Source organism: Mustelus asterias, chromosome 12, assembly GCF_964213995.1.
Source record: "Mustelus asterias chromosome 12, sMusAst1.hap1.1, whole genome shotgun sequence".
NCBI classification, from domain to species: Eukaryota; Metazoa; Chordata; class Chondrichthyes; order Carcharhiniformes; family Triakidae; genus Mustelus; species Mustelus asterias.
Window position 1 is genome coordinate 13,363,312 of NC_135812.1, and position 144,179 is coordinate 13,507,490.

Here is a 144,179-nt window from a genome sequence, read left to right on the forward strand (position 1 = left end):
CATAATGGCATATGACCTTTCTTCTTTCCCTAGCTTACATTGATTGCACAACCAATGGATTATTTACCATTGTAATACCCCGAATTGCAACAGTACCCCCACTTGATCTTGGCTCTGTCTTCTTGTTGGACAACAGTTCTCAATGTGTGCCTGTAGTCAGGACAGCTGAATTTGTTATCTTCCGCTTTCCCCTTGATTCATGTGGGGCCACACAAATGGTAAGTTGTGGTTTTTTCATTTCCTTCTAAGATGAAGGATAGATTTCCAAAAAATAAATTTTCTCCCTTTTTTCTGTATAGATTGATGGATCAAACATCACTTACAAAGTAGATGTAATGGCCAGAAGGAAAACCCAAAGTGGACCTCGTGGCCATATAACCAGAGAGAGTACATTCAGGTGAGTGTCTGAACACGAGCAATTGTACTGGATCAAAACAAACCTAACTTGTTCCACTCTGTTAATTAACAGTTCAACTTGTTGACCAGAATTATCCAAACTAAATGTATACACTATCAGTAACCATGCCAAACCTTGTGATGACCTTCCCTCAGCAAATTTTGTATCCCAGAACTTTAACATGGGACTGAATACAATCTTTCATCAGGCTAGTTCTTGTGTCCTTGATGGACTAGTTTTCCTCCAGGTGCTCTGGTTTTCTCCCAGTCCAAAGATGTGCAGGTTAGGTGGATTGATCATGCTGAATTGCCCCTTGTCAGGGATTAGCAGGATAAATGTGGGGATAAGGCCTGGTGGGAATGTTAGTGCAGGAGGGCATTTGAGCCTGCACCAAGGATTCCATGGACTTTAACTCTTGCTTTGCTGCCATGTCCTCGATGGACCCATTATTCCCCTCCCCTGAAGGCAAATATCTTTGCTATTTGAGTTACCTACTTTAAACTGTCATTGCCAAGTAACATGCCTTGCTACATTGTAACACCCAACTGGGTTCATGACCAGCTTCCATCACATTTTCATGTAATGGAAAGGCTTCAACTTGGCTCCATCTAAGATCAACTAGCCATGCCCAATATCAGTTTTCAATCAAATCACTTGACCCTATGAGTGCACCCTTTTGTCTCCAATTTCTGGTGGTTTTGCATTGTTGAAATATTCTGTAGGACATCAGTTAACACTATTGCTTTCCTAGGTTGCAAGTGATATGCCATTTGACTGGTATTAGGGACCTTCCTTTGATGCTTGTGGTGAATACTCCCTCACCCCTGCCTTTCATAGTGATGGATGGTGTCCTCAGAATGGAAATGAGGATTGCAAAAGGTAATTCCAACTTCTTTTAGTCTGAAGACTACAAGGCCTGTACACTCTTTGCTGACCTAATTTCCTCCCACAGATGAGTCCTACAGTACTTGGTTTGTTGATGAAGACTACCCTCTAGTGAGAGTGCTCAGGGAGCCAGTGTATGTAGAAGTTCACCTGCTCCACCGAGCTGATGCCAGTATTGCACTTGTGCTGAATAACTGCTGGGCAACACAAACACTGGACCCTGAGCATGGCAGAAAATGGAGCATCATTGTCAATGGGCAAGTATTCCCACTTTCTTGCATTCCTCACTACTTTTGAGTTGATTTTGAGATGCAGAAGGTCCTCAGGCTAGGTTTGAAAATAGCTATTTGTAATCAGATGCACTAAACTTTCCTGCACCTTGTACAATAGAATCAAGATGAACTACATGTGATGCCATTCCTCATGGGTTACTTGGGTGACATTTGCCGCAATGCAAGTCTTGAATTGATAAAGCAAAAAGGCTCACCCCAATTTCTTAAACAAATTAAACTTAAAAGCTAACTCTGCCACAGAATCTGAGCAAGTGAGTTTGACAATGGAAATCTGACCTTGGGTGGATATTTCCAGTCTTGCCCAAGCAAGGCCACAAAATCCTGCCCAAAGTGACTGGCAATTCTAGGACCGTTCTCAATGGGAAATGCAGATTGGCTCTTGGCTTTAAGGCAATTTACTGCAATGAAACCTGCAGCTCTAACTCCCACCCCACCCCAATCCATACTAGAATTCTTGTGATCTGCAATAATTGTCTGAAGTTGAATCCAGAGATCCATTTCTAAACATGCCCTTCTCCATTCCAACACCAGGCCATAATCAAATCTTTAACAGTGGAGCAAGCTCTGTCTGAAAAAATAATGCTGGAAAAATCCTCAGCAGGTCTGACTGTATCTTGAGAGCAGAACCAACATTTTATTCCTTGTGCAATGCCACAAAATATCTGTAGCTTTTTAAGGTGCTTTTGGAATATTGTAAAAGGAGTTTATCTTCTTGCACCCGTCACATTTTTGCAGCTTGTATCAAAGGAGCATTGGTTTATTTTCTCCAGATTAAACCTCAAACTCTTTCTTTCTGTTATCCAGCTGCCCATATTATAGGGATAACTACTTGACCCAGCTGCATACTATTGATGCAACTTCCAACCTGCTGTTCCCAACACATCACAAGCGATTTGAAGTGAAGACCTTCACATTCTGGAGCCGACACATCCAAACACTGCTGAGTGGAGAGGTTGGACACATTTTTTTAAATACTTGTATTATTCTGCCTTGATTTGATGCTTAAAGAATTCTTTCTTCTTTTTTAGGTTTACTTTCATTGCAGTGCAGCTGTGTGCCTTGTGTCTGAAATAGAAAAATGTACCACCACTTGTGATGCTGGAAAAAGTAAGACAATTAAAATTCTGGTTAAGTTTCTGACTGTTCAGATTCTCTGAATAAAAGTGTATTTTCTTTGCCAGGGATAGGCAGAAGTTTGGACTTTAACACTTCCACTGAAGCCTTGCCTGAAACTCATCAGGGGCTGGTAACACTAGAGAGACCCATACTCTTCACCCTTTCAGAAGGAAAAGTTGCCAAGTCCTCTCTGGTAAAAGGTATGAAACTTTCTCATTCACACAACCATAATTTAAGAATTCAACATGAAGGCTTGGCACTTGTGTAATCTTGTATGGAACCATGACTGCAGATCATTTTAAACCTACTTTAAGTTGGATGTTTATTTCATGAATACTTCAATCTACTTCTCTATAGATGAGTAGGCAGCCTGCTGGTGGCAATGACTAGCATTGCTGCCTTCCAGGTTCAATTCCAGCCTTGGATGGAGTTTGCACATTCTCCTATGTCTGTGGGTTTCCTCACCAGTCCAAAGATGTACAGGTTGGATGGATTGGCCATGCTAAATTGCCCCTTGGTGTCGGAGGTTACAGGACCAGGGGATTGTTGGTGTAGGCTTCATGGCTGGCTGCTTTCTGCACCATATAGGGATTCTATGAAACCAGTTGAACCATAAGTTAACTTCTGCTGTAAATCCCCAAGTTGCCAACCAATTCTTAGCACTAGGGTGACATTCCTGAACATGTTATGAAGGTGCATAACTGCAGTACAGAGGTACTAAAGATGAACTTGATGCTGCTGTGCTCTACTGAATTCTGGAGTGAATGGGACTTTTCACTTTAATTTTTTTACTTGCTAGATTTAATGCCCTGAGTATAAGAGCATTTTTATACCCATCCTAATGGCCCAGAACCAAGCTTTTCATAGCCATTTTCTAAAAGCACTAAATGGTAGTTTTGGTTTCATTCAGATTTATTGAGCTTGTCCCACTTTAGGATTTATCCACTAGAACATTAGCCTAGTGACTATCATTGCCTCCATGTTGAATTGTTTGGAAGGAGTTGACATGGAGTCGAGATGAAAGTAGAAGCTGCTAGTGTGGTGAATGGATGGATATGAGCTGCCTAAATGCTAGGTGGCTTTTTAATTTTACTCCCTTGGTTACAAAGCTAATGCAGTGGACAGGCAGTCCTTGGTCCCAAAAGAAAATTCAAATTGAATCCAGTTCATTGTCCCCACGTGACATACTAGATTCCAGCTGAAGGATGAGACATTGCACCCCATCTTGGGGCTTGATCTGATCTCACTTGGGGGTGAGAGCATCAAACATACTGCTTGTGCCCATTGATTTTTACATCTGTTAAATCTCTTCACAGAAAATGAGGCTGATGGTGTCCTCCTTGCGGCAGCAGTGACCTCCCTTGTGTTGGCTGTGATCTGTGGATTAGCTCTATACTGGAACTGTAAACGAATGCACATGTCTTGAACTTTTCTGAAATTGCATTGTATTTGTCCAATATATGCAGGATGTAATTGTATAATTGCTAGTTGGAGCACCTACCAGTGGGAAGTATTTTTTTGTACAGTCTTGCAGCATCAAATGGATCTTTAAACAGGGTTCCAGGTGCTTATGAATCAAGTCTTATGGACAGTAACAGCAAATTGACTGGTTAGTACTTCTGGAGGCTTTCAACTATGATTGTAAATGTGACTTTGTAATTTAAATAGTTTGTTCTTCTTTGTATTTGGACAATACATAACAGAAATAAAACTAAATCCTATTAAACTTTGAACTTTCTCTCCTTGCTGTTTTAGTGCAATATAGTTTGCCACTTGACTTTTGAAATGTGACACTTGGCCAGAGAAGGCTTGTATCTTCGCCTGACTTTTCACATCTTTACTAAATATTCAGTACCACATGCAAGGCTTTCAGTTACCTTTTTCCTGAATCTTGTGACATTAGTGCTGGCAATATTAAACACCAGAGGGTGCAATTTCCCATCTGTTAGCCTTCCCACTTGCTGTATATAGTGCTGGAGACATTGGCTCTAGCACATGACAAGTCTTGCCTTAATACAATATTTTTGCAACATAAGCCTAGCTTATGCACCAAATCCAAGTTCTTGAGGATATTTTGTATTGCTGAAGGTTAGTCATAGGATTGGGAGAAGGGTAGTTGCTTATTCCTCCACTTCAACTTGGCATTTTTGACTTGGCCTGTGACATGGTGTCAATAGGAGTCAATTTGAGAATCTGGCACTAGGAGTCTCATTCTTGAATGATTTGGGTCTAGTTAACTTATTCTGATACTAGATACCATGTCTTGGTAATTAAGTAGCAGTTAAAGTTTTTGCCTTGAATAGGAGGAATAAAGGATTATCAGGAATGATACATACTATCCCTGATACAAATGAGGTAATTTGGAATATACTTTGATCTGATTTGGACTTTATCTGCCAGCAAATGGAAATTAGGAAGACAAAAGGGGAGATGAAGCCAGTGTCTTTGGAGCTTGCAACTGGAATAGTTTAAATATTGAATCTGATTTTTCAAATGCCATCCACTTTTGTAATGGGTTGATATTTTTAAACACAGGCTCTTCAGTGAGCTGGTGAACTGAGTTAAGCTGTTATGACCAGGGTTTACTTGGCACTGTAGCTATGTCACTATTCTCCCACATGGTGGAGTCTGAAATCAGCCATTAAACACTTTTTTTTACATCAGTCTATTGCATGAAATCATTGGCCCTTGGGTAATGCAATCAGCTGTCAACCAGCTCTTTTGGGAACTTTAAATTGGTCCCACCCTCTTGCCAAAAGCCAATAACTAAATCTGCTTCCATTGCTATTTGAACAGGAAATGCCACAAATCTATATTAGACAATGTGACGATCTGATTTTTAGAAGGTATTGATTACAGCAGAGATTTGGTACAGAATGTCCATTTATCATCCACCCCCCTTGTGACTGTTTATGGCCCAATTAGTCTCCCTGATATTTAAATTCTGAAAATAAAACTTTTTTGCAAAAATAGGTAATTGGTCCAACAGACTAGAATTGGCTAACTTGCTCTGGGATGGGGAGGGACACCTAAGAACTTCAGGAATTGAACCGGGGTCCCTGGCACTGGGGCAGCAGTGCTAACCACTGCTACCATGCTGCTCTAGCTGACAAGGTAAAGCTTGCACCTCATCTTGGGCTTGATCCTGGCAAAACTACATTTTTAAAAGAATTTCAAGATCACTTCCAAGGCTTACCAGGCATTCCTTGTGGATTGAAGTATCTTGTGTCCAGGAAGAACAAAGATGTTGTCATATATTCCATTTCGTGTCAGATCAGGAGGCCAATGAAGCCCCTCAACACCTTCATGGTAAAAAAACATAGGTTTTGCCTTTTTCAAACATGAAAGATTTGGGGTGATGGAAGCCACAGATGAGTGAATCCAACTGCTCAGTGGGATTACCACAATCTTGTTTGGACCATGACTCAGCATGTCATGAGCTGCATCTCTTTTCTCCACAGTTGGGCAGCAGAGTGGTTAGCACTGCAGCCTCACTGCCAGCAACCTGGGTTCAATTCCCAGCTTGGGTCTCTGTCTGTGTGTGGGTTTCCTCCCACAGTCCAAAGATGTGTGGGTTAGGTTGATTGGCTATGCTAAATTGGCCCTTGGTGTCAGGACTAGCTAGGATAAATGATTGGGCTCATGGGGATGGGGCCTGGGTGGGATTGTCGGTGTAGGCTCAATGGGTCAAATGGCCTACTTCTGATTCTATGATTTGAGAGGTTACATATGGCAGCCATCTTTGTACCTTGCTAACAGAAGTTCAGACTGACCTTTGAGAGCAATGCCTTCAGAGACTTCAAGACTGATTTTCCCTCAGTCCTGCAAAGATCCATCCACTACTGGCCTGGCTGAGTGATATTAGTATATACCTGCAATATCTTGCAAGAGAAACCGGGACACTTTCCACTAATCTGTTCCACTAAATTCCGGCTGAGTTCTCAACTTCTAGCAGATCTACTGCAAGAGCCTTCACGGAGAAATTTCTGCTTCTTCCAGCTGTGATGAACCCCAAAGAAAGGAAAACCATACCTTATGATTGGAGTTTGTGGCTGCAAACCTCTGTTCCCAATGAGATTGGCAGCTGCTTCCATTTTATCGGAGCCGTTGTCTTTCAGCGTCCTGCATTGTTACTGCAGCAGCATAATTGTTTCTAGTGACTAGAATGTTGGATTTAATCTGAACTAATGCTGTTCTGCTGTTTCCCCCTGGGATTTTGCAGAGTGGGGCTTGATTGGGATGATTAGCAGGTATGGTCATGTGATGGGGAAACTGGGTTTTCACAGAATAATCAAGTTTAGATGCTGCTTTTTGAGTTGAGAGAGAGCAGTGTCTCTCTTTTCCCCTTTCTGAAGTTGGAGACTGATCTGCCAAGTGATAAGTTTCTTTCTTGGAGATTCTGCTGTATGAGGATGGATCTTTCTCAGAGTTGCTGTCTGGATCTCTGTCCAGAAGGACCTGGGTTCGATTCCCGGCTTGGGTCATTGTCTGTCTGTGGAGTTTGCACGTTTTCCCTGTGTCTGCGTGGGTTTCCTCTGGGTGCTCCGGTTTCCTCCCACACTCCAAAGATGTGCAGGTTAAATTGATTGGCCATGCTAAATTGCCCCTTAGTGTCACAGGATGCATAGGTTAGAGGGATTAGCGGGGTAAATATGTGGGGTTCTGGGGATAGGGCCTGGGTGGGATTGTGGTCAGTGCAGACCCGATGGGCTGAATGGCCTCCTTCTGCACTGTAGGGATTCTATGAAGGTAAAAAAGCTGAAAATCCAGCATCACGTGATCATTGTTTTTGTGCTAATTCTGAAGGGTGTATGTCTGAGGTATTGCTTTAAATTGGAACAACAGAGGTAGTTAAGGATCATACTTTGCCATGTCTAAGTATTTTAATTGCTAAAAGTTATGCTGATTCTTTTTGTCATATTCTGTGTTTAAGAAGCGTTATCAAAACAAACTTTATGTGCTACTTGCATCATAGCTGGAGCAAAACACCTTATGCTCACCCTAATGCCAAAATCATAGAATCCTACAGTGCAGAAGGAGGCCATTCGGCCCGTCAAGTCTGCAATGGCCATAATCCCATGCATTTACCCTAGTTAGTCCCCTGGGCACTAAGGGCCAATTTACCATAGTCAATCAGCCTAACCACATCTTTGGCGTGTGGGAGGAAACCGGAGCACCCAGAGGAAACCCACACAGACATGGGGAGAACGTGCGAGCACCACACAGACTGACCCAAGCTGGGAATTGAACCTGGGTCCCTGGCGCTGTGAGGCAGCAGTGCTAATCATTGTCCCACCATGCCGCCCAGTTGAGGTCTGGGCTAAATGCATAATATACCTTGGAGTTTCAGGTCTGGGCTTTAACCCAGTACATTTGCCGGCCAGACACCAATGTGTGGATTTTTTTGTCTTCAGGCCTGGAACCGGCCCTATGCACACGTGCAGTCCATTTTTGTTTCCCATTTTCCAATTGGGGGCCAGCTATGTACCTGCAAAGAACAAAAGTGAACGAGTGTGAAAAGGTCAGGTGACCTGGAAGTGGTTATCATTCCAAAATGAGTGTCCAAGGGAGTAGGACATTGGAGGGCAACTGGGAGCATGCCCTGAAACAGAGGACAGTCCTGAACAAGCGAGTGGGACAGCAAGTGGTCCCAAGGGGACAGCCAAGGTAAAGGGACAAGGTCAGGGATCTGGAAGAGGTCGCGTTGTTTAAAGCTAAAGGTAGGGAGCAGGCAAACGGACTCCAAATCAAAGAGACAGAGCTCCGGGGAGCACATATTAAGCAGAGTGGGCTTGAGAAACCACTGCGCCACTGTGGGGCAGCATGGTAGCACGGTGGTTAGCACTGCTGCCTCACAGCGCCAGGGACCCGGGTTCGATTCCCGGCTTAGGTCACTGTCTGTGCAGAGTTTGCACGTTCTCCCCATGTCTGCGTGGGTTTCCTCCCAGTGCTCCTGTTTCCTCCCACAGTCCAAAGGATGGGTGGATTGGCCATGCTAAATTGACCCTTTAGTATCAGGGGGATTAGCTAGGGTAAATGCATGGGATTATGGGGATAGGGCCTGGGTGGGATTGTGGTGGGTGCAGACTCGATGGGCCAAATGGCCGCCTTCTGTCATAGGATTCTATGAAAAGTCAAGAGGTCTGAGGATGCAGCCGAATGTTGATAACTCCTTACTGCGGGCTTTTGGTGCAGTGGTTTTCTGCTTGGCACAGCCGAATATGAGAGCGTGTGCGGAAGATGAAGCTTAGGTGTGTGCAGAGATCCAGGGGACAGGAACGACAGAAGGCGAGACTGAAACCCTAGCAGTGGATCCTTGTTCAAGACATCTGAGTGACAGCATCGTTTGGAGGAGAATTCCGGGGCAACTTTGGGCTTGGAGATTGGAAACCCTTATGAGAAAGATAGAATTTCAATGAGTTGGTTGGCTCACAATATAACATGCCTCTGGGGGTGGGGTTGATAAGAAATCGATAGAATCTGCTTTGGTAGCATCTGTCACTTGGTTTTGGGTGTGGTGTGTTCAAACACTTAGTTCATAAGTTCCTATGATATAGAAGCAGAATTAGGCCATTCAGCCCATTGAGTACGCTCCGCCATTCGATCATGGCTGATATGCTCCTCATCCCCATTTTCCTGCCTTCTCCCCGTAACCCTTCAACCCCATTACCAATTAAAAAGTTGTCTAACTCCTTAAATGTACTCACTCTCCCAGCATCCACCGCACTTTGGGGTAGCAAATTCCACAGATTCACAACCCTTTGGAAGTAGTAGTTTCTCCTCAACTCTGTTTTAAATTTGCTGCCCCTTATCCTAAGAATACGACCTCTTGTCCTAGAATGTCCCACAAGAGGAAGCATCCGCTCCACATCTACTTTATCCATACCTATTATCATCTTGTAAACCTCAATCTGATCTCCCCTCATACTCTCTGGAATTAAGAAGAATCGGCCTAAACTGTTCAACCTCTCTTCATACGACAAACCCCTCATCTCTGGAGTCTCTGTTTTCCCAAGAGTTCATATGTACTGCATATTTACCGTGGATAGTAGAATACATGATTTTGTGGATTGTATTACCTTTACAAATTTATGTGTATCTGTAAAAGTATAATTGGGGGTGAAAGAATAGTGTGATTTGACTAATTTACTGATGTTTGCATTGAAATTCATCCAACATTTTGTCCAGTTTAATATTATCCATGTTTCTCATTGAATAAATGTTTTATTCTTTATGTTAAGAGTACATGATCAGACTCCTGTGAATGTGTTCAGTAACTGCCCTCCACAGTTTCTAAAAAAATAAAAGTTAGGATCTAGCAAATCAGTTTCCACTCTGGGATCTGACTTAAGAGTCAGAGTTTCACAGCACAAAGAGAGCCCATTCGGCCCATGTCTATACCATCCATCAAGCACCTATTTCTTCCAATCCCATTTTCCAGCGCTTGGTTAAAAGTAAAGTTTATTTATTTGTCACAAGTAGGCTTACATTAACACTGCAATGAAGTTACTGTGAAAATCCCCTAGTCCGCCACCTGTTCGGGTACACTGAGGGAGAATTTAGCATAGCCAATGCACCTAACCAGCATACCTTTTGGACTGTGGGAGGAAACCAGAGCACCCGGAGGAAACCCACGCAGACACAGGGAGAATGTGCAGACTCCACACATATGATGACCCAAGCTGGGAATTGAACCCAGGTCCCTGGTGCTGTGAGGCAACAGTGCTAGCCACCGTGCCACAGCCTTGTATGCTATTGTATTTCAAGTGCTCATCTAAATGCTTCTTAAATGTTGTGCATATGCCTGCTTCTATCACCCTGTCAAGCAACGAGTTCCAGATTCCTATCACCCTCTGGGTTAAAAGGTTTTGTCTCAAATCCCCCCTAATTGTTTTGTCCCTTACCTTAAATCTACAACCCCTAGTTACTGACCACTCTGCTAAGGGGAGAAGTTCCTTCCTATCTATGTCCCTCCCTAATTCTGCACACCTCAGTCAGGTTCCTCCCTCAGCCTTCTCTGTTCTAAGGAAAACAATACCAGTCTAACCAACCTCTCTCCACAGCTGGGACATTTGCCTTTATTAGCCAGGGCACAGAATATAGAGCAGGGAGTCTTAGAGGTTTACAGCATGGAAACAGGCCCTTTGGGCCAAGGTTATGATGGAGTTGTATAAAACACTCATTAGGCCACAGCTAGAATACTGTGTGCAGTTCTGGTCACCACACTACAGGAAGGGTGTGATTGCAGTAGAGAGAGGGTGCAGAGAAGATTCACCAAGATGTGGCCTGGGCTGGCATGTTTCAGCTATGAAGAGAGGTGGTTAGGCGAGTTGTCAGCAGTAACATCAGCTGGGATCATTACACAGCCAAAACATCAACTCGACTAAGAAACATCAGGCCCGTAATGAAATAGAAGCTGAGTTAAGTTCCATTTTAATAATTACTGTTTTACCTTCAACCATATCTAGTATTTGTGTGTGTGTGATCATGGGGTGAGACATTAATATCAGAATCACAGAATTGTTACGGTGCAGAAAGAGGCCATTCGGCCCATTGTGTCTGCACCAGCTCTCCAAAGGAGCATTATGACTTAGGGCAGTGGTATGGGACTTTCTCCTGCACTTTACTTCTACTCACATCATCTAATGCTTGTGTTTAATCTTCGGGGGCAGGTGGGTGTGAGGAATAAAGTGAAGCAGGAACTGCAATCATCCGGGCAGTCTCCTGATGGCTTCCCTCACCCTAAGACGTGGCACTCATTTCATCATGGGAAGGACAGAAGCTTAAATGAACCCAGGCTCTACTGGCTGCCAGTCTAACTTAGAGTGGTGGACAGACTATGGGCGGGATTTTCCAGCCGCACTTGCCACAAGACCTGAAAATCCATTCCAAGGGCAACGGACCTTTGAATGGTCTGTGTCCCACCCGCTATGATTCCCATGGTGGGCGAGACAGGAAAATTCCACCCTGGGTGCAGAGAAGATTTACAAGGATGTTGCCTGGATTGGTTGGCATGCCTTATGAGGATAGGCTGAGGGAGCTCGATCTTTTCTCCTTGGAGAGACGAAGGATGAGAGGTGACCTGATAGAGGTGTACAAGATGTTGAGAGGTATAGATCGGGTGGACTCTCAGAGGCTTTATCCCAGGGTGGAAATGGCTGCTACGAGAGGACACAGGTTTAAGGTGCTGGGGAGTAGGTACAGAAGAGATGTCAGGGGTAAGTTTTTCACTTGGTGGTGGGTGAGTGGAATCGGCTGCCGTCAGTGGTGGTGGAGGCAAACTCGATAGGGTCTTTTAAGAGACTTCTGGATGAGTACATGGGACTTAATAGGATTGAGGGTTATAGGTAAGCCTATATATAAGCCTAGGTAGGTAGGGACATGACCGGCGCAACTTGAGGGCTGAAGGGCTTGTTTGTGCTGTATTTTTTCTATGTTCTATATATATATATATATATATATATATATATATATACACACATATAAGTGTCTTCCTCGATCCAACAGCGTATAAAGGCCAATTCTCCCTCGGCACTATATATATATATATATATATATTCCCTCAGCACAATGTGTATATATATATTCCCTCGGCACTATGTATATTCCCTTGGCAATATATATATACTTATATACTCCCTCAGCACTATATATATTATCTAAGAAATGCTTTCTGTTGTTCTGGGTTTCCCTTTGGATCACAAAACAATAATTTTCCTTGAACCAAGGATGAGATATTTGACAACCTAAAGAAAGCAGTGAGGCAACAACTGATTACAGGCTTAAAAAAATCACAAACACTGACGTGCTTTATTCTCTACAATGTTACTTTATTGAAAGATTTCTATTTTTTGTGTGGTATTTTGATAGAATTGCCATTCCGGAGAAGCTGGGGGATTGCTAGCTACAGTCCGCAATGTAGGAGACAGCAGAGGAATGTGGAGACCACCCACACGTTACACAGGGGAGAGTGTGCGCAGTTAGCAAGGGGAACATGCCACTCTTACCCATCAGGGATGTTACAGGCGCCAGTAGTGAAGTGTCCAGCTTGCAACCCAAAACAGTAAATGTTAAGAAACGCACAGCAGCCGCTTAAAGGTAAAAGAGCAGCCGAATGCTATCATCAGGACCAGCATGGTTAGGTGACAATGGCTCCTTCACAGAATTATGTAACACTGGGGGTGGCACAGTGGTTAGCACTGCTGCCTCGCAGCTCCAGGGACCTGGGTTCGATTCCCGGCTTGGGTCACTGTCTGTGTGGGGTTTGCACATTCTCCCCGTGTCTGCATGGGTTTCCTCCGGGTGCTCCAGTTTCCTCCCACACTCCAAAGATGTGCGGGTAAGGTTGATTTGGTCATGCCAAATTGACTATTAGTGTCAGGGGGATTAGCAGGGTAAATATGTGGGGTTACGGGGATAGGGCCTGGGTGGGATTGTTGTAGGTGCAGGCTCCATGGGCCATGTGAGTGGTTATATTATGTCACCCAATTCTTCGCTCGTCTGACCAATTTTCTTTTTGTTGAAACATGTAGAAAACAATGGTGATGTTAAAGGGCCACCCTATGTTTCAGTATTTGTCAAGGCGTTAGAATCGGAGAATCCCTACAGTGCAGAAGGAGGCAGTTCGGCCCATCGAGCCTGCACTGACAACAATCCCACCCATGCCCTAACCCCCTGTAATCCCCCTGACACTAAGGAGCAATTTAACCTGGCCAATCAACCTAACCTGCACATCTTTGGACTGTGGGAGGAAACCGGAGGACCCGGAGGAAACCCACGCAGACACGGGGAGAACGTGCAGACTCCGCACAGACGGACGGACACCTGAGGCCGAAATTGAACCCGGGTCCCTGGCGCTGGGAGGCAGCAGTGCTAACTGCTGTGGCACTTAGAACAAAATTTTTGCTGCTTCCCCTCTTTCAGCTGTTGAGAACGACACTTCCAAACAAACTGTTAACATGTTGAAATGTACAAAACTGAAAGGATAAAAATGAATAAAGCTTCAATTTAGTTTGGCAGAAACCTGATAAGCAGTATGGTGCTGATAAGGTGCAACAGACCAATAGACTGCACTGGGACAACCAGAGAGGGTATAGTTCCCAGGGTGCAGGTGTAAAGCCCACAGACAATAAACTTCCAACCTTAGCTGGGCTGTCAGAACCAGGTATTGTTGGGGGGGTGGGGGGTGGTTGTCCAGGAGAATTCCCCTGTCCCCTCCACAAAAAAGGGAAGGAAAGTGAGTTGGATAGTCACTTTTACACACTCTTCGTCTCAATCTGACAGTACTGTGTATGCTTGATCCCAGATTCTGTTAAACCTCCTCCATTTCTACAACCATCCAAAATCTCTCCCATTCTGCACCTCTTGGCGTTTCCCCGACCTTAATTGCTGCTCTGTTAGCTGCTGTATTTTCAGCTGCCAACTGCCTAAGCTTTGGAATTCCTTCCCTAAACAAAGAACAGCACGGCAGAGGAACGGGCCCTTCGGCCCACCAAGCCTGCGCTGGCACATGACGCCTTTCCATACTAAAGACCTTTTGCCTCTACGCGGTCCGTGTCCCTCTATTCCCTGCCTAAACCTCTCTACCTCACTCTTTCTTCCTTTAAGGTACTCCTTAAAGCCCTCCTCTTTGAGAAAGCAATTGATCATCGACCGTCATATGTGGCTCAGGGTTTAAATTCTGAGGCATCTTGGGATGTTTTACTACACTGAAGGCACTATCTAAATGCAGCCTGTCTCTATCGCAACGTGCTGCAAGGTTAACACAGAGAGGAAGAAAAACAAAAGAGTAAGTCATCGGAAAATAAATTTCCTTTCCCTTCAAATAATTTGCACCATTGTATTCCAAAACTCTTGAACCATCTCAGTGATAACAAAACCGAACAGTGGCTTTTTAAATACAGAATAGAATCCCTACAGTGCAGAAGGAGGCCATTCAGCCCATCAAAGTCTGCACTGACCACAATCCCACCCAGGCCCTATTCCCCTAACTCCACATTTTTACCCTGCTAATCCACCTGACACTAGGGTCAATTTATAGAGTCATAGAGGTTTACAGCATGGAAACAGGCCCTTCGGCCCAACTTGTCCATGCCGCCCTTTTTTTTTTAAAACCCCTAAGCTAATCCCAATTGCCCGCATTTGGCCCATATCCCTCTATACCCATCGTACCCATGTAACTATCTAAATGCTTTTTAAAAGACAAAATTGTACCCGCCTCTACTACTACCTCTGGCAGCTTGTTCCAGACACTCACCACCCTCTGTGTGAAAAATTGCCCCTCTGGACACTTTTGTATCTCTCCCCTCTCACCTTAAACCTATGCCCTCTAGTTTTAGGCCTCCTCTATCTTTGAGAAAAGATATTGACTATCTACCTTGTGTATGACCCTCATTATTTTATAGACCTCTATAAGGTCACTCCTCAGCCTCCTACGCTCCAGAGAGAAAAGTCCCAGTCTATTCAGCCTTTACTGATAACTTAATCCATCAAGTCCCGGTAGCATCCTTGTAAATCTTTTCTGCACCCTTTCTAGTTTAATAATATCCTTTCTATAATAGGGTGACCAGAATTGCACACAGTATTCCAAGTGTGGCCTTACCAATGTCTTCTACAACTTCAACAAGACGTCCCAACTCCTGTATTCAATGTTCTGACAATTTAGCATGGCCAATCAACCTAACCCGCACATCTTTGGACTGTGGGAGGAAACCGGAGCACCCGGAGAAAACCCACACGGATGCGGGGAGAATGTACAAATTCCACACAGACAGCGACCCGAGGCTGGAATTGAACCCGGGTCCCTGGTGCTGTGAGGCAGCAGTGCTAACCATGTACCCCAGTGAATTGTAATAATTTTGAACATGAGAAAACAAGGCAGTATGTGAGAGCAAGAAGTATCAAGATGAGGGTGGGGCCTGAGTGATTAACAAAATGGAGTCAAAACTAAAAGAGTTACATGAAGAGATTGAGAAAATCATAGAATCCCAGCAGCACAGAAGAGGCCATTCGGCCCATCGAGTCTGCACCAACTCTGCGACAGAGTATCTTATCAAGGTCCCCTCCCCAAAACCCAGTAACACATTTACCATGGCTAATCCATCTAACCTAAATATCTTGGGACACTAATGGTCAATTTAGCATGGCCAATCCACCTAACTTGGACTGTGGAAGGAAACTGGAGCACCCGGAGGAAACCCACGCAGACACAGGTAGAACGTGCAAACTCCACACAGACAGTCACCCAAAGCTGGAATTGAACCCGGGTCCCTGGCGCTGTGAGGCAGCAGTGCTAACCACTGTGCCACCCTCCAGATCGGACTCATCCTTCACACACAAAGGAAGTAAAAATATGCATAGAAAATAAGAGAAAACACGGAAACAGCGTGGATTTAGCAACAGTAACCTTGCCACGCTCTTTGAGTGGCTGGCTAACTTTACCCTTGTGATTTATCAAGCGAGTTGTATCAGCAATTCAATTAAGATCATCTCATTTCATTCCCAGGATTCTTTGCCTCACCATTTGCTGTTTGAGATTTGAAACAGGACACTTTTGGGAATTTAATTTAAGGTCTATTTTTGTAAATTGCCTTCACAGAAGACCCATTCTGCCAATCAGGCCAGGATACTACATGACAGCACAGTGCATTTAGAGTCAGATTTGCTTTCAATTGACTGGAGGTTACATATTCGAGATGTCAGGCCTAATACTCTCTGTAGTTTATTATAGAATTAGAGGTGATCTCGGTGAAACATTTAAAATTCTTAGAGGGTGCTTTCCCTGGCAGGTGAGCCTTGAGCTTTCGTGGGGGTTGCGGGGGGGGGGGGGGGGGGGGGGGGGGGGGTAGGGGGTCTCAGTCTCAGGATAAGGGGTCAGCCATTGAGGACTGAGCTGAGACGAAACTTATTCCCTCAGACGGCTGCCAATCTTTGAAATTCTCAACTCCGGAGGGTGCTACGGACGCTCAGTTGTTGAGATTGATGGATGGACTTTGGACACCAAGGGAATCGAGGGGCTGGAAAGAGTGGTTGAGGTAGAAGGTGAGCCTCAATCTTACTGGATGTCGGAGAAGGCTTGAGGGGGGGGGGCGGAGTTGGTGACCTACTCCAGAATGTACGCCACATTCTAATGCCTTCTTGCAGTCTTTGTGGGCCAAACTCGTACTCCAGAGCAAGGGTGAAGAGAAAAGGAGGATGTCAGAATGTGTCCCTGCTGAATTTCACAGTGAGACGGAAAGTTTACAATCTGCTTGTTTAAGAGCCGGGACTGCGCATCTGAAAGCTGGATGACTTGGAGGCAAGTGGCATGCCCAATCCCACCCCTCACCCTATCGACCTACATCACTGGAGTGTGTTGGCAGCAATGGGTGCTAACTGCACTGCCCAATGTCCTACTGAGTCAGGCAGCCTAGGAAGGTCTGAAACCAAACTGTTGGGTATCTCAGCAGCAAGGACGGATTGACGAATGGCCAGCGGTGGGAAACCCCTTTCGGCTCGGCTGCGATGTACCCCCCCCTATTGCGAAACCCATTCGAGGTTCACTGTCCAGGGACGCTTAGGAAAAGGAGCAGATCGAGGCTAGCGCTGTTGCAACAATCAGCATCTTTCAGAGAGGAAGGGGAGAAAGCGAGGAGCGGGAAAGGTAATGGAAGACTCCCGCACAGTAATGGCGTGAGACCTTCCCCAAACCTCCGGAGGTCTCTTCACACCACTAGCCTCCTTCCGTCCTTCTGAGAATTTTCCTTCGGCAATCAACAGAAAGTGATGTTAAAGATGAAGAGAGTGCCCTTGGCAACGGAGGGAAGAAAAGTCTTCAGTAAGGTCACATGGCATCAAATTCAATTGTAACTGCACAAACATTTCAAATATTGCAATTTATCCTTTTCAAACTTGCTGTAGGGATAAAACAATTAACTACTAGTCTGAACGGAAACGTTCTTATCGAGTAACTATGGAAATTCAATTTGCAGTGCATGTGATTATAGTATCAAAGCCAGCTTATACAAATAAGAATTTTGGTACGACAGTTTATATATACCTCGGTGATCATGGAAAACAAAATCTGCTGTTGGGCCCGATTTCAGAATTGCAAATGGGGAGGCTGTCCAGTTCGACTGTTTCGCATTGGGCCAATGATTTACTTATCCTCTGTTTCCACTCAGAGGTTTCCTCCCCAACCCTTCATGTTCTTCCCCAGAGGAAGATTACGCAAGTTTCTGCTGAGGGTTAATGCATTCCCGCCAGTGGTCAGGTTTTCAAGGTTAGTCAGTTAGGCAGCAATCGGAGAGTGTTAACCGGTGACTGTGGCAATCATCCAGAACTGATTAAACGGCCTTTTATTCACAGCTCCCCCCGGCTACGTCGCTCAATAGCAAATCGATGCAAAAACCGATGGACCTCTCTTGGTGTTGGTTCTCGGCCTTTTGGCTAAGATCAAGTGTCAGATCAAGCCCAAGATGGGGGTGCAATGCCTCATCCTGTCAGCTTAGATCTTCTTCGTCTCTCTTGTGGGGACCATGAATTGGATTCAATTGGATTTTGAATTTGGCTTTTGGAGCAAGGAAGGAATGGATTTGGGTTTTGCCCGATCCATTCTGAGCATTGGCTTTGTAAGGATGGTAATAGTGAGTTAGAGGCCACAAAGTTAGTGAGAGGTGTGGTTGCGGTGGGACAATGCATCATGTTGATAATGAGAAAACAAACTCTGTGCATCAGGTAATATGAGCTAATTGGGGTAATTGCTTAGCAGTGAAGTGCTTTCAGGACTCATTTAATCTTTCAAATCACCGTGGCTGTGCTGGAGAATGGTCTCACCCTGACTCAGAAGGGTCAGAGTTCAGGTCCCACCCCAGGAGTCCAAGCCCAAAACTGTGCAGCCTGACACTCCAGTACGGCACCAGGACAGTGTTGATGCTGGATGGGACATTAAACCAAGAGCTCATCTGCTCCCTCATTCGATCCCATGGCATTATTTTGAAGAGAATTTTGGGGCGACATGGTGGCACAGTGGTTAGCACTGCTGCCTCACAGCTCCAGGGTTCGATTCCCGGCTTGGGTCACTGTCTGTGTGGAGTTTGCACTTTCTCCCCGTGTCTGTGCTGGTTTTCTCCGGGTGCTCTAGTTTCCTCCCACAGTCCAAAGATGTGCAGGTTAGGTTGATTGGCCATGCTAAATTGTCCCTTAGTGTCCCGGGATGTGTAGGTTAGAGGGATTTAGCAAGGCTAAATGTGGGGTTGCGGGGATAAGACTTGGGTGGGATTGTGGTTGGTGCAGGCTCGATGGGCCGAATGGCCTCCTTCTGCACTGGAGGTTTTCTATAATTTCTACAAGAATTAACCCTGGTGTCCAGGCCAATATTTATCATTCGAGGGGAAAGATTAAAAGGAACCTGAGGGGCAGCTTTTACACTCAGAAGTTGGTGTGTATTTGGAATGAGCTGCCAGAGGAGGTGGTAGAGGTGGGTACGGTTACAACATTTAAAAGGCATTTGGACATGTACATGGATGGGTAAGATTTAGAGGGATATGGGCCAAACACAGGCAAATGGGACTAGTTCACTTTAGGAAACTTGATCAGCATGGATGAGTTAGGCCGAAGGGTCTGGTTCCGTGCTGCATATCGCTATGACTCTCTCTGTGTCACAAGCAATATTAAAAAGCAGATTATCTGGTCATAGTGTTGTTGGTGGGAGCTTGCTGTGCGTACATTAGCTGACATGTTTCCTACATGACAATGGCTTATCCTGAGGTCATGAATGACGCTATAGAAATGCAAGCTTTTCTTAAGGTAAACAGTGAGGTGTTGCTTTGTTTGGTTTTGAGAGTTTGTGAATGAATTGTACTATTAGCAAATCTTTTGCCAGTAGTAAGTTGGATTTATTCTAACAGCTTGGCTGGTGTTCATAAAGTGCTCCATGTTTGCCGCTAAGGGGGAACCTGTCCCTTTAAGGTAATAAGAACATAAGAACTAGGAGCAGGAGTAGGCCATCTGGCCCCTCGAGCCTGCTCTGCCATTCAATAAGATCATGGCTGATCTTTTCGTGAACTCAGCTCCACTTACCCACCCGCTCACCATAACCCTTAATTCCTTTACTGTTCAAAAATGTATCTATCCTTGCCTTCAAAACATTCAATGAGGTAGCCTTAACTGCTTCACTGGGCAGGGAATTCCACAGATTCACAACCCTTTGGGTGAAGAAGTTCCTCCTCAACTCAGTCCTAAATTCCCCTTAATTTGAGGCTATGCCCCCTAGTTCTGGTTTCACCTGCCAGTGGAAACAACCTCCTTCCTTCTATCTTATCTATTCCCTTCATAATCTTATATGTTTCTATAAGATCTCCCCTCATCCTTCTGAATCCCAATGAGCATAGCCCCAGTCTACTCAGTCTCTCCTCATATGCCAACCCTTTCAACTCTGGAATCAACCTAATGAATCTCCTCTGTACCCCCTCCAGTGCCAATATATCATTTCTCAAGTAAGGAGACCAAAACTGTACATAGTACTCCAGACACGTCTAAGATCCAAATATTGGTCAGTAACAGGAACCTAATCGCTATTTGTTGAGGATTAGAAAATGTTTGTACGTCACACTGTCTAGGTCTGGACCTAATGATTTTTTTAAACAATTGCTTTGCATCTGCAACAATATGTGGTGTCTCAATGGTTACGAAGGAACCGTGTCATAGATGTGAGGGTTTTATATCCAGCCTGTGATGCCACTCAAGGTCAATCAGAAGCTGTACTGCTTCATAAGAATGTAAACAATGTGTTGTTGGTAATATGTAGGCACCTGCCCCTTTAAGGTTTTAAAGCCTAACTGGTAGTCAGAGAGCGGCACCGGTGGCACAGTGGTTAGCATTGCTGCCTCACAACACCAGGGACCCGGGTTCGATTCCCGGCGTGGGTCACTGTCTGTGCGGAGTTTGCACGTTCTCCCCGTGTCTGCATGGGTTTCCTCCCACAGTCCAAAAGATGTGCTGGTTAGGTGCATTGGCCGTGCTAAATTCTCCCTCAGTGTACCCGAACAGGCGGCTGAGTGTGGCGACTGGGGGATTTTCACAATAACTTCATTGCAGTGTTAATTTAAGCCTACTTGAGACACGAATAATAATAAAGCTTTAAACAATGAGTCAGTTCATACAGAAGTCAGTTAAATAATGAAGATATTGTGAGTGTGGAATTTTCTGGTGCTGGAGTCTCTCTGGGTGCTTTATTGCTTTGTATGTTTTGTAAAAGTGTGTCGGAAGCTTACGTTAGGCTGCTATCTGCAGTGCGATGTGCAAGAGGTGTGCGCATGTTCCAGAGGATTTATAATATTAGAGGCAGATTTTCATTAAAATATTTGGATGAATGTAATATTCCCAATGATTTATTATTAAATTGAGTCACCCGCTAATTAAAAATTCTTCCTGACGATCTGGTTCCTGAGGTGAAGAAGAAAGCTCTGTGATACTTGCCAGTGCACTCCCTGCCTACCTTCACTGTAGATACTCTGCTTTTCCCAAGATGTGATTTAGGTAGATTCAGGCCCTGCTTGGGCCTACAGGTTAATGAAATGGGACCTCCCAGTTCTATATAGGCAGAGCTGGCTGTAGTTGAAGATAACTGGTCATTCATCCCATTGATGTCTACGGGGCTTTGCTCTGCGCAAAATAAGCTGCCGCCTTTGCCTGTACAGCCACTGCTTTGAAAATTCATGGCATGCAACATGCTTTGGGATGTCTCTGGTAGGAAAAGTGCTGCATCAATGCAAGTTATTTCTATTAACTGACCATTAACCTTGAAAACCCGGGAATAAAGTGGCCCTATTTCTGAGAACTTTCTCGCGCCTTTTGCAGATCCTCGCTGGTGCTTTCTTCGTCAGTGAGGGGAATCTCCGTCTCAGCGGGAGGTCCCAGAATGTTCAAACTCTTTGAGCTCCCCTCAGCCACAGTCCTGGGTGGCGGCGACGCAGCGGCATGGCCGCCACTCTCAAGTCCGCACTCCTGGCCCATGGGCGCGGCCAAGCGGCCCGCCTGGTTCTGCCTCTGGCCGTGGTGCCACCTTGCCCGTAGGAACAGCGCGGGGTCGGGCATGGGGTCCAGTTCGTCCTGTGCCACCTGTCGCCTTTGCTGAGCGGTGTTCCACCCCGTCGCTCTGTCGGTGCAGCTTTTGTTAGTCGTCCTGGAGTGGGCTTTGTGGCTCCTTCTCAGGGATATGGAGGTATAGACCGGAGACGTAGGGATGGCTTTCTCAGAAGGCTTGTCCGAAGGCCGGTTACCTTGCCTGGAGTTGCTCAGCTTCTGCTTGACGCTGTGCAGCTGGAATGAGAGTTGGGCCGCAGTCTCAGACTGCTTCTGCAGTTCACTGTTCAGGAGGGCCATCCGGTGACTCCGCCTCTTGAGTTCCTCCAGGAACAGCCTCTCCCTCCTCCGGAGGCTGTCCTCCAGCGCGGTTATCAGGGCCTCCTTGTGGCAGAGTTCTTTCCTCAGCGCTGCGTTTTGCCGCTCCTTCTCTCGGATCTGTGCCTCGAGGGGGGCACAGTCCGGCTGTTGCCCACAATCGTCTGAAAAAGGGAATGAGAGACAGAGAGTCAATCGGAAACTCTAAATACTTGCAACCGGCTCCTTCCAGGAAACTGGTTTAAGCCACATTATTCCCCCTCCCCCGGCTCTATCTCCAGTTCTCCCATCACTTACAGCGGGAAAATCCATCATTGTTTAGCAGGCTATGTTCCTTTGTAGGAACACAGAATCTACAGAGCAGAAGTAGACTATTCGGCCCATCGAGCCTGCACCGACAACAATCCCAACCCAGGTCCAAACCCCTTAACCCTACATATTTACCCTCCTAGTGCCCCTGACACTAAGGGGCAATTTAGAATCATAGAATCCCTATAGTGCAGAAGGAGGCCATTCAGCCCATCTAGCCTGCACTGACAACAATTCCTCCTCGGCCCTATCCCCTTAACCCCACGTATTTACACTGCTAGTCCCCCTGACACTAAGGGGCAATTTATCACGGCCATTCCACCCGGGTTACGCACATCTTTGGAGTGTGGGAGGAAACCGGAGCACCCGGAGGAAACCCACGCAGACACGGGGAGAACAAAGAACAAAGAACAATACAGCACAGGAACAGGCCCTTCGGCCCTCCAAGCCCGCGCTGCTCCCCGGTCCAGGATTGAATCCTGAATCCAGGATCCCCACCCAATTTTCCAGCCTATCTACATACCAATATCCTATCCACCGAGCTGTCCCTCACAGCTACGATGCTTTGTTCATCACAACCTGAATGTGCAAACTCCACACGGACAGTCACCCGAGGTCAGAATATAACCCAGGTCCCTGGCGCTGTGAAGCAGCAGTGCTGACCACTGTGCCGCCATGAATGGTGAACCAGCAAAAGACTTGAGGAACCTCATTGTTCGACATGAACACTTTACGACCTCCCAGACTCAACACTGAGTTCAACAACTTTAATATGTCCTCCATTTGTTTCCTCTTCCTTCACAGGTTCTGTTCTGGTTCCCGATCTCTCGTGTCTCCATCTTTGCTCTCTAAAATTAAAGTTCATTTATTAGTCACAAGTAAGGCTTACATTAACACTGCAATGACGTTACTGTGAAATTCCTTTAGTCGCCACACTCCGGCGCCTGTTCAGGTCAATGCACCTAACCAGCACGTCTTTCCGAATGTGGGAGGAAACGGAGCACCCGGAGGAAGCCCACGCAGACACGAGGAGAATGTGCAAACTCTGCACAGACTGTGAGCCAAGCTGGGAATTGAACCCAGGTCCCTGGCGCTGTGAGGCAGCAGTGCTGACCACTGTGCTACCGTGCCGTCCCATGGCAGCTGTTCATGATTCTGACATTCATCTAGACACAATCAGGTGGCACAGTCATTAGCACTGCCGCCTCACAGCGCCAGGGACCCGGGTTCGATTCTGGCCTCGGGTCACTGTCTGTGTGGAGTTTGCACGTTCTCCCCGTGTCAGCGTGGGTTTCCTCCGGGTGCTCCGGTTTCCTCCCACACTCCAAAGATGTACGGGTTAGGTGGATTGGCCATGCTAAATTGCCCCTTAGTGTCAAGGGGATTAGCAGGGTAAATATGTGGGGCTAAGGAGATAGGGCCTGGGAGGTACTGTTGTTGGTGCAGGCTTGATGGGCCAAATGGCCTCCTTCTGCACTGTAGGGATTCTATGATTCTAAATTGCCCCTTAGTGTCAAGAGGATTAGCAGGGTAAATATGTGGGGTTAAGGGGATAGGGCCTGGGTGGAAATGTTGCTGGTGCAGACTCAATGGGTCGAATGGCCTCTTTCCGCACTGTAGGGATTCTAAGATCTTTTGTTTCCTTCCGTTTGTGATGAAAGGTCCTATTCAGCTCGAAACATTGACTGTTTCTCCTCCACAGATGCTGCCAGACCTTGCTGGGTATTTGCATCACACTCTGTTATTATTTTAGATTTTGCAGCATCTGTGGTGTTTTGCTTTTATCTCTTTCTCCCCCAACACTCCAGGAGGCCATTGGTGACCATGGACTTCCATTGGATTACACCGTGGTTGCGCTTGACAGAGCGCTGGAGGGAGTTTGCCTTCTGCAGTGCCACTGGCCAGGAAATCCTCTCCGTCATACCGTTTGCCACTGAGCATTCTGGGGAGGGGTTTACTGGTTGCGTCACATTTTGATTGCACCTTCCATGGCCATCCAGTCCTGAAGTGGGACTTGAACCCAAAGGTCGAAACACTACCGTTGCGCCACAAGGCCATCCTTGTTTTTTGTCCTTTAAACACTCCCTTTGGCTCTGCACCTCCAACCCTTTTGTCATTTAATCTCTTCTGCCTTCCAACCTACCAAAGACCTTTCCTCTTGGTAATACAGAACTTAAGTATTGGTGAAAAAAGAGACATGTCGAAGCTTTTCACCTTGCACTCATCAGAACTCTACGCAAGAATATCGATATAAAGGGAAAGCGACCATCCAGACTGTATAAGAGAATGCTGAGAGATGGCAAGTGAAGTTTGATTGGTAGAGGTGTTGCCATGGAGGATGCACCAGTTGATGGTGACTGGCAGATAACTGCCGAGCACTGTTTGAAATTTCAACCAGGTAAGCTTTATCCTGATTGGTCAAGGTTGACCAGAGTTCATTTACCAACCAATCAGTTCTCTACAGTATAAATTGTTGTTTCCCCATCCTGCGAGATGTCCTGATGAATGCAAGATGAAAAGCTTTGACATGTCTCTCTTATTTCGTTAACACCTTACTTTTTCTCACTTTCCCCTTTTCATTACTTGGAACCGAAAACAATGGATTAAAAATCATTGACCTGAAATGCTGTTTGTGTTTCTCTCTCTCAGTGACACTGCAAGGCCTTAATTTTTCCGACATTTTCTCGATTTTACAACAGAATGTTTGTTAACATTTTCCCCGTTCATCTACAATGGCTGATAACTCTACTCTTCATATTTTCCATCACTTTCACTCCCAGAGGTGTGGCTTCTCCACATTTTCCCCTCTTTTTTTCAGTTTTTTTCATAGAATCCCTACAGTGCGTGGGTTTCCTCTGGGTGCTCTGGTTTCCTCCCACAGTCCAAAGATGTGCGGGTTAGGTTGATTGGCCATGCTAAATTGCCCCTTAGTGTCCCGGGGTATGTAGGTTAGAGGGATTAGCGTGGTAAATATGTGAGGTGACGGGAATAGGGCCTGGGTGGGATTGTTGTCGGTGCAGGCTTGATGGGCCAAATGGCCTCCTTCTGCACTGTAGGGTTTTTATGATTCTATGACACGATGGGACAATTTAGCATGGCCAATCAACCTAACTTGCACATCTTCAGAAACCGGAGCACCCGGAGGAAACCCACGCAGACATGGGGAGAACGTGCAAACTCCGCACAGACAGTGACCCAAGGCCGGAATCGAACCCGGGTCCATGACGTTGTGAGGCAGCAGTGCTAGCCACTGTGCTGCCGTGCCTTCCCTTATGCCACCATGCTGCCCCTACCTTTGAAGGTCTTCACTCATCCTGAAGTACCATTGCTGCAGCCCTCCAGGTCCTCACCCACTCATGTGTTTATCCTCCAGAGGATTACGGAGCACAAAAGGTAACCATTAAACTCATCATGCCGGTTCTTTGATGGATCCATCCGATTAGTCTTGCTCTTCTGCTCTTTTCCCATAATGCTGCAAATGATTCCCTTTCAAGGATTTATCCAATTCCTTTATTGAAGTTACCATTGGTCTGCCTACACCAGTCAGAATGTTCCAGAACATGACAACACACGATGTAACACAAAGACCTTCTCTTTCCTCTGCTTCTTTTCAATCTCTGTCTTCTGGTGACCAACCCCCTTTACAAATGGCGTCCTTAACCCCGAGGTGCCACCTTGTCAGCGTTTTTAGGTCCCCACTCCAAAGAAAGTTGCGAAGTGTGGGAGAATTGTGAATTGACTTGCCCAGCAGCAATCTCACTGGTTTTCCCACTGCGGACAACACTTAGAATCATAGAATACCTACGGCACAGAAGGAGGCCACTCAGCCCATCGAGCCTGCACCGACAACAATCCCACCCTCGCCCTATCCCCGTAAACCCACATATTTATTCTACTAATCCTCCCAACACTAAGAAGCAATTTAGCATGACCAATCCACCGAGCATGCACATCTTTGGAGTGTGGGTGGAAAGTGGAGCACCCAGAGGAAACTCACGTAGACACGGGGAAGAACGTGCGAACTCCACACAGACAGTGACCCAAGCCGGGAATTGAACCTGAATCCCTGGCTCTGTGAGGCAGCAGTGCTAACCACTGTGTCACCGTGCCGCCCAAATCTTTTGGGAGAATTCTCACCCAGTCGCACTCCGCCAGCAACACAATCCATCAGAAGAGCAAATTGGTCAGAAGGTTTTTAATGAGCTTCAGTAAGTGAGGAAGAGCTAACTTTTAATCTACTTTGGTTCCATTCTGTCACAAACTCCAATGCCACAGGGATAGACACAAGCGACTTTTTGTTTTATTCATTCATGGGATGTGGGCATCGCTGGCTGGGCCATCATTTGTTGCCCATCCCTGAGGGCATTTAAAAGTCAACCACATTGCTGTGGATCTGGAGTCACATGTAGGCCAGACCAGGTAAGGAAGGCAGATTTCCTTCCCAAATGGACATTAGTGAACCAGATGGGATTTTATGAGAAGCGACAATGGTTTCATGGTCACCATTAGACATTTAACTCCAGATATTTTATTGAATTCAAATTTCACCATCTGCCGTGGTGGGATTCGAACCCGGGTCCCCAGAACATTACCCTGTGTCTCTGCATTACTAGCACAGTGATAATACCACTTCACCACCGATGAAGGAACAGGGCAAACTGCGAACTTTAGCTTCCTGTTTGAATTGCTGAATGATGTCTTATGCAGCAACGTTCTGCCAGCTCTTTACTCAGAAAGGTTTTCCTGAACTTGCATTAATCTGCAGGCAGATAATGAAGTACCAAAAGAGTAATGTGAATTTAATGGTGCCAGGAATCTAATTTAAGTTTTTATTCCTCCTTTCGAAGTGTCATTCTTATTAATGAGGAAGCATCGGAATGGCCAACTGTAGAAAAACCCAAAACAAACAGTTCAGTTACTATTGTCCTTTGATGCCTGCCTTCGAAGTAAAGGCCTACCCAGGGACAATAAGTCACTGCAAACATTCTTGAATCAGAATGCTGGCTGGCCTACTGGTCTTCTGGCTCGATCTCCTCGCCAAATAGAAATTCCTTGGGTGTGCATCCATCCCGTGATCATGCTCGAGCCAGCAAAGTCATTAGTGACCCAATTGGTTTGGTATTTTTATTTCAATGCTCCTGACCCTGACCTTTTGGAAGGGGTTTGCCTGCGCACGAGGTCAAACATCAAGCTCCATAATCTACCCAGACTAAAAATGAAGCTCATTTAGGGCAGCACGGTGACACAATGGTTAGCACTGCTGCCTCACAGCGCCAGAGACCCAGGTTCAATTCTGGCCTCAGGTCACTGTCTGTGCGGAGTCTGCACGTCCTCCCCGTGTCTGCGTGGGTTTCTTCCGGGTGCTCCAGTTTCCTCCCACAGTCTGAAAGACGTGCTGATTAGGTGCATTGGCCATGCTAAATTCTCCCTCAGTGTAATCTGAACAGGCGCTGGAATGTGGCCACTAGGAGATTTTCACAATAACTTCATTGCAGTGTTAAGCCTACTTGTGACTAATAAACAAACTTTAACTTTTAACCGGAGTTAGCACATTCTCCCCATGTCTGCGTGGGTTTCCTCTAGCTGCTCTGGTTTCCTCCCACAGTCTAAAGATGTGCAGGTTGGGTAGATTGGCCATGCTAAATTGACCCTTAGTGTCAGGCGGACTAGAAGGGTAAATACTTGGAATTACGGGGATAGGGCCTGGGTGGGATTGAATATAGAACATAGAACAGTACAGCACAGAACAGGCCCTTCGGCCCACGATGTTGTGCCGAGCTTTGTCCGAAACCAAGATCAAGCTATCCCACTCCCTATCATCCTGGTGTGCTCCATGTGCCTATCCAATAACCGCTTGAAAGTTCCTAAAGTGTCCGACTTCACTATCACAGCAGGCAGTCCATTCCACACCCCAACCACTCTCTGAGTAAAGAACCTACCTCGGACATCCCTCCTATATCTCCCACCATGAACCTTATAGTTATGCCCCCTAGTAACAGCTACATTCACCCGAGGAAATAGTCTCTAAACGTCCACTCTATCTATCCCCCTCATCATCTTATAAACCTCTATTAAGTCGCCTCTCAACCTCCTCCGCTCTAAAGAGAAAAGCCCTAGCTCCTTCAACCTTTCCTCATAAGACATACCCTCCAAACCGGGCAGCATCCAGGTAAATCTCCTTTGCACTCTTTCCAGTGCTTCCACGTCCTTCTTATAGTGAGGTGACCAGAACTGCATGCAATATTCCAAATGTGGTCTCACCAAGGTCCTGTACAGTTGCAGCAAACCCCACAGCTCTTAAACTCAAACCCCCTGTTAATAAACGCTAACACACTATAGGCCTTCTTCACGGCTCTATCCACTTGAGTGGCATACTTCAGAGATCTGTGGATTTGAACCCCAAGATCTCTCTGTTCTTCCACATTCCTCAGAATCCTGCCGCTGGCCCTGTAATCCGCATTCAAATTTGTCCTACCAAAATGAATCACCTCGCACTTACCAGGGTTACACTCCATCTGCCATTTTTCGGCCCAGCTCTGCATCCTATCAATGTCTCTTTGCAGCCTACAACAGCCCTCCACCTCATCCACTACTCCACCAATCTTGGTGTCATCAGCAAATTTACTGATCCACCCTTCAGCCCCCTCCTCCAAGTCATTTATAAAAATCACAAATAGCAGAGGACCCAGCACTGATCCTTGTGGTACGCCGCTGGTAACTGGTCTCCAGTCTGAACATTTTCCATCCACCACAACCCTCTGTCTTCTATGAGATATGATGTGGAGATGCCGCCGTTGGACTGGGGTGAACACAGTAAGAGTTTTAACAACACCAGGTTAAAGTCCAACAGGTTTATTTGGTAGCAAATACCATTAGCTTTCGGAGCGCTGCTCCTTCGTCAGATGGAGTGGAAATGTGCTCTCAAACAGGGCACAGACACAAAATGTACAAAATGATTTTGTGTCTGTGCGCTGTTTGACAGCACATTTCCACTCCATCTGACGAAGGAGCAGCGCTCCGAAAGCTAATGGTATTTGCTACCAAATAAACCTGTTGGACTTTAACCTGGTGTTGTTAAAACTCTTTCTATGAGATAGCCAGTTACTTATCCAATCGGCCAAATTTCCCTCTATCCCACACCTCCTTATTTTCTTCATGAGCCGACCATGGGGGACCTTACCAAACGCCTTACCAAAATCCATGTATATGACATCAACTGCTCTACCTTCATTTACACACTTAGTTACCTCCTCAAAGAATTCAATCAAATTTGTGAGGCAAGACTTACCCTTCACGAATCCGTGTTGACTATCCCGGATTAAGCTGCATCTTTCTAATTGGTCGTAAATCCTATCCCTCAGGACCTTTTGTTGTCAGTGCAGGCTTGATGAGCCAAATGGCCTCCTTCTGCACTGTAGGGATTCTATGGATCAAGTTACTATACGTGTCTTGATTGGGAAGCTCCTCTAATACCAATGAAACCGCACGAGTCATTCGCACAGAAACTCAGCTGCAAATAAATCATGGACTGTCGCTCCCACTCCCGTAACATGTTCCTCCCGGCTGGGGCAGTGTGTTACAACCCCATAACCCTTGATCACTGAACAACATCCCACTGGAAGTGGTTAATAGATTCTGCTATCTGGGGGTACACTGACAGGCAATCTGCCTTTTGCAGAACTCAGTGTGTGTACAGAGAAAGCAACTCCCACCTCTGGCTGACTCATAACCATGCATGGAATAATATTGTGCTGACTCCCAGCAAGGCACAGGTTCATGAAAAAAAACAGAAAATGCTGGAAGGTCTCAGCAGGCCTGACAGCATCTGTGGAGAGAGAATAGAGCCAACGTTTCGAGTCTGGATGACCCTTTGTCAGAGCAGGTTTATAAAGCCTACGTTTGCAACTTATTCTTGTATGGCCGTACAGCTATCAAGGAAGGAAGATCAACAACTTCCATCACTGTTTGTGGCACATTCTGGGCATCTCCTGGAAGGATCAACTCATAGAATCATAGAATCTACGGCACAGAGACAGGCCTTTCGGCCCAAATTGATCCATGCCGACCAAAATGCCCATCTAAGCTAATCCCATTTGCCTGCTTTTGGCCCATATCCCTCTACACCTTTCCTATCCATGTATCTGTCCAAATGCCTTTTAAATGTTGTCAATGTCCCTGCCTCAACCACTTCCCCCGGCAGCTCCGGCTCTGGCAGGGGTGGCACTCTGGCACACTGGTTAGCACCGCTGCCTCACAACGCCAGGGACCCGGTTCGATTCCCGGTTTGGGTCACTATCTGTCTGAAGTTTGCACATTCTCCCCATGTCTGCGTGGGTTTCCTCCCACAGTCCAAAGATGTGCGGGTTAGATGCATTGTTAAATTGCCCCTTAGTGATGGGGGACTAGCTAGGGTAAATGCATGGGGTTATGGGGATAGGGTCTGGGTGGGATTGGGGTTGGTGCAGACCCGATGGGCCAAATGGCCTCCTTCTGCACTGTAGGGATTCTATCGGATTCTATGATTTTCATTCCACATACGTACAAATCTGTGTAAAAAGGTTGCCCCTCAGGTTCCCAATAATTTTTCCCCTCTTAACTTAAACTTATGCCCGTTACATGAATGCAGCGATCCTCTCAAAGGCAAAGCTCCTAAAGTACGTTGGCACTTTACCAGCAGTGACAACCTCGTTGACCCGGGCATATTCAAACATATATGCCCAAGGACTTTCTATATAGTGAGGTAGGTGGAGTAGGATGCCCAAAGCTAACTCCCCTGCTCTGCCTCAAAATAGTGCCATGGGACCCTTAACCATACACCTGAGAAGACAGATGGGGCCGCACCTCACCTGAATGACAAATACCTCCTCCGACAGTGCAGCATTCCCTCAGCACTGCATTGGAGTGTCTGCCTAGATTTTGGTGCTCAAGTCTCGGGAGTGGGACCTGAACATTCTGACCTTCACTGAGGGATCCAGGAGTAATGCAGTCAGTCCCTCATTCTCACTTAACATCGGTCACTGAACAGTAACGGATTTCCACTGTCTCAGATGAACATACAAATTAGGAGCAGGAGAAGACCACTCGGCCCCTCGAGCCTGCTCCGTCATTTCATACGATCATTGGCTGATCTGATGTAAGCTCCACCTCACATTCCTGCCTACTCCTGATAACCTTTCATCCCCTTTGTTAATCTATAATCTGCCTTAATAATATTCAAAGACTCTGCTTCCACTGCCCTTTGGGGAAGAGAGTTGCAGAGACTCACCAACCTCAGAGAAAAATATTCCTCTCATCTCTGCCTAGCTCTTATTTTTAAACAGCGACCCCTAGTTCTAGATTCCCCCATCAGAGGAAACATCCTCTCCACATCCACCCTGTCAATATTCCTCAGGATCTTAAAGTCACCTCTTAATCTTCGAAACTCTAAGAGATAGAAACCTAACCTTTTCAATCTTTCCTCATAAAGCAACCCACCCATTCCTGGAATTAGTCCAGTAAACCTTCTCTAAACTGCTTCTAACGCATTCACATCTTTCCTTAAATAAGCAGACCTGTACACAACACTCCAGATGTGGGTCTCACCGATGCCCCGTACAATGAGAGTATAACCTCCCTACTTTTGCAATCGATTCCCCTCACAATAAATGATAACATTCTATTAGCTTCCCTAATTACTTGCTGTACCTGGGCACTAACCTTTAGTGATTCGTGCACTAGAACACCCAGATCCCTCTGCATCTCAAAACTCTGCAATCTCTCGCCATTTAGATATCAAGCTTTTAAAAATATCTTCTTGCCAAAATGGACAGTTTCACATTTTCCCATATTATACTCCATTTGCCAGGGTTTTGCCCTCTACTTAGCCTATTTAGGTGCCTTTGTAGCCAATCATCTGCCCGACCATGATCATGGCCTGATTGGTGCAGATCAGCCCCATGGATTCCCCCCGCTTCCCCCCACCGGCTCTGTTCTCCTGCCTCTATCCAAGTTAGAAGTTTAACAACACCAGGTTAAAGTCCAACAGGTTTATTTGGTAGCAAAAGCCACACAAGCTTTCGGAGCCCCAAGCCCCTTCTTCCTGAAGAAGGGGCTTGGGGCTCCGAAAGCTTGTGTGGCTTTTGCTACCAAATAAACCTGTTGGACTTTAACCTGGTGTTGTTAAACTTCTTACTGTGTTTACCCCAGTCCAACGCCGGCATCTCCACATCACGTCTATCCAAGTTCTCAGCCTCCAGTCAATCTGGGCAATTGTCAGGTACGAATCTGACCAAAAGTATTCAGAAGTTTACACTCGCTGGGTACCAGGCACCTTCTCCCCTCCTCTGGTAATGTCGGGGCCCGGTTCTCGGCTTCCCATCTCAAGGGTGGCAGATACCCATGTATCTTTAGGCCATCATTTTGTAGTAATCAGCTTCTTACCGCCCACAGAGGCGGTGCCATTAGGCTGCCATCGATAGGGTAGCAGGAATGCTGAATTTCCTGACCTCACTTGTTCTATAGAAGCGTGACAATCCCGTGAAACTGCCCACTTACTCCAATTATTATCTTTCCTTGACTAACCATGTGTGATGGGCAGGCAGCCACGGCTGAGCAATGAACACAAGAGTCAGCAGATATTTTGAAGTATTATTTTGAGTTCGTGGAGATATTTTGTGGCTGTTTACACCAGGAGATTAAATAAGAATGTTATCATTTGAGACACAGATAAGATGGAAGACTGGGCGGAGAAGTGGCAGATGGACTTCAACCCAGATAAGTGTGTGGTGGTTCATTTTGGCAGGTCGAATAGCATGAAAGAATATAATATTAAGGGTAAGACGCTTGGCAGTGTGGAAGATCAGAAGGATCTTGGGGTCCGGGTTCATAGGACACTCAAAGCAGCGTCGCAGGTGGAGGCTGTGGTTAAGAAGGCGAATGGAATACTGGCCTTCATCAATAGAGGAATTGAGTTTAGAAATCGGGAGATAATGCTGCAGCTGTATAAGACCCTGGTCAGACCCCACCTGGAGTACTGTGCCCAGTTCTGGTCGCCTCATTACAGAAAGGATGTGGAAGCCATAGAAAGGGTGCAGAGAAGATTTACAAGGATGTTCCCTGGATTAGATGGCATGCCTTATGAGGATAGGTTGAGAGAGCTAGGTCTTTTCTCCTTGGAGAGGCGAAGGATGAGAGGTGACCTGATAGAGGTGTATAAGATGTTGAGGGGTATTGATAGAGTGGATTCTCAGAGGCTTTTACCCAGGGCTGAAATGGTTGCCACAAGAGGTCACAGGTTTAGGGTGCTGGGGAATAGGTACAGAGGAGATGTTAGGGGTAAGTTTTTCACTCAGAGGGTGGTGGGTGCGTGGAATCGGCTGCCGGTAGTGGTGGTGGAGGCGGATTTGATAGGGTCTTTTAAGAGACTTTTGGATAAGTTCATGGAAGGTAGTAAGATAGAGGGTTATAGGTAAGCCTAGTAGGTAGGGACATGTTTGGCGCAACTTGTGGGCCGAAGGGCCCGTTTGTGCTGTAGGTTTTCTATGTTCTAAGTGATGTGGAGTGTACGATAGGATGTACGATACACAGTGGGGGTGATTTTAACCAAACAAAAGTGCCAAACGAGCGTGAAAACAGGACAGAAACGCGCCCATTTTTCGGCAAGCTCTCAGACGGTATCTTATGCCACTTAATGCCAAAAAAAAAGCAAAATGTGATTCACGCCAGTAAGGGGAGCAAATGGAGTCGATTTTCGCCGGAGAGCCGGCTGCTTACAGCTAGAAGGCACTACTGCGCATGCTCCGATCTCTCAGTGTTCTGTGTACATGTGTCATCCCCCTCACCGCCCCCCCCCCCCCATCCACGGATATCGATTATGTCCATGGCTCACTAATGATAGTCAAATCAGCTCATAAATATCATAACCAGCCTCGTGCCCGGGAATTACACTGGCAACTCCGTGCCGGTAGTATCGTGAGAGGCGAGAATCTGGGCGCGAAGCTAATTTTTCGCCTGTCTCACGATCTTACCGGTTCACCACACCGGTCGACATGCGGGACGAGCTGGTAAGATCGCCCCTCCCTCATTGTGTGAAATGTGACAGCTAAATGGCCGTTCCCTCATTCTGCGCTTGACATAACCGGAGAGGTTCTTTAGCAATCACCTTATTTGCAGGACGTGTACGTTTTTGTGCCATCGGCTAATTGAATTGAAGATTTGTTTGGGAGAATAGGTCCGCGTATTAGATTAAACGACTAATCAATGGCTCAGGTCCCCGAGGAATAAGCAAGCAGCTGATATAATGGGAACATGTAAACTGGTGTCGAGACAGTGAGCGAATACAGCTAATGAGCAATTAATATGAGCTTGGTAACACTGAGGTCCCATTCCACCAAGTTTATTACGAAGAATCAAACTGCAATCTATCAAAAGAGGATGAGTGATGAACCCTCACGAGCCTAGGTAGGGCAGTGTCACAAAAGGTTACTCTCATTTTGTGCGATTGTTATTACCCGTTCTCGCCTGCCGTTGGCCAAACATCAATTCAAGATCATCCAATTTTTTTTTTGAGGAACTCTACGGTACATTAGAGCAGTTACCATGGCGATGGGCAATACATATGCATCAGTGAAGCCCTGGGTGCAAGTTCGCTATCATACTTGTGGCAGCGTAGGGAGGAACAGAGTGGAGGTTGTGTACATCATTATCAGAGCTGTGGCGGGGATTGGACTTAAAGGGGAAATCACCCCAAGCTCCTGTTGTGAAGATTTTCGGTCACACTCTCCAGTGGCATTGGTAGAGGCCGAGAAGCAGGGGAGTGAATTTTCCAGTCCCGCCCGCCATGGGAATGGTAGCGGGTAAAGTTCGGACCATGGAAAGGCCCATTGGCCTTGGGCAGGATTTTCCAGTTTCTGGGCAAGCACAGCCAGAAAATTCTGCCCAAGATGTCCACCTTTAGTCTTAGTTAACATAATGTGTGCAACATTATGGCTTTGGTTGAAGGTGAGAGAGGAGAGATAGAAAAGGATCCAGAGGGATAATTTTTTTCACACAGAGGGTGGTGAGTGTCTGGAACGAGCTGCCAGAGGCAGTAGTAGAGGCGGGTACCATTTTGTCTTTTAAAAAGCGTTCAGACAGTTACATGGGTAAGATGGGTATAGAGGGATATGGGCCAAACGCGGGCAATTGGGACCAGCCTAGCGGTTAAAAAAAAGGGCAGCATGGACAAGTTGGGCCAAAGGGCCTGTTTCCATGCTGTAAACCTCTATGACTCTAACAAGTAAACAATAACATGGGAGAGGAGAATGGAACATCTTTAAACAGATAAATAAAAACATGGGGCTTTGTTCTCGACTTGCTTTCTATTTTCTGTCCGTGTGCATCATTCACTAGAACGCCCTCCCCAACTAACAGAATCTGAAGTAATGGAACACTGATAGATCCAATTTATTGTGGATAAGCACAATGAACAGCAAATAGGGAGACAGCACGATGGCACAGTGGTTAGCACTGCTACCTCACAGCATCGGGGACCCAGGTTCGATTCCCGGCTTGGGTCACTGTCTGTGTGGAGTTTGCACGTTCTTCCCGTGTCTGCGTGGGTTTCCTCCGGGTGCTCCGGTTTCCTCCCACATTCTGAAAGACGTGCTGGTTAGGGTGCATTGACCCGAACAGGCACTGGAGTGTGGCGACTAGGGAAATTTCACAGTAACTTCATTGCAGTGTTAATGTAAGCCTTACTTGTGACTAATAAATAAACTTTAAAAAGTAAACATCTCCAATTGTTCCAAAAACAAGACAGGTGAAATGAAGATTGATACAAATTATTAATTTGATTTATTGCTCACGGGAGAGTGAACAACCTGAACAGCTGCTATGATTGAACTCACTGCATCATAGAATTTTTAAAAATTCATTCGTGGGACACGGGTGTTGCTGGCTGGCCAGCATTTATTGCCCATCCCTAGTTGCCTGAGGGCAGTTGAGAGTCAACCACATTGCTGTGGCTCTGGAGTCACATGTAAGCCAGACTGGGTAAGGATGGCAGATTTCCTTCCCTAAAGGACATTAGTGAACTTGATGGGTTTTTCCGACAATGGACAATGGTTTCATGGTCATCAGTAGATTCTTAATTCCAGATATTTTTATTGAATTCAAATTCCACCACCTGGGGAGCCGGGATTTGAACCCGGGTTAGAACATCAGCTGAGTTTCTGGGTTAATAGCCCAGCGATAATACCACTAGGCCATCACCTCCCCTCAGAATCCCTACAGTGCAGAAGAGACCGTTTGGCCCATCGAGTCTGAACCAACACCCGGACAGAACATTTTACCCACGCCCCTGTCCCATTCCATAACCCCATACATTTCTCTAATCCATCTAATCTACACATCTTGGGACACTAATGGGCAATTTAACATGGCCAATCCACCTAACCTGCACATCTTTGGATTGCGAGAGGGAACCAGAGCACCCGGAGGAAACCCACACATCAATTTTCACAATTTATTTGCACACAATCCAAACTAAAGAAAATACTACTCCACCCCACTTATTTTACTTGAAGCAAACAAGATGGCTTCCGACCAACCTTTCCATTTGTAGTCTTTGTGCCTCTAATTTGTTTCTTTCTCTGGGTGTTAATGGTCTTTTTGATTACCTAAAATAGCTAACAAATTGTTTATTGTTCAAAGTCTGGGGAAAATAACTTTGCTTATTATCCATCTTTCAAAAGGAGGGTTTTTTTTTTAGGGAACTTGTGAGGAAACATCTTGGCCAGAATTCTCTGGTCTGGCACAACCCCCCCACCTCTGCCGGCAAATCCGGCAGTCAGCCAAATCTCCATTCACTGCACCGTGATTGGAGAATTCCCAGCCGCGAGGTCGGAGAATTCCGGCCCTTGCTTCTGTGGTAAGATGGTCGATAAATCCTGAAATGAGGTATTCAGGGTCTGATTTTTCATTTCTTTCCGACAAAATTTTCCAATGCTAAAACTTTCTTGGTTCTTGTCAACATTTTAATATCAAAAGTTACCGTACAGTTGGGAGAGTGATGGGGTTATGGAGATCATAGAATAGAATCATAGAATCACTACAGTGCAGAAGGGGGCCGTTCAGCCCATCGTGCCTGTACCGACAACAATCCCACCCAGGCCCAGACCCCATATTGCTGCAGTATTTCACCTGATGCCTCACTCACCTAATGAAGGAGCAGCGCTGTGAAAGCTTGTGCTACCAAATAAACCTGTTGGACTTTAACCTGGTGTTGTGAGATTTCTTACTGTGCAGTAATTTGGAGATAGATGATCGGTCCTGGGTAGACTGCATCCACTGCCCCACCTCCCTTCACCTCACCCCGGTGAAATTGACAATCTCCGCTCTGTCAGAGAGGACTTCAAAGGAGGTCTGCTCTCACCTGCAGCTTCTGACAGGAAGAAAGGAAAATCTCTGCTGCAGAATGGGGTGCTGCAACGATTTAAAATCCTGCCAGGTGACCGGGGTGGGGGAGCATGGAGGTTAAAGTGACCTGGATAGTCACATGAGCAGCCTGGGAATGGAGGGATACAAACGATTGGTCTAGTTGGACCAAGGAGCGGCACAGGCTTGGAGGGCCGAAGGGCCTGTTTCCTGTGCTGTACTGTTCTTTGTTCTTTGGCCACTTCAGAATTTGCACAGCCAACAGGCAGGAATGCAGATATCGGTCACAGGCCCACCTGAAGTCATCATGCCCGGGGTGATCTTCAGCTCTGCCAGAGCTAGAAGGGGCAGTCCAGCCACGGCACCCGCATCCCGGCAGAAAGTGGTGAGGTCAACCCTTGCCCTGAGCCCACCCAACACCCAGGACCCTTGAGGGACCTTTCCTCGAGAGCAGAGGGGCAATTGGCTAAAGGACCTACCTCCTAAGGGAGAGGAGGATCCCCCTCTTTTCTGAGGGGCCAGAATGCCATGTCCCCCACTTGTAGGTAGCAACTGCAAAGCCTGCCCGCTGCTGCTCCTGTTGGCGGGCTGGGTGAATGGCGGGAGGCTGGGGAATGGCCTGTCAAACCCGCTAATGATATTGAAATTAGCGGGTTTGCATAATTATCGGATTGGCGCCGGATCGGGGCGAGAACCCAGTGGGGGCGGCAGGGCGGGGAGGGAGAATCCGGAGAGTCCTCACGCTTGTCGGGAATCTTGATCTTTGGCCGCACTCCATTCACCGGGACATCGGGATTCCCACCGGTCGGAGAATCGGGCTCAGAAAGTCTGGCCACGTGATTTGGATCTAATTCTGTTGATTAATATGACAATGCAGTGTGACACTTTGTGTTCCTGAGAAGCAGCCATGTGACTTCCTTTCACTTAAAAGCAGCGCTATTAAACCCCGTGATTCATTGCAATGTTAGAATCATAGAATCCCTACAGGGCAGAAGGAGGCCATTCGGCCCATCAAGTCTGTACTGACAACAATCCCACCCAGGCCCTATCCCTGTAACCCCACATATTTACCCCGCTAATCCCACTAACCTATGCATCCCCGGACACTAAGGGGTAATTGAACATGGCCAATCCACCTAATGTAGACTGACTTGAATGATATCAGACATATGAACAATCATGGATAACGAAGAGAAATGGTTAAAAATTGGGACGCTTGTTTTCTCCATTAATCACAGAGACTAATGGGGAGGAATCCAGCCAGAGTTCCTCAGTGTGATGTTTATGAGATGATGGGTAATGAAAGGCTGTTTCTGGTGTCTGGCAAACCGGTAACGAGAGGAGGCAGCATCAGGATCACTGGGAGAAAAACAAAGTGGAAAGTGTCAATGTTTTTCAAGACAAGCCTGTAATGCTTGATCACAAGTGGCTCTCGATGCAAGAACTATAACGTTTATTAAAGGGGGACTGGTATGGTGCAGGAGGAAGCCATTCAGCCCATTGGGCTGTGCCACTGTTAATCCTTCAACTGGCATCGATTTAAGATAACCCCCTTTGTTTCATTCATTTGTGGAACATGGGCATCACTGCCTGACCAGCATTTATTACCCATCCCCAGTTGCCCTTGCTCAGAGGACAGTTGCTGTGGCTCTGGAGTCATGTTAAAGTTTTTAAGTTTATTTATTAGTGTCACAAGTAGGCTTATATTAACACTGTTATTGTAAAAATCCCCTGGCCGCCACACTCCCCTGCACCTGTTCGGGTACACCGAGGAAGAATTTAGCATGGCCAATGCACCTAACCAGCGCGTCTTTCGGACTGTGGGAGGAAACCAGAGCACCCGGAGGAAACCCGCACAGACACGGGGAGAATGTGCAGACTCCACACAGACAATGACCCAAGCCCGGAATCGAACCCAGGTCCCTAGTGCCGTGAGGCAGCAGTGCCAACCACTGTGCTGGTCACATAGTAAGAAGTTTAACAACACCAGGTTAAAGTCCAACAGGTTTATTTGGTAGCAAAAGCCACACAAGCTTTCGGAGCTTCAAGCCCCTTCTTCAGGTGTAGGGCTTGGAGCTCCGAAAGCTTGTGTGGCTTTTGCTACCAAATAAACCTGTTGGACTTTAACCTGGTGTTGTTAAACTTCTTACTGATCACATAGGCCAGACCAGGTGAGGGCGGCAGATTTCCTTCCCTAAAGGACATTAGTGAACCAGATGGGTTTTTCCAACAATCGACAATGGTTTCACGGTCATCAGTAGATTCTTATTTCCAGATTTTTTTTTATTGAAGTTAAATTCCTGTGGCGGGATTCGAAGCCAAGTCCCCAGAACATTCGCTGAGTTTCTGGATTAATAGTCTAGTGATAACACCACTAGGCCATCTCCTCCCTGAATTTCCCTGCACTTCCTTGTATTCTTCTACAACTTGCTTCAGATTCTTAAATCTTGGGTAGAGTCAGTCTGAGAGAGTGTGAGTAAGGGAGAAATTAAACGTGAAGGTGTAATTAAACCCCGCCATCTTTTTGAAAGCCCCCATAGAATGTAGGAAGAAGAAGCTTGGGATTTAAAGAGCTTCACAATCTGAAAGAAATTTAGTTCACCAAGGACAAATTTGTTAAGTATCTAAATACACGATGTAACGTGTCATTTTGAATGAGGTATTATCCTAAGAGTGACTGACGGACGTTCACCCGTGTATTATATGAGACTAGACTCTAGGCATTTTAATATTAACTAGGTTTAAGACACTGTGCTAATACTAACACACGGAATTAAAAAAACATCAGCTTTCACTGCTTGATTATCCGATTATAACCGGAAGATAATTACTGTGTAATTTTACTTTGAAGATTTACATTTTTTACTGTCTATGTTTTGAAAAAAACGAGAGCAACCAATCTGTCGGGGGTCTGGTCACAAGACAGTGTTTAAAATCCGAGTGGGTGAGGGTTTCTGCTAAATCCACTCCTCCGATCCTTGCTAAAGTGTGAAAGTGATCCCCGCCACTGGGACTTAACCGCCAGATCAAATAATGGGAAATCAGCACAGCCATCCGAAGGTCAGAGAGATGTCCTGTAACAGCGGGGTTCCCGATCAATGGCCTGACTAGATTTTTTTGGAGGCTGGAGGTAGCCAATGAAACCCTCCTTAGCTAGGAGTTACACTGAAAAGGAATGGAGTCAAAGCATTCTTTTCTGGTTGTATCACAGCTTGGTGTGGCTCCTCTCTGTCCAAGACCGCAAGGAACAAAGGGTCGTGAACAAAGCCCAATCCATCACGCAAACCAGCCTCCCATCCATTGACTCTGTCTACACTTCCCACTGCCTCGGCAAAGCAGCCAGCATAATTAAGGACCCCACGCACTCCAGACATTCTCTCTTCCACCTTCTTCTGTCAGGAAAAAGATACAAAAGTCTGAGGTCACGCACCAACCAACTCTAGAACAGCTTCTTCCCACCAACTCTAGAACAGCTTCGTCCCTGCTGCTGTCAGACTTTTGAATGGTCCTACCTCGCATTAAGTTGATCTTTCTCTACACCCTAGCTAAGACTGCAACACCACATTCTGCACCTTCTCCTTTCTTCTCTGTGAACGGTATGCTTTGTCTGTATAGCGCACAAGAAACAATAATTTTCACTGTATACTAATACATGTGACAATAATAAATCAAATCAAATCAAACAAAATTGGTTTCGACAAGCACCAGGGTTGTACTTACACACATTTAATGTAATGAATAAAGGTAAAATACTGCGGATGCTGGAATCTGCAAAAAAACTAGAAAATACTGGAAAATCTCAGTAGGCCTGACAGCATCTGTGGAGAGAGAATAGGGCCAACATTTCGAGACTGGATGACCTTTCGTCAGAGCTGAAGACAAGGAAAATCAGACAAGATTTATACAATGAGGGTAAGGGGAGGGGTTGGGGGGGCTGTACGTGATAGGAATGTCAATGGTGACGATAAAGGATAGGAATGGTGCTAATAGCGTCCATTAAGAGATTGGAATGTGTGAATAGCAGAACAAAGGTGCAGAGTGTCAAAGGATAACCTGAGGAATGTGGCAGTGGGCCCGAGAGGGGTGGGGAGGAGGGGGGTTTGGAAAACAAGATGGGAAGCGAGATTATAGAAGTGGAAAAATAAGAATAAAAAGTAATAAAAAAGGAATGAAACCAAGAAATTAAATAGAATAACTGGAAATGGGGTGAAGGTGGAGGGGAGAGTTCATGCTCTGAAGTTATTGAACTCAATGTTCAGTGCGGAAGGCTGTAAAGTGCCCAATCGGAAGATGAGGTGCTGTTTCTCCAGTTTGCGTTGGGGTTCGCTGGAAAATTGCAAAAGGCCAAGGACGGACATGTGGACAGGAGAGCAGGATGGTGTGTTGAAGTGGCAAGTGACAGGAAGGTTTGGGTCCTGCTTACGGACGGACCGAAGGTGTTCAGCAAAGCGATCACCCAGTCTGCGTTTGGTCTCTCCGATGTAGACCGCAATGGGAGCAGCGAATGCAATGGATCTGATTAAAGGAGGTGCATGTGAAGCGCTACTTCACCTGTAAAGAGTGTTTGGGCCCTGGGATGGTGAGCAGGGAGGAGGTGAAGGGGCAGGTGTTGCAGCAAAGACAGTTAATCTTTTAATGACCTCTCTGAGCTGTCAATTCCCTGCCCAGTGAAGCAGTTGAGGCTACCTCATTGAATGTTTTTAAGGCAAGGATAGATACATTTTTGAACAGTAAGGGAATTAAGGGTTATGGTGAGTGGGCGGGTAAGTGGAGCTGAGTCCATGAAAAGATCAGCCATGATATTGAATGGCGGAGCAGGCTCAAGGGACCAGATGGTCTACTCCTGCTCCTAGTTCTTATGTTCTTAATCAAGCTATGGACCTGTAGGCCTCTCTCCCACTGTGATCAGGGTAGTTAGTGGAAGCAGAAAGAGCCGCTGTGGCTGCCGCCAAATTGTTTCTGGGGAAGTGGGCCCGACTCCATGTACCCCCCTCCCCACCGGAACAAAAATCCCGCCTCTCGAGGAAGTTTCTCAGATGCGAGTTCGGGGAGTTGGGAAATGCACCTGACTCGGGAGTGAAAATTCAGGCCCAAGTGTAAGGAAGTACAAACTCACAGAAAATAAAATTGCTTTCCTGGCCACAAAATGTCTCAAAGGGCTTCACAGTTGCATTGGGAATATAGCCAGTATAGGGAAACACTGCAGCCAATCGGCGCACCCTGAGGTCTCTCAAATCGCAATGAGTTAAATGGCCAGATAAACTGTCTTAACGATGCGGGAGGAGGGATAAATATTGAGCCGCACCCATCAAAGCAACCTGGCCTTTGTGTCCTCTTTTAGTAATGTCATCGGAGGATTGTGTGTGTGGGGGCTCCCTGACTGCAGCCACCACTGACGTCCCAATATTTCTTTCTCGAAAGCCACTTCCATCCATCAGCGCTGTCAGAGGGACTGAGGTTCTTGTCTGCTGAAATCACCAGATATTCTGAGAGCGCTCAACAGAGCTTTGGCTCAGCTGGTCTGCCATGCTGATAGCCCTTGAATCTTATGCGTGGCAACAGTTCCTCAGCTCGTGAGCTGTCCTCGACTTCATTCGAAGAGGCAAATTTCTTCTCTAAAAATCGGTAAGACATCTCACAGCAGCAGGTTAAAGTCCAACAGGTCTATTTAGAATCATTATTAAGGATCTGATAACAGGACACTAAAATATCAATGGGATTAGACAAAGTAAACATGGATTAATGAAAGGGAAATCATGTCACAGAGTCATAGAGGTTTACAGCATGGAAACAGGCCCTTCAACCCCAATTTGTCCATGCCGCCATTTTTCTTCAACCCCTAAGCTAATCCCAATTGCCCGCATTTGGCCCATATCCCTCTATACCCATCTTACCCATGTAACTGTCTAAATGCTTTTTAAAACACAAAATTGTACCCGCCTCTACTACTACCTCTGGCAGCTTGTTCAATCACGAGCTTTCGGAGCGTTGCTCCTTTATCCTAAAAAACTGATTAAAAGCAGGTTACTCAAAGGCAAGTTGATTGGATGGGATGAAGTTAAATGGAAGGGGGCCCTTGTATGAAGCAGCAACACTGATTCAGATCTGCTGGGCTAAATGATTGGTTTCTGTGTTGTAAAAGCCACTGCCATTCCGTGATTATTGAATGCTTCAGTCTACCCGGCATGGGTAGCACAGGCGGCACAATGGTTAGCATTGCTGCCTCACAGCGCCGCGGACCCGGGTTCAATTCCGGCCTCGGGTCACTGTCTGTGTGGAGTTTGCACATTCTCCCCGTGTCTGTGTGGGTTTCCTCCGGGTGCTCCGGTTTCCTCCCGCTCTCCAAAGATGTGCAGGTTAGGTTGAATGGCTATGCTAAACTGCCCCTTAGTGTCAGGGGGATTAGTGGGGTAAATATGTAGGGTGATGGGAATATGGCCCGGGTGGGATTGTGGTCAGTGCAGACTCGATGGGCCGAATGGCCTCGTTCTGCACTGTAGGGATTGTATGATTCTACCCTTGCATCGCATTCTGAAATGGCAACGGTGACAAGATTGCCGTGTGTGGATAATACCTTCACAGGGGACCTTTATGACTGAATTATAGAGTACTAATTGTGTTTGACGAGCACACTGTATCCTTACCCAAAATAGCTTCACGCTAGCAGAGCCTGGAGCTGAGAGCTTGCTGAGTGAAAGGGTGAAATTATCTCCGCAGAAAAGAAAGGTTTCCAAGACGCTGCATCAATTTGTGAAGAGCGGGTGATTACTCAGAGAAGACTCCAACTTATTAAAGCGACCTACGCAGCATTTGGCAATCTAGAAATTTACCCCAACTCATAGAATCGCTACAGTACAGAAAGAGGCCTTAGGCTCAGAGAGTTGTTAGGTTGATTGGCCATGCTAAATTGACTCTTAGTGTCAGAGGAATTAGAGGGTAAATATGTGGGTTTACAGTGCCTGGGTGGGATTCTGGTCGGTGCAGACTCGATGGGCCGAATGGCCTCCTTCTGTACTGTAGGGGTTCTATTGATTCTGTGAGTCTGCGCTGACTCTCTGAAAGACCATCTCCCCCAGGCCTAGCCCCCCCATACGCATAACCCTTCGCATTTACATTGGGTAATCCCTCTAACCTACAAATGTTTGGACACTAAAGTTTATTTATTACTATCACAAGTAGGCTCACATTAACACTGCAACGAGGAAAATCCCCAAGTCGCCACACTCCGGCGCCTGTTCGGGTACCCTGAGGGAGAATTTAGCACGGCCAATGCACCTAACCAGCATGTCTTTCGGACTGTGGGAGGAAACCGGAGAAAACCCATGCAGACACAGGGAGAACGTGCAGATTCTGCACAGACAGTGACCCAAGTCTGGAATCGAACCCAGGTTCCTGGCACTGTGAGACAGCAGTGCTAACCGCTGTGCCACCGCGCCACCCTAAGGGGCCATTTAAGGCTATCTGCCACATCTGGGCAGGTAGCCCTGCCGACTGCTGTTCCTGCCTCTGTAAAAGTGGAACGTCAAGGTGCAACCCAAAGAATTAACCCAAAAGATCACACCTCTTGAAGATTCCCTTAGTACTGCGTTGGAGCAGTACTTTTAAGTCCTGGAGTGGGAACTAGTAGAAGCAGGAACAGTGGTGGCACAGTGGTTAGCACTGCTGCCTCACAGCGCCAGGGACCTAGGTTCGATTCCCACTTGGGTCACTGTCTGTGTGGAGTCTGCACGTTCTCTCCGTGTCATTTATTAGTGTCACAAGTAGGCTGACAACACTGCAATGAAGTTACTGTGAAAATCCCCTAGTTGCCACATTCCGGCGCCTGTTTCGGAGGGAGAATTTAGCATGGCCAATGCACCCTAACCAGCACGTCTTTCAGACTGTGGGAGGAAACTGAAGCACCCACAGGAAACCCACACAGACACGGGGAGAACGTGCAGATTCCGCACAGACAGTGACTCGAACCGGGTTCCCTAGCGCTGTGAGGCAGCAGTGCTAACCACTGTGCCACCATTTTGTTGGGTTCGCACTCTGATAGTGAACAGTGTAGCACATTCAGGGGGCTGCTGTGTGTGAGTGTGACCCGACCTTGGGGCTCAAACTTGCCATCATCAGCGTTACAGTGTAGATTCCCACTCGAGATTCCCAGCAGGGACAACTCAGCGACCTTAAACCCAGCAGAAGCCGGATGCTTCCTCTCAGGAGGAAAGGTAAAACACAAGAGCACAAACCCGAGCTCGTTTCCCCCAGCTCAGCAACGCTGATGCCAACGATATCGTACAGACTGCTGCCTCATTACAGATTAGCTAATGTAGAATAGATCCAGGCCCAGACTCAGATACCTTCATGGCCAACCAGTTAAACTCGGTAAACCATCGCGGAGCTCAGAGTGCTTGCCTTTTCATGAAAACAAGACAGCAAGTTGTATTTATATAGCATTGTGATCATAATGCAATATCCCAAGACACATTAGCACAGCGCCAGGGACCCGGGTTTGATTCCTGGCTTGGGTCACTGTCTGTGCGGAGTCTCCCTGTGTCTGCGTGGGTTTCCTCCGGGTGCTCCGGTTTCGTCCCACAGTCCGAAAGACGTGCTGGTTGGGTGCATTGGCCGTGCTAAATTCTCCCTCAGTGTACCCGAACAGGTGCCGGAGTGTGGCGACTAGGGGATTTTCAAGTAACTTCATTGCAGTGTGAATGTAAGCCTACTTGTGACATTAATAAATAAGCTTTAAACCTAAAAAATTATAGAGCAGTGTTTACACTGAGCCACGTAAGGTGATATTGGGACAGGTGGCCACAGCTTGATCAGACACGTATGTTTTTTTTTCATTCTTTCATAGGATGTGGCTATCGCTGGCTAGGTCACCATTCATTGCCCATCCCTAACTGCCCTTCAGAAGGTAGTGGTGAGCCGCCGCTTTGGGCCGCTGCAATCCATGTGGTGTAGGTACACCCACAGTACTGTTAGGATGATCCAGAATTTTGATCCAATGACAGTGAAGAAATGGCGATATATTTCCAAGTCAGGATGCTGCGTGGCTTGGAGGGGAACCTTCAGGTGTCGGCATTCCCGTGCATCTGCTGCTCTTCTAGAGTTTGTAGGTTTGGAAGGTGTTTTTCAAGGAGCCTTGGGGAGTTGCTGGGGTGCAAATGGTAGATGGTATACTTGACTGCCACCATGTTTAAGGTGGTGGATGAGCTTCTTGAGTGTTATTGGAGCTGCACCCATCCAGGCAAGGGGAGAGTAATCCATGACACTTCTGACTTCTGCTTTGTAGATTGTGGACAGGCTTTGGGGAGTCAAGAGGTGAGATACTGGCTGTAGAATTCTCTGCCTCTGGCCTGCACTTATAACCAATGTGTTTATCTGGCGAGTCCAGTTCAGTTTCTGGTCAACAGCAACCCCCAGGATGTTGGTAGCAGTTTTTTAAATGAGGAAAGAGAGGCATAGAGATGGAGGGGGAATTCTAGAGCTTGGAGTCTAGGTAGCTGAAGGCAAGGCCGCCAGTGACCGAGTGATTCAGATGGTAAATCCTCTAAGATATCAGAAGTAGAGGAGTACAGATATCTCCAAGAATTGTAGGACATTACAAAGATCTGGAGGACTTGAAAACAAAGATGAGTATTTTAAAATAGACATATTGCTTAAGAAGGAGCCAATGTGGGTCGGAGAGGTGATGCATGAATAAGATTTGGGTGTGAGAATGAACACAGGCAATGGAGAACAAAGAAAATTACAGCACAGGGACAGGCCCTTCAGCCCTCCAAGCCTGCACTGACCATGCTGCCCGACTGAACTAAAACCTTTCATATTTCCATATTGCAACACCCTGTTATGGGATACGGTAACCTTTAAAAGAAAACATGGCATGGGGCAGCACGGTGGCACAGCACCAGGGACCCGGGTTCAATTCCCGGCTTGGGTCACTGTCTGTGTGGAGTTTGCACGTTCTCCCCATGTCTGCGTGGGTTTCCTCCGGGTGCTCCGGTTTCCTTCCACAGTCCAAAGATGTGCAGGTTAGGTAGATTGGCCATGCTAAATTACCCCTTAGTGTCAGGGGGACTAGCAAGGGTAAATGCATGGGTTTATGGGGATAGGGCCTGGATGGGATTGTGGTCGGTGCAGACTCGATGGGCTGAATGGCCTCCTTCTGCACTGTAGGATTCTATGTCTGTGTCTAAAACAGTCTGATACCATTAATGTCTAGGATCAGAGAGGGGAACAAAATTTCTTTATAGAATCCCGACAGTGCAGAAGGGGGCCATTCGGCCCATTGAGTCTGCACCGACTTTCTGACAGAGTATCTTACCCTGGTCCTCATGCCCGCCCTATCCCCATAACCCCACACATTTACCATGATTAATCCATCTAACCTACACATCTTGGGACAACAAGGCACAACTTAGCATGGGCAATCCACTTAACCTGCCCATCTTTGGACTGTGGGAGGAAACCAGAGTACCTCCCGGAGGAAACCCACGTAGACGCGGGGAGAACGTGCAGACTCCACACAAACAGTGACCCAAGTCAAGAATCAAACCCAGGTCCCTGTCACTGTGAGGCAGCAGTGCTAATCACTGTGCCACCATGCCATATAACTTATAATAGTCCCATACATATTGTAGACATGGCAGAATTCCACAAAGCCACACCTGTTTTAGTGAGGTTGGTTCAGCAATAAATGATACTGGGTTTAACTCCCAACTGCATTTCTTCAAACACGATCCTTTTATCTCAACCAGAGGGCCCTCAGTGTAAAGCCTCATACAAAACATGGCACCCCCGGCATTGCAGCACACCCTTGATACTGCATTGGAATGTTCAACTAAATTCTGTGCTGTTGACTGGACAACCTTGTGACCCAGGCATGAGTGCTACCCACTGAGCCATACCGGGGGTGACAAAGTCCTGGAAGAAGAGAACAGACGTTTCCTTGGGGTTAATCTCGGTATGGGTCGACCGTGCTGCTCTCACAGATAAAACAAAAAAAGGTGAAACTTCATATTCAGATCGATAATTATGGAAGATTTTCCTTTCTCCTTCTAGGATTTCGCAGAATATGTTGTGGTCAGCATTATGAAGTGGGGAGATAACTTCTTGCTCCAGCGCCTAATGCAATCTAAAACTTATGGAACACAACAATGTGAAAGGCTGAGTTTGAGATTTATGTTGCATACTGAATCATTTTTAATCGCATTTACTTCTTATTTATTTCTGTGCGCACTCAAGGGAAATCAGACTTCTCTTCATTGTTATTAAGTAAATGGTGTTATTAAAATTGAAACAAACGCAGTCTGAGGTAATCCTTTCCAAAGTTGGGTTTTGATCCAAACTCAATGTTGGAATTTGTGAGAACTCAGGAAATAGAAGCTGGATAGACACCAGATGATACCAAGTTGGGTGGGAGGGTGAACTGTGACGAGGATGCAGAGATCCTTCAGAATGATCCGGACAGATTGGGTGAGTGGGCAGATCAATGGCAGATGCAGTATAATTTGGATAAATTTGAGGTTATTCACTTTGGAAGCAAAAACAAGAAGGCAGATTACGACCTGTACATTGGGAGAGGGGAGTGTGCAGCGAGACCTGGGTGTCCTTGTGCACCAGTCGCTGAAGGTAAGCCTGCAGGTGCAAAGGAAGGCAAATGGCATGTTGGCCTTCATTGCGAGAGGTTTCGAATACAGGAGCAGGGGTGTGTTGTGGCAATTATATACGGCCTGGTGAGGCCACACCTAGAATACTGTGTGCAGTTTTGGTCTCCTTTTCTGGGGAAGGATGTTCTTGCTCTTGAGGGAATGTAGCGAAGGTTTACCAGGCTGATTCCGGGGATGGCGGGACTGATGTATGAGGAGAGATTGACTAGGTTAGGATTGTTTTCATAGATCATAGAAACCCTACAGTGCAGAAACAGGCCATTTGGCCCATCGAGTCTGCACCGACCACAATCCCACCCAGGCCCTACCCCCATATCCCTACACATTTACCCGCTAATCCCTCTAACCTCCGCATCTCAAGACATTAAGGGGCAATTTTTTTTTAGCATGGCCAATCAACCTAACCCGCACATCTTTGGACTGTGGGAGGAAACCGGAGCAGCCGGAGGAAATCCACGGCATACACTGGGAGAACGTGCAAACCCCACACACATAGTCACCCGAGGCTGGAATTGAACCCGGATCCCTGGCACTGCGCGGCAGCAGTGCTAACCACTGTGCCGCGCCCACCATTGACGGAGAGATAAATATGGTGTGGAGATGCCGGCATTGGACTGGGGTGGGCACAGTAAGAAGTCTCATAACACCAGGTTAAAGTCCAACAGGTTTATTTGACAGCACAAGCTTTCAGAGTCTCGCTCCTTCATCAGGTGAGTGTGACCTGAAGAAGGGACCTGAGACTCTGAAAGCTTGTGCTGCCAAATAAACCTGTTGGACTTTAGCCTGGTGTTGTGAGACTTCTTACTGTGGATAAATATGGGCCAGGATTGCAGAGATAACTCCCCTGCCCTTCAAAATAATGCCAAACAGGTCGACGGGCCTTTGGTTTCAAGCTCCCATCCAAAAGACGCAACCTCACCATTCCCCATAAAGCCCCAGAATGTCAGCCTGGATATTTGCGCTCAAACCCTGGAGTGGGATTTGAATCTGGAACTTTGTGACTCAGAGGCAAGAGCGTTACCAACTGAGCCCACGGTGGACACTCAAAACCTAATAAACAGAGCGAACTTCTCACAATGTTTCAGATTCTGGTGAAATGTCCATGTGCATACCAGGAGACAGCTGATTCAAACACTGACATTACTGTGCGTGATACAGTATCCTGTGACAGGGGGCAGGTAGTCACAAGGACAGCTCATGCAATAGGCTTGGACTTCATCTGTAGACATGTTAAAATGAAGTATCATCCGCCTGTTTGACCCTCCTAGTTTAATCAGCCAGCTGGGCCGGGTTACACACGCTATGCTAATAATCACACAATCAAGTCATCTTCGAATGTTAAAAATTAATATCATTATACCTTTGGAAATGAAATTCAGAAACTGGTACAAAAGATCAGGCCCAAGGGGATGAGGTGGCATTGAGGTTGTAAAGAATGGAACTTGAAGTAAATTGAGGTGATACTAATCTTTGGTTTAAATGTCAATATGGTGTCGGAGGATGAGTGGACTGTGGGATGCAAAGCGTGCCATTGTTTTCGTGAACTGGGAAAGATTGATTTATAGTGGGAGATGGTGTGATGAGTTTTCAGCTGAATAAAGGAAGGAGGAAGAATGTGTGGTTGATGTGGATCGAGTAAGAGGCACAGAGTTCATCATAGTATCAATAAAGTCTTTATGAATAATTTCGCTTGCTCTTATCAGCTGGTATTATATTTAGGATTTCACCACAAACAACAAGCATGAAGAGGGGGGGTGTGTGTGTTTGTGTGTGTGTGTGTGAGTGACTGTACTTGTGTGTGTGTGTGGGTGAGTGCATCTGTGCGTGTGGGTGAGTGCATCTATGCGTGTGCGCGTGCGTGTGCACGTGTGTGTGTGTGTGCGTGCGTGTGGGTGAGTGCGTGTGTGTGGGTGAGTGCGTGTTGTGCTTGTGTGTGTGTGGGTGAGTGCGTGTATGTGATGTGTGTGTGCGCTTGTGTGTGTGTGTGGGTGAGTGCATTTTTTTTTGTGTGTGTGTGTGTAGTGAGGGGGGTTGTGAAATGGCTAATTTGTACCTCTGTGGTGGGGGGAAGAGGGGCTGATTGCAGAATGTGGGGAAAGGGGACTTCTCTGTATCTTCCCCAGCATCCCTTCGGCAGGAGGTCTTGTGGTGCAGTGGGTAGCATCCCTGCCTCTGAGCCAGAAACTCCGGGTTCAAGTCCCACCCCAGGACTTGATGGCCAAGGAAGCTGCTTTCATAAAGCGATCAAACAGGTTGAGTGTGCAAATCCTTCCAAACCCTCCAGTGGCCGGCAGTAAGTGTGGGAAAGACTCCTGGTCAGCTATACTTGATGTGGAGTGGTGTCCCTCAAACTATAAGCCCCTGGCAACAGACTAGCGAGCGGTTCCGGGAATTACTCGCGATGGAAAGAGAGGAAAGTCTGCCTCAGTGCACCACTCGGTGCTGGAAGAGAATTGGAATGGAATCCCTTCATTCAGTTAATAACAAATATCAGCTCTGCTTGTTGGTAGCAATCTTTCTTGCCTCACAGTTAGAAGGCTATCGTATCATTGAATGGTTACAGTAAATGAGAAGACTATCAAACCCATTCTTTGAAGGTGGGGGAGTCCAGAACCAGGGGGTCACAGTCTGAGGATTCGGGGTAGACCATTTAGGGCAGAGATGAGGAGACATTTCTTCACCCAGAGAGTGGTGAGCCTGTGGAATTCATTACCACAGGAAGAAGTTGCTGCCAAAACATTGAATGTATTCAAGAGGCGGCTGGATGTGGCACTTGGGGCGAATGGGATCAAAGGTTATGGGGAGAAAGCAGGATTAGGCTAATGAGTTGGACGATCAGCCATGACCGTAATGAATGGTGGAGCAGGCTCGAAGGGCCAAATGGCCTCCTCCTGCTCCTATCTTCTATATTTCTATGTTCCCTCACGCCTCTCTTAGTCCTTTTAAATCAATGTCCTCTGGTTTTCCACCCCTCCTCTAATGGGGACAGTTTCTCCCCCATCTGCTCTGGCCGGACCCCTCATGAGTTTGAACACCTCTGTCTAATCTCCCAATCATCTCTCCTCCAATGAGAACAGCCCCAGCTTCACCAGTCTACCCACGCAGCTGAGGTTCCTCGTCCCGGGAACCATTCCTGTAAATCTTTTCTGCATCCTCTCAGACGCCTGTACATCCTTGGGTCAAACACTATAGTATTGAATAATAATCGGCCATCATTAAAGTTAAAGTTTATTTATTAGTCACAAGTAGGCTTACATTCACACTGCAATGAAGTTACTGTGAAAATCCCCTAGTCACCACGCTCTGGCACCTGTTCGGGTACACCGAGGAAGAATTTAGCATGGCCAATTTACCGTACCCGCACATCTTTGTTCTCCCTCAGTGTACCCGAACACGCAGAGTGTGGCGACTAGGGGATTTTCACAGTAACTTCATTGCAGTGTTAATATAAACCTACTTGTGACTAATAAATAAATAAACAAACTTATATATCCTAAATTAAACATGTTGGTTAGAGTGCATTGACTATGCTAAATCCTCCCTCAATGTACCCGGACCAGAATGTGGCGACTCAGGGATTTTCACAGTAACTTCATTGCAGTGTTAATGTAAGCCTTACTTGTGACACTAATAAAATAAACTTTAAAACTTAAAAAATTATAGAGCTGATTTGACACATCTTGTTCTCCTGTGAAGGCATTGAGGGTTAAACATGAATCTCAGGGCCACGCAATGGGGGCCCGCTGAATCACTGCTGCACTGGAGGTCCTGAAGGATACAAACGGTGCAGGCTACACTCCCGGCACAGGATGAGCGCTACTGCACTGTGTGTGTCAGGAGAAGCCCCATCGGGATGTCATTCAGCCACTGAGGCTGATTCACTGAACACCTGCGCTAATCACTCTCACCACAACAGGGGTTCAGCAGCATCGTGGGACCGCCCCACTCTCCGTCCCAACCAACGGTATTTCAAGGACCAGCCGTCAAATTCTCAGGCGAGGTGCTTCAGCCTTAATTCTGCTGTTGCAGAGTGAGTGCGCTCACTTGTTTTTGGAGGTCTTGTGGCGAGCTGGTGCATACATTCAGGAAGGCCAGAGGATTGCGGGCAGTGTGGGGGGAGGGCAGGTCTGCATGGGGCCTGGGAGGGAGGCTGTAGTGACAGGGACTCTGGATCTAGAAGATAACCGGAAAATGGAGCAGTATCTGCAGCAAGGGGAAGCTCTGTGAGGAGAGAGGAGGCTGAGTAGGGCTCTCCATAGAGACCCTACCAGTTCCCGTCTAATAGAAAGGGCTGATTGTTTGAAAGTGTTGGTGATTCAGGGAAATACTTCGAGTGAATATTTTGTGGGCCATTTGTTTCTTCCTTCTGGAGCGTCGGGTGTGTCAGGCTCAGAGTGGAAGCTCTGCCATAGTGATCTGGCACTCCGCTGGGGCTGTTGTGTTCTGGCACTCTGCCATGGCTGCCAGGGCCATGCTCTGGCACTCCGCTGCAGCTGCCAGTGTTGCCCTCTGGCACTCCGCCCCAGCCAGCAGTGCCGTGCTCTGGCACTCCACCGCGGCTGCCAGTGCTGCCCTCTGGCACTCCGCCATAGCTGGCCAAGCAGTGACATTGGATACAATTCCCCAACCATACATTCCATTTCCAAACGCTGGGATGGTTTACAGTGCCAAGGCTGACACAAATGATATTGGAACATTTTGTTTGCAATGAAAAATGACTGCATCAACCCTCATCGTACTCCTCAACATGTTGTGGTGTATTGCTGTAGTGAACAACATTGGTGCATTAAACTGGAAGCCAAGTTAGAACAAGAGGAAGAAAGAAACAGAAGAATAGGCTGATGGGGTTGAATGAAGGAGCACGAGAGTTAAGCATTGGCAGAGACTTGCTGGGTTAAACGACCTGTATCGGTGCTACAAATAATCTGGAATAGTCGAACCTTCGTGTCAAATTTGCATTGCTGTTGTTGTAAATTTGGGATGAGACTGAGTCGATACAATAAAGAACAACAGTATCCCCTTCCTCTGGTTACATTCACAGAAACCCTACAGTGCAGAAAGAGGCCATTCGGCCCATCGAGCCGACAACAATCCCACCCAGGCCCTATCCCCGTAACCCCACCTATTTACCCTGCTAATCCCCTTGACACTCAGGGATTAATTTAGCACGGCCAATCCACCTAACCCGCACATCTTTAGAGTGTGGGAGGAAACTGGAGCATCCGCAGAAAACCCACGCAGGCATGGGGAGAACGTGCAGACTCCACACAGAGTGGCCCGAGGCCGGAATTGAACCCGGGTCCCTGGCGCCGTGAGGCAGCAGTGCTAACCACTGTGCCACCGTGCCGCCCATTTCTGTAGGCCTGGGGTCAAACCCAGTGCAGCAAAGACAATCTCCTGGAGCTTACACGGTTGTTCTGAAATCCTCCGAGAGCTGCAGTAACCGAAACAAGAGTGAAAGGCTTGCTCCAGTTCAAGTGACTCGTATAAGTGGAGCAAATGAAAATGTTAAAAGGTAGCCCAACTAAGAAAGGTGTCTGCTGGTAAAACTCCACCCAGAGTCACTGCTTCATATACTGTGGAAGGCGAGATGACTATTCAGTAAAAATTCTTCACAATTTTCTCAATGACATAAGGGACGTTATTAAAGGGACTCTGTGCCAGTGCGAAGGTCATCAGCGATGGACTTCACACCCAGAGGTCACGGGCAAGGTCGTTGAGTTTCACACAGAAACAGAATTGGATGTTAGAAAATAACCGGAGACAACTTTGTATTGGATGTAATGTGACCAATGGGAACAAGACATAAGGGTCAGCTGACCCAGTAAACCATGGAACCAATTACAGAATGATGTAATAGTCAGCTGACTCACTATAAATAAGAAACTATGTAGAATTGTAGGGAGCTTGGAGTGGCCCAGGGCGAGGCCCCAGGTTTGGAGTAATGATGTTTCTTTATTAAACCCTTTCTTTGATTTATAAGTAAGTTTTGTTGTATTTTCATTATCTGCATTTATGAAGAGTTCCTTCTGAGGAAACATTGGACGCCCATTCCCAGAACATCTGTTAAAAAATTCCACCCATTCAAAGGACAGAACTTCATTACATCAGTCACGGGGAAGGAATCGGCCTTGATTCTAGGGAGCAGCAGCCCCACTGTACATTATTGCGCCGGGCAAAATGGGCAGAATAATTGGAAGTGATCCCAAAAGGCATTGGTACATGAATTCTGGAATCCCATGTGTTGATAAATGGAATTTGCTGTCTTCCGTCATTGTAAATAAGGCACTCTTATCACTGGTTATCCATGGTGGTTTCCATCCCTGGCAAAGGTGTTCTAATTCCTGCTAGGTTAACAAGAGATACATCAGCACCTTTAAATTTGAACCTGTGGGAGTAACTTAAAAATTGCATTGAAAACAATGGATGGGAAAGTATCAAACAGGGAATTGGGCTGATTTTCCCGGCCGTCTTCAGTAGAACCACTGTTCATATTACATTTCCAATGAAGGCACCACAATGTACTCATCTTATCAAATTGGTCATTTTCTGAGACTTGGTGGAGTCATAAGCCAGCTATGCAAAAGAAAGCTACTTTATTTAAACGTTAGATTGAAGCCACTGCCTTTCATTAGTGACAGTAAGAAGTCTCACAACACCAGGTTAAAGTCCAACAGGTTTATTTGGTAGCACGAGCTTTCGGAGCGCTGCTCCTTCCATTAGTGAGTTTATATTGGTACCTCTCTGCAATGCTCATCTTCCAAATGGCCGATGGGACAATCTGTCACCAACTGGTGTGAGCAATCCTGCTCTGAGTGTTGTGCCAAGCCTCTGAAAGCCGCTTCTGCCCTTTCCCGTGCTGCTGACTCCTGGTTTTCCCCCTATCCTCTATTCATAGAATCGCTACAGTGCAGGAGGAAGCCATTCGGCCCATCGAGCCTACGCGGACAACAATCCCACCTAGATCCTATCTCCGTAACCCCATGCATTTGCCCTGCTCGTCTGCCTGACGCTAAGGGGGAAATTAACCACGGTCACTCCACCTAACCCACACATCTTCGGACTGTGGGAAGAAACCAGAGCACCCGGAGGAAACCCACGCAGACACGTGGAGAATGTACAAACTCCACACACACAGTGAGCCAAGGCTGGAATCGAACCCAGGTCCGCGGCAGTGCTAACTACTGTGCCACCGTTGGTTTGCACGCAGCCGTTGGTCTTGAATCCCTACCATCTAAAGAAAGCTGGAGACAGGATGATGACGTATGAATGCAATGATCTCATGGCAGTGGGTGCATCTAAATAAAGTGGACCCAGAAATAGATGTCTATTTGGGGAATACCAATCGTAGCAGGGTATACGGCATGAATGGTTTTTAAAAATAGATGAGGAGGAACTGTTTGTAGTGACAGATGGGTTGGTAACCAGAGGACACGGGTTCAAAGTGATTGTCAAAAAGAGCGAAATGGGACATTTTTTGAAGCAGAGGATTGTTATCATCTGGAATGTTCTGTCTGGAAAGGCAATGAAAGCAACTGCAATAGAGATTTCCAAAAGGAAATTGGATAAATACCTAAAGGGAAAAAAATTATCATGCTGAAGAGAAAGAGTAGGTGAGTGAGACTAATTACATGGATCGACCAAAGAGCTAGCACAGAGACGATGGATTGAATGGCCTCCTTCCATGGGTTGTTCTCCCTGGAAAGACAAAGGCTGAGGGGCGACCCGATAAAAATTTATAAAATTACAAGGGGTCTAGATAAGGTGAACAGTTGGAAGCTTTTCCCCAGGGCAGGAATGACAATTACAAAGGGGGCACAAGTTCAAGATAAGGAGGAAAGGTTCAGTGGAGATGTGTGGGGGAAGTTTTTTTACACTGAGGGTGGTAGGGGCCTGGAATGCACTGCAGGCGAGGTGGTTGAAGAAGATACATTAGCGACATTTAGAACTTATCTGGATAGACACCTGAACAGGTGGGGAATAGAGGGATACAGGCGGTTGGTCTAGATAGGATAATGTGATCGGCGCAGGCTTGGTGGGCCGAAGGGCCTGTTCCTGTGCTGTTCTGCTCTTTGTTCTTTGCTACACAATTCTATGATGTGACACTGCTTGGGTCACTGTCTGTGTGGAGTCTTGCACATTCTCCCCGTGCCTGCGTGGGTTTCCTCCGGGTGCTCCAGTTTTCTCCCAATCCAAAGACGTGCTGGTTAGGGTGCATTGACCCAAACACATGCCGAGTGTGGCGACTAGGGGAATTTCACAGTAACTTCATTGCAATGTTAATGTAAGCCTTACTTGTGACGAATAAATAAACTTTACTTTTGGAACTCACCCGGGTAACTTCGCATTGCGAAGAAATTTCCAAATTGGCAGGGTTGTCCTGAATGTGTGTAACAAGTGCAGGCCTCGCAATCTGCTACGCTTAGCTAGTCAGTGCCAAAATTAGACACTTAGCATCTTAAGGCAGTAGCTAGTCCTCATTGTGAGGCAAACATATTGCTGGTACAGTTACTCATCCCCTTCGATTCTGAATTGAAGTATTGATGGTGTGAAGGGGAATGGTGTGTGGCGGCATGGGTGGCACAGTAGTTGGCACTGCTGCCCTACAGCACCAGGAATCCAGGTTCGATTCTGGCCCCTGGTGACTGTCTGGGTGGAGTTTGCACATTCTCCCCATGTCAGAGAAATGGGGTGGCACAGTGGTTAGCACTGCTGCCTCACAGCGCCAGGGACCCGGGTTCGATTTCGGACTCGGGTCACTGTCTGTGTGGAGTTTGCACATTCTCCCCGTGTCTGCGTGGGTTTCCTCCGGGTGCTCCGGTTTCTTCCCACACTCCAAAGATGTACAGGTTGGGTGGATTGGCCATGCCAAATTGCCCCTTAGTGTCCAACGATGTGCAGGTTAAGTGGATTGGCTGTGCTAAATTGTACCTTAGTGTCCAAACAATATGTAGGTTATGGAGATTAGCCATGGTGTCAGGGTTACAGGGATAGGGCAGGGGGTGGGCCTGGATAAGATGCTCTTTCGGAGAGTCGGTGCAGGCTCGATGGGCCGAATGGCCTCGTTCTGCACTGTAGGGATTCTATTTGATCAGGAGGCTCTCGTACAGATGTAGTCGTTTACATTGCACTGATTATTTCCTTAGGCTGATGATGCGGATGTTACTTTATGTTGCAAAGTCCCACAACAATCCACCCCAGAATAGTATGCTCCGTAATAAGTAAATCAGATTGTGTATCTCTTACCTGATTGGTCATTTTTTGACGACTTCAAGGCAAGTTCACATGTCAACTCTGTAAAAGACAGCCAACAGCACAAATCAGTAGGTAGAAGGTGTAACCCTCGCGACGACTAGGGTGTGCAGGGCTGGCAGGAGGGGGTGGACACAGTGGAGGGACAGAGTTACTATCCGTTTCTTTTATGCAGCCAACTGTCTGATATGTCAAGTGAGATATCGAGAGGGTAACATTACAGGTTTGCACTCTGCAGCTGGGTGTTTGATCCACTATGGCTTCATGTTGAATGTCTGGATACACACAGGGCAAGGTTCCCTGGGCATGGTGGCACAAACCTCGGCGTGGCATGCCTAAATTCCTGATGTACCCTTGCTGCGGACAAGGCTTCCCACCAAGGGCGCGGACTCGTAAAATTAACCCTTGCCAAACAAAGTCTGCTTTGCTGGCACTTGTGTGGCACAAATGTTGCCAGTCGTCAGCCAAAGCTTGGATATTGTGCAGGTCCTGTTGCGTTTGGACATAAACTGCAAATGTCAATCACGCATCTCATTATCCCATGTGATGAATCACTAATTTAACTTCGGTGATGTTAGAATCGTAGATTCCCAATAGCGCAGAAGGAGGCCATTCGGCCCATTGTGTCTGCACCGACTCTCCGACAGAGCATCCCACCCAGGCCCTATCCCTGTAACCCCATATATTTACCCTGCTAATCCCCCTAACCAGCACATCTTGAGACACTTAGGGGAATTTTAGCCTGGCCAATCCACCTAAGCTACCCATCTTTGGAGTGTGAGGGGAAATCGGAGCACCCTGAGGAAACCCACGCAGACACGGGGAGAATGTGCAAACTCCACACAGACAGTGACCCAAGCTGGGAATCGAACCCGGGTCCCTACCACTGTGAGGCAGCAGTGCTAACCACTGTGCCACCCTTGCTGGTTGAGGGAAAACCAGGACATTGGGAAAACTTATTGGTCACTCGCTCTCTCCCTTGTTCCCTGATTGGTGGAATTCAAATCATTACACAAACTTCATATTAGTTGACAGCTTCCCTTGTACCCACCTCACCCGCCAATAAAGTCTTGCATTTATATAGCACTCTTCACATCCATCAGACCTCTCAAAGTGCTTTATGGCTACTGAAGTGATTTTTTTTTTTGAAGTGTAGTCATTGTTGTAATGTAGGAAACACAACAGTCAATTTACATGCAGGAAACTCCCACACATAGTAAGGTGACGAATGACCAGATAATCGGTTTTGTTTGGGTGGTGTTGATTGAAAAATAAATATTGGCCAGGGTGCAAAGATCCTTTCCTTGCTCTTCTTCAAAGCAAAGCAACAGATCTTTTACATCAACTCAAGTGCCACGGTGCTGCCCCACAGTGCCAGGGACCCAGGTTCGATTCCCGGCTTGGGTCATTGTCTGTGCGGAGTTTGCACATTCCCCCCGTGTCTGCGTGGGTTTCCTCCGGGTGCTCCGGTTTCCTCCCACAGCTAAATTCTCCCTCCGTGTACCCGAGCAGGCACTGGGGTGTGGCAACTAGGGGGATTTTCACAGTAACTTCATCGCGGTGTTAATGTAAGCCTACTTGTGACATTAATAAATGAACTTTAAAACTTAAATGGATGAGGCTCGGTTTAACGCCTCATCTCGGCGGCATGGTAGCACAGTGGTTAGCACTGCTGCTTCACAGCACCAGGGACCTGGGTTCGATTCCCGGCTTAGGTCACTGTCTGTGTGGAGTTTGCACATTCTCCTCGTGTCTGCGTGGGTTTCCTCCGGGTGCTCCGGTTTCCTCCCACAGTCCAAAGATGTGCAGGTTAGGTTGATTGGCCATGCTAAAATTGCCCCTTAGTGTCCTGAGATGTGTAGGTTAGAGGGATTAGCGGGTAAATGTGTAGGGATATGGGGGTAGGGCCTGGGTGGGATTGTGGTCGGTGCAGACTCGATGGGCCGAATGGCCTCCTTCTGCACTGTAGAGTTTCTATGATTTCTATGATTTCTAAAGGCTGCAGCTCTGACACTGCAGCACCCCCACAGTGCTGCCAGGGAATGTCAGTCTTGATTTATGCGCTCAGGCCCTTGGAGTGGGATGTGAACTCGGCACCTCGTGATTCCGAGGGAGGAATGATACTGACTCAGCCATGTTGACACCTACAGTGAAATCCATAGCATTGTACAAATGAGATCTAATATTAATGTCGGAAAAACAGCTGGTCATAATTCACAAATGTGGAGGATAGATGTCTATTATCCTGTGGATATTTCCCCAGAGGCCGGCAGAAAGCTTTTATGAATCATATATTATCCAGGGTTCTCTGCGAGCTGAGCAATTTGCAGAGAAGTAGGAACAGTACATGATTCATAAAAGCTTTCCGCTGGCTGGGCTGGGCCGAACCACTTACAAGGCTCCCTTATACAACACCGTTCCTTTAAATGTGCAGTTTTAACATATATTATGCACGCTTTATTGATTCAAGGGAAAAAAAAACAAAACACAAGCCCTTGTGCGTTCGGTGAAACAGGAGTTAAAGTTACTGAGCTCCGAGCTGAATGTGGCTCCCGTCTCATCATCCAGCCCCCGCCATTCCACACAATCTCTGCTTTGGTGACAATAATGGGGAGGCACAGTGGTTAGCACTGCTGCCTCACAGCACCAGGGACCCAGGTTCATAGAATCCTACAGTGCAGAAGAGGCCATTCTGCCCATCGAGTCTGCACCGACCACAATCCCACCCAGGCCCTAGCCCCATAACACCATGCATTTACTCTAGCTAGTCCCCCCGGACACTAAGGGGTTCGATTCCCGGCCTGGGTCACTGTCTGTGTGGAGTCTGCACGTTCTCCTCCTGTCTACGTGGGTTTCTTCCGGGTGCTCCGGTTTCCTCCCAAAGACGTGCAGGTTAGATGGATTGGCTATGCTAAATTGCCCGTAAGTGTCCAAAAGATGTGCAGGTTCGATGGATTAGTCATGGTAAATGTGTGGGGATAGGGTGGGGGAAAGGGCCTGGATTAGATACTCTGTCAGAGAGTCAGTGCAGACCCGATGAGCCAAATGGCCTCTTCTGCATTGTAGGGATTCCATGAATCATTCTATAAATAGTTCCTTTTAGGATTGGTGGAATCTGGATAGTGTTATGTCCCAGAGATTTGCTTTGAACCGCCTCTGCTGGTTTGGGCCTACTTTTAGGCTTCTGATAACTATGAAACCAAACCATGCAAGAATGGCCCAGTGACACCAACTAACACCAAATTTTGGCCATTGTCCTTGGTGAAGCTCAGTCTGGTGGGTATACTGTGCAGCACCGGCTGCACCGAACCGTCCCGTTAACAGAACACAGTAAGCTCTGTGCAGACTCGATGGGTGAATGGCCTCCTTCTGCACTGTAGGGATTCTATGATTCTCTGGCTGTGCTAACAATGACTGTGTAGGTGAACAATCATTTCACCTTTATCATTACTTGGTGAAGTTTAAAGTTTATTTATTAGTGTCACAAGTATTGGCTTACATTAACACTGCAATGAAGTTACTGTGAAAATCCCCAAGTCGCCACACTCCGGCGCCTGTTCGGGTAACACTGAGGGAGAATTTAGCACCGAACCAGCACGTCTTTCAGACTGTGGGAGGAAACCGGAGCATCCGGAGGAAACCAACGCAGACACGGGGAGAACGTGCAGACTCCGCACAGACAGTGACCCAAGCCGGGAATTGAACCCGGGCCCCTGGCGCTGTGAGGCAGCAGTGCTAACCACTGTGCCACCGTGCCACCCCACGGAAGTGGAAAGACCAGGCTGATTAAGAGGCTGAGAGAGTGCAAGCTCTGCAGGAGTGATTGGGTGACAGTGAGCCTGCATTTCAGCACGAGTTTATGGCTAAAACCAGTGTGCGAGGGCAACGAGGTGGAGATGAGGAGAAATATTTTTAATGAGCAAGTTAATATGATTTGGAATGCAGTTGGTGAAAGGGTGGAGGAAGTACATTTAGATAATATTTGTTTTGTAAGGGAATTGAAGCTCTACTTTCAAAAGGCAAAACTCCCATGGCCATGGGTCAGGAGCAGGAGAATATGACTAATTAAGAACATAAGAACTAGGAGCAGGAGTAGGCCATCTGGCCCCTCGAGCCTGCTCTGCCATTCAATAAGATCATGGCTGGTCTTTTCATTGACTCAGCTCCACTTACCCGCCTGCTCACTGTAACCCTTAATTCCTTTACTGTTCAAAAATCTATCCCTGCCTTAAAAACATTCAACGAGGTAGCCTCAACTGCTTCATTGGGCAGAGAATTCCACGGATTCAAAACCTTTTGGGTGAAGAAGTTCCTCCTCAACTCAGTCCCAAATCTGCTCCCCCTGATTTTGAGGCTATGCCCCCCAGTTCTTGTTTCACCCGCCAGTGGAAACAACCTCCCTGCTTCTATCTCATCTATTCCCTTCATAATTTTATGTTTCTATAAGATCCCCCCCCCTCATTCTTCTGAATTCCAAAGAATATAGTCCCAGTCTACTCCATCTCTCCTCATAAGCCAACCCTCTCAACTCCGGAATCAACCTAGTGAATCTCCTCTGCACCCTCTCCAGTGCCAGTACATCCTTTCTCAAGTAAGGAGACCAAAACTGTACACAGTACTCCAGGTATGGCCTCACCAGCACCTTATACAGCTGTAACATAACCTCGCTGTTTTTAAACTCCATCCCTCTAGCAATGAAGGATAAAATTCCATTTGCCTTCTTAATTACCTGCTGCACCTGCAAATCAACCTTTGTGATTCATGTACAAGAACACCCAGATCCCTCTGCACAGCAGCATGCTGCAATTTATTTTACCATTTAAATAATAGTCCATTTTGCTGTTCTTCCTACCAAAATGGATGACATCACATTTATCAACATTGTACTCCACCTGCCAAACTCTTGCCCTCTGACTTAAACTATCTATATCCCTTTGCAGACATTCAGTGCCCTCTGCACACTTTGCTCTGCCACTCATCTTAGTGTCATCTGCGAACTTTGACACACTGCACTTGGTCCCCAACTCCAAATCGTCTACGCAAATTGTAAATCGGACAGCTCTTGCAAATTGCCAGCACAGATCTGATGGGCAGAATGGCTTCCCCTGGTGTTTTTACGATTCTGTGGTACCAGTAAGGTCATGCTCACATTGAGGTTTTTGGGGGCCTTCAGACCGGAAAGCAGAATAAAGTCACGGAAATAAACGGTATTTGAAGGAGAATGCAACAAAATTAATAACTCTCTTGGGAGAGGTGTAATGGGTCAAAGGGCTTCTTTGTTTGCTGTGAGATTCTCATCCCACTGTGCTTCTCTTCTGCACCTTTGGAGACTCGAGGGGTCTGGAGGAGTTTGCCTGCCACTCTTTTTCAGTTAAAACAATTAAACTAACTTAATTAAACTGAGGGACAAAGCAAGGGGGCAGCCCAAAACAAAAGCAAAGCGCAAATGAAACTTAAAACATCAGACCAAATTGTGATTAAAGGGGTTAATAACGCACTCCAGTCCCGGTGGTGTCCAACGGGCATGGAAGGCCTCGATGGTGCCTGTGGACGCCGCGTTCTCCCTTTCCAGGGACACCTGGCTGCGAATATAGCCACGGTACAGGGGCAGATAGTCAGGTCGGACGACCCCCTCGATCGCCCGCTGCCTGGACCTGTTTATGGCGAGTTGGACAACCCCAGGAGCAGGGTCACGAGGAGGTCCTCCTCCTTCCCTGCCCCCTCCGCAGCAGGTGCCCGATCAAGAGCGTGGGACTGAAGTGCAAACAAAACAGTAATAAAAGATTTTGGACACAACAAATGCACTGATTCATAAATTTCCCCCACCCATCACACAAACCAGCCTCCCATCCAGTGACTCTGTCTACACTTCCCGCTGCCTCGGCAAAGCAGCCAGCATAATCAAGGACCCCATGCACCCCGGACATTCTCTCTTCCACCTTCTTCCTTCGGGAAAAAGATACAGAAGTCTGAGGTCACGTACCAACCGACTCAAGAACAGCTTCTTCCCTGCTGCCGTCAGACTTTTGAATGGACCTACCTTGCATTAAGTTGATCTTTCTCTACTCCCTAGCTATGACTGTAACACTACATTCTGCACACTCTCCTTTCCTTCTCTATGAATGGTGTGCTTTGTCTGTATAGCGTGCAAGAAACAATACTTTTCACTGTATGTTAATACATGTGACAATAAATCAAATCAAATCGAAAACAGACATGATCCACAGACTCTACAAGACAGCAAAAATGGAATTTTTCTTGGGAGTCCATGAACTGGTGCAACCTAAGGTTGTATGGGACAGCTGCATGAAACACCCTCCACCCCAGTTCCCCAATGTTAAGGAGGGAACCTCCCCCGTAGTGGGACCTCCAAGCACTTTGACTGCCTAATTGTTCAGCTGGGTCAGAGATGGGCCATCACAAGATTGTGGGAAATTAATCTTAATTATTTTATTTGAGTACAGCAGCAGGGATGTGTTGTTGCAATTGTACAGGGCCTTGGTGAGGCCGCACCTAGAATATTGTGGGCAGTTTTGGTCTCCTTTTCTGAGGAAGGATGTTCTTGCTCTCGAGGGAGTGCAGCGAAGGTTTACCAGGCTGATTCTGGGGATGACGGGACTGATGTATGAGGAGAGATTGACTAGGTTAGGATTGTTTTTGCTGGAGTTCAGACGAATGAGGGGGGGGGAACTCAGAGACTTATAAAATTCTAACAGGACTAGACAGGGTAGATGCAGGGAGGATATTCCCAACGGTGGGAGAGTCCAGAACCAGGGGTCACAGTCTGAGAGTTCGGGGTAGACCATTTAGGACGGAGATGAGGAGACATTTCTTCACCCAAAGAGTGGTGAACCTGTAGAATTCATTACCACAGGAAGTAGTTGATGCCAAAACATTGAATGTATTCAAGAGGCGGCTGGATATAGCACTTGGGGTGAATGGGATCAAAGGTTATGGGGAGAAAGAAAGATTAGGCTATTGAGTTGGACGATCAGCCATGATCATGATGAATGTCGAAGCAGGCTCGAAGGGCCGAATGGCCTCCTCCTGCTCCTATCTTCTATGTTTCTTCTTCTATGTATTTTGTGCAGTGAATATATGGCTGTCACTGCCATTGCAAATAGCAGGATCACCGCAGAGAGCAGACTGTGCTATTTCTTTCAATATTGTAACCTCTGTTGCACTGGCTCCAGCTACCAAAACAGGGGATGTGAAGGAAATCAGTAGCTTTTTGCCACACGCTTTGTATTCACATAAATCAGGGGCTGCTAACCAAGAGTTTACATTTGCACCAAAGCTGCCTCTTCTCCATATAAAGCACTAAAAAAAACTGATCATTGAAGTTCTTCCAAAAGGTAACTGATCTCGAGCTGTTAGTTCACTACCTTTGGCTTGTCATGAACTGTTGAAATGATGGATAGAACGCTGAACTGAGTGCCCACAAAAAAAACTAAAGGGAGAATCGCATTGATATAGCGTCTTTCACAACCTCAGGACACTCCAAAGCACATTATGGTGGTTAAAGTACTTTGCAGGGTGTAGTTACTGTTGTAATGTAGGAAACAGGACAACCAGTTTACACACAGCAACCTCCCACAAATAGCAAAGTGATGATGACCAGGTAATAGCTTTTGAACGGTGAGGGGGAAATGTTGGCCGGGACATCGGGAATAACTACTATTGCTTTGATTTATTATTGTCACATGTATTGGGATACAGTGAGCAGTATTACTTCTTGCACACTATACAGACAAAGCTTACCGTTCATAGAGTACATAGGGGAAAAGGGAAGGAGAGGGAATGTAGTGTCACTTGATTGGTTATATCCAGACGAGGGAGCAGACAGATCAGTTTCATCCGGAATTCTCCAGTCTCGTTCGCTCTGCCATCGAGAACGGAGAATATGGCACTCAGCCAAAACTCCATTCACTGCAGCGGGACTGGAAAATCCACGGGGCGAGCTTGGAGAATGCCGGCTGCAGAGTGGGGGGGGGGGGGGGGGGGGGGGGCGAGGTCAGAGAATCCCAGCCGCGGGGGGGACCAGGTTGGAGAATCCCGGCTCTGCGGGGCGAGGTCAGAGAATCCCGACCGCAGGGTGGCGAGGTCGGAGAATCCCAGCCTCGCGGGGTGAGGTTGGACAATCCGGCCGCGCGGGAGCGAGGTCGGAGAAATCCAGCCGGCATCTCTAACAATGCAGCTCGCCCTCAGTGCTGCATTGGAGAGACAGCCTCCAGTTCCTTAGTTTTGGAGTGTCTTGGGTGAAAGATCCACCTTCTGACTCCCAGGTGAGAGTGCCCCGACTGAGCCACAGCTTACACTGACGAAAGTGGACCAGCCTCAGTGCAGGGCATTCACAGGATGGGAGTGGGGATCCAGAGAAAAGTTGGTGAAAATCACACGCTCCAATTTGTCGTGAGCAGGTTTGTTCGGACACTATGCTGGAACTCAAGGAGTGCTTGGACAGGTGACGGTAAACCCAAACCCTGATCGTTTTTCAGTGAAGCTATGCTGGGAAGCGTACATGTCTGTTCCTCTGATGATGATCAGGTCTGGCTTGTAAACTTCTAAAGACTGAACCACGCAATAATGAAATCCGCCAGTTGAGCGAAAGGTTGCAGATTGCTGCACTTGCTACATTACAACTAAAATGACACTCCTGGGCGGGATTTTCCAGCCGCACTTGCCCTAAAACCGGAAAATCCCGCCTGAGGTCAGCAGACCATTGCATAGTCCGCCCCTGCCTGCTACAACTCGTGTGGTGAGCAGGATGGGGACATTCCCTGCCTGGTGTTTAGCTTGCTTTCACGTACCTCCCACCGACTGTCTACTGTCTGATCCGCCATTTTCTTTTTTTTTAAATAACAAATTATTCTGGGTTAGGTCTTTTTATCACCACCCACCCCCCCCACGCACCACTGAAATGCTGTGCCTTTGATTTTAGGTATTGTCAGTACAGCCTGGGATGGGCCGAAGGTGCTTTTCTGCACTGTATGACTCTATGGCCGGAATTTTAATGTCCTGCCCGCCGCGGGAATCGGAGCAGACGAGAGGCGGACCATGGAAAGGTCCATTGACCTCGGGCGGGATTTTATGGTTTTGGGACGAACGAGGCCTTAAAATCCTGCCCTGTAACTCTATCAAATGAGGCCAATTAGCCAGTCTGATGTGCTGGGCTTGGATTCCTTTTTTAATTTAATTGGTTTTCAACAGAACCTGATGAGTGCAGCCCAGCTCTGGAATACCCTTCCTATTCGCGAAATGTTCCCCTACCTGCAAGTCAATGTTCCACTTTATACCCAGAAACTGATGCGGCTTTGCATCCGGAAGTTTATTTATTAGTCACAAGTAGGCTTACATTAACACCTCAACGCTGTGGTTAGATATGCAACCTACTGACAGAAACCCCTCTCCATTTTCCCCCAGAAACCTTTACCCAATCCCGTATCAACCGACACAAGAACAGCTTCTTCCCTGCTGCCGTCAGACTTTTGAATGGACCGACCTCGCATTAAGTTGATCTTTCTCGACACCCTAGCTATGACTGTAACACTACATTCTGCACTCTCTCCTTTCCTTCTCTATGAACGGTATGCTTTGTCTGTGTAGCATGCAAGAAACAATACTTTTCACTGTATGTTAATACATGTGACAATAATTATTCAAATCCAGTGCCAACTTGATTTTGTGTACGTTCTTTAACAGAGAATTTACACAGACACAAACAAATGGCAACACATTTAAGAAAGGAATATTAGGAAAAGTGACCAACAAAATTGGGTAAAAGCGGGTTTTAAAGAAGCTCTTATTCAGGAGGGAGGAAGTGCCACAGCATGGGGCCCAGGTAGCCAAAGACACGGCCATCGATGTTGGGGGGGGCGAAGGAGAGAGGATACACAAGGACCAAGCTATAGCGATGTAGCATAGAGGTACTGTAGGGCTGGAGGAGGTTACTAAGAAAGGGAGGGGGCAACATGAGGAAGGGATTAAACATGATGCTGAGAATTTTAAGTTTAAGATGTAGGGGAATTTTATGTGGGTCAGTAAGGACACAGCTGTTAGGTGAGCAGGGCTGCTGTAGGAGAGGACACAGGTAGCAGGACATTGGACCAGCTGACGTGAATGTAATCTGGGAGTTGAGAGACTGGCCAGGGAGTGTTGGAATAGACAATTCAGAGATGAAAAATCCACAGGGGAGGGTTTCATTGGCAGCTTGGCTGAGGGACAGGTGGGCCTAGTTGGTCTTACGATGAGGAGAATATGGCCTTTTCTCCCCCCTCATGTTCAACTGGAAGAATTTGGGATTATAAATCCATTGGTGGGCAAGTAGAGAAGGGATTGGCAAGGTTAGCACCCCGTGGGCATGCTGGGCAGCTTGGGTCACTGCTGGTGAGGGGGCAGCAGTGGGTAATTCAGGGAACACTTTAGAGAATTCCAAGAGAGGCACAGAGGGTAGTTGTGCGTTTATGCAAGGGGCATACAAGATGAAATGGCAGCAAGAGAGTAGCAAGGACAAAAAAACAAAGGAAAGTACAGCACAGGAACAGGCCCTTTGGCCCTCCAAGCCTGCGCCGATCATGATGCCTGCCTAAACTAAAACCGTGTGCACTTACGGAATCCATATCCTTCCATTCCCATCCTATACATGTATTCATCTAGATGCCCTCTAACTGCCGCTATCGTGCCTGCTCCCACCACCTCCCGGACTGCGCGTTCCAGACATTCACCACCCTCTGTATAAAAAACTTACCTCACACACCTTAAACCTATGAAGGTTGAGGAGTGACGGGTGGGGTGAGGATGAAGGGAAGAACTGAAAGATGGGATGAGTGGTTGATGGGAAGGGGAGAAGAGGAAAAAAGCCAAGGGAGTCAAAAAAATAAATGGAAGCAATGGACTCTGGTCTGGAACAGCAGCCAAAACATGCATATAAAATTAAAGGTCATAAAATTCTGTTTCGACTTCATTGACGGACACAAGAGATTTTAGCTCATTAAATGTCATTGAAATACCGCCTTGTGGAGAGAGCCTGATTTTTAAGAATCCCCTTCTTGTTTTCAAACCCCTCCATGGCTTCGTCTCTCACTAACTCTGTAATCTCCTCCAGCCGCATAATCACCCAAGGGGAGGCAATGGCCTAGTGGTATTATTGCTAGACTCTTAATGCAGAAACTCAGCTAATGTTCTGGGGACCTGGATTCGAATCCCACCATGGCAGATGGTGGAATTTGAATTCAATAAAAAAAATCTGGAATTAACAATCTACTGATAACCATGAAAACCAGAGTCAGAAAAACCCATCTGGTTCACTAATATCCTTTGGGGAAGGAAATCTGCCATTCTTACCTGGTTTGGCCTACATGTGACTCCAGAGCCACAGCAATGTGGTTGACTCTCAACTGCCCTTGGGCATCTAGGGATGGGCAATAAATGCTGGCCAGCCAGCGACATCCATGCCCCACGAATGAATAAGGAAAACTGCGCTCTTTAATCCTGGCCTTTTGTGCACCACCCCTGATTTTAATCTCCACAATTGGGTGGTCATACCTTCAATTTCTCACGCCCAAGCTCTGGAATACCCCTCTGTCTATTTACCCTCGTTTTCCTGCTTAAAGGCACTTTTAAAACCACCCCTTTGACTAAGGTACTGGTTAACTGACCTAACATATCCTTATGTGGCGTGAGGTATCATTCTTTGTTTCATACTGCTCCTCTGAAGTGCTTTGGGACATTTTACAGCGTTAAATGTCGGAATGGAGTTTGCACGTTCTCCCCGTGTCTGCGTGGGTTTCCTCCAGGTGCTCCGGTTTCCCCCCACAGTCCAAAGATGTGCGAGTTAGCTGCATTGACCATGCTAAATTGCTCTTAGTGTCCCGGGATGTGTAGTTAGAGGGATTGGCGGGGGAAGTATGTGGGGTTACGGGCATAGGGCCTGGGTAGAATTGTTTTCGGTGCAGACTCGATGCAGTTCATCTGCTGTCCTGGTCAGCATTTAGTGGGAGCTTGCTGTGCACAAATTGGCTGCCTTGCTTCCTACATTAGAACGGTGACTGCACTTCATCGGCAGTAAAGCACTTTGGGACATCACGACGTTGTGAAAGGCGCTATATAAATGCAAGTTCCTTCTCTCCGAGTGCGGTTTGTGTATTTTGTTCTTACACTATAAGGATTCTACTATATAAATGTGAATTATTCCATAGAATCCCTGCAGTACAGGAGGAGGCCATTTGGCCCATCGAGTCTGTACTGACCACAATCCCACCCAGCCCCCTATTCCCATCACCCTCATTTACTCTGCTAATCCCCCTGACAGTAGGGTCAATTTAGCATGGTCAATCCACCTAACCTGCTCATCTTTGGACTGTGGGAGGAAACCTGAGCACCCGGAGGAAACCCACGCAGACACGGGGAGAACATGCAAACTCTACACAGACAGTGACCCGAGGCCGGAATTGAACCCGGGTCCCTGGCGCTGTGAGGCAGCAGTGCTAACCACTGTGCCACCCCTGCTATTATCGCTTAATGTGTGTAATCCGGTATCTCCTTGCGAGCCTCACTATTTCACTGAGGGGAGCAGGAGATATGGCATCATCAATTGGCTCTACCATCCTGCCTTCACATTACCACATCAGCTGCATTCCTGTACGTACTGGGTTACAGTCAATATCTTCCTGGCAGCTGACCTAATGCTTTGTATTCAAGTTCCTCGAAACCTCATTCTATCTTGAGAATTCAGTGACTTTGAGAAGCCCCCGAGCCATGAGCGAGACGACAGATTACCATCCGGCCTTGTGTTCCTGGCCTTCTGCAGCTGCAGCGGAGAACCATTTTTCACACAGGCGGCAGCAATTTTCTCTGCGCGTCTTGGAGGACACAAGGCTGCACCGTCCCCAGACAGCTGGTGAAAGTCACGCGTGTCGCAGTGGTGTAGAATGCAATCTGGTCACCTCTCACCACTTCCCGTCTAGACTAATGGGGGTGAATCGTCATCGTGGCTGTCTCCCTTTCCAATTAAAATCCAATTCTGTGATGCACCTCACTCTGCGCATTGCGTACAATTCCCAGCCTCGCTCAGACTCCACAAGAAAGGACCACGTAGGAATTTTTAAAGGCGGTTCGGTGAGCCTAAACCAGGAAAAGATTTAGGACACGGGCGGGGCTCAGGAACACTGCTCCTTGGTGAAAAAATTCCTTCTTTAGCTTCAAGAAGATTCTTCAATAATGAAAGGAACAGACAAACTCCAACAAGCCTAGGTTTGGAGTTCACATTCACAAAATACACAAGCCGCACTCAAAGAGAGAAGGAACTTGCATTTATATAGCGCCTTTCACAACGTCGCAATGTCCCAAAGTGCTTTACTGCCGATGAAGTGCAGTCACCGTTCTAATGTAGGAAACAAGGCAGCCAATTTGTGCACAGCAAGCTCCCACTAAATGTTGACCAGGACAGCAGATGAACTGCATCCCTTTGAACATTACAGAACCATCGAATCCCTACAGTACAGAAAGAGGCCATTCAGCCCATCGAAATTGCACCGACTCTCCTACAGAGCATCTTACCCACCTCCCCCCCACTTCTGCCCGTTTCCTGTAATCCCGTGCATCTACCACGGCTAACCCATCTAACGTACACATCTTGGGACATTAAGGCGCAATTTACCACGGCCAATTAACCTAACCAGCACATCTTTCGGACTGCGGGAGGAAACCCTCGCAGATATGGGGAGAATGTCTGTGTGGAGTTTGCACAGCCACCCGAGGCTGGAATTGTACCCTGGTCCCGGCCGCTGAGAGCCAGAAATTGGGGGAAAATTCCAAACTTGTGAGATTCCCGATTTCATTCCAAATGACCCAGATCCAACTTTGAGATTGCTCCCTCAATTGTTCTGGAGAGAGAGCGCACATAGAAGAGTTACTGGAATTGTTAGTGGGCTGGAGAATTGTACCTACGAGGAGAGGTTGGAGAGTTTGGGGTTGTTTTCCTTGGAACAGAGAAGGCTGAGGGGTGACATGATTGAGGTGTACAAAATTGTAAGGGGTAGAGAGTGGATGGGGTAAAATTGTTTCCCTTGGAGGAGAATTCTGGGACCAGGGACATAGATCCAAGATAAGTGGCAGAAGGTGTAGAAGGGACATGAGGAAGAACTTTTTTTATGCAGAGGGTAGTGGGTGTCTGGAATTCACTGCCTGAGCTAATAAGTATCTGGATGAACACTTGACACATCATAGCATTCAGGGCTATGGGCCAAGTGCTGGCACATGGGATTAGGTGGGAGTTCAGGTGTTCCTAATGTGTCGGTGTGGACTCGATGGGCCGAATGGCCTCTTCTGCGCTGGATAGTTCTATGATTCTATGAGTTGGTGGTGGAGGCAGAGACCCTAAACCCATTTAAAAAGTACCTGGATCTGCACCTTAAATGCTGTAAGCTACGGGGCTATGGGCTGGGTGCAGGAAGGTGGGATTACAAAGGGCACTTGGTGTCTTTGGGTCGGCATGAAAAGATGGGCCAAATGGCCCCCTTCTATCATTTCTACTCTTGATTTACCCTCCCCCTGCCATCAATTGAAATACTTCTTTCCACAGACTACAACCCTTCTGAAACCTTTTCAACATTTCAAATACCTCATGTTTGTCAGGTATAGCAACACAATTGACCGTAAACAGACCCGGTACCTTCTCTCATTCCTCACCGAGTAGCCCCATTGTATTTGACATTGGGCGTCAGTGTGCTTTTACATTGAATTTTGAGGGTGTCCCACCGAGGGACCAGCCACCCAGGCGATAGGTAGCTGTGCAAAACAGACCACCGCAGTCCCAGATTACACTGAAGCTGCTGGACTCATTATTTCATGGCAATGGGGGCCTTAAATGGGTCATAGTTTGAGGGGTAAACCTTTTAGAATGGAGGTGAGAATGTATGGAATTCACTCCCACAGAAAGTAGTTGAGGCCAAAACGTTGTCCGATTTCAAGAAGAAATTAGATATAACTCTTGGGGCTAAAGGGATCAAAGAATAAGGGGGAAGGGCAGGGGAGTCAGGACACTGAATATGATCAGCTATGATCAAAATGGATGGCGGAGCAGGCTCGAAGGGCCGAATGGCCTACTTCTGCTTCTAGTTTCTTTGTAAATGTTCGACACGTGGCGACTGAATTGGATTCAGCTGTGATGGGTCCCTGTAGTTGAATAGGTCGCTGTCTCACACCATCAAAGGTCACATTTGGGCCAGGTATCCATGGGAGACTCTGCAAACCAGCTTCACAAGGGGAGCAAATTGGTGGGAAAATGTGGAATCTAAACAAAATGTACTAGGTTAGCACTAAGACCATAAGATATATGAGCAGAATTAGGCCATTTGGCCCATCAAGTTTGCTCCGCCTTTCAATCATGGCTGACATGATTCTCATCCCTATTCTCCTGGTCTTCTCCCTGTAACCCTTGATCCTCTTAAAGACACTCAATGACCTGGCCTCCACAGCTCCCTGTGGCAAAGAGTTCCACAGATTCACCACCCTCTGGCTGAGGAATTTCTTCCTCAGTTTTAAAAGGAGTGTCCCTTCACTCCGAGATTGTGCCCTCGAGTTCTAGCCTCTCCCACTAGTGGAAACATCCTTTCCATGTCCACTCTATCTAGACCTCTCAGTATTCTGTAAGTTTCAAATAGATCCCCCCTCATCCTTCTAAATTCCATTGAGAATAGGCCCAGACTCCTCAACTGCTCCTCATGCAACAAACCCTTGATGCCTGGGATCATTCTTGTGAACCTCTTCTAGACCCTCTCCAAAACCAACACACCCTTCCTTAGGCATGGGACCCAAAACTACTCACAATATTCCAAATGGGATCTGACCACCTTATACAGCCTCAGTAGTATGTAGAGGTGTTGCTAATCTTCTTGTCTGGGTGGCAAGACACTTATAATTGTTGCACAACCATAATTAAAAGAGCCAAGGTTGCGAACACTGAGGTAAACATGTTTAAAAGTTTAAAGAAGTGGCCTCATTCTGGGGTAGTGAAGTTGAGTGGGGTTTTAGTTTTAGGAATAATCTGCATCACAAGACTGAAGTTGTAGGTGATATAACTGAGGAACAATTCAGTCCATATTCCCGTGAATACATGTATTCTGTTTGGCAAAGTCCAACTTGGTTAATTTCTCCGTGATTGTTGAGTCCAATTAACTGAATAGTCTCAGCAGGGGAGGTGGCGGCCCAGTGGTATTGCCATAGACTAGTAATCCAGAGACACAGAGTAATGCTCTGGGGACCCGAGTTCGAATCCTACCATGGCAAATGGTGAAATTTGAATCCAATAAATTAATCTGAAATTAATGCGGATTGCCATTAAAAAAAAACTCCATCTTGTTCACCAATGTCCTTTAGGGAAGGAAATCTGTCATCCTTACCTGGTCTGGCCTTCTTGTGACTCCAGGCCCGCAGCAATGTGGTTGACTTTTAAATGCCCTCTAACACGGCCTAGCTCAGTTCAAGGGCAATTAGGAATGGGCAACAAATGATGGCCTTGACAACACGGGCAGCATGGTAGCACAGTGGTTAGCACTCAGTGCCAAGGACCCAGGTTCGATTCCCAGCTTGGGTCACTGTCTGTGTGGAGTCTGCACATTCTCCCCGTGTCTGCATGGGTTTCCTCCAGGTGCTCCAGTTTCCTCCCACCATCCGAAAAACGTGCTGGTTAGGTGCATGGGCCATGCTAAATTCTCCCTCAATGTACCTGTACCAGAGTGTGGTGACTAGGGGATTTTCATTGAATTATACAGCACAGAAGAGGCCCTTCGGCCCATCGAGTACGCACCGACACATTAGAAACATCTGAACTCCCACCTAATCCCATTTACTAGCACTTACTCCATAGCCCTGAATGTTATGGCGTGCCAAGTGCTCATCCAGATACTTTTTAAAGGATGTGAGGCAACCCGTCTCTACCACCCTCCCAAGCAGCGCATTCCAGACCACCACCACCCTCTGGGTAAAAAAGTTTTCCTCACACCCCTCTAAACCTCCTGCCCATCATCTTGAACGTATGACCCCTCATGACTGACCCTTCAACTAAGGGGAATAGCTGTTCCTTATCCACTCTGTCCATGTCTCTCATAATCTTGTAAACTTCGATCAGGTCGCCCCTCAGTCTTCTCTGCTCCAACGAAAACAACCCAAGCCTACCCAACCTCTCTTCATAACCTTAATGTTCCATCCCAGGGCAGCATCCTCATGAATCTCCTCTGCACCCCCTCCAGTGCAATCACATCCTTCCGAAAATGTGGTGACCAGAACTGCACACAGTACTCCAGCTGTGGCCTCACCAAAGTTCTAAACTACTCCAACATGACTTCCCTGCTTTTTCCAATCTGTGCCTCGATTGATAAAGGCAAGTGTCCCATATGTCCGTTTCACCACCCTACTAACATGCCCTTCCACCTTCAGAGATCCGTGGACAAACACGCCAAGGTCCCTTTGTTCCCCAGAACTTCCTAGTGTTCTACCATTCAGTGAATGCTTTCGTGTCAATCCTAAAGTGGATTCAAATTCTCACAGTAACTTAATTGCAGTGTTAATGCAAGTCTACTTGTGACACTAATAAAATAAACTTAAACTCAATACCCACATCCCAAGAAAGAATGATTTAGAGAGAAAATGTACATTTATCCTGAGGTACGCTTTGACTGTTGACCCCTTTGATAGTGTTTTATAAACAACTCTTTTACAAACAGGAAGGTTTAACTATCACAAACCAAATAGCCTCTCCAGTCAGCTAGAATCCGCTCATCAAAGCATCCGCTCACTTCTCCAAAGATTCTTCTCTGCTCTACTTTACCAGAACTCCAAGTATTGATTATTCTTCACATCAGAAGTTTCCCGACGTGCTCCCTAAGCCTGCTTCTTGACACCGCTTCGCTTGCAGTAGCGTTCTGGGTCTCCCTGCTCTGTGCGCTACGTCCTGGGTAATAGTGTTGCTCATTCAAACGGAAATTCAGGCAGCGATGCAATATATGAAGGTCGAGGTTGAGGAGCTGTTTCTCCATCACGTGAGGAATGATATTGATCTCCCGTGGCACTGAAGGTTGCAGACAGCTGTCTGGGATTTGCGTTCTTTACCAGTCGCACATTCAGAACATACAGGAGGGCTCCCCTGATGGAACGCCAGGAGAACATTTAAAATTGCCTGTAAAAGATTGCTGCCTCTCGTCATTGTCGTCTTTGGAGCTAATCTGGTTCCCGGTTATTCGATCAATTAGATGCGATTCGGGTGGCATGGTGACACAGTGGTTAGCACTGCTGCCTCACAGTGCCAGGGACCCGGGTTCGATTCCCGGATTGGGTCACTGTCTGTGCGGAGTTTGCACGTTCTCCCCATGTCTGCGTGGGTTTCCTCCGGGTGCTCCCGTTTCCCCTCTCAGTCCGAAAAACGCCTGGTTAGGTGCATTAACCAGGCTAAATTCTCTCTCAGTGTACCTGAACAGGCACCGGAATGTGGCAACTAGGGGATTTTCACAGTAACTTCATTGCAGTGTTAATGCAAGCCTACTTGTGACACTATTAAGGTAAAATAAACTTTAAGACTTGGTGCCAGCTGTGCTGTCATCACAAAGTTGGCCTGGGTGTGAAAGGCCATTCGGCCCATTTGAACTCATTCTTACAGAATGCCGCCATTGTCTCTGGTGCCCCCCCTCATAGACCGATCCATGACCTGCCTCTCCTATTTCTCATTAATGTGCTGCCCTCATCAACGTCATCTGAAAATCCCCTCAGGTTCCATAAATGTGCTGACGACACCCAGCAGTACCTCATCCCAGCCTCTCCCGACCCTACAGGTGTCTCAGACTTGTTCAGGCAGCTTGCAAGGCAGCAGATACTTGGGAACACCGTGACCTGGAGGCTGCCCTCCCAAGTCACTCACCATCCTGACTTGGAAACATATCGGCATTCCTTCGCTGTCGCTGAGTTGAAATCCTGGAATTCCCTCCCTAACAGCACCGTGGGTGTATCTACATGTCAGGGACTGCAGCAGTTCAGGAAGGCAGCTCAGCACCATCTTCTTAGCGGCAACAACGATTGGCAATAAATGTTGGCCTAGCCAGCGACGCCCACATCCCGTAAAGTGAATTCGGAAAAATATTCATCTTGCTAAATCCTGCCACAAACTCCATTCCCTAACCACTGATTCCAATTCTCTCCTTGGCAATTTCTGCAGGTTGAAACCTACTGTTTGCATCCTTGGTCCTTGTCCCGATGTGTTTTGATATCTTATCCGTGTTATCTCGAAACTGCTTATTTTTACCCCAGTAAAATCTCCCAGCTGTCACTGCCTCAGCTCACCTGTTGCTGAAACATCTTACCTGTGCCTTAGTTACGTCCAAACTATTCCAAAACTCTCATTCAACCCTCTCCATAAACTTCAGCCCATCCAAAGCTCTGCTGCACACATCCTGAAGTACCATTCGCTACACCTGGCTCGTGGTTAAACAACGCAGTGATGTGAAAATTCCCATCCTTGTTTTCAAATCCCTCCGTGTCCCAGCCCCTCCCCATCTCTGTAAGCTTCTCCAGCCTCACAACCCTCTGAAATATCTGCCCCCCCTCCCAGGTCCGGTCCTGAGTATCCCCAACATTAATTGTTCCACCATTGGCAGTCACACCTTCAGCTGCTGAGGCTCTGAGGTCTGGAATTAATTCCCTTCAACCTGTTCACCCCCTCTAACCCCCTTCAACCCCTTCCTCCCCTCTACCTCCTTCTACTCCTTCGCCCCCTCTACCCTCCTTCAACCCCTTCATCCCCTCTACTGCCCTTCAACCCCTTCGTCCCCTCTACCCCCCGTCCAACCTCTTCGCCTCCTCTACCCCCCGTCCAACCTCTTTGTTTCCTCTACCCCCCTCAATCCCTTTGCACCCCCACCCCTCTCTACCCCTTCACCCCTTCTCCACCTCCCTTCCACTTCTTTGTCCCCTCTACCTCTCCCATCACGTGCAGAGTCTGCACGGTTATGAACACGGGCTGCTTCAGTATCTGAGGAATTGTGAAAAGTGAACATTGCGCAATAATCAGAGAACGTCAGCAAGCATCCCCATATCTGACCTTACGATGAAAGGAAGGTAATTGATGAAGCAGACGGTTGGGCCTAGGACACTACCCTGTGGGACTCCTGCAGTGAAGTCCAGTATCTGAGATGGCTGACCTCCAACAACCATCTTCCTTTGTGCCAGATATGACTCCAACCAGTGGAGAGTTTCCCCCCCCCGATTCCCATTGACTCCAGTTTTGCTAGTGCTCCATGATGCCACACTCGGTCGAATGCGGCCTTGATGTCAAGGGCTGTCACTCTCACCTCATGTGTGGGATTCAATCTTGTTTGACCCAAAGCCTGTACTGAGGCTGGGAGCCGAGTGGTCCTGGCGAAACCCAAACCCAGCGTCAGCGAGCAGGTTATTGTTGGCCTGGCACAGTCTCTCTGACCCAAGCACCGTTCAGCTGATTCCAGCATAGACCAATGAGCCACTGCAAAGAGGCTCAGCGATCAATGCAGCTAACTAATGGCAGCCCAATCAGACAGACAGTCTCCTCTTCCCCGGCTCTCTATAGTTTCAGCAGGGATGAAGTGTCAGCGTGCTGGATGAGATCATAATAAAAATAAAACGTTCGGTACAACTACAAATGCTCTTAGTGCAAGGCCAGATCAGATTGATGGTGTTTAAGTTAGATACAGTGCTCACTGGATGACATTCGGAGCCTGTGAGAGATTGCTCACTTCAAGATGAGGGAAGTACAGAGAACAGCTTTCATAATTTTTCTGGTGAATCACGTCTAAGTGTCAATTTTTATTTTGGATATGACACAATGCAATACTAAATCTGCCTGAGAATATTCCAGAAGTGCCCGTAATTGGAAATACAAATGCTGGAAACGTGCACTGCATTAATCAGTATTTAAGAAGAAATATTGGTTCATGCTTTGAATGGGAACCCTGTGTTGGATTTGTGACTTAGAATCATAGACTCCCTACCGTAAAGAAGGAGGCCATTTGGCCCATCGAATCTGCAGCGACAACAATTCCACCCTATCCCCGTAACCCCACATACGTACCCTGCTAATGCCCCGAAACTAGGGTCAATTTAGCACGGCGAATCAACCTAATCCGCACATCCTTGGAGTGTGGGAGGAAACCGGAGCACCCGGAGGAAACCCACGCAGACACGGGGAGAACGTGCAGACTCCACACAGACACCCAGGGCCAAATAGAACCCGGATCCCTGGCGCTGTGAGGCAGCAGTGCTAACCACTGTGCCACCCTTGCAGATTATGCAAATTTCTGACAAGAGATTATCGGCCCAAAAGGTTAACCCTCCACACGTGCTGTTATACTGCTAAATCTGTTTTTATTCCACAAATATGTGTTGTAATTCCCTGGAATTTAGACAACTAAAGCGTGACTTGTTCAATACATTAAGGGGAACTGATACACTAGATAAAAAAAACTATTTCCATTGGTTGAGGAGCCGAGGACCTTCTTTTCTGGTCTCTCAAAGTTGAGGGAACATTTTTATACAAAAAGGGTATTACACATTGTAAAAAAACATTCACAAACAGTAGTCAATGCTGGATCAATTCTTAATTTTAAAATCCGAGATTGATAGATGTTTTGTTAACCAAAGGTATTAAGGGATGTGAGGCCAAGCTGGGTATGTAGAGGGAGGTCACTGATCAGTTATGGTCTCATCGAATGCGGAAGAGATTCGAAGGGTCCAATGGCCTCCTTTTGTTCCTTGGTTCCCCCTCCTCACGGTGGCACAGTGGTTAGCACTGCTGCCTCAGAGCTCCAGGGACCCAGGTTCGATTCCCGGCTTGGGTCACTGTGTGGAGTCTGCACATTCTCTCCATGTCTGCGTAGGTTTCCTCCCACAGTCCGAAAGATGTGCTGGTTAGGTGCACTTGCCACGCTAAATTCTCCTTCAGTGTACCCGAACAGGCACCGGAGTGTGATGACTAGGGGATTTTCACAGTAACTTCATTGCAGTGTTAACGTAAGCCTACTTGTGACACTAATAAATAAACTTCAAAAATTTTTAGTTGAGGCCAAAACGTTGTGTGATTTAATGAAGAAATTAGATATAGCTCTTGGAACTAAAGGGATCTAGGGGTTTGGTGGGGGGGAAGGGGGATCAGGATATTGAATTTGATGATCAAAATGAATGGCGGAGCAGGCTTGAAGGGCTGAATGGCCTCCTCCTGCTTCTAGTTTCTATGTAGCCACACTACCAGAAGGACGTGGAGGCTTTAGAGAGAGTGCAGAGGAGGTTCACCAGGATGTTGCCTGGTATGGAAGGGCTTAGTAATGAGAGATTGGGTAAACTGGGGTTGTTCTCACTGGAAAGACGGAGGATGAGGGGTGACCTAATAGAGGTGTATAAAATTATGAAAGGCGTGGATAGGGTGAACGGTGGGAAGCTTTTCCCCAGATCGGTGGTGACGTTCATGAGGGGTCATAGGTTCAAGGTGAGGGGGCGGGAGGTTTAACACGGATATCAGAAGGGTGTATTTTACACAGAGGGTGGTGGGGGCCTGGAATGCGCTGCCGGGCAAGGTGGTGGAGGTGGACACACTGGGAACGTTTAAGACTTATCTAGATAGCCACATGAACGGAGTGGGAATGGAGGGATACAAAAGAATGGTCTAGTTTGGACCAGGGAGCGGCGCGGGCTTGGAGGGCCGAAGGGCCTGTTCCTGTGCTGTATTGTTCTTTGTTCTTTTGTTTCTATGATTATGGCCTCATTGAATGTGGAATAGATTTGAAGGGCCTAATGGCCTCCTTTCGTTCTTTGGTTCCCCCTCCTCTGTCCACTGCAGCATCCATTTGATTCACAAATAACTCCAAATTAGAAATCGCCTCCTGTGTTCTAAGCTGGGGTCTGTCGTACGAGTCCAGAGTGTGAAGAAACATTTCGTAATCTCCAACCTAAATTAGCTTTTTTTTTCCAATTGGAAGCAGCATCCAACTTCTGTAATTTAAAATCAATTCCCCGCTTGCCTTTCTCAAACCTCCCAAACCTCTCAATGAGATCATCTCTAATGCATCTTCTGGCAAGACTGAAGATTGGCCAAGACTTTCTCCAGAGAGCCTCACTTCACCTGTGACAAGTTTCACTTGAAGATTCCCTCATCATTTTGACATTAATTTCCAGTCTCAGTCTCCCACTCCACCCCCTCACAGACAGAGCTTCTGATTCTGTCAGCAACTGATTAAAAACTAACCATGGTGGCACAGTGGTTAGCACTGCTGCCCCACAGCGCCAGGGACCCAGGTTTGATTCCCAGCTTGGGTCACTGTCTGTGCGGAGTTTGTACGTTCTCACCGTGTCTGCGTGGGTTTCCTCCAGGTGCTCCGGTTTCCTCCCACACTCCAAAGATGTGCGGGTTAGGTGGATTGGCCATGCTAAATTGCCCCATAGTGTCAGGGGGACTAGCTAGGGTAAATGCATGGGGTTATGGGGATAGGGCCTGGGTGGGATTGTGGTCAGTGCAGACTCGATGGGCTGAATGGCCTCCTTCTGCACTGTAGGATTCTATGATCCTATGAACTGAGGTTAACAACGAGAGGGGGAGTGGAGCTGTCATTAAACGGCTGTGGGATAAATAAATCTATGAAAGCTGTAACTCTAACTATCAGGCTAGACTAGGCTACCTTCATAACAGACCTGTGGGGAATGGGATAAGACACATATAATGGTTTCTTCTTCAATGACCATGGACAGTTCCTTCATCATAGGATCCCTACAGTGCAGAAGGAAGCCCTTCGGCCCATCGAGCCCATCCAGGCCCTATCCCCATGCATTTACCCTGCTAATCCCACTGACACTAAGAGGAAATTAGCATGACCAATCCACCTAACCCGCACATCTTTGGAGTGTGGAAAGAAACTGGAGCAGCTGGAGGAAACCCACGCAGACACGGGGAGAACGTGCAGACTCCGCACCGACAGTCACCCAAGCTGAGAATCGTATCCGGGTCCCTGGCGCTGTGAGACAGCAGTGCTGACCACTGTGCCACCCACGTAGTGCACGGGTGACTGGAATGACGTGATCCTAGCATCAGGGGCAGCATGGTATAGCAACTTTTATACTTTACATAAAAATATCACTGTTATCGTGACTCCCTAAACCAAACTCACAGTAATGTGGTTGACTTTTCAATGCCTTCTGAAATGGCCGAGCAAGCCATTCAGTTCAAGGGCAATTAGGAACAGGCAACAAATCATTGGCTTTGCCAATCACTCCCTCATGCCACGAAAGGAGGGAAAAAAAGAGGGAATAGAGAAATGGCAGAGAAGCTAAATGATGAGTTTGTGTCTGTTTTCACTACAAATGACAAAGGTAATCTCTCTGATACAGAGATCCAAGGGAAGATGTGGAGTTGGGGGAAACTGATATAAGTAAGAAGGTTGATTTTGAGAAACTAATGGAACTGAAAATTGATAAGTCCCTGGGACCTGATATTCTGCATCCCAGAGTGTTGAAAGTGGTTGCTATGGAGATAGCGGACACATTGCTGCTCACCTTTCAAAATTCTATAGATTTTGGAATGAAATCGTAGAAGAAATCATAGAAACCCTACAGCGCAGAAGGAGGCCATTCGGCCCATCGAGTCTGCACCGACCACAATCCCACCCAGGCCCTACCCCCGTATCCCTACATATTTTACTCACTAATCCCTCTAACCTACGCATCTCAGGACACTAAGGGGCAATTTTAACATGGCCAATCAACCTAACCCGCACATCTTTGGACTGTGGGAGGAAACCGGAGCACCCGGAGGAAACCCACGCAGACACGAGGAGAATGTGCAAACTCCACACAGACAGTGACCCGAGCCGGGAATCGAACCCAGGACCCTGGAGCTGTGAAGCAGCAGTGCTAACCACTGCGCTACCGTGCCGCCCGAATGTTTCCTGAAAATTGGAAGGTAGCAAATGTAAGAAGGGAGGGTGAGAGGAAACAGGGAACTACAGACCTGTTAGCCTTACATCAGATAGAACATAATAACTAGGAGCAGGAGTAGGCCATCTGGCCCCTCGAGCCTGCTCTGCCATTCAATAAGATCATGGTTGATCTTTTTGTGGACTCAGCACCACTTACCCACCAGCTCACCATAACCCTTAATTCCTTTACTGTTCAAACATTTATCTATCCTTGCCTTAAAAGCATTCAGTGAGGTAGCCTCAACTGCTTCACTGGGCAGGGAATTCTACAGACTCACAACTCTTTGGGTGAAGAAGTTCCTCCTCAACTCATTCCAAATTTGCTCCCCCTTACTTTGAGGCTATGCCCCCTAGTTCTAGTTTCACCCGCAAGTGGAAACAACCTCCCTGCTTCTATATTATCTATTCCCTTCATAATCTTAGATGTTTCTACAAGATCTCCCCTCATTCTTCTAAAGTCCAATGAGTATAGCCCCAGTCTACTCAGTCTCTCTTCATAAGCCAACCCTCTCAACTCCGGAATCAACTTAGTGAATCTCCTCTGCATCCCCTTCAGTGCCAGTATATAGGTAGGGAAATGCTGGAATCTAATATAAAAGGATGTGATAAGTAGACACTTGGACAATCATGATCTGATTGGACCTACTCGGCATAGATTTACGAATGGGAAATCATGTTTGACAACTTTGTTGGAGTCTATTTGAGAATGTTACTAATAAAGTTGTTAAAGGAAAGTAAATGGACGTGGTACATTTGGACTTTCAGAAGATGTTTGATAAATTCAGGAGGTTAACTGGCAAAAATAAAATTTCATGGGATAAGAGCCAACATACTGACATGGATTGAGGATTGGCTAACAGACCGAAAACAGAGAGTCGGTCATTCTCACATCGGCAGGCTGTGGCTATTGGGATACCACAAGGATCCATATTTGGACTCGAGCTGTTCACAATATAGATCAATGATTTGGATGTGGGGACCAAATGTAATATTTCCAATTTTGCAGATGATCCAAAGTTAGGTGGGAATGTGGGTTGTCAGCGAGATATAAAGCAGCCACAGGAGGATTTGGACAGACTTAGTGAGTGAGCAAGAACACGGCAGATGGAATATAATGTGGAAAAATGTGAGGTAATCCATTTTTGGTGGAAGGAACAGATGTGCAGAGCATTTCCTAAATGGTAGGAAATTAGAAAGCGTAGATGTATAAAGGGACCTGGGGGTGTCCTTGTCCATAAGTCACTGAAGGCTAACATGCAGGTGCAGCAAGCTATTAGGAAGGCTAATGGAATGTCGGCCTTTATCACAAGAGGGTTTGTGGACTGGAGCTGGAGTAGTGAGCTCTTGCTTCTATTGTATAGAGCCTTGGTTAGACCACATCTGGATTACTGTGTGCAGTTATAGTCCCCTTACTGCAGAAAGGATATTATTGCCATAGAAGGAGTGCAACAAGTATTCACCAGACTTGATCCAGGAATGGTGGGATTGTCCTATGAAGAGAGATTGGGCAAACTGGGCCTGTACTCTCTAAGAGTTTAGAAGAATGAGGTGTGATCTCATTGAAACCTACAAAATACTTAAAGGAATTAGAATAGAATATCATAGAAACCCTACAGTACAGAAACAGGCCATTCGGCCCATCGAGTCTGCACCGACAACAATCCCACCCAGGCCCTACTCCCCATATCCCTACATATTTACCCACCAATCCCTCTAACCTACGCATCCTGGGACACTAAGGGGCAATTTAGAATGGCCAATCAACCTAGCCCGCACATCTTTAGACTGTGGGAGGAAACCGGAGCACCCGGAGGAAACCCACGCAGACACGAGGAGAATGTGCAAACTCCACACAGACAGTGACCCAAGCTGGGAATCGAACCCAGGTCCCTGGAGCTGTGAAGCAGCAGTGCTAACCACTGTGCTACCGTGCCGCCATAAACAGGGCAGATGCAGGCACGATGTTCCCCTTGCTTGGGGAGTCCAGAACAATTTATTTCAAAATAAGAGGGATGCCATTTAGGGCTGAGACGAGGAGAAATTTCTTTACACAGGTGTTTGAATGTTTGGAATTCTCTACCCCAGAGGACTGTGGAAGCTCTGTCACTGCGCATATTTAAAGCAGAGATTGATAGATTTCTGATTAGTCATAAAGTAAAGGGTTATGGGGACAGTGTGGGTGCAAAAAGTATTGAAGCATCAAATCAGCCATGATCATATTAAACGTCAGAGCCAGCTTGATGGACTGAATGGCCTACTCTTGTTCCTATGTTGGAAATGCCAAGACCCATAATTTATAATTTTACAATCAGAGAACTTTCAGAATTATATTTTGTTAACAGCCACATGCATAATTACGCATGATTTATATAGACAGCAACTTGCAAACACACAACCTCGACTGACTAACAGAGCAAGAGCAACAGGTGCATGGGAATCTCACTACTGCAAGTGCCCCTCTTCGTCACACTTTGACTCGGAAATATTTTGCCGTTCTTTCACTGTCGCTGGATCAGAACCCTGAAACTCCCACGCTAACCGCACTGTGAGGGTACCTACACCAGTCGCTCAAAAAGCCTGCTCACTAGCTGTCGAAGGGCAGTTGCGGGTGGACAATAAATGTTGGCCAGACAGAGTTAAATACATCTAACTACATGGGGGCACAGTGGTTAGCACTGCTACCTCACAGCGTCAGGGACCCGGGTTCGATTCCCGGCTTGGGTAACTATCTGTGCAGATTCTGCACGTCCTCTCCGTGTCTGCGTGGGTTTCCTCCGGGTGCTCCGGTTTCCTCCCACAGTCTGAAAGACATGCTGGTTAGGTGCATTGGCCATGCTAAATTCTCCCTCAATGTACCCGAACAGGCGGCAGAGTGTGCCAACTAGGGGATTTTCACAGTAACTTCATTGCAGTGTTAATGTAAGCCTACTTGTGACACCAATAAATAAACAAACCTTAACTGAACTCACTTTGAGTTATCATAGAATCCCTACAGTGCAGAAGGAGGCCATTCGGTTCATTGAGTCTGTACCAACTACAATCCCAACCAGGCTCTGTCCCTGTAACCCCATGCATTTACCCTAGCTAGTTCCCCGACACTAAGGGGCAATTTACCATGGTCAATCCACCTATTCCGCACATCTTTGGACTGTGGGAGAAAATCGGAGCACCCGGAGGAAACCCAGGCAGACACGGGGAGAACGCGCAAACTCCCACACAGACAGTGACCCAAGCCAGGAATCGAACCCAGATCCCTGGCGCTGCACAATTGCAGGCGAATGTTCTTGACTCTAAAGTCTGCAGTCTGGGTGTGGTCAGATATTTCCCACATATAAAGACCTTCAGAAAACCAGGTCTGCACGCCAGACTACTCTTGAGCAATGCCATGGGAGATCAGCTAGTCATCGAGACATCATCTGATGACCTGCTCTTGGTGTCAAAGCCAAATGTTTGAAGCGGTGAGTCTTGCACCCTTACGGCCCCCCGTCGCATTTCGGACCCGTCCAAAAAGCCAACCCCGATAGCGCCCTCCCCTCCCTGGGTCAGGGACTGCGGGGAGGGACTCACCAGTGCAGCGTTTCTGCAGTTGAAGTATCTCCATGTGCAGCCCGTGCAGTAAGTCCATGTGCTCTCCCTTCAAGAAGGCGATGTTTCGCTGAACGCTCTGCAGCTGTCGCTCCAGAGACGAGGTCTCCATGGTGACCGAGTAAACCGCCTGAGCCCAGAGGAAAGCATAGATTAATGATCAGGAAAGACACTTAATGTGAAGCACAAGTCATGTTCAGAGACCACCACCCCCTCCACCAAGGACATCGCAATCAATCCCCCCCCTCTTAAATCTTAGAATAGAATAGAATCATACAGTCCAGAGAGGGGGCCAAACGGCCCATCGAGTCTGCACCACAATCCCACCCAAGCCCTAGCCCCATAATCCCATGCATTTACCCTAACTAGTCCCCCTGACACTATGGGGCAATTTAGCATGGCCAATCCACCGAACCCGCACATCTTTGGAGTGTGGGAGGAAACTGGAACACCCATAGTTAACCCACGCAGACACGGGGAGAACGTGCAAACTCCACACAGTGACCCAAGCAGGATTTGAACCCGGGACCCTGGTGCTGTAAGTCAGCAGTGCTAACCACTGCGCCATCCACTGAGCTCCGATGCAGCGCCCTGGCTGTTTCTATGCAACAAACAACATTTATAGAAGAACAACTCTGTCTTCAAAACAGACCATAGAGTTTTGAAAATTGCTCCATTATGCATGTTGACAAAATATCAGAGTTCCCAGAGTTTAAAATGATAAATTATGGGGTTTTGGCATTTCAAAGGTTACATTTTTCATTCTTTCATGAGATGTGGGCGTCGCTGGCAAGGCCAGCAATTGTTCCCCGTTCCTAATTGCCCCTTGAACTGAATGTCTTGCTCGACCATTTCAGAGGGCACTTAAAAGTCAACTGCGTCTGGAGTCACATGTTGGCCAGGCTGGGTAAGGAAGCCAGATTTCCCTCCCTAAAGGACATTAGTGAATCATAGAATCCCTACAGTGCAGAAGGAGACCATTTGGCCCATCGAGCCTGCACCGACAACAATCCCACCAGGCCCTATCCTCATAACCCCACATATTTAGCCTGCTAATGGGCGGCACGGTGGTTAGCACTGCTGCCTCACAACACCAGGGACCCGGGTTCAATTCCGGCCTTGGATCACTGTCTGTGTGGAGTTTGCACGTTCTCCCCGTGTCTGCGTGGGTTTCCTCCAGGTGCTTTGGTTTCCTCCCACACTCCAAAGATCTGCAGGTTAGGTGGACTGGCCATGCTAAATTGACCCTTCGTGTTAGGGGATTAGCAGGGTAAATATGTGGGGTTATGGGGATGGGGCCTGGTCAGTGCGAGACTCGATAGGCCGAATGGTCTCCTTCTGCACTATAGGGATTCTATGATTCTAATCCCTTTGATACTAAGGGGCAATTTAGCACGGCCAATCTACCTAACCCGCACATCTTTGGTCTGTGGGAGGAAACCGGAGCACCCAGAGGAAACCCACGCAGACACGGGGAGAACCTGCAAACTCCACACAGACACAGTCACCCGAGGCTGGAATTGAACCCAGATCCCTGGCGCTGTGAGGCAGCAGTGCTAACCAGATGGGTCTTTGCAACAATCAATGATGGTTTCATGGTTATGGACTGGCTTTATCATTCCAGATTTTATTCATTAAATTTCAATTCCAACAGCTGCAATTCCAAGCCGTGGTGGGATTTGAACCAGTGTCCTGGGGGAATTAGTCCAGTAACCGTACCACTATGCCACCATCGCCCCACAGTGCTAACTAATCACATGGAGGATGATTTTAAGACAACGTTGTGACTGGGAACATGTGCAGAATTCCACACTACCAACTGGTGCATTGGTTCCCTAACTCCAGCCGGCCCTGGGCCATTTTCCCTGGAGGTGGAACTGAGATGTTGGACAGCGACCTATTTGCAAGCAATAAGTGTACCAACTGAGATAAATAAGGGTCCATTGAAGGAGGCCAAGTGTGATTTTCAAGTCAGGCTTCAAGTCCCCGCAGGCAGCGGGGGGGTCAGAGTTCAGCTGCCTGGAGATGGCCTCCTGGCAAAGGCCATTTTTAAAATTTTAAGTTTGAAAAGTTGGAGAGACTGCCTCCATTCTGAAGCGCCCTCGCTCTCTCTCTTACTTACCCTGCCATGGCTTCCTGTTGCTGCTGCCAATCGGAAAGGCTTCTCATTGGCCCTCCAGCTTTTGAGAGGCAGTCCGTGGTACTTAAAAGGATGGGGAGACTCATCCCCTGGTCATTAATTGGCTGCTCTGGGGGAAAAAAAATCACAGCAGAGTGACTGTTTCCCACAAAGTGTGAGCTTTTAACCATCATTTCAGTTTGATGCTGGGGCCCCATGTGCAAAATCCTGTCCATGCACATTGAACCAATGTCCTCTGAATTTCCAAATTTAAAAAAAAGAGAATCGTTCCTTGATAAATGTTTCTTATTTTATGAGAACAGCAAGATATAAATGGCGTTTCCAGAAACAACATCAGTGCAGGAATAAGCAACACCTGCGCTGATTATAAAATGATTAATTATGGCAAGCCATCTTCATCTCTGCCTCGAAAATTATCTCTGGAAATTTGCATAATAATCATCAGCTTGGCATATTTTACCTCATGTGCTCCAAGTTTTTGACTTCCACTTGCCTCATTGGTTTGGTTAGTCCCATAAATGACCTCCTCAGGCCTTAGCCATCCAGTCCTGATGAAAATCTCTCCCAAAAGACTCCTTCCGATGCTAACCGACTTGCTGCGTATTTCTGACGTTTTGCCTTTTTTTTTGAAACCCAATCACAGTAGACCCCTCTAGCCCATTGCAACCATTCAAGTCAATCTGTATCTGACCTGTATCTTAACTCCATTCAATTTGGTCCCATATCTCCTCATACTGTTGCCTAGCTAATATTTATTAATCTCAGTTGCCCCCCAACCATTAAAAAAATTTTTTTTTTTAAAACTCCATCCTTAAAGTTACAAAGCCAATGCTCAGAGTGGACCGGGAAAACCCAAATCCATTCCTTGCTTGCTCCAAAAACCAAATTCAAATTGAATCCAATTCACGGTCCCCATGAGAGTGACAAACAAGATCCAAGCTGACAAGAAGAGACATTGCAGCCCATCCTGGACTTGATCTGATGCTGGATCTTAGCCAAAAGGCCGAGATTTCCAGATGTCTACTCAATTGTGTGTGAAGAAGGGCTTCCTGACATCACCCCGTCTCTAAATTTAAGGTTATGACCCCATGTTCTGGACCGCTCCCTATTCGAGGCAATACTTTTGCTCTATGTGCACAAACTCCTCTGATCACCTCAGACACCTCGATACATCACTGTCAATCTTTTATGCTCTTGGATGTACAAGTCTTGCGCATGAAACCTGTCCTCATAATTTAAACTGTTACATTTAATTGTCTGCCAAGCTCCGAATCCAAATCGCAATGCATGCACTACATATTTCTATCAGAAACCTATTAACAATTTCTTACTCTGATCAGCCAAGGCGGGATGGTGGCACCGGTGCCTCACAGCTCCAGAGACCCTGGTTCTAATCTGGGTTTGGGTCACTGCCTGTGCATTCGCTTCGTGTCTGCGTGGGTTTCCTCCGGGTGCTCCGGTTTCCTCCCACAGTCTGAAAGACGTGCTGATTAGGTGCATTGGCCGAGCTAAATTCCCCTTCAGTGTACCCGAACAGGCGCCGGAGTGTGGCGACTAGGGGATTTTCACAGTAACTTCATTGCAGTGTTAATGTAAGCCTACTTGCGACACTAATAAATAAACAAAGGAGAGGTAAGTATAGCAGGAGTGAGCTTAATTGGATATCTCTTTCAAATAGCTGACAGAAGCCCGATAGCCTGAATGGCCTCCTCCTCTGCTGTGTGATTCCATATCCAAGAACCTAAGGGCGGCACGGTGGCACAGTGGCCAGCACTGCTACCTCAGAGCGCCAGGGAGCCGGCTTGGCTGACTGTCAGTGTGGAGTCTGCACATTCTCCCCATGTCTGCGTGGGTTTCCTCCAGGTGCTCTGGTTTCCCGTCACAGTTCAAAGATGTGCGGATTAGGTGGATTGGCCATGCTAAATTGCCCCTTACTGTCAGGGTAAATACATCAGGTTACGGGGATCGGGCTTGGGTGGAAATTGTGGTCATGCAGACTCGATGGGCCAAATGGCCTCCTTCCGCACTGTAGGGAATCTATGATCCTATGAACTCATATGACTTTAAAATACCGCATACTCTGGAAATCTTAAATCAAGATTGTGCCAGAGCGAAGCGACTTCTTGCAAGTTGTGCCCAGCATACTTTCTAACTCTATCTTTTACTCCTTCTCTATGAACGGTATGCTTTGTCTGCATAGCGCGCAAGAAACAATACTTTTCACTGTAGGCTAATACATGCGACAATAATAAATCAAATCAAAACAGTAGATGTTGGTAATATTCAGCAGCTCTGGCAATGACCGTGGAGACAGAAAGAGAGTAAAAGTTTTAGATTACTGGCCTTTTGTCAAGCCTTGAAAGGTTAACTCTGTTTCTTTCTCCAAACCTGCCAGACCTGCTGAGTGTTTCCAGCATTTTCGGTTTCTATTTGAGGGTAGTCTACAGGTCATCAACCATCCGTGCATTTGATAGCAGGAACTGATGATGATGATCGGGAGAGGCTGTTCCAGCGGGAGAAAAACTGCCAAGGTCAACTGCAACATTCCGAATGTCACCCTGTTTGAGACAAGTGAAATCGGGAACACTTTAGGGTCAACAAAGTTCAGATTGCCATTGGCATGTACCAACCCAGACAGCAGGCAATATTACAGCCTGATGCTAACAGTGTCAACTTTTGTTCTCACTGACTCTACACATGGGTAAAATGTCTATAATTTCCAAGCAGTTAACCTCACCCAATGTATCGATGTGATGCATTGTCATAACATCGAATCATACAATCCCGACAGTGCAGAAGGAGGCCATTCAGCCCATCGAGTCTGCACCAACAACAATCCCACCCAGGCCCTATCCCCATGACCCTACGTATTTACCCTGCTAGGCACAGTGATTAGTGTCAGGGAGATTAGCTGAGGTAAATGCATGGGGTTATGGGGACAGGTGGGATTGTGGTCGGTGCAGACTCAATAGGCCGAATGGCCTCCTTCTGCACTGTAGGATTCTAGTCCCCCTGACAATAAGGGTCAATTTAGCATGGCCAACCCACCTAACCTGCACATCTTTGGAGTATGGGAGGAAACCGGAGGAAACCCATGCAGACACGGGAAGAAGGTGCAAAGTCCAGACAGACAGTGATCCAAGGCCGGAATCGAACGCGGGGCCCTGGCACTGTGAGGCAGCAGCGCTAACCACTGTGCCACCATGTTGCCCATGGAGGTACAATCCTCTGTCGAGTGTTTTGTACGGTAGACAGCAATGTTGGGAATCAATGCCGCTTGCAATGTTACTTTTCAGCGAGTAAGCAATGCTATTTAGATTTATTTCCATTTCCTGACTAACCTCATTACAGAAAAAGCTTTCGAAGTTAAAGCATTATCCCAGGTGGGATATTGTTGCCCAGTGTACAGGACTAAAAATGCTGTTACAATCAGTTACATGGGATAAGAGGAGAAACACAAAGTATGGAACTGCGATGCCAGTAAGTTGCTTCCACGAGAGTTAAAACCATATGGAGTTGAGAATTGCAAGGAACTGACTGTGAGGAGCTCCGGCTACGGGGTCCACACTTCAGGCTCTCTGTCTGGAGACAATACACATCTCTTTAACCTGTGTTGAATGCTCCCTCCACCCACATTGTCTGGACATTTAAGACCTGGCTGGCTGTAGAGATTTGCATTCTAATCAGTATTCTGTAATTTGATTTCTGTGTCTGTTTGCACTGTTGGAGAACAGATATCCACTCCATCTGACGAAGGAGCTGTGCTCCGAAAGCTTATGGTATTTGCTACCAAATAAACCTGTTGGACTTTAACCTGGTGTTGTGAGACTTCTTACGGTGATTTTAACCCCAGGATTATCACATCTCAGATGAGAGGCGAACTAGAGGAGGCAGGGCCTTCAGGAACAACCTCAGCTGATACTGGAATTGAACCCACACTGTTGGTGTCGCTCTGCATCACTAACCAGCTGTTCACCCAACTGAGCTAAACCAACTGTAATGTTATAGCTTCAGTAAAAGGATATAAACAACATACAGTCAAGACTTATAAGAGGGCGGGCAATGCCACTGCATGGGGGGGGGGGGGTGGGCAATGCCACTGCATGGAGGGGGGGCAATGCCACTGCATGGGGGTGGTGGGGGTTGGGCAATGCCACCATTTCCAGTAGTCTAGGTTTCTGCTATGTTAGCAAGAGAAGCCATGATGTGGAGATGCCGGCGTTGGACTGGGGTAAACACAGTAAGAAGTTTAACAACACCAGGTTAAAGTCCAACAGGTTTATTTGGTAGCAAAAGCCACACAAGCTTTCGGAGCTCTAAGCCCCTTCTTCAGGTGAATCACCTGAAGAAGGGGCTTAGAGCTCCGAAAGCTTGTGTGGCTTTTGCTACCAAATAAACCTGTTGGACTTTAACCTGGTGTTGTTAAACTTCTTACAGCAAGAGAAGCGTCAGGCAAAGCTGATTAATCCCACAGAAAGTCCTTCACCCACACGCCCAGCCCCTCACCCACATGCCCAATTGTTTTGTCGGGCTGTTTTGATGAATTCTCTCTTCCACCTTCTTCCGTCGGGATAAAGATACAAAAGTCTGAGGTCACAAACCAACCAACTCAAGAACAGCTTCTTCCCTGCTGCCATCAGACTTTTGAATGGACCTACCTTGCATTAAGTTGATCTTTCTCTACACCCTAGCAATGACTGTAACACTATATTCTGCACTTTCTCCTTTCCTTCTCTATGAACGGTATGCTTTGTCTGTATAGCGCACAAGAAACAATACTTTTCACTGTATGTTAATACATGTGACAATAATAAATCGAATCAAAACATCAAAGCCAAGCCCAAACCCATTCTAACTGCTGTGGGTCTGCGGATGCTAATTCGGAATGGTGACCCTGGCTCTCTCATCAGCTCAAAGACCAATTGCAGTCTTCCTGTGAGAACATGAAGATAGGAGTAGGCCAATCGGTGCCTTGGGACTCCTCTGCACTGCACCATTCTCCTGCATTCGCTGCCCTGACTCACATCAGGAATTGAACCCGGAGATTCTCTGTACCACCTCCACACAATTTACCAGTTTTAACCCAACATGTGGTTGCTCTGCCTTTTCACCTTCACCCTTGGTGACTTGCACTGCCGTCAGTGTGACAGAACAAACGATAGTGGCTATCATGTGATTTGTGGGCGGCACGGTGGCACAGTGGTTAGCACTGCTGCCTCACAGGGACCCGGGTTCAATTCCAGCCTCAGGTGACTGTGTGGAATTTGCATGTTCTCCCCGTGTCTGCGTGGCTTTCCTCCAGGTGCTCCGGTTTCCTCCCACTCTCCAAAGATGCGCAGGTTAGGTTGATTGGCCATGCTAAATTGATCCTTAGTGTCAGGAGGGTTACGGGGATAGGGCCCGGATGGGATTGTTGTCAGTGCAGGCTCGATGGGCCGAGTGGCCTCCTTCTGCATGGTAGGGATTCCATGATTCTTGCTTTAAAACAAAACTCTGAAATAGATCACCATGCACTGACACTATTGTACAGTTCATTAATCATAGAATCCCTACAGTGCAGGAGGAGGCCATTCAGCCCATCGAGCCTGCACCGACAACAATCCCACCCAGGCCCTATCCCCATAACCCCATGTGTTTACCCTGCTAATCCCCCTGACACTAAGGGTGTATTTAGCATGGTCAATCCACTTAATCTGCACATCTTTGGACTGTGGGAGGAAACCGGAGCACCCAGAGGAAACCCACGCAGGCAGACACGGGGAGAATGTGTAAACTCCACGCAGACAGTGACCCAAGGCCAGAATTGAAGCCAGGTCCCTGGCGCTGTGAGGCAGCAGTGCTAACCACCGTGCCGCCCTCTGAAACGGTGACAGAAATGGCCTCAAACGCACAACAGTCCTGACACAGGATCTCCACCTGAAATGGTGATCTGCTTCTTGTTTTAAAGCTGCTGATGTCTCGGAGATGCATTTGCAGCAGTTTCTGGCTCTAACTCAGATTCCCAGCGTTTGCAGTTTTTTCCCCAAATGTTCGAGTACCTTCAGCAAAGCTTGTTGTTCTAGGACTAAAACTTGCCCTCATTCTCCGATCCAGATAGCAGGCAACACTCGGCAGACAGGCCATGAACACCGGGTTTGTCTTCAGTAGCTCATCATTCATCATATTGATGAAGGTTAAAAAAAGAAAAATCACATTCTCAAGTCTTTTTGGAGACTTTACAAAAATTTGGGGTCAATTACCCTCATTATTAGAGATATGAAATAAATACTTAGTGTATAGATTGCAGTTTAAAATAAGGGCTGCAGCACTTTAAGTTAGTTGGAAGAAATACTTAATATCCAGTTAGAAAATTGATTGCATGTATTTATTGATGGATCTTACGTTCATAATGAGTCGTGCAAGAACCCAGCATACTCGCTGCATTGCAAATAATCTGAACCCAATATCAGCAAGTTCTGGCAAGGTAATGTACAAGATTCAACAAATACACATTAACACATTCTGCTATCTTACCTTTGCGCTACTATTAGCACCTGCTTTAGTCTTTAATGCTACATTAACACTCCCTTTGTCTTTTGTCCATGACATCTTTGTCACTCATTTTGTCATTCCCCAGGTCAGACCAGCCATGACCCAATGGCAGAACAGGCTCGAGAGGCTAGTGTCACAAGTAGGCTTACATTAACACTGCAGTGAAATTACTGTGAAAATCCCATAATCACCACACTCCTGTTTGAGTTCACTGAGGGAGAATTTAACATGGCCAATGCACCCTAACCAGCACGTCTTTCGGACTGTGGGAGGAAACCGGAGCACCCGGAGGAAACCCACACAGACGCAGGGAGAACGTGCAAACTGCACACAGACAGTGACCCAAGCCGGGAATCGAACCCAGGTCCCTGGCACTGTGAGGCAGCAGTGCTAACCACTGTGCCACCGTGCCATCCTTTAATGGCCTCCTCCTGATCCTATGTCTCTTAATTTCCGTCCTATGTAGCAACTGCCTGCAGGAAAACAAAAATCGATGCCACAGGCAACAAATCTGAATCTCAAACTGTAAAAAATATGCAGAATGAGAAAAAGAGCTGCGGGAAAAAAAAATCAAAATAAATATGTCACTGGTTAACGTAAGAGTTAAAAAAACATCTGAATGTGCCATCAAGGCTGTTTATACTATCTTTAAAGGGGCTCAAAGTCCCAGCACTAGGGGCTGTCTCCCAAGGTGCAGAAAACGCCAACTTATTAGCCTGTCAGGGGCCATCTTTGTCCACATTTTGTATTCATTCATGGGACATGGACATCACTGGCTGGGCCAGCATTTATTGCCCATCCCTAGTTGCCCTTGAAATGAGTGTCTCGCTAGGCCATTTCAGAGGGCAGTTAAGAATCAGCCGCATTGCTGTGGCTCTGGAGTCACATGTAGGCCAGACCAGGTAAGGACGGCAGATTTCCTTCCCGAAAGGAACATTAGTGAACCAGATGGGTTTTTCCCGACAATTGACAATGGTTTCATGGTCATCAGTAGATATTCAATTCCAGATTTTTTTTGACAGCATCTGTGGGGAGAGAATAGAGCCAACATTTTGAGTCTGGATGACCCCTCGTCAGAGCTGAGAGCAAAGAGAATCAGCAGAGATTTATACTAGGAGGGTCCGGGTGGGGTGGGGGGGGGGGGGGGGGGGGGGGGTTGAATGAGACAAAGTGAATGTAAATGAGGATATAGAAGGCTGAGAAGATCATAGAATAGAATCATAGAAACCCTACAATGCAGAAAGAGGCCATCTGGCCCATCGAGTCTGCACCAACCACAATCCCACCCAGGCCCTACCCCCATATCCCTACACATTTACCCGCTAATCCCTCTAACCTACGCATCTCAGGACACTAAGGGGCAATTTTAGCATGGCCCATCAACCTAACCCGCACATTTTTGGACTGTGGGAGGAAACCGGAGCACCCGGAGGAAACCCACGCAGACATGAGGAGAATGTGCAAACTCCACACAGACAGTGACCCAAGCCGGGAATCGAACCCAGGTCCCTGGAGCTGTGAAGCGGCAGTGCTAACCACTGTGCTACCGTGCCGCCCTAAAAGTGTCCATTAAGTGAGCAGAGTGCATGGATGCAGAACAGAGGTACCTCATCTTCCATTTGGGTACTTTACAGCCTTTTGGACTGAACTTCAGAGCATGAACTCTCTCCTCCACCTTCACTCCATTCCCATTTATTTCGTTTCATCTCATTCATCCATTTTATCATCCTTCTTTCTCACTTCCATTTTTCCACTTCTCCATTCCAGCTCTCCTTCTTGTCCTCTCCCTCCCCTCCGCCCTCTTCCGGGCAATTGCCACATTCCTCAAGTAGTGCTTTAACCATCTGTACCTCTGTTCTGCCATTCACGCATTCTGATCACTTAATGCACACTTTTAGCACCTTCCCAGCCTTCTGTATCCTCATTTACATTCCCTTTGTCCCATTCCAGCCACCCCCCCTCCCCCAACAAATCATAATATAAATCTCTGCTGATTCTCTTTGCTCTCAGCCCTGACGAAGGGTCATCCAGACTTGAAACACTGGCTTTATTCTCTCCCCACAGATGCTGGCAGATCTGCTGAGATTTTCCAGCATTTCCTGTTTTTGTTTCAGATTCCAGCATCCCAGGTAAGGACGGCAGATTTTCTTCCCTAAAGGACATTAGTGAACCAGTTGGGTTTTTCCCACAATGGTCTCACGGTCATCAGTAGATTCTTAATTCCAGATATTTTTCATTGAATTCAAATTCCACCATCTGCCGTAACGGGATTCGAACCCGAGTCCCCAGAACATCAGCTGAGCTTCTGGAATAATAGTCTAGCGATAATACCGCTAGGCCATCGCCTCCACTTGAGCCTGTGTTAACTGGACCCTGCCTTGAATCTAACATCCAGCCCGGTTTGCAAATGACATTTAACATCGTAAAGCTGATAATAATGGAAGCTGAATAAAGCAGAATGAAATCCGATGCAAGTTGCTCCTGCTGCGATGTCTCTGGAGATATCCTGTATCATTGACTTTGTTCAGATTCCTCCTCGAGGTCATTTGCCTTCTTCCAAAGCCGCTGCTCGAACAGGAACCAGCTGCTAACATTGTTACTGCTGACATCCGAGCTGAAACCACCTTTCTAAAGCAGGGTTATTGATGCAATTGCCGAGACCACTGACTCTGTATCCACTGTTTCTGCTTTAGTTCCTTAGCCCCAAAGTTACCCAGTAACCAGAAAGCAAATTCACTCCCCTAACTCGGAGGGCTAAGACAATTACTCATCATAGAAACCCTACAGTGAAGGCGGCGGCCATTCAGCCCCATCAGGTCTGCACCGACTCTCCAACAGAGCATGCCCTATTCCCATCACCCCACATATTTACCCCACTAATTCCCCTAACCTAATCCCTCAGACACAGTGAGGTCCCTCTTTACCCCCGATAGCCCCCATACCCAGTGAGTCTGACAAGACAGAATTTAGCATGGCCAATCAACTTGACCTGCAGGGTATTGGATATCCCAACACCCGAGATTGGTAGAATTTTTTGATTTAGAACATAGAACATAGAACATTACAGCGCAGAACAGGCCCTTCGGCCCACGATGTTGCACCGACCAGTTAAAAAAAAAAACTGTGACCCTCCAACCTAAACCAATTTCTTTTCGTCCATGAACCTATCTACGGATCTCTTAAACGCCCCCAAACTAGGCGCATTTACTACTGATGCTGGCAGGGCATTCCAATCCCTCACCACCCTCTGGGTAAAGAACCTACCCCTGACATCGGTTCTATAACTACCCCCCCTCAATTTAAAGCCATGCCCCCTCGTGCTGGATTTCTCCATCAGAGGAAAAAGGCTATCACTATCCACCCTATCTAAACCTCTAATCATCTTATATGTTTCAATAAGATCCCCTCTTAGCCGCCGCCTTTCCAGCGAAAACAATCCCAAATCCCTCAGCCTCTCCTCATAGGATCTCCCCTCCATACCAGGCAACATCCTGGTAAACCTCCTCTGCACCCTCTCCAAAGCCTCCACATCCTTCCTGTAATGTGGGGACCAGAACTGCACACAGTACTCCAAGTGCGGCCGCACCAGAGTTGTGTACAGTTGCAACATAACGCTACGACTCCTAAATTCAATCCCCCTACCAATAAACGCCAAGACACCATATGCCTTCTTAACAACCTTATCTACTTGATTCCCAACTTTCAGGGATCTATGCACACATACACCTAGATCCCTCTGCTCCTCCACACTATTCAAAGTCCTCCCGTTAGCCCTATACTCAACACATCTGTTATTCCTACCAAAGTGAATTACCTCACACTTCTCCGCATTAAACTCCATCCGCCACCTCTCGGCCCAACTTTGCAACCTGTCTAAGTCTTCCTGCAAACTACGACACCCTTCCTCACTGTCTACCACACCACCGACTTTGGTGTCATCAGCAAATTTGCTAATCCACCCAACTATACCCTCATCCAGATCATTAATAAATATTACAAACAGCAGTGGCCCCAAAACAGATCCCTGAGGTACACCACTTGTAACCGCACTCCATGATGAATATTTACTATCAACCACCACCCTCTGTTTCCTATCCGCTAGCCAATTCCTGATCCAATTTCCTAGATCACCCCCAATCCCATACATCTGCATTTTCTGCAGAAGCCTACCATGGTGAACCTTATCAAACGCCTTACTAAAATCCATATATACCACGTCCACTGCCTTGCCCCCATCCACCTCCTTGGTCACTTTCTCAAAAAACTCAATAAGGTTAGTAAGGCACGACCTACCTGCCACAAAACCATGCTGACTATCACCTATCAATTCATTACTCTCCAAATAACTATAAATCCTATCCCTTATAATTTTTTCCAACATCTTGCCGACAACAGAAGTGAGACTCACCGGTCTATAATTCCCGGGGAAGTCTCTGTTCCCCTTCTTAAACAATGGGACAACATTCGCTAACCTCCAATCTTCTGGTACTATACCAGAGGCCAACGACGACCTGAAGATCAGAGCCAGAGGCTCTGCAATCACTTCTCTTGCCTCCCAGAGAATCCTTGGATAAATCCCATCCGGACCAGGGGATTTATCTATTTTCAGACCCTCCAGAATATCCTGCACATCCTCCTTATCAATTTGAAAATGATATCAAGGAATCTGGAGCTTAGTTGGGTCAACAGGGTTGAGATACCGATTTTTTCATTCTTTCATGGGAAGTGGGCAAGGGCAGCATTTATTCCTATCATAAATTAACAATGAGAAGGTTACAGTGATGATCAGGGACGGCACGGTGGCACAAGGGGTGACACGGTGGCACAGTGGTTAGCACTGCTGCCTCACAGCTCCAGGGATCCAGGTTCAATTCCAGCCTTGGGTCACTGTCTGTGTGGAGTTTGCACATTCTCCTGTGTCTGTGTGGGTTTCCTCCCCGTCCAAAGATGTGTGGGTTAGGTTGATTGGCCATGCTAAATTACCCCTTAGTGTCAGGGTGATTAGCAGGGTAAATACGTGGGGTTACAGAAATTCGGCCTGGGTGGGGTTGTTGTCGGTGCAGGCTTGATGGGTTGAATGGCCTCCTTCTGCTCTGTAGGGATTCTATTCTATGATCTATTTGTACAATGGAGTGAATGGTTTTCATTCCAGTATCTCTAATAAATAGCAACAATTTGCATTTAGTGTTGTGAAACGCCCCAAAGCATGTCATACGTGTTAAACAAAGTTCGACACTATGCCACGTTAGACGATATAATATCAGATGACCAAATGTCTAAACATAGAGCCTTGAGGAACATTCTAAAGGAGAGAGAGAGATAGATAGAGCTATTAAGGCAGGGAGTTCCAGAGTTTAGGGCCTAGTCAGCTGAAGGTTCTGTCACCAAGAGTTAAGCAACTAAAATCAGGGGTACACGAGGAGCCAGAATAGGACAGGTGCAGAGATCTTAAATGTATGGACACAGGTTTAAGGTGCTGGGGGGTAGGTACAGGGGAAATGTTAGGGGGAAGTTTTTCACACAGGAGGGTGGTGGGCGAGTGGAATCGGCTGCCGTCAGTGGTGGTGGAGGCAAACTCAATAGGGTCTTTTAAGAGACTCCTGGATGAGTACATGGGACTTAATAGGATGGAGGGTTATAGGTAGGCCTAAAAGGTAGGGATATGTTCGGCACAACTTGTGGGGCCGAAGGGCCTGTTTTGTGCTGTAGTTTTTCTATGTTTCTATGTTCTATGTTTGTCGGGCTGGAAGAGGCTACAGAGTTAAGGAGCTGGAGGCCAGGAGGGATTTGTAACCAAGGAGAAGAATTTTAAAACAGAGACGTTGCTGGGCCAGGAACCAATGTAGATCTGAGTGAACAGAGGGATGATGGGTGAATGGGATTTGATACCATTTAGGAAACAGATAATATTATTCTGGATGAGCTCAGTTTATGTAGGATAGAAGATAGAATGCTGACCAGTAATAGAATCATAGAATCCCTGCAATGCAGAAGGAGGCCATTCAGCCCATCGAGCCTATGCCAACAACAATCCCACCCAGACTCTACCCTTGTAACTCCATGTATGTACCCCACTAATCCCCTTGACAGTAAGGGGCAATTGAGCATGGCCAAACAACCTTACCCACACGTCTTTGGACTGAGAGAGGAAACTGGAGCACCCGGAGAAAACCTACTCAGGCACGGGGAGAACGTGCAGACTTCGCACAGACAGTGACCCAAGCCGGGAATCGAACCTGGGTCCCTGGCGCAGTGAAGCAGCAGTGCTAACCTACGTATTGTATTGGAGTAGTCAAATCCAGGTGGTGAGGGTTTCAGGAGGAAGATGTATTATTTAAAACTAAAACTGTCGGATTTCCTAGCTACTCTACACGCTCATCTCATGAGTAGCTGAGCGATAGGAGAGTAAGATCCCAGTTTCAATCCACAGTTTCCGCTTAATGGATAGTCAGAGCAGCAGTCAATGCAATCGACTTCCTTGCTCATGTGTTGGGCGGCGAATACCAGCCAGAGTTCCAGTGATTCCTGCTGTGGATGAACATTGGACAAGGACACAATCAGGTGAAGACACGATGTCCACCTCCCAAAGTTAACTCACCACCGTGATGGTTCACACATGAATAATGATTGTCTGGTATCACAAAGTCTCGAGAACCAATCTCTGGCAAGGGATCATCGTATTACAGCAGCCAGTGGGGGAAGGAAATTGGTGATGGTCGCAGAATTGGTTAAGTAGATAGCAATTCCTTGCTGATGAATCAAGACCTGATAAAGGCGTACTCAGCCTGGCCAACCTTGCAAAGTCCTCCTAACATCTGGGGATTGTGGTGCGGGAAGATATTATAAATCTTAATAGGGGGAGGCAATGGCCTAGTGGTATTATCGTTAGACTATTAATCCAGAAACTCAGCTAATGTTCTGAGGATCCGGGTTCGAATCCCGCCACGGCAGATGGTGGAATTTGAATTCAATAAACAATATCTGGAATTAAGAATCTACTGATGACCATGAAACCATTGTCGATTGTCAGAAAAACCCATCTGGTTCCCTAATGTCCTTTAGGGAAGGAAATCTGCTGTCCTTACCCAGTCTGGCCTACAGAGCCACAACAGTGTGGTTGAATCTCAACTGCCCTCTGAATAAGGGCAACTTGGGATGGGCAATAAATGTTGGCCAGCCAGCCACGCCAATGCCCCATGAATGAATAAATAAGAAAATCCACAATGAAAACCCTTTCTTTCTGTGTTCACCACCAGTAACCTGCAAGTGAAGGTTTGTTTTATTTATTCATGAGATGTGGGCGCCGCTGGCTGGGCCAGCACTTATTGTCCATCCCTGAGGGCAGTTAAGAATCAACCACATTGCTGTGGGCTCTGGAGTCACATGTAGGCCAGCCAAGGTAAGGACGGCAGATTTCCTTCCCTAAAGGGACATTAGTGAACCAGATGGGTTTTTACAACGTTCAACATTAGATTTTTTATTGAATTCAAATTTCACCATCTACCATGGTGGGATTCGAACACGGGTTTCTAGAGCATTACCCTGGGTCTCTGGATTACTAGTCCAGCTTCAATACCATTGACTCCCCACCATGATGAGGAAGACATGGATTTGATCACATAGGGAGGTATGAGCTTGATAACCAGAATCGAACTGAAATGCCATTTACAAGTGGAACATTTCCTTACAATCCCAGATGAAAATGTCACCAGTGTGAAGCACCGAGACAGTTAGGAATGTGTGTGAGAGCAGGTGACGAGCCAAGTTCCAATTTAGGGTCATAAATAAAACATTTGAGCAAATGAAAATGGGGCAATTATTTTTTTAATTCATATCAGATAATAGAATGCCTCAAAGGTTTGAATTAGTGGTGAAGAATATGTAGCAACATTGACATTTAAATGTCACTCAGAATGATTCCTAATTTAAATGTCAAATTCAGAGAATCCCTGCAGTGCAGAACAAGGCCATTCAGCCCATTGAATCTGCACTGACTCTCTGACCCAGGCCCTTTGCTGTAACCCCACGTATTTACATCGCTAATCCCCCTAACCAACACATCTTTGGACACTAAGGGGCAATTTAGCAATTTGGCCAATCCACCTAACCCGCACATCTTTTGGACTGTGGGAGGAAACCCACGCAGACACGGGGAGAACGTGCAGACTCCGCACAGACAGCGACCCAAGCCGGGAATCGAACCCAGGTCCCTGGCACTGTGAGGCAACAGTGCTAACCACTCTGTCACCTTGTAGTCAATATCATTCTATCTGATCCTATCTAGAGTGGACTCCTTACATTTTCCCTATGTTGACAGTTACAGTGCAAAATGATCTGACTTTCACACTTTTTTATTAACTCTCCATTTTATTTTCTCTGGCTTCCACCCAAGCAGCTTGTGACACATACAAGAAAAACCCCCAAAATGAGCTGGCAATGGGTACGATTTTTTATTAATTTGTGGGACATGGGCGTCACTGGTTGGCCAGCATTTATTGCCCATCTCTAGTTGCCCGAGGGCAGTTGCAAATCAACCACATTGCTCTGAAATTGCATGCAGGCCAGACCAGGTAAGGATGGCAGATTTCCTTCTCTGAAGGACATTACTGAACCACACGGGTTTTTCCCAACAATCGACAATGGTTTCAAGGTCATCAGTAGATTCTTAGTTCCAGATTTTTTTTTATTGAATTCAAATTCCACCAGCTGCCATGGCAGGATTTGAACCCGGGTCCCCAGAACATTAGCTGAGTTTCTAGATTAATAGTCAAGCGATAATACCATTAGGCCATCACCTCCCCCTCTATTATGTCGCGGCACAGTGGCTAACACTGCTGCCTCACAGCGCCAGGGACCTGGGTTTGATTCCCGTCTTGGGTCACTGTCTGTGTGGAGTTTGCACGTTCTCCGTCTCTGCGTGGGTTTCCTCCGGGTGCTCCAGTTTCCTCCCACAGTCCAAAGATGTGCGGGTTAGGATGATTGGCCGTATTAAATTGTCCCTTAGTGTCAGGCAGATTAGCTAGGGTAAATGCATGGGACTATGGGGATAGGGCCTGGGTGGGATTGTGGTCGGTGCAGACTCGATGGGCTAAATGTCCTCCTTCTGTACTGTAGGATTCTAGAATTCTATGGATTCTATGATTTCACCTTTTGTTATCCAGTTAGAATTTGTATGTCTCTAAACTGTGGGTCACAGGGATGTGGAAGATAGGATCAGGAGGAAGCTTTTCATTGAGGAGATTTTGGCTGACCTCCATCTATTTACCCATTTTGGCTCCAAACCTCTTAATTTCCTTCAAAAATCTATCAATCTCGATCTTGAAAGCTCGGATTGTCCCAGCATCTGCTGAAGAGAGTTCCTTATTTCTATCACTTTAAGTATGTCAAAGTGGTTCAAGATTTTCGTCCTGAGTGGCCAAGTTCTAATCTTAAGATCAAATCCCCTCATCGATCACCTGGTTTTGTGATCCTGCCCGATCGAATCTGTTTAAACAACTCGATTAGATCACTCCATGGTTGGCGAGACTCAAGGAGAATACAAACCAAGTTTACGCAAGCTGTCCTCAAAATGTGACGCTCTTAAACTCCAATATCACCCTGGACCCTAAACGCCCAAAACATTGCAAAGACCAGAACATGAGAGAAAAGTGCACCGGATCGCAGGATGGCTTTTTACCTTGTGCTTAAATCAATACTCACATTTGCTTGGCTTTTATTATTGAGGCGATGATAGAGTTGCTTACTGCATCATTGCTGGGTTCCCTCTAAGACAAAAGCATTTCTGTTCCATGTGGAGTGCTCTGCCGACAGGCTAGAATGCACCAATCATTTCGGCACGGTGGCACAGTGGCTAGCACTGCTGCCTCACAGCGCCCAGGGACCCAGGTTCATTTCCGGCCTTGGGTCACCGCCTGTGTGGAGTTTGCACGTTCTCCCCATGCCTGCGTGGGTTTCCTCCGGGTGCTCCGGTTTCCTCCAAAGATGTCCAGGTTAGGTTGATTGGCCATGTTGAATTAACCCCAGTGCCAGGGGGATTGGCAGGGTAAATACGTGGGGTTACGGGAATAAGGCCTGGGTGGGATTGTGGTCAGTGCAGACTCGATGGGCCGAATGGCCTCCTTCTGCACTGTAGGGATTCTATGATTTCCAAGTCAGCATTTCATGTGAATATGTTCACAGGTAGATTTCACCCTTCCATTGATTTTCCTGGTTACCCTTTCCCCTCCCCTTTTCCCCACCATGTTGCCCACTCTCATTTGTCGAGGCAATGGAAGGCTTTGCTCAGACGTATCAGTGTCACTTGTACTTGAGCTGCCAGCAGAAAAATCGTTACTTGCAATGGATACCACGAGCAATTTTGTCTCCTCTTCTGAAACAGTCTGACAACATTCGCTTCCCATTGGACACACTCAGTACATGTGTCGCAGTCTCTGAGTTAAGAGGATATTGTGTTGCCTTTGGTCCCTCAGCATCATCCATCCCCTTGCCTGAGTTCAATTGTTTCAGGCTCCCCGTTCTATTGTTTGTGCCTGGGTGGTTAAGAAAACAGCCCACGGATTGAGATCAGATAATTTCACACGCACCTTGTTCACCAAGCACCGGTCTATCGGGGAAAAGGCGGGTGAATGGGGTCGAGAAACTTATCAGCCATGATTGAATGGTAGAGCAGACTCAATGGGCTGAATGGCCTAGTTCTGCTCCTATAGCTTATGGTCTAATGACTATGTGCAATTAGGGAGCTCAATTGCAGTAGTTAGGCCTTAGAAAATTATAATAAAGTGTTAAAGGCCCTAAATTCTAAACATCGTAGGGCCAAAAACTCTAAATTCTGAAGATCGTATAGGTACCAGACCTGCATCGTGGAAGCGCGGGGCCAGATGTGTACTGGATACGGAGATTTTCGATCCTGGGTTGGGGGATGGCAAGGTGGGAATAAGAGGCAGACCAGGCCATCTTCCATCTTCAATCCTGGACCCAAAGTGCAGGGGTATAGTACACCGTGACCCAGATATGACAAACAGCATTATAGTTTCTATGGCAGGACCTGGTTTTAGCGCCCTTCCGGACTTTGGGACACTGGATAAGGGATCAGGTATCTGTTCGTAATGATAAGGAACGATAAGGAAATAGGGAATTTGCACAGTTTCAGTGACATCTGGGGTAGTTAGTGATGAAAAACCAATGATGTTGCATCGGTTGCCTATTACCAACCCACCTGGTATTCAGCCCATTGACGTCAAGAGAACTAGAGGCATGTCATAAATAAGAGCCCAGCCCAGATTTTATGATCGTTCTTACTAATTATTTTCTAATTTGTGCATGTGATGTATTGTAGGCCTGTGCATGCAAGGTAGCGTTTAAGCATCTCATCTTCCAGTTAGGCACATTACAGCCCTCAGGACTCAACACTCGAGTCCAACAACTTTAGAGTGTAATCCTTCTCCTTCATCTTAAAATTATTTTAATATCCCATACATTTATTGTCTCAATCTATAAACCTTCCCCCCTCCACCCCAAACCAGGCTGAGTCTTGTTCTTAAGGTTGCTACATCTTGTTGCAATCTCTCCCAGTTACAGTTTAATATACAACACATTCCTCCCTCTCTTTAGTTCTGATGAAGAGTCAAAAGGACTTGAAACGTTAACTGTTTCTCTCCTTACTAATACTGCCAGATCTGCTGAGTTTTGCCAGCATCCTGTTCTTGTTTCAGATTCCAGCATCTGACGTATTTTGCTTATTTGAGAGGTTAATGAAAAGTAGAGTAACTTTCTCACATTTGCACCATTCTATGCAAAACGGCACTGACTTACAAGGTGGCGTTAACAGATCACTAAATACGCTCAAAATCACTGAATGTAACACACTCAAACAGGAAACCAAACCGTCCTTCACCATCACTATTTACCACGAATATGTAAACAAATATCCAAGAGCAAGTGGCCAAAAGGCCAACTGAGGTTGAGATTCAGTAAAGCTCAATTTCTACTTGTTTTATTCTGAAGCGCATGGGGCCAGACACAGAAAATAATGATGGCTTGCCACTTATAAATAGTAATAGCACAGAAAGTCTTGTGGAAACACAGAAAACCTGGCACATAGAATCCCTACAGTGAAGAAGGAGGCCATTTGGTCCATCAAGTCTGCACCGACTCAGAATCTCCCTGTGAGGCAGCAGTGCCAACCACTGTGCCACCATGACTGGAGCAAGATCATAGAAAATACAATTATAAATATGGTGACATAGTCCAAGGCAGTCCAATGATAAAAATGGCAAACTCGCCTACTGACCTCAACACAGGAAATCAATGCGCAGTGGTTAGCACTGCTGCCTCACAGCGCCAGGGACCCTGTCAATTCCGGCCTTGGATGACTGTCTGTGTGGAGTTTGCACGTTCTCCCCTTGTCTGCGTGGGTTTCCTCCGGGTGCTCCGGTTTCCTCCCACCGTCCAAAGATGTGCAGGTCAGGTGGATTGGCCATGCTAAATTGCCTTTGATGTCAGGGAGATTAGCAGGATAAATACGTGGAGTTACAGGGATAGGGCCTGGGTGGGATTGTTGCCGGTACAGGCTCAATGGGCCCAATGGCCTCTGGAAGGGATTCTATAATTTGTGTACAGGAATTGTTGGTGGCACACTTGCCTTAAGAAATGAAGGAATTCAAGTTCCAATCTCAGCTAACACTTCAGTGCAGTACTGTGGGAGAGCTATATTGTTGGGAGTGGTCCAGTTGGGGTTAGCCAAGTTGGCAGTGAGGAAGAGTTAATAAAGGTGAATAATATCACAGGTCACAATGGTATTTCATTCAGTCCAACTGGACAGCTAATGCTTCACTTATCACTGTGCACACACTCTGATTAGAATGCCTTTGCAGAGTAAACTACAACAGTCTACCTGTTGGAAATATAAACAGCTCATCTGCTCTCACAGGGGGCAATAAAAGATCTCATGCTACTTGATGAAGAGTGAAAGGGTTGCATTTTTAAAAATACATTTATTTACTAGTGTCACAAGTAGGCTTACATTAACACTGCAATGAAGTTACTGTGAAAATCCCCTAGTCGCCACACTCCGGCGCCAGTTGGGGTACACTGAGGGAGAATTTAGCATGGCCAATGCACCTAACCAGCACATCTTTCGGACTGTGGGAAGAAACCAGAGCACCCAGAGGAAACCCATGCAGACACGGGGAGAAAGTGCAAACTCTGCACTGACAGTGACCCAAGCCGGGAATCGAACCCGGGTTCCTGACGCTGTGAGGCAGCAGTGCTAACCACTGTGCCACCGTGCTGCCCCAATATTTATCCCTCACCCATTGTTGTGTGCTTTGGACCTTGCTGTGTGTGAAGATTGCTGGTTCCCTAAATACTTCACTCGGCTGTAAAGCACATTGGGATGACCCCGGGACGCGAAAGGTGCTATATAAATGCAAGTATTTTCTTATAATAGAATCCACCTTGACCTACTGGGCAAAGACAGGCATCGGACAGGAGGGAGCTGGGACAGTTTGCAGTTCCAGAGAGGGGGAGATGTGACTGGAGAGAGAGAGGGGATGAAGGGGTGAAGGCTGAACAAATCTACAGGACAAGTGTATTCCTGTCCCTCAGCTGTTGGGTAGAGATTCCCAACACAGACACAAGGCTGGAGGAGGTTTGCTGTACACTGGCTGAAGGTTGCACACAGAGAACCATTGTAAACAAAGCCAAGAGAGGAGCTGGGACTCATCACAGTTTATATTCTTCGCCAGGGATGGACACAGGCTTGACAACAACTGACCTTCGGAAACAGCTGCAGCAGATTTTCCATCTGCACCCCAATGTTTTATGACCGAAACCGAGCCGCAATGACAAACCGTGCAATTACTGGAATAAACAAGAGTCTACTCACAAGCTCCCAGTCTCTGAACCTGGTCCCCCTGCAGCTCCGAACAAAGGCACAATCCCAAGGACTTCTCTTTCACACACAGGGAGAGGGGTTTGCAAATGTATTAACCATCGCAGGGTATCAGAGCCGAGCTCCCCCAGCAGCGGCACATCCCCCGGATCCCCAGTCCAGCCTGGAGTGTGGGTTGAAGGGCGGAACGGGGGCTGAGCCCCCCCCCTCCTCACTCCGCCACAACAGCTGATCCGCCGCCGTAAACACGGTGCAACGTGACCGGAAGATCAGGGCAGCTTCCCTGGGGACGCACTGATCTCACTCATTCAATCAACCACGTTCCTCCTGCAGTCCTCCCACCCCCTGAGTTTCCAGTTGATCTAACATTGCAGACAGGAGCACTCTTATTCGTTGGGAAACCTCCCTAGCAATCTCTACCACCCAGCAGGACAAGGGCAGCAGGTGCATGAGAACTACCAACCTGGCTCCAGAGTCCTTCCTAGGGGGGGGGGGGGAGCTTGCACACAATCCCGGAATTCCCAACTCAACGCCATCTTCACCACTGACACTTCTTATTCTTGCGAGGGTCCCCAGACAAGGTCAACATTTATTGCCCTTGAGAAGGTGAGGGTGAACCATCTTCTTCAACCACTGCAGTCCCTGTGGCACAATTCAGTGCGTCCCAGAAGGAAAAGGCAGTGAAGTGGGCAAATAATACTGGCCTTGTATACTTTAAAATGGAACACCAGTAAAACAGAGAAATAAGAATACTGGTCTGAACTGGTCTTGTATACCTTAAAATGGAACACCAGTAAAACAGAGAAATAAGAATACTGGTCTGAACTGGTCTTGTATACTTTAAAATGGAACACCAGTAAAACAGAGAAATAAGAATACTGGTCTGAACTGGTCTTGTATACCTTAAAATGGAACACCAGTAAAACAAGCAAATAAGAATACTGGTCCAAACTGGCATTGTATATCTTTAGAACATAGAACAGTACAGCACAGAACAGGCCCTTCGGCCCACGATGTTGTGCTGAGCTTTATCTAAAACCAAGATCAAGCTATCCCACTCCCTATCATCCTGGTGTGCTCCATGTGCCTATCCAATAACCGCTTAAATGTTCCTAAAGTGTCTGACTCCACTATCACTGCAGGCAGTCCATTCCACACCCCAACCACTCTCTGCGTAAAGAACCTACCTCTGATATCCTTCCTGTATCTCCCACCACGAACCCTATAGTTATGCCCCCTTGTAATAGCTCCATCCACCCGAGGAAATAGTCTTTGAACGTTCACTCTATCTATCCCCTTCATCATTTTATAAACCTCTATTAAGTCTCCCCTCAGCCTCATCCTTTGATTTGATTTGATTTATTATTGTTGCATGCATTAACATACAGTGCAAAGTAAATGTTTTTGGGTGCTATATAAAGCATACCATTCATAGAGAAGGAAATGAGAGGGTGCAGAATGTAGTGTTACAGTCATAGCTAGGGTGTAGAGAAAGATCAACTTAATGTGAGGTAGGTTCATTCAAAAGAGTGATGGCAGCAGGGAAGAAGCTGTTCTTGAGTCGATTGGTACGTGACCTCAGACTTTTGTATCTATTTCCCAATGGAAGAAGGTGGAAGAGAGAATGTCCGGGCGCGTGGGGTCCTTAATTATGTTGGCTGCTTTTTCTATATTTCCTGTTGCAATGGGAAGTGTAGACAGAGTCAATGGATGGGAGGCTGGTTTGCGTGATGGATTGGGCTACATTCACAACTTTTTGTAGTTTCTTGCAGTCTTGGGCAGAGCAGGAGCCATACTTCAAAATGGAACACCAGTAAAATATGCAAATAAGAATACTGGTCCGAACCTTTTTTCCCCCCCTGGGACACACACACACACACACACACACACACAGTTGTTTGGGAGATTCTATTTACTTTGTTGCAATATCCTCTTTTCATTTAGTTTGTTGATTTAGTTTACTTGGTTAGTCCAAAAGAGGTACAAATCTTAGATGGAGTTCAAAGATTTTGAATCAATAACAGTGATGTGGCTCCAAGTCAGGATGGTGTGTGGTTTGGAGGGGAGCTTGTGGATGGTGGTGTTTCCATGAATCTGCTAACTTTGTTCATCTAGGGCAGGGGCAGGAAGGTGCTGTTGATGGAGTCTTGGTTAGCCGCTACAGTGCATCTCGTAGATGGTGCACATTGCTGCCTCTGAGGTGAAGGGAATGAATGGTTAAGGTAGTGGATCATGTGGCAATCAAGTGGGCTGCTTTGTCCTGGTTGGTGTCAAGCTTCTTGAGTGTTGTTGGAGCTGCACCCATCCAGGCAAGTGGAGAGTATTCCATCACACTCCTGGCTTCATAGAATCATGGAATCCTACAGTGCAGAAGGAGGCCATTCAGCCCATCGAGTCTGCACCAACTACAATCCCACCCAGGCCCTATCCCCATAACCCCATGCATTTATCCTAGCTAGTCCCCCTGACACTAAGGGGCAATTTAACATGGCCAATCCACTTAACCCGCACATCTTTGGAGTGTGGGAGGAAACCGGAGCACCCGGAGGAAACCCACGCAGACACGGAGAGAACGTGCAAGCTCCACACAGACAGTTACCCAAGCTGGGAATCGAACCGGGGTCCCTGGCGCTGTGAAGCAGCAGCACTAACCACTGTGCCAACGTACTGCCCTGACTTGTGCCTTGTAGCTGGTGGACAGGCTTTGGGGAATCAGGTGGTGAGTTACTTGCTGCAGGATTCCCAGCCTCTGACCTGCTCTTGTAGCCACAGTATTTATATGGCTGGGTCCAGTTCAGTTTCTGGTCAGTGGTAACCTCCAGAATGGTGATATTGGGGAGGTCAGTGATGCTAATGCCATTGAATGTCAAGGGGGGATGGTTATTGCTTGCACCAGGATGACATGAATGTTACTTGCCACTTAACAGCCCAAGCCTGCAGTGGATTCAGAAGAAAGTTCACAAACACCTCAAGAGCAATTGGCAATGGGATAAATGCTGAGTGTGCCAGTGACACTAATATCCTTGGAGTAAATTGAAAGCAAAAGCAAACTCCATCCTCCCTCCAGGGGAAGTTTAGTTACTGTACTGGATCCTGGCAGCTATTGCCATTTCAACCTCAAAAGTTTTAAAATCTGGTTTAAAAAATGTAATAGAATATTTGGGGTCCTTATTTACCATAAATGTTTTAAAACAATTCAGTGGCATGTAATGGACAGTTTGATTTCTTGGAGTATAGAATCAGAGAATCCCTACAGTGCAAAAGAGACCATTCAGCCCATCAAGTCTGCACCGACCCTCTGACAGAGTATCTTACCCAAGCCTCTCTCCTGCGCTATCCCTGTGACCCTACATACCTGCATCGCTATTCCATCCAACCTTCACATTCTGGGACACCAAGGGACAATTTAGCATGGCCAATCCACCTAACCTGCACACATTTGGACTGTGGGAGGAAACCAGAGCACCCGGAGGAAACCCAGGCAGACACGGGGAGAACATGCAGACTCCACACACACAGTGATCCAAGGCCGGAATTGAACTCGGGTCCCTGGAGCTGTGGGGCAGCAGTGCCAACCATTGTGCCACCATGCCGCTCCCATGGTAGTAGGTAGTGACATATGAAATATTGAATGTCAGATGTGGCTCAGTGACTACTGCCTTCACCTGAGTTAGGGGTTGTAGGTTGTAGCACATAAATCCCAGCTGATGCTCCTGTGCAGTACTGAAGGAGTGCCGCACTCTTGAAGGTACAACTTTTGCATGATACGTTAACCTAAACCCCATGCTTTTCTTGATATATTATTAATGACCTAGACCTTGGTGTACAGGGCATAATTTGCGGATGATACAAAGCTCAGAAGCATTGAGAACCGTGAGGAGAATAGAACTTCAAAAGGACATAGACAAGTCAGTAGAATGGGCAGACAGGTGGCCGATGAAGTTCAACGCGGCGGAAAGTGAAGTGATTCATTTTTGGTGGAGAGAAGATGGACAGACAGTATAAAATAGAGGGGATACAACTGTAAAGGGGGTGTAGGAGGAGAGGGCCCTGAGTGTATATGTGCTAATTCATCAAATGTGGCAGGACAGGTTAATAAAGCACGCAGTATACTAGGTTTTATTAATAGCATCAAGGAGTACAAGAGTAATGTTATTTGTCTCTAAACTTAAACTACCTTCCAGGTATTATGTTTAGTGTTACAAATCAAAAGGACAGGAGTTGACTCAGATTCATTTAAATAAACTTCCATTCATTTCACACTTTAGGTACCAAACTTAAACTTATAACAGTTCCAACACTATAACTCTTTAACTGAACATTAGCTCTTATTCTTTAACTGAAAACAGAAACTACCCGGTTTAGAATGAAATGTCCAGTTCCGTTCCCAATGTAGATTCCATCCGAGTGGTCCTTGCTCTTACGGCTAATATTGCCGTCATTGTTGCTGAAATCATTGCTGTAGTCAGCTCTCCAACCACAGGGTCATGGAGTACAAGAGCAAGGAGGTTATGTTGAATTTGTACAAGCCACTAATTTGGCATCGGCTGGAGCACTGTGACCAGTTCTGGGCACTGCCCTAATGGAAGGATGTGAAGGCACTGGAGAGAATGCAGAAAGGATTCATGAGAATGATTCCGAGGATGGGGAACTTCATTTATTAAGCTAGACTGGAAATGTAAACTTGGAGGGAAAATGGGTCGGGAGAACTGATCTCACTCTTCCCAAAGGAAAAGTATCAGCAGAGAGTGTTACCGTCTTCCAGTTAACCTTTTTAGCAAATTTTAGCCAGATGATAACTCAGATATTATAAGGGTAGAGAGAGCTCTCTTCAGTCTCTCCACTGAAGAGTGTTTGTAGATGGTTTTCAAGATTGGATACAGAAGACTATCTGAGACAGTACACTTTCTAAATGATATAAACGTTTATTAAAGACCAAACGTGCAATTCACTTTTGCTGGTAATCACAACATTAATAATTCTAGAAAAATAAAGTGTAATCTTGTTTCTATAGAGAATCCGAATCTTACTAATGTTACATATAATTCCTACAGTGCAGAAGGAGGCCATTCGGCCCATTGAGTCTGTACCGACCACAATCCCACCCAGGCCCCATCCCCATAACCCCACTTATTTACCCTGCTAACCCCCTGACACTAAGGGGTAATTTGGCATGGCCAATCAACCTAATTCGCACATCTTTGGAGTGTGGGAGGAAACCGGAGCACCCGGAGGAAACCCACACAGACACGGGGAGAATGTGCAAACTCCACACAATCACCTGAGGCAGGAATTGAACCCGGGTCCCTGGCGCTGTGATGCAGCAGTGTTAACCACTGTGCCGCCTAAATTATGCCCAGGTGTGTTTCTAAATATATTGAGCCATTGTTTGACAGCTGAATTCTGATTTTAATTTTGAATCCCTGCTTCAAAGAACAAAAAAAGTTGCAGCACAGGAACAGGCCCTTCGGCCCTCCAAGCCTGCACCAACAATGCTGCCCATCTGAACTAAAACCCCCTACCTTTCCATATCCCTCTTTTCCAATCCTCTCCATGTATTTGTCCAGACGCCCCTTAAAAGTTACTATTGTATCTGCTTCCACTACCTCCCCTGGCAGCGAGTTCCAGGCACCCATCACCCTCTGTGTAAAATAACTTGTCTCATACATCTCCTTTAAACCTTGCCCCTCGCACCTTAAACCTGTGCCCCCTAGTAATTGGCTCTTCCACCCTGGGAAAAAGCTTCTGACTATCCATTCTGTCCATGCCTCTCATAATCTTGTAGACTTCTATCAGGTCGCCTCCTCAACCTCCGTCGTTCCAGTGAGAACAAACCAAGTTTCTCCAACCTCTCCTCATAGCTAATGCCCTCCATACCAGGCAACATCCTTGTAAATCTTTTCTGTACCCGCTCCAAAGCCTCCACATCCTTCTGGTAGTGTGGCGACCAGAATTGGCTTCAAAGGAGGGTCACTCTTTTTAACCTTTTACCTCTGTACAAATAGCTTATAAATCTGTATTTACAGCTGAGTTCCATCACAAGTTGTCAATGGGAAGGAGAATCTCTGATGCAGTACGTCACTTTTCCAGGAGCAATTCTTGCCCCCACCCCCACCCCCTCCCCCCAACCTGGACTTCAGTTTGCCATCGTTTTTCTGGCAATCCCTCAAAGTGTTAATACCCAGTGTCTGATTCCACAGAAGCAAACATCCCTACATTACTTTTAGCCAAGTGCTTGCAATTCTCAGATGAGCTTTGGCAGAGAATTCTGGCAGCTATCCGACTACAGGTGCCACCATGCCTGAGCCGCAGACCACACCGGCTGGTGTTCAGGTGAGCAAGGGTCAAATCTCTCAGTATCTCAGCATGCAAGGCATTTACACAGTGAGATATGGGGCCCATGCCTGCAGTAATTATTAAAGTTAAAGTCAAAAGTGAAAGTTTATTTATTAGTCAGAAGTAGGCTTACATTCACACTGCAATGAAGTTACTGTGAAAATCCCCTAGTCGCCACACTCCGGCTCCTGTTCGGATACACTGAGGGCGAATTTAGCATGGTCAATGCACCCAACCGGCACGTCTTTCAGACTGTGGGAGGAAACCGGAGCACCCGGAGGAAACCCACGCAGACACAGGGAGAACGTGCAAACTCCACACAGACAGTGACCCGAGTCCGGAATTGAACCCGGGTCCCTGGCGCTGTGAGGCAGCAGTGTTAACCACTGTGCCACCGTGCCGCCCCTATATAATTATATAGTATGCACGCCTGCTTCCCCTCCAATATATTGTGCCAAATGAATATGGAACTAATGGCACTCCTCCAAGACAGGCATCAATTAGTGGCATTGATGCATTCCTCTCTAGGTTATTCCTCGGTTGTTATTGCATGTGGAATGAACTATATTTAGGTGTATTTTACAGCAGCACAGCAGATTTCCATTAAGATCAATATCATCAATAACAGATTCTTTTTTCTCCTCACCTTGGTGTTTATCTGCCTTAGCTTGTTTTGTTTTTAACCAACCAGCTACGGAATTTGATGGAAAGGTTGAACAAAGTGTTGGCAGGCTTCAGAGCAAAAAAGAAAACTTGAGGCAGCAAGATTTGCCCACACATTGAATCATAGTATTCCTACAGTGCAGAAGGAAGCCATTCGGCCCACTGAGTCTGCACAGACTCTTACCCTGGCCCTATCCCCATAACCTCATGTACCTTCCCCGCTAATCCCCCTAACCTATATATCTTGGGACACTCAGGGGCAATTTAGCATGGCCAATCAACGTAACCCGCACATCTTTGGACTCTGGGAGGAAACCGGAGCACCCGGAGGAAACCCACGCAGACACGGGGAGAATGTGCAAACTCCACACAGACAGCGACCCAAGGTGGGAATCAAACCCGGGTCCCTGGCGCTGTGAGGCAGCAGTGCCAACCACTGTGCCACCCCGCACAACCACAGGACACCCACTCAACTTGCAGCATTCAATCTGGGCACGGGCAATGCAAATAAATAATGAATGTTCTCTTCCCCACCGTATGAGTGAACTCGGCGTAAACCTGTTTAGTTTGTGTTGTCCTACTCGGGAAGAGTGTATGAAGGCTGATGGGACGTTCACCACGTTTGAGCTCCTGAGCAGTAGGACAGCAATCCTTCTCCCAGAATATCTCTTATGGTGAATCCCTCAGCTCACAGCGAGCTGATTGAGGGCAGGGAAAGACCATGTTCTGGGAGCAGGAGGGAAGAATTGAAAATCCTCACAAGCTGTGCTGCTGTATTGTACACTGGCAGCCAGAGAGCAAGCTACTCAATCTCTGCTGCCAATGGTGCATTCTGGGTGACTGGGGGCAGGGGGGCGGGCAGAGGGGGGTGGGGTGGGGGGGGGGGGCGGTGGGGGTTGGTGGTGAAGTGGAGAAAATTTACTCATGGCAGCGCAATGGTCCCTTTTTCCTTGCGCCGTCCCTGTAACCCCACACATTTACCATGGCTAATCCATCTAATCTACACATCATGGGTCACTAAGGGGCAATTTAGCACTGTGCCCACCTATATCACAATTAGGGGTGGCACGGTGGCACAGTGGTTAGCACTGCTACCTCACAGCGCCAGGAACCCAAGTTCAATTCCAGCCTCGGGTGACTCTGTGTGGAGTTTGCACATTCTCCTCTGGGTGCTCCGGTTTCCTCCCACACTCCAAAGATGTGTGGGTTGGGTTGATTGGCCCCAATTGGCTAAATTGTCCCCTTAGTGTCAGCGGGACTAGCTGGGGTAAATGTGTGGGGTTACGGGAATAGGGCCTGGGTGGGATTGTGGTCGGTGCAGACCCGATGGGCTGAATGGCCTCCTTCTGCACTGTAGGAATTCTATGATTCTATGAAAGGGAAAATTAACCCAACTAAAACTGATTGGACGCTAAAAACAAACTTTATCTTCAAAGTATTGTGTTGCATCCAAAATACTTACGACATCGCACTTCAAAGTGTTAGAATCAGAATCCCTACAGTGCAGGAGAGACCTTTCAGCCCATCAAGTCCGCACCGACTCTCTGACAGAGTATCTTATCCAGGCCCTCTCCCCTGCACTAACCTCGTAACCCCATACATTTACCATGGCCAAACCCCCTAACCAACACATCTTGGGGCACTAAGTGTGGGATTCTCCAGCCGTGCTCGCCCCAAAAACGGAAAATCCCACCCGAGGTCAACGCACCTTTATATGGCCTGCCCCCATCCACTATGACCCCATGGTGGCATGGGAAAATTGCCCCAGAAGGGTCAATTTACCATGGCCAATCCACCTAACGTGCACATCTTTGGACTGTGGGAGGAAACTGGAGCACCCGGAGGAAACCCACGCTGACACGGGGAGAATGTGCAAACTCTACATCGACAGTCACCCAAGGCTGGAATCGATCCCAGGTCTCTGGTGCTGTGAGGCAGCAGTAATAACCACTGTGCCACCGTGCCACCCATCTTTGAAGTGTATATAAAGTGTAATAGCCAACCAATTCATGCAAGGTGCCCAGGTCAGAAGTCGAAGGTTTACAAATAACTGCCCACAACTGTTAATTTCCAGTAGAACCTAGGAGGTAATTTCGATGACTTTCCCACAAGATATAGCCTGTAATTAACAGACCACTTTAATTGTACCTCAGATTAGTAATAATATTTCACAACTGTTCCTGGGACCTCAGGCTGTGAGCATTGGCACAGAAATACATAAATGCTGATAAAACAACATTTCCAATCTGTTTGACAGATTAAGTACACTCCAAAGCCGGTCATAGGCTGTTATTTTGGTGTCAACATTGGAAAATACAATATTTCACTTCTAATATTGATATTTCTCACCCTGAGTGAGAAATTCACAAAGAGGCAAAGGCTTCAAACTTTTCCATATCATACCATTGTTATGGTTCAGATCAGAAACTCCAAAGGGTTTTATGGAGCCTGCCTGAATCATAAGTTTCGCATCTTGAATTTGGCTAGGATAAGCATGATAGGTTTCACTTCAGGTATGATTCAAATGACCCACCAGGGAGCTTTTATCAAACAAAGTTTATTTAAGAATATAGTTAACATGTATAGTAAGAAAATTAGCAAGAACGTTTATCAATGACAAACAAGAAACCAAAGCGACCCTATAATGCATAACCCTTAACAAATATACCTAATGTGTTCCAATCAAAACCAAAACCTTCCATAGACAAAACCCTTTAAACAAGTTCAACACAGCAAAGACTAATGCTCACGTGATTCTGGAAATTGAGTCCTTTGGTTGAAGTCTGCAGTTCTTTGGATTCACTCAGAACACGTTGAAGTCAAAACAGCTTCTCAGAACCCCAGGAAGAGACTCTCTGGTCAAGCCACCAACTGCAGAATCTTTACTGCAGGAAGGTAAGGCCTTTCTGTCAGATAACCAGCTGGATTATCTGACAGAAACAACAGGGAGAGAGAGAAACACTTCTTTTTAGCTTGCTGTCCCTTCTAAGACTAAACTGTAACTCAGAATTGAAAATAAAAGAACTTCTGTCACCTGACCTGCCAACCAGTTTTTTTTCCTCCTAACAATGCAGAGTTATAAAAAAAAATCCCAAAGTAAAAACAAACAACTCCCATCCAAGCTTCTAAAGTAGCAATAAAAGGATATCTGGTAGCCGGCCTGGTAACAGTAATGACATCAGCTGAGGCTGTGAGCCACAGAAATCATGATTTTAAAAAAAACCTTTCTTAAAGATACAATAACACTACACCATATCAACTGGCACTGAATCACAGAATTGTTACTGTGCAGAAGGAGGCCATTTGGCCCATCATGTCTGGACCGGCTCTCCAAACAAGCATTATGCCTGTGTGCCATTTCCCAGCCTTTTCCCCGCACCCCCGTGCATTGTTTCTATTCAAGTAATCATCTAACGCCCTCTTGAATGCTTCAATTGAACCTGCCTCCACCACACTTCCAGGCAGCGCATTCCAGATCCCGACCACTCACTGTGTGAAAAAGTTTATTCTCACATCACATTCTTCTGCAAACCACTCTCTCAATGCGCTCTCTCATTCTTGATCCTTGTTGTATCTGTCCAATTCAGATACTGCAACCAGTTTCTTAATTAAACTTTTACCCAGGTGCCTTTATTTATGAGAAGAACAAAGTACGAACACAGATAAATAATGCAACTAACTTTATTAAATATAGTTAACCCATAAATTACCACTATATATACAACAAACACCCAGAATTCAGCTATACTACATGTAAAGATGGATTGCTAGGCTGTAGATCCGGTCCGTGAGCCCCTCTGGTTCCTCTAAGCGAAGATAATTCTCACTGGCCATTTCTTCCTTGCTTGCTGCCTTCCTCCCTTCTCTGGTCTGGTCTCAATCGTCTCCCGTCCCGAGTCTTCGCTCCCAAGATGTCCGGAAGGCCTATTTTATCCCCCTGTGTCCACGCACCTCTTTTTCCACCTGCTCTTGACCTTCTGCCAATGGGGTCTCGGGAGGCGGGGTCTCAACGCCCAATGGTCTAGTTGATAACCTGTTGACAGGAGACCTGAGCCAGCTCCGGGCACCTTGGAGTCTGGGCCCATCTAGGCTGCGGACAATAGGCCGTGCATATCAAATAGGAGCGATGATCACTTGTTGGGTTATTGGGGGCTGATCCAGACATGCCCTGGCAGCCTGTCTGAGTTCTGTATATTCGAACATTGGCCAGGTCCGATTTTTGCTGGAACGAACCGTAGTTTAATTTAGAGTGCCCAATTCTTTTATTTCAAATGTCCAATTTTATTTTGGGCTCAGCACTGCATCCTTTTACAAACAGGAACAGTTTCTCTCTACACTGCCCAGTCCCCTCATGATTTTGAACATCTCTATCAGATCTCTTCTCAGCCTCCCTCTCTCCAAGGAGAACAGTTCCAATTTCTCCAATCTATCCTCATAACTATGTTTCTCATGCCTGGAACTATTCTTAAGACCATACGACATAGGAGCAGAATTAGGCCACTCGGCCCATCGAGTCTGCTCCGCCATTCAACCAAGGCTGATATTTTTCTCATCCCCTTTCTCCTGCCTTTTCCCCATAGCTCCTGATCCCCTTATCAATCAAGAACCACTCTATCTCTGTCTTAAAGACACTCAATGACCTGGCCTCCACAGCCTTCTGCAGCCAGGAGTTCCACAGATTCACCACTCTCTTGCTGAAGAAATTCCTCCTCATCTCTGTTTTAAAGGATCGTCCCTTTAGCCTGAGGTTGTGCCCTCTGGTTCTAGTTTTTCCTACTAATGGAAACATCCTCTCCACATCCACTCTATCCAGGCCTCGCAGTATCCTGTAAGTTTCAATAAGATCCCCCCCTCATTCTTCTAAACTCCAACGAGTACAGACCCAGAGTCCTCTTGTAAACTTCTTCTGAACTCTCTTGAATGTGTTCACATCCTTCCTACAGTGTGATGCATAGAACTGTACACAATATTCCAGCTGCCTTGTATAACTAGTGCCTTGTATAAGTTCAGCATAATCTCCTTGCTCTTGTACTCTATGTCCCTATTAATAAAGCCCAGAATACTATATGTTTTCTTAACTGCTCTCCATGTGTCCTGCCACCTTCAATGATCTGTGCACATAGACACCCAAGTCCCTCTGGTCCTGCACACTCTTCAGAATTTTGCTGGCTTTTTTATGTTCTTCCTGCCAAAATGTATCACCTCACCCTGTATAGCTAGTTTATTGCTAATTTTGTCTCATGCAATATAAATTGTTGTTTGCTCTCATGTTGGTAGTTATATACGAATTCTTGGGTAGTGTTCTGATGAGTGCAAGATGAAAAACTTTGACTTGCCTCTTTTTCAGTTGTTTTATCTTTTTGTGACCCATCATTTGCTTTTTACATGTAACCATCTTTTCTTTTATTCCCAATTCATGACATTGCTCATAACTCCATATAAGTTATTAATAAATCATCCATATAATATGTGACCTAGCCCTGACCTTTGCCTCTGAGTGCAAGTGAGCATACAGCAGCCCAGCTTGTCATAACATATGAACATAAGTGTGAATGTGGGGCAGCGTGGTGGCACAGTGGCACAGTGGTTAGCGCTGCTGCCTCACAATGCCAGGGACCTGGGTTCGATTCTGGCTTCAGGTCACTGCCTGTGTGGAGTTCTCATTCTCCCCGCATTCTCCCCGTGTCCTCTGGATGCCCCTGTTTCCTCCTATAGTCCAAAGATGTGTGGGTTAGGTGGATTGGCCGTACTAAATTTCCCCTTAGTGTCAGGGGAATTCGCAGGGTAAATATGTGGAGTTATATGGATAAGGCCTGGGTGGGATTGTTGTTGGTGCAGGCCCGATGAGCCAAATGGCCTCTTTCTGCACTGTAGAGATTCTATAATTCTATATGCAAAATAGGAGCAGAAGTAGGCCATTCAGTCCCTCGAGCCTGCTTATCCATTCAATAAGATCATGGCTGGTTCTTCTTAGATTCATGGATAATTACAGCACAGAAGGAGGCCATTCAGCCCATTGTGTCCAGGGCGGTCAACAAAGATGTGAATACATTAATCTCATTTTCCAGCATTTGACACATAGCCTGGAGGTTATGGCAGAGCAAGTGAATATCTGGACACTGCTTAAATGTTACGAGAGTTCCAGACTCTCACCACCAAAAAAGTTTCTCCTCAACTTTCTTCTCTGTCTTCTGCTTCTTATCTTAAATCTATGCCCACTGGTTACTGACCACTCTACTAATGGAGAAAGTGCCTTCTTATCCACCCTATCTATGCCCCTCATAATCTTATCCACCTCAATCAGGCCTCCTCTAAACCTTCACCACTCCAAGGAAAACAACCCCAGCCTCTCCCATCTTTCCTCAGAGCTCAGACCCTCCATCCCAAGCAGCATCCTGGTGAATCTCCTCTGCGCTCTCCCCAGAGCAATCACATCCTTCCGATAATGTGGTGACCAGAACTGCACGCAGTACTCCAGCTGTGGCCTAACCAGAATTTTATACGGTTCCAGGATGGCCTCCCTGCTCTACCTCGGCTAATATAGGCAAGTAACCCATGCGCCTTCTTCACCACCTCATCTACCTGTCCTGCCACCTTCAGGGATTGGTGGATAGGCACGCCATATCCATATCCATATTGGTGGTTATACACTCTGATCTTCAGCACTGTCCAGGGTTTCACCATTCACAATGTAATCCTTCGCCTTGTTAGCCCTCCCCCAAGTGCACTACCTTACACTTTCCTGGGATTTAGCTGAGCTCTTATAACGTTCACGCATGCCCACTTCCAATAGGACGAATTGGGAGTGATAATTCTATTTCTGGGTCGTTCCCTAACTAAAAGGGTCATGGGGGCCTGGAATGTGTTGCCGGGCAAGGTGGTGGAGGTGGACACACTGGGAACGTTTAAGACTTATCTAGAAGCTATATGAACGGAGTGGGAATGGAGGGATACAAAAGAGTGGTCTAGTTTGGACCAGGGAGCGGCGCGGGCTAATTGTTCTTTGTTTCTCGTTTCAAGGCTTCATTCTATGATCATCTTGCTGGTGCCAGTACAGAGCGAGACTGCGGATAGTTGGGAACCTGTCTCGGGGGCAGGGAATTCATATGGTGTTCGTGGAAGTGGAAATGAATAGGGTTGGGAAGCATTTTCCGATCAGGGCCAGTGTGATCTCCTGGACTCGTTTCGATCGCCTCAGGGGGTCGGAGAGGAATTTCCCAGATTTTTTTTCCCCATATTGGCCCTGGGGTTTTCACTCTGGGTTTTCGCCTCTCCCTGGAGATCACATGGTCTGGAATGGGGGGGTGGGGGTGAGTTAATAGGTTGTGATGAACAAAGCATCGTAGCTGTGAGGGACAGCTCGGTGGATAGGATATTAGGATGTTGATAGGCTGGAAAATTGGGCGGGGATCCTGGATTCAGGATTCAATCCTAGACCGGGGAGCGGCGCGGGCTTGGAGGGCCGAAGGGCCTGTTCCTGTGCTGTATTGTTCTTTGTTCTTGTTCTTTGTTTGTAAAAGAATAATAACTAATAACAGAAAACGGGCCTTCAATCAAGCCGCCGGTTTCAGCACCTTGGACAGCGGGCTTTGGCTACAGGGCTTCTGGCGCCCTCTGGTGGGCAGCTATTTCACTTGTGTAAAACTGGGAACTGCAGCTTTCTTGGTACCTTGACGTTTCCTTGTAGCATCAGGACATTCTGAGGTCTCCAGGTTTGACCTGAGAGAGAATGAAGTTTGCAGCCACTTCTTTTGATCTTCAGAGAACGATTTTGGATCTCAAATTTGAAAGATTGTCTTGGGGGAGCCTGGCGCTTAGAGATGCACTAAATGTGGTACCAAAAGTGATAAAGTCAGGTTGAAGTAAACGGAATGTGGGTAACGTGTTGTTATTAAATAAAACACAGGCCATTATTAATTTGCGAATCAAATTCTATTCGATTCTATTCTAACATCTTGTTGGGGAAGAAATACTCCATGAATTGCAAAACGCCACAATTTGCTGGTTGATTTGATTTGATTTTTTATTGTCACACGTATTGGTACACAGTGAAAAGTATTGTTTCTTGCGTGCTATACAGACAAAGCATACCATTCATAGAGTGCATAGGGGAAAAGGAAAGGAGAGGGTGCAGAATGTAATGTTAGTCATAGCTAGGGTGTACAGAAAGATCAACTTAATATAAAGTTAAAGTTTATTTATTAATCACAAGTATGGCTTACACTAACACTGCAATGAAGTTACTGTGAAATTCCCCTAGTCACCACACTCCGGCACCTGTTCAGGTCAATGCACCTAACCAGCATGTTTTTCAGACTGTGGGAGGAAACTGGAGAACCCGAAGGAAACCCACGCAGACACGGGGAGAACGTGCAAACTCCACACAGGCAGTGACCCAAGCCGGGAATCGAATCTGGGTCCCTGGCGCAGTGCTAACCACTGTGCCATCGTGCTGCCCCATTATTAATTAATTAATAAGGTAGGTTCATTCAAAATTCTGATGGCAGTAGGGAAGAAGCTGTTCTTGAGTCGATTGGTATGTGATCTCAGACTTTTGTACCTTTCTCCAGATGGAAGAAGGTGGAAGAGAGAATGTCCGGGGTGCGTGGGGCCCTTGATTATGTTGGCTGCTTTTCTGAGGCAGTGGGAAGTGTAGACAGAGTCGATGGATGGGAGGCTGATTTGCGCGATGGACTGGGCTTTGTTCAAGACCCTTTGTAGTTTTTTGCGGTCTTGGGCAGAGCAGGAACCATATCAAGCTGTGATACATCCGGAAAGGATGCATTCTATGGTGCAAAGGCTTTTCTGCCTTTAGCTTTGTACACACAATATCTCACCCTTAAACTCCCATATTTTTCATGACTTTGCTGCATTGGCACATTAATTGTCCATTAAGCTCACCACAGCAAATTAGAACTAGTATTTAACAATGTAATCACCCTATTAATGATGTGATCATTGTTAATGACTGCCATTCATACTCCCTTGTCCAGAAACAAAATAACATCCTTCATTGTATAGCAGATATTAAAAATCAATTTTTATTATTTTATTATTTTCTTTCCCATTGTTGTGTCTTTTTCCTCTCTGACTTATTCCAGTCTTTCTTTCCTTCTCTTTATTTCTTTTTGTGCACCTGATTTAATATTGAATTCACTCACTAATTCGCCTTCCTTCTCAATCCTTCTCCTTTTGATTTCTTAAATCACATTCATACAGTATCACAATGACAACACTTCAAAAGTATTTTTTATTCATTTAAGGGATGTGCTGGCTAGGCCAGTGAAAAACCTCCTCCAAGCTCGGCCTCCCTTCACCCAATTTAGATTTATTTATAAAGTCAGCAACACTCTAAGGTACTTGCTCGTACAGAGTACAAACCCAGAGTGCCAGTAACCCTGACACGCCACATTACGTACACATGCAGCACTCCCTAATTGGACAAGCCATTAAAAGTTTAAGGGAAAGTTTATTTATTTGTCACAAGTAGGCTTACATCAACACTACAATGTAATTACTGTGAAAATCCCCTAGTCGCCACACGCCGGCGCCTGTTCGGGTACATTGAGGGAGAATTTAACATGGCCAATGCACCTAACCAGCACATCTTTGGAGTGTGGGAGGTAACCGGAGCACCCGCAGTAAACCCATGCAGACATGGGGAGAACGTGCAAACTCCACACAGCCAGTGACCCAAGCCGGGAATCAAACCCGGGTCCTTGGCGCTGTGAGACAGCAGTGCTAATCACCGTGCCACCGTGCCGCTCATACTGCCTTAATCTGGGAGCTCTTCTAAGAGGTCCACATCATGGGCCTCGTTAAAAGTAATTACATCCAGCATTTATTGCCCATCCCTAATTGCCCTTTAGAAGGTGGTGGTGAGCTGACTTCTTGAACCCCTGCAGTCCTTGTGGCATATGTACACCCACAGTGCTGTTACGGAGGGAATTCCAGGATTTTGACCCAGCGACAGTGAAGGAATGTTTCCAGCAGCATTTGGACAATAGAAGAATATCCCTGGATTGCGTGTGCATTGCCGATGATATTGCGGTGATTGGCAAACCCAGAGAAGAGCATTCCCCAACTCTACACTCACTGATGACAGCAGCTCACCAAGAAGGACTTGTCTTTAGCAGCAAGGAATACCGGCTGAACTTAGGTCAGAATAACTTTTACACCTTTATTTATTCCAGTTCTGGGATGAGTCCTGACCCAGACAAACTGAAAGATGTACAACTCAAGCCCACACCCCTTGACAAAGAAGATTTGCAGAGGTTTTTCAACTGCTTGGCACCACTCATACCCAATTCGGCCAATAAAGAACCTCACTTAGAGAGCTGGTGAAAGGAAGGGTGTTCCAACAGTATGGTAGGCGGTCCAGCAACATGTGTTCAAGTCATTGTCAGAGGAGACATGGTTTCTACAATAGCAATACCCAAGATAGGAGATGGTCTTAGAGGTTGACACATCTCAAAAAGTCATTTAACAATGTAATCATCCTATTAATGATGTGATAATTGTTAATGACTGCCATTCATACTCCCTTCTCCAGAAACAAAATAACAATATGTGAAGTCCCATCCTTCATTGTATAGCAGATATTAAAAATCAATTGTTTTTTTCTTTCCCATTGTTGTGTCTGAATCTGAGGATTCAGGATCCTTTGACCTCAAAAAACCCCTAAGCTAATCATCATGCAAGATGCATCATGCAAGATTTTCACAGAAACTTCATTGTAGCATTAATGTAAGTCTACTTGTGACACTAATAAATAAACTTTAAAAACTCTTAACTTTAAAGCATGAAACACTCATGCTGGTCTTCAGATTTCACATATGTCTATTTGGTAAATGATTCTGTGTGGAAAGTGACCACAGACCGTTGGAAATGATTTGGCACAAGGCACTGATGAGTACGCCACCACAATGTCTTCCAATAGAGTCATAGCGTTTGATAATACAGAAAAAGATCCTTTGGCCCATTGCGTCTGCACCAGACATCAAGCACCGATCTATTCTAATCCCATTTTCCAATACTTGGTCCGTAGCCTTGTATGCTATAGTGTTTCAAGTGCTCATCTAAATGCCTCTCAAATATTGTGAGAGTTCCTGCCTCTACCCTATTGAAGAGGATTCTTAAGGATAGGATTTACGCGCATTTGGAAAAGCCCAGCCTAATTCATTGAATTCCTACAGTGCAGAAGGAGGCCATTCGGCCAATCGAGTCTGCACTGACCGCGATCCCACCCAGGCCCTATTCCCGTAACCCCACAGATTTACCCTGCTAGTCCCCCCGACACACGGTTTAATTTAGCATGGCCAATCAACCTAACCCGCACATCTTTGGACTGTGGGAGGAAACCAGAGCACCCGGAGGAAACCCACGCAGGCACGGGGAGAATGTGCAAACTCCACACAGACAGTGGTCCAAGGCTGGAATTGAACTGGGGTCCCTGGCACTGTGAGGCAGCAGTGCTAACCACTGTGCCACCGTGCCGCTAAGGGGAAGGTTAGTTTATTTCAAACATGTAAAACACAGGAAGAGGGTTCGCAATATCCTCCCCTTTTTGCATTCATATAATAAAAGAGGGATTAGGAAAAAATGAAGCTACAGGGCTAAAACCACAATCAAAATTAAACTTATTTTCAGATGTTATGTTCAGATGTTTCTCACAGAAACAGTATGGATGAGGGGCAGGTAATTTAAACTTGGACAGAACCCAGGTTCTGCTACTGCTTTTATTGATGGAGGATGGCAGACTATTTGGTTTTTCCCTTCACAAGGCAATTTTACAGGTTCTAGCAGCTTGTGGTGGGGTGGTGGAGGGGGAGGGGGCGATGCGGGGTAGTCATGAAATGGTTAATGTTTTATCCAATAAGTTTAATTAAGAATTCAGAATCCTTTGACCTCACAGACGAACTATCTCTGTTGACCAGGGGTTTGCCTCAGAAATGTAAAGGAATATTTGTGCTACCTTGTGCATACCATCACGAGATGCAGGAGGATTAGTAAACCCCCTATATATTACACAGACTCTTAAATTCTTAGTAAGAAGCCTCACAACACCAGGTTAAAGTCCAATAGGTTTATTTAGAATCACGAGCTTTCGGAGTGCTGCTCCTTCATTAGATGAGTCTGTAGAAACTTGACGTCTGTGTCGATATGCGCGAACGTCTTGGAGATCCTCTCAGGTGACTCACCTGATGAAGGAGCAGTGCTCCGAAAGCTTGTGATTCCAAATAAACCTGTTGGACTTTAACCTGGTGTTGTGAGACTTCTTACAAGATGGCTAATGTGGGCGGCACGGTGGCACAGTGGTTAGCACTGCTGCCTTGCAATGCCAGGGACCCGGGTTTGATTCCGGCCTTGGGTCACTGTCTGTGTGGAGTTTGCACATTCTCCCCATGTCTGCGTGGGTTTTCTCCCGGTACTCCAGTTTCCTCCCACAGTCCAAAGTCGTGCGGGTTAGGTTGATTGGCCATACTAAATTGACCCTTAGTGTCAGGGGATTAGCAGGGTAAATACATGGGGTTGCAGGAATAGGGCTGGGTGGGATTGTTGTCAGTGCAGACTCAATGGGCCGAATGGCCTCCTTCTGCACTGGAGAGATTCTATAAAATCACTGTGCCCACCCCAGTCCAATGCCGGCATCTCCACATCATGCTTAAATTCTTAAACAGTGTTACCTTTTGTGAAAATAGTTTTTGCAAAACGACCCTACTGTGCATGTATTACTCTTCATGTCTGTAATATTATCTTGGGGGGGGGGGGAAAAGAGAATGTTGTGATATCACTTTAAGGAAATGTGCAAATGAGTTAGTAGCCAGGATGCAAAAGGCAACATGTGACCAGCAGCTAGTGGCGTAAGTGTAGGAATTGTAGCTGTGTTGTCCTTGTAAGTAATAGCTGCTGAATCCCTAAGCAGATTTGTTTGTAGAGACATCCTGTAATGCATCATCAAACAAACTGAACCAGTGTATAGCTTCCCAGTCCTGCACGTGACAATGACGAGTTTGTGTCAAGCAGACCCAGAAACACAACACACTGTCCATTCTGTCATTAACCAAGATGGCCTGCTGCCTTCGCTACACTTTTATCAACTCACACTTTCGGCAAAGTTACAGGAATGGTTTTAAAACCTAAATGTGCACAAGCAAGTTTAGCTAATGGAGCCCGTCACAAAGATGCCCCATTACAGCAAAATCCTACCAAAACTGATGGACAATAGAATCGCTGGTAAATGTACTCAGTGGCTTAACACCAGCGTTCCCTACTGCACTAGAATGAAAATTCCTGGCTCCGGGACTTGTTACCTTCCTGTCCTTTCTGAGTCAGTATCAATTTACCAATTCACTGCCAATTTGCACAGAATATACCACAGGAAGTAGTTCCATACCACAGAAAGTAGTTGATGCCAAAACATTGAATGCGGCTAGATGTAGCACTTGGGGCAAAAGGGATCAAAGATTATGGGGAGAAAGCAGGATTGAGTTGGACAATCACGATGAATGGCGGAGCAGACTAAAAGGGCCAAATGGCCTCCTCCTGCTCCTATCTTCTATGTTTCTATGTTTCTAATGCCAAGGAGTGTTGTGCCATGGCCTTTTGTCAAATAGAATCAAACAAAGACATTTTGCATAGATCTCTTTGAGGTGTTGGGCACAAGAGGCTTTGACCTCATCATGGACTGGAATCAAATCCAGCTTTCCGAAGCAAAGGAATCGTTCAAATCTGATCCACTGTTCCCAGTGCCCTTATTTTGCCACATACTTTATGGTCAATAAGAGATTGGTGCATTCAACATTTCTACGTCGACGTCATGGACAGTGTCCTTCTATTTTCTTGAGTTTTATTTGAGGTGGAATCTCAGTTCGCTGTGTGTTCTCTATTGCCCAAGTTGAGTTCCAACTGAGCAGATAAAGCTTAAGATGTGAGTTTCACTTGAACTTGGGTTTGTGTCCACTGAAGTTTAGAAGAGTAAGAGGCAACTTGATTGAAGCCTTTTAAAATGTTAAGGGGTCTTGACCTCTTGTGGGGGAATCTAGGACTGGAGGGTCACTGCTTAAACATAAGGGGTCGTTCGTTTAAGACAGAGATGAGGAGAAATGTTTTGACTCAGAGGCCTTTGGAACTCTCTTCCTCAAAAGGCAGTGGAAGCAGAGTCTTTGAATATTTTTAAAGCAGAGCTAGATAGATTCTTGATTGAGAAGGGGCTGAAAGGTTGATGGGAGGTGAGGGTGGGGGTGAGTGTTGATCCAGAAGGAACTCTTCCAGTGTAGACAATAAAAATATAACAAAACTTACTCCAACTTATGAATCAAAGAAAAGGTTTAATAAAGAAACTTCATTACTCCAAACTTGAGGCCTCACCCTGGGCCATTCCAAGTTCTCCACAATTCCCAACATGTTCTAATTTATACTGAGTCAGCTGGCCAGCTGATCATCACATCATTCTGTCATTGGTTACATGGTTTACTGGATCAGCTGACCCTTACAGCTTGTTACCATTGGTCACATTACAACAGATCCAATGTTATCACCGGTTATATTCTCATAAGTGGAGTTGAGGCCACGATCAGATCAGCCATGATCTTATTGAATGGTGGAGCAGGCTTGAGGGGCCGAGTGGTCTACTCCCACTCCTAATGTCCATCTTTATGTAACTCATTTTTATCATTAAAAGATGAAGGTGGAAGAAAAGACTGTTTAGACTTGAACAGAGATACAGAGATGGCCTCAGAGAGATCTTTAAGACAGAGTATGGTGCAGAAAGTGGATTCACCCAACCTACGTGAGGAAGGGCAACCAGACTGGGCACTGACTGTCTGATTGGATCCCATTGGATGTCAACCCAAAAGTCAAAGCCAGAGTTTGACCTCCACTGAAGGGGGAATCACTGGAGTGGGATTTATGTCCTGCACCGACTCACATAGAAACAGGAATTCTAACATTCAACCAAAAGCTCATTCCTCAAGGTCAGGTATTGATAGCAAAAACCTTGAATAGTTTTAAGGAATAGCAGGAACACTGATGGGAGGAGTGGATGGGGGAGAGAGAGGATGAGACAAATTCTCTTCCTTGTTCATAGCTATGCTGCGACATGGGCTCGAACTGCATTCATGAATAATGGAGGGAAGCATCCTCTTATAAACTCCCACATCCATTGCAACTTTCCACGAGCAGCTTGTCAGGAACTGCACCAAGATGAAGATGAAGAATGTATTGGCCGTGTTTCATTGTTTCTGTAATCTAATGCATCATCAATCAATTTCCTTACCTCTGCGGAGCTTGGAAATGTACTGCCCTTTGCATAATGAGGCGGCTTATTGCCTGACCCAGGAAAATAACCAACTCCTGGTGACCGGTGAATGGTTCAATAGAGTTTGCCTCTCAGTTTCCTTTCATCAAGATGTTTGTTCTGAATGTAGATTGATCATTTTGCAAATCAAATGTGATTACATGGGAGCAAAGCAGTGGAGAGTGCACACACAAAGGGTATTTTTATTGTTATTGTGCCGTCTAATTTCCCATGCTTTGAAAGCTGCTACAATAAAAGTGTTTATACTGGCACAGTAGTTAACACTGCTGCCTCACAGCGCCAGGGACCCGGGTTCGATTCCTGCCTTGGGTCACTGTCTCTGCGGAGTCTACACATTCTCCCTGTGTCTGATTTCCTCTAGGTGCTCCGGTTTCCTCCCACAGTCCGAAAGACGTGCTGGTTAGGTGCATTGGCCATACTAAATTCTCCATCAGTGTACCCGAACAGGTGCTGGAGTGTGGCGACTAGGGGATTTTCACAGTAACTTCATTGCAGTGTTAATGTAAGCCTTACTTGTGACACTAATAAATAAACATTAAACTTGATATCTATGATTCCGCTTTGCTCCCACAGTCCAAAGATGTGCGGGCTAGGTGTATTGGCTATGCTAAATTGCCCCTTAGTCTCCCGGGATGCGTAGGTTAGAGGGATTAGCGAGGTAAATATGTGGGGTTACAGGGATAGGACCTGGGTGGGATTGTTGTCGGTGCAGACTCGATGGGCCGAATAGCCTCCTCCTGCACTGTAAAGATTCTATGGTTTCTTTCTATGGTTGTAGCGAGGCTGGTATTCATTTCCCATCCCTGGTTGCTGTTGAGAAGGTGGTGGTTCGGGAGTTGTATAGGGAAGTTGAGAATAAACCATGTTGGTGTGTGACTGGGTTCTGGGTAAGGAAAGCAGTCTCTTTCCCTCAAGCACATTGATTGAGCAGTTGGGTTTTCACAATAACCTGTTATTAATGACTGTTTCTTATTTCCATACTTTAAAAAGTTCTGGAAGTGCCGTGATACAGTTTAATATCACTGGATTATTAATTCTGACCTCTGGGTCACTGGTCAGTAATATAACCACTATACAGCCGTACCCACACATTATTGGATCATCTTATTGGCATCACTGGAAAATGTTGCAAACGCAGTTAAAATGAGATAAGCTTCATGTCACGATGATCATATCTCGCTTCTTTCTCTTTGTGTTCTCCACTTCTTCTATTCCCGGAGGTCCAAAGTTGTTGTTGTACAAACATAGACATCACTCATTCACATTTCATTACTGCAGACGGTTGCAAGATGTCAATATTTAGAGTAAAGTTATCTAATTGGACATTCCCCCCTTGGGTGTGTTTTCCTATTTTCTTTATCTTATTTTAGCTCGTGTTCCGTTCCCGTCGTTGATGACATTCAGTGACCAGTCTCTAGGGTGTGTGTGGAAACCAAGTCAGTCACCCCACTGTAGAGCACACCAGTTAGTGTGGGGGATCCTTTATTATCTTCTATTTCTATCCATATGGATTCTTTGCTGTGTCCCTTTTTACGACTGCCGTCATGTTTTTCTGAATAAATGAAGTGTGATGACTTCAGCCAGACTAATGAGGTTGGCTTGCTGGAGTCTGAACTACCTGATGAGTCCTATCGTGGACCATGTCTACGTTACGGGTTATAGATTGCACACCCTTTTCAGTTTCCTTAAAAATCTTTTATTGATGTTTTGTTTGCACTTCAGTCCCACGCTCCTGATCTACGGGCACCTGGTGCGGAGAGGGGCGGGTCGGGATGCCGACCTCCTCGTGAACCTGCTCCTGGGCCTGGTGAGACACGCCATCAATAGGTCCAGGCAGCGGGCGATCGACGGGGCCGTCCATCCCGACTGTCTGCCCCTCTACCGCGGCTACATTCGTGGCCAGGTGTCTCTGGAGAGGGAGCATGCGGTGTCCACGGGCGCGGTTGACGCCTTCCGCGACCACTGGGCGCCGCAGGGGCTGGGGTGTATTATCGACCCCGATAATCACCTTTTGGTTTGACGTTTTAAGTTTCCTTTCGACTTTGTTTTTTGTTTGGGCTGTTCCCCCTCCTTTTGGGGAGCTGCCCCTTTTACTTTGTCCCTAAGTTAATTTGAGTTCATTTATTACGTTGGTACCCGAAAAAGCTACCTGATGAGTCCTAATTGATGGTTAAATCAGGGAGCCTCATGCTTCCCTATTTAAAGCAGGTGTGTCAGACTCCCAGCCTGCATTCAGCAGGGAGCAACTGGAGAGCTGGCTGTGTACCGATGTATGGTGTAAATAAAGTAACTTGGTGATGGGACTTTCGCTTCCGTGGAGTTATTACATGAAGCTACACAGTCTTTCTCGCTATCTTTTCCAAACATTGTACACTCTGCAATACTTAATTCCCAGTCCTGATTTTCCTGTCGCCCTGTCTCTGTAATCCCTGCTAAACCTGGTTTCTGCCCATGCTTGATTGCCCCCAACTTCCCTATTTATTATCTGTTGATGGGGGTTTTCCTCTCGAGGCTACGTATTGCTAAATTTAAGCTAATGCAGAGACTCATGAAACACAGTGTACTGATTTAAGACATGACTTTATTTAACCGAACAGTCGAATGGGAGAATGATATAAGGTAGCCCAGCACTCAAGGTATAGAATACAGGCAGCCCAATGTCACTCTGAAGAACAATGCCTCCATGAAGGCAATTATACATTTACCAAATCATATTGCCCACCTTTCCGGTGGGCATTATCCTGTAAATATTAATACAAATCAGTCAATAATCATCCTGTTATTAACTCCAGCCAATAACAATACATATCCTGATCTCATGGGATTTCATTTGTCATTAATGACTTTACCTCCCTTCTGTTGCCCAGCAACATGGAACGCTGGACAGTGAGATGGGGGAATGATTCCCACTGAATTGAATCCACGTGACTCTCGTCCGACCCTGAGAAAGCCTTTATGTTTGCCTCCCACCTGTATTGCTCTATTCATCAAATTGGTAGCCACCTTGTTCCCAACAACTGCTGACAACGTAGCCTCATTCAGTAGAACTATTGTCCTTTGGAATGCAGGCCCCATCTCCTGACTCATCCCTGAAGCCCTGCTGTTGGTTGAAGCTTTCACAAAATGTCACTGAAAGCAAATTGCATCCATTTATAAATTCAAAATATATGTTTTAAATGAGAAATACTTGTTATTCATATAGAGCTGTCTTCTATAGCAAGAGCCTTTGTCAGCGCTCTCCATAGCCTAAGATCATTCACTCTTAAGTCAGTATTGTGTTGGTGCTCTTAACCCATGATTATGTGTTTTTATTAGCCGCTCGATGTCATTATCCACACCGTAGGTGTTGCTGCACTGACATTTTAACTTATTTTTTACAGGATTTCATAGAAACATAGGAACTAGAAGCAGGAGTAGACCCTTCAAACCTGCTCCGCCATTCATTTTGATCATGGCTGAAGATCAAATTCAATATCCTGATCCCCCCTTCCCGCCCATATCCCTTGAACCCTTTAGCCCCAAGAGCTATATCTAATTTCTTCTTGAAATCACACAACATTTTGGCCTCAACTACTTTCTGTGGTAGTGAATTCCACACATTCACTTCTCTGGGCGAAGAAATTCCTCATCACCTCAGTTCTAAAAGGTTTACCCCTCATCCTCAAACTATGACCTCTAGTTATGGACTCCCCAACCATTGGGAACATTCTTTCTGAATCTACCCTGTCTAACCCTGTTAGAATTTTATAAGTTTCTATGAGATCCCCTCTCACTCTTCTAAACTCCAGTGAATATAATCCTAACCAACTTAGTCTCTCCTCATATGACAGGCCTGCCATCCCAAGAATCAGCCTGGTAAACGTTCGCTGCGCTCCCTCCAGAGCAAGAACACCCTTCCTCAGATAAGGACACAATAACTGCACACAATACTCCAGCTGTGGCCTCACCAACACACTGTACAATTGCACTCACTCACTCTATGCTTAACCACCTTTTTTAGACTCCTGTTCTACGGCTCTGTTCATTCTCCTGCCGTCAGTGTGCTTCCTTACTTTATTCTTTCCTATGTTCCCCTGCTCTGTTTTGTTTATCCTGTGGTGCAGTCAGTCTGCTGCTCTTTAAGGCAGCCTGTCCCTCCTTGAGGGGAGCCGCTCTCTTTGGGGGGGTTCTTCAATTGGGGTGTTTCACTCTGATTTTTTTTCCTGCCTTCCTGGGGGTGTAAATAATGTTAGGGATTGGATCAGGCTTTGGCCTGTTGAAGCTCATCCCTCTATAGCACATTGACACTCCCATCACGACCATCCAACTTTGAACAACCCGAATTATTTATCTTGGATAAATGAGAAACAGAGCTAAAGGTTTCGAGGAGAATATCACTTTTTTTCAGAACTGAGGTAAGGTAGAAATTTGGTGGGTTTTATGTTGTTAAGAGGGAGGGGTGGGTTATGAGCAAAAGGCATGATCTGGGATACAGCAATTTTTAAGGGGAGCACAGGGAGACCTGGTGAGGGTGGAGAGGGGAGGAGGTGGAGCCAGGAGAGAGGGCAGGAGACTATAAGGTGTGAGGGAGGGAGAGTTGGGGGGAAGCGTTGCTGGCTGGACAAGCGTTTATTGCCCGTCCCTAACTGCCCTCCATTCCAGAGGTCATTCGAGAGACAACCACATTGCTGTGGCTCTGGAGTCACATGTAGGCCAGACCAGGTAAGGACGGCAGATTTCCTTCCCTAAAGGACACCAGTGAACTAGATGGGTTTAACAACAATCAACAATGGTTTCATGGATATTATTAGATTTTGAATTCAAAATTTTTATTGAGTGGTGGATGCTTGGAACTCGCTTCCGGGGGGGGGGGGGGGGGGGGGCTAGTGGAAGCGGATACCATAGTGACTTTTAAGGGGTGTCTTGACAAATACGTGAATAGGATGGGAATAGAGGGATATGGTCCCTGGAAGGGTGGAACGTTTTCGTTCAGTCAGGCAGCTGGTCAGTGGTCCAGGCTTGGAGGGCCGAAGGGCCTGTTCCTGTGCTGTAATTTTCTTTGTTCTTTGTTCTATGTACCCAAGAAACAGAGAGCAGTTCGACCAGATGGTTAATTTTAAGCATTTAATGTATCCATACATTCAAATCAATAATCAATAAAGTACTCGATCATTAAGATGACCCATTGTTCCTTTTCTTTTATGGGCCCCAAGCTATAAAAAAAGTGCTTCCAACAGGAGGTGACAACGGTCCTGCAGACAGAGTGGAAAGTCAGGTTGTGAACCCGCGTTGAAGGTAAATCATCGGGGAGGCGATGGCCTGGTGGCATTATCACTGGACTATTAATCCATGGAAATCAGCTAATGCTCTGGTGACCCAGGTTCAAATCCCACCACGGCAGATGGTGGAATCTGAATTTAAAAAACCCCAGGAATTAAGAATCTACTGATGACCATGAAACCATTGTCGATTGTCGGAAAAACCCATCTGGTTCACTAATGTCCTTTCGGGAAGGAAATCTGCCGTCCTTACCTGGTCTGGTCTGGCCTACATGTGACTACAGAGTTACAGCAATGTGGTTGACTCTCAACTGCCTTCCAAAGGCAACTAGGGATGGGCAATGGATGCTGGCCAGCCAGTGACGCCCATGTCCCATGAACAAATAAAAAAAATACAAACTCAATGTAAATGAGAGTACAGTTCTGTTCTATAACAGCCACTATTTCTTTAGCTCCTTTCTCTTCGATGCCATTCCACCGAAGCCTGTTTAAAAAGAAAGAGCGAATCTTAGCTACTGATGAGCATTATTTTCTGAGAGAAAGGTTTCCACATCAATTTGCTTGTATTTCTATTGTGAGTGGTTATTAAGGTATTAAGGTATGAACAGCCCACTATAATTAAATAATGTAGCTTTAGGGGGAGGGGAACGCATGCGGTGGCATAGTGGTATTGTCACTAGACCTGCAATCCAAAGACCCAGGGCAGGCACAGTGGTTAGCACTGCTGCTTCATAGCGCCAGGGACCCAGGTTTTCCATCTCGGGTCACTGTCTATGTGGAGTTTGCACATTCCCCCCGTGTCTGCTTGGGTTTCCTCCGGGTGCTCTGGTTTATTCCCACAGTCCGAAAGACGTGCTGGTTAGTTGCATTGGCCATGTTAAATTCTCCCTCAATGTACCCGAACAGGCGCCAGAGTGTGGCGACTAGGAGATTTTCACAGTAACTTCATTGCAGTGTTAATGTAAGCCTACTTGTGACACTAATAAATAAAGTGAAAGTGAAAAGATTCTGAAAAAAATCCCACCATGGCAGATGGTGAAATTTGAATTCAAAATCTGGAATTTAAAAAAAAGATGACCATGAAACCATTGTCGATTGTCGGAAACACCCATCTGGTTCGCTAATGGCCTTTAGGGAAGGAAATCTGCCGTCCTTACCTGGTCTGGCCTACATGTGACTCCAGAGCCACAGCAATGTGGTTGACTCGCAACTGCCCTCCAAAGACAACTAGGGATGGGCAATAAATGCTGGTCCATCAAGGCCCACAGCCCGTGAATGAATTCAAAAAAATGTAAATGCATTGGAAGCAGTTTAGAGAAAGTTCACCAGAGTAACACCTGGAACAGGTGAGTTGTCATATGAGGCTAGGCTGGGGTTTAGAAGAGTAACAGGTGACTTGATTGAAACATATAAGATCCTGAGAGGTATTGTTAGGGTGGATGTAGAAAGGATGATTTCTCTTGTGGGAGAATCTAGAACTAGGGGGTCACTGTTTAAAAATAAGGGGTCGCCCATTTAAGAAGAACGGCACGGTGGCACAGTGGTTAGCACTGCTGCCTCACAGCACCAGGGACCCGGGTTCAATTCTGGCCTCGGGTGACTGTCTGTGTGGAGTTTGCACATTCTCCCCATGTCTGTGTGGGTTTCCTCCGGGCGCTCTGGCTTCCTCCCACAGTCCAAAAGCGTGTAGGTTAGGTGGGTTGGCCATGCTAAATTGTCCCTTAATGTTCATCCAGCAGAAGGTACTCATTAGTTATGGGCAATAAAATGAAACAAAACTTACTCCAACAGATAAATCAAAGAAAAAGGTTTAATAAAGAAACCTCATTTCTCCAACACTTGAGGCTGCACCCTGGACCATTCCAAGCTAAACAATTCCCAACAGGTTCTTATTTATACTGTGTCAGCTGGTCAGCTGATCATCGCATCATTCTGTTATTGGTTACATAGTTTATTGGGTCAGCTGAGCCTTATAGCTTGTTACCATTGGTCACCCTCCAACAGATCCAATGTAATAATTGGTTACATTCTAACACTTAGTGTCCAAAGATGTGCATGTTAGGTGGGATTAGCCATGGTAAATGCACAGGGTTATGGGGATAGGACGGGCGCTGGGTCTGGGTAAGATGCTCTTTTGGAGAGTCGGTGCTGATTCGATGGGCCAAATGGCCTCCTTCTGCACTATAGGGATTCTATGATTCTAAAACGGATATGAGGCAAAACGTTTTCTCTCAGAGGGTTAAGTCTTTGGAACTCTCTTCCTGAAAAAATGGTGGAAGCAGAGTCTTTGAATATTTTTAAGGCAGAGCTGGATAGATTCTTGTTAAACAAGAGGGCGATGGGTAATTGGGGGTAGGTGGAATCCAAATTTGAAGTTATTACCTGAGTGGCCACGATCTTATTAAATGGCCTACTCCTGCCTCTTGTTCACATGTTCTCACAATTACCCTTACAGTCCAGTTGTTCTGATATGAAGTTATAAACCGACTTGCTTCACATGGATTGAAAACACAACAGCCGGAGTTTTCCAGCCAATCACACTAAATTCTCTGTCCTCATTTGCAACAGTGGCGGAAAGAGAATGACCAGAAAATTCCAGCCATCATCGCATGAGGATGTTCATGACATTCCAACAATGCCTAATTTGTATTCTTACCTCATTACCTCCATTCATTTGCTCCTGTTGATTACGGGTAAATGTGTGGGGTTACGGGGATAGGGCCTGGGTGGGATTGAGATCGGTACAGACTTGATGGGCCGAATGGCCTCCTTCTGTACTGTAGGGATTCTATGACTCTATGAAATTAGCGTTGCTTCCGGTTGTATATTGAAAAATGTGTAGTGGAGCTACTGTGAAATGCCAGTGGCTCTGACGCGGTTGTGTCATATTGCAACCATTTTAACAGGAAAGGGTGTACTTGGTACCTGGTTGGGTCTCTCTCCATAGTCTCCCACTTGGGAATTTTCACCAGAGTGGCAGAATGAGCGCATTCAATTGCCACATTAGTTAAAAAAATGTTGAACAGATTTTTCCTGAACTGAGTCCTTAGAGGACATAGAGAATAAGGTCTTTAGAAGATTAGAATAAGATCATAGAATCACTACAGTGCAGAAGGAGGCCATTCAGCCCATTGAGCCTGCACCCACAACAATCCCACCCGAGTCCTATCCCCGTAACCCCACATATTTACCTTGCTAATCCCCCTGACACTAAGGGGCAATTTCGCACACCCAATCCCACACATCTTTGGAGGAAACCCATGCAGACACAGGAAGGATGTGCAAACTCCACACAGACAGACACCCAAGGCCGGAATTGAACCCGAATCCCTGGCACTGCGAGGCAGCAGTGCTAACCACTGAGCCATCGTGCCATCCACACATTGTTCCAGCCCAGTCTTTAATTGTTCTTGCAGGTGGGGAAGGAGTTAGCCAAGTAAGCACGTTAGGGTGTGTTGAGTTGGAACTGTGGTTGTGAACCCTTTTCAAACACAATCACTTTCAGGCTTTAAGGGAATGGGTGTGAATTAATTACTGAAAGCTAAAATCAGTCTCCATCGGTTGAAGATCCAGCTCGTAGCTGGGAAACTCAGTTGGTGTTGTCACAGATAACTGACTAAGAGCTGATCAAGAACCCTGGGTTGCACAGAGGATGATTACTGGCAGCAAAATGAAATCACCACTCAGTATTTGAGAAACAAATCCTAGAATATGCTTCAGTTTGGAGTTCAGATGATGAATTATGATGCCATTTGAACCCTTAATGAGATCAGTACTTCTTAACCCATTACCAGATGTCCATGGTTCTCTATGCAAACCACTGATTATATCAACAGATAACCTTGATTGTCTAAGTGCCTTCAAACTCACTGCTACACATGGATTATATTTATTACGTTTCTTAATATGAATTTGTAAATAATCCGGCAGACATGGGGCTCTAACCATCGTATTTAGACCATCAATTTTTGACTCATTTTACTGACTTAATTATATTGTCCCTGCATACATTTCACAGTTGTAATTGGGCAGAAAGGCACTGGTGTCAGTTACAGTCAGGTTTATGTGATTAGACGCTGTGTAATGTGCCAGGGATGGTGTATCCTGTTACAAACTAAACTTTTGTCAATCCCATCACATGGCAGCTGGGGTCTGTAGAGTGAATGGTTTAGCCCGGTGTACAGCCAGTGTTGTCTTGCTTCTTTCTCACTTGCAGGGTCGCCCTGTTCCTCAAGAGTTAACTCCTCTCAGCCATTAACTTCACCCTCCGAGCAAGGAGAGTGTTTGCCGTTGGGGTAAAAGTGGAAAGCTTGGTTCACCGCCACTATCCAAAGTGGGCGGGAAATTGGGGCTAGTGTACGCCTGAATTTCCAGTACGGGTTGGTGTGGAGAACCTCAAGTAGCACAACTCAGATAATCTCCCCCAAGTGTCAGCAGGCAATGTCCCTGTGGAGGTGAGGTTCTCATATTATCATAGAATCCATACAGTGCAGAAGGAGGCCATTCAGCCCATCGAGTCTGCACCAACCAAAATCCCACCCAGGCCCCTATTCCCGTAACTCCATGTATTTACCCTAGCTTTCCTCCCCCCCCCGACACTAAGGGGCAATTGAGCATGGCCAATCCACCTGACCCACACATCTTTGCAGTGTGGGAGGAAACTGGAGCATCCGGAGGAAACCCACGCAGATACAGGGAGAACGTGTAAACTCCACACAGGCAGTCACCCAAGCCGGGAATCGAATCCGGGGTCCCTGGCACTATGAGGCAGCAGTACTAACCACTGTGCCACCGTGCCGCTTCTCTCCTTCTCTCCACCTGTTCTCTGCTTAACCACCCGTCAGTCTGAGCGTGCTGATGATAGCCTGGAAGGAATTCGGCAATTTAAGCATCTTCAAAACCTGAAATAACTTTGTCTCTTTTGGATATCTTTACTGGCTTGCTTGTATTTGAAGGTCTTTCTGTTTCTGTTGGCCGTGTTTTCGACCTCCCCCGATTTGTATTTTACTGTTTATTTTCGCAAATTTAATGATTATCCATTACTGTCCGAGACGTTTTTAAATCAGCTATAGATGACGGGGTTAAATTTGTATGCAGACAGTGGGAAGTCTTCACATTGCAATTTAGATCAACTAATATTGCTTGCTGAAGCACCTCGTGTCTCTGAACGAAGGCGTCACGGTGCAATAAATTTCCAATGTAACTGGATTGCTCAGCAGGGCAACTCAGTCCCCTGGGCTTGAGGAGAAAACAGCATTAGATTGCACAGCAACTTTTGAGTTATAAATGGAGATGTGCCCAATGCTGTGCTCCCATCTCGATAGTTTATTCACTCTTTGGGAAGGCAGTGTGATCATTAATAATAAACACTGTTTCCCTTGCCAACACAAGATGGCCGCCCATAGCAGTCTGCTCCTGCGCACTGAGGCAGACAAACACAGATATCCAATACTGTCACTCCACTGTGCCCAGCCGGCCAGCAGCCCTCCCACACCCCATCCCCCCTCCCATACCCTCTTCCTTCTCCCCTCCCCTTCACTCCACCCCCTCCACATACCCTCTTCCTCCTCCTCACCCCATCCCATCCTGCTCAGCCCCTCTTCCTCACAACCCTCCTCTTTACCCATCGCTCTCAATACAATTAATGTTACCAGGGAGGCAGTGCTTGGTAGACTAACGGGACTGAAGGTGGACAAGTCCCCGGGCCCGGATGGAATGCATCCCAGGCTACTGAAAGAAATGTCAGAGGTAATAGCGGATGCGTTAGTGGTTATTTATCAAAATTTGTTGGATTCTGGGGTACTGCCGGTGGATTGGAAAACGGCTAATGTTACGCCGCTGTTTAAAAAAGAAAATAGACAAAAAGTGGGTAACTACAGGCCGGTTAGCTTAACGTCTGTAGTTGGGAAAATGCTGGAATCCATCATTAAAGAAGAAATAGCAGGCCATCTGGATAAGAATGGTTCGATTAAGCAGACGCAGCATGGATTCATGAGGGGAAAGTCGTGCTTGACGAACTTGTTGGATTTTTATGAAGATGTGACTAGTGCGGTTGACGGAGGGGAACTGGTGGATGCGGTGTTTTTGGATTTCCAAAAGACGTTTGATAAGGTGCCTCACAAAAGGTTGCTGAAGAAGATTAGGTCACACGGAGTTGGGGGTAGGGTGTTAGCGTGGATTGGGGATTGGCTATCCAACAGGAAGCAGAGAGTCGGAATAAATGGGCGCTTTTCTGGTTGGCGGATGGTAACTAGTGGCGTGCCGCAGGGATCGGTACTGGGGCCTCAACTATTTACCATTTATATAGACGATCTGGAGGAGGGGACTGAGTGTAGGGTAACAAAGTTTGCAGACGACACAAAGATAAGTGGAAAAGTGAATCGTGTGGAGGGCATGGAAAGTCTGCAGAGAGATTTGGACAGGCTGAGTGAGTGGGTGAGGATCTGGGAGATGGAGTATAACATTAACAAATGCGAGGTTGTTCACTTTGGAAGAAATAATAGCAAATTGGATTATTATCTAAATGGAAAGAAATTACAACATGCTGCTGTGCAGAGGGACCTGGGGGTCCTTGTGCATGAGACGCAAAAACCCAGTCTGCAGGTGCAACAGGTGATCAAGAAGGCAAATGAGATGTTGGCCTATATCACAAGGGGGATAGAATATAAAAGCAGAGATGTCTTGCTGCATCTGTACAGGGCATTGGTGAGGCCGCAGCTGGAATACTGTGTGCAGTATTGGTCCCCTTATTTGCAGAAGGATATATTGGCCTTGGACGGAGTGCAGAGAAGGTT

The 144,179-nt window shown here is 46.6% G+C and overlaps 1 protein-coding gene across 1 annotated transcript; it reads right to left on the bottom strand.

Annotated features, from left to right (window-relative positions):
* Positions 1–19,799: 19,799 nt before the first annotated feature.
* Positions 19,800–110,027, bottom strand: ccdc92ba (coiled-coil domain containing 92Ba). Its single transcript, XM_078224815.1, has 4 exons — positions 109,804–110,027; positions 87,230–87,377; positions 58,677–58,724; positions 19,800–22,235 (listed from the first exon to the last, which is right to left on the bottom strand). The coding sequence occupies exons 2-4, from the start codon at positions 87,357–87,359 to the stop codon at positions 21,496–21,498; spliced, it is 918 nt and encodes a 305-aa protein (XP_078080941.1). The 5' UTR covers positions 87,360–87,377; positions 109,804–110,027; the 3' UTR covers positions 19,800–21,495.
* Positions 110,028–144,179: the final 34,152 nt, after the last annotated feature.

Bases quoted from the DNA above. Each gene is read 5' to 3' on its own strand.
- ccdc92ba (XM_078224815.1), bottom strand. From the start codon at position 87,359: ATGGAGACCTCGTCTCTGGAGCGACAGCTGCAGAGCGTTCAGCGAAAC. The intron at 58,725-87,229 runs GTGAGTCCCTCC...TGTCTTTTACAG, and splicing joins ACTGCAGAAACGCTGCACTG to AGTTGACATGTGAACTTGCC. The intron at 22,236-58,676 runs GTAAGAGATACA...TCCCTTTTTCAG, and splicing joins GTCAAAAAATGACCAATCAG to ACGATTGTGGGCAACAGCCG.